The sequence below is a fragment of the Taudactylus pleione genome, unplaced genomic scaffold, assembly GCF_031769625.1.
Source record: "Taudactylus pleione unplaced genomic scaffold, aTauple2 ptg000099l, whole genome shotgun sequence".
In the NCBI taxonomy this organism is placed as follows: domain Eukaryota; kingdom Metazoa; phylum Chordata; class Amphibia; order Anura; family Myobatrachidae; genus Taudactylus; species Taudactylus pleione.
The window spans coordinates 1,806,308-1,950,486 of NW_028284501.1; positions in this window are offsets into that span (position 1 = coordinate 1,806,308).

The following is a 144,179-nucleotide window of genomic DNA, read 5'->3' on the forward strand; positions in this document are numbered from 1 at the left end:
TTAATTGGCAACTATTTTAGGCCCTGCTAGATTCCCTCTGACATCAGAGCATGCCTGGGGAGGCTAGGGGGAGGTTGGGTCACAGAGGCAACGTGATGACTGACAGCAGGAGGAATAATAGAAGCCCATGGTCTGTGGCATCTGTGCTCTGTGGCTAGCGGCAGTGGCATGAATAGGGTGGTGCGGACCCTCCAGGGGGTGACACCAAAATGCCAGCTCCTCCTCAGTGACAGGGAGCCGGGCACTGCGGACTAACATCACAGTGCAGTGCCCGACTCCCAGTCACTGAGGAGCCAGCAGTGTTGGGAGAGTCTCTGGAGGCAACGCAGCATCTCCGGGAATGCTGGGCACACCCCCAGTGAGGCCACACCCATTTTCGAGTGTGCGCATCTGCAACACGCGCAAGGAGGGTTTACTAGCCGCACAGACCCCAGTGCTGCCACTGCCTGGCGGGAGGCAGTTTGTCCCCAGGATAGATACGGGCAGAGCCTGGTGGCTCTCTAGCTGACAGGACTGCCTTAAAGTTTGCAGAGGACACATTCATAAAAATGTAAGGCCCCCATTTATTGACGAGTTTTATCACCAAATCGAGTGATACATTTCACTGTGTATGATAATGGTGCTCCAGCCAATCAGCTCCCAACTGTCATTTTTCTAACAGTTGACAGTTGGGAGCTGATTGGCTGGAGCACCATTATCATACACAGTGACATTTATCACTCGTTTTGGTGATAAAACTCATTAATAACTGAGGCCCTAAGTATCTCTTCTGGTCATCTTATCACCTGACAAAGTGGGTGCTCGGGGGGGACTGGGATGTAAGAGCAGAACATGAACAGTGGGGGAGGGGGGTGTTTGTCCCTATCACAGTCATAACTGCAAGATAAGCAATGAAAATAATTGTTACATGGATTAATGGATTGTTATAGTTTTGTGCAAATATTGCACCTACATTCAATATTAGTTAGTCCCTTCAGTAGTATAAGGGCAATTTGTAACTGGTAAGCATTAAACAAATCAAAAGAATGACCAGGTATCACATATTTTGTCTACAGTTATTGCAACCTTATAAATAATATGGTATGATATATATGAATATGCAAGAATACCAAAGCTGGGTACACATTAGACAATGTGTACCCAGCACGATCTCGTGAGCGATGGGACCCAGCAGGGGTGCGAGCATCGGCAAGTGCATACACAATAGCCGGCAGCGATGGAGTGAGGGTAGCGGGGGCAATGCTGCATTCGGCAGCACGGCATCTCTAGCTACATTCTCTGATCTTTCTGTATATGAGTTCGGAGGATGCGACGAACGACCCGCGGAAGCGCAGCAGCATCATGCATACGTACTGGGCGACGATATGAACAATTTGTCTTTCAGATGCATCGGAATCGGTCAAATTGCTCAAGATATCGTCTAGTGTGTAGGGGCCTTTAGTGTAAAACATTTGCAACAGTATATAGTACTCAACATCAACAAAAATGTAGTGTCTGCTTTCCGTTACTGCATTAGCATTACTAGATAGGTGAGCAAACCTTATAAGCAGCTACAAACACAGACACAGCTAAAAGCTTCAAGGCAAAACTTCATGGATAACACAGCCTCATCCGGTGCCAGACAAGAGCTACTTTTCCCGACAAAATCCTGGTCAAAATTAATCCACTGGAGCTCACGTTGCAGATATTCATTGCTCATCTTGCGCAAACAACGCAGGAAGGCATATTTGGATGCTGTACTGCAGGCTTCCAAAGTGAAGATTTCAGCATCAAAATGCATTGCGAACATAGGATTGTCCTAAAAAGAAAAGAAATACTTATTATCTATAACTAAAATCCAAATTGGGTGCACTATTCAAATAGAAATTACATTTTTATAATGTTCATTCTTAATTTTGACAGTAAGAAGAGAAGATATAAGCCAAGGTAATGTTTTAGTAGAGAAGTTTCTTAAAACTTTTCTACAGGTAGATGTGTAGAGGAGAAGGTATAGTCCATGGGTCTCTATCAAACTGCCAGTTTTCCAGACAGTTTAGTAAATAAAATATAAAGTGCACCTGCCAACTTGGAAATAAGCACAGGATTCAGCTACACATGCCTATGCACAGAGCCGTAACTAGACTTTTTGGTGCCCTGTGCCACATAGAGCATTGGCGCCCCCCTCATTTTTCAAAGGGACATAATACACCCAAAAAAGGGCCATGGCCTCATGGGGAAGGGCCAGGGAAGAGATAGGGGAGGCCAGGAGATGCTGGGGATGAAATAAGAGGAAGCTACAAGCAAGTATGATAATAAACAGTAATTTGACAGGCCCAAACAGCGCCCCCTGACCTGTGGTGCCCTGTGCGATGGCACCGGCCGCACTACCCTAGCTGTGGCCCTGCCTATGCATGGCACTTTTCAGTAATATGAGGGAACATGAGAGCTCCCACAATCATTTTTGAAAGTTGGTTGCTATGAGTTACAGTAAGATTGTTGAATATAACTAAAGGTGGGTACACACCTAAAAGATATATCTGCAGATTACCTGATCTATATATTATATATACAGTATCTGCAGATGATGGTTGTTCATACACACTGAACAACCATCCGGCCGTGGGTCCCGCTGGACGGGGGTCACGTCACGCCACCCTCCCTGCGGCCTCTGGAGCAGGTGTACGAGTGGTTGGCTGACCGCCCTTACACACAGCACGATGAGCAGTTATATCTGCCATCGGCTGTGCAGCACAGCCGACACGATATGACTGTGAATGACGTCGTTCACAGTCATATCGTCGGTACACACTGGCCGATGCACCCATGATATATCGACCATTCAGTCACCCAATGTGTACCCAGCATTAGAGCACTGTAATCTTAAGGCATACTTGCTAACTCTCCCTTATTGTTAGGGAGACTCCCTGAAATAGTAGCAATCTTCCTGACTCCCTGAAGAGTCTAACAATCTCCCTGATTGCACCTTACCCCCCATTATGAAGCTGTTATATAATAAAAACAGAGATATATACATTCAAATGGGTATCATCAGTATCAATTCCTGCACTGGATATAAGGCACAATGGGCCTGATTCAGACCCACTCGCGAGCGGCTGTCCGCTCGCAAGTGGGTCGATGTTCTGGACTGAGCATGCGCACGACGGAGGGACCTCCATCGTGCGCATGCGCCAGACGCGACGAGCGAAGGAAAGTCCTTCGCTCGTTGTGTCTGATCAAAGGGGGCGTGCTGTCAATGTTGATTGACAGCACGCCCCCTTTGGTAGGCGTGCCGGGGGCGTGCCTCCCTGACGGGGGCGTTCCCACGGGAACGCCTCCCGTCAAAAGCCAGCCCACTGACATCACTAGTGATGTCAGTGGGAGTGATTTTGGCTCTGATAGAGCCAAAATCACTCCGGAGCTTGCGGTTGAAAACCTCAACCGCAGGCTCCGGCTCGCAATTTCGATGGTCGCGATGGTCTCGACCATCGCGGCCATCAAACTGCACGCTCGTATAGCCTGTGGGTGGTGACCCACAGCTATACGAGCGTCCAGAAGGATGCTCCATTTTCATGGAGGCCGGCCCTCATTCAAAGCGTGCGCTCTGCTCAGAGCGTACGGATCTGAATGAGGGCCAATGATCCTTATGGCTACAAGCATTTTCTGAAAAGTATCATTGTGTTTTCATCAACAAATAGATCTTACTAACTGTTTTGGGGCTCATTTAGATTTGGATGTAAGTGAATTTTATGGCACATATGTAGCAGCACACGTCCACTTTACTGCCGACCTCGTAGGTGTTGCTTTCACAGTCTCCCTGAAATGCTTTTTCAAAAGTAGGCAAGCATGGCCTAAGTTGTTAAATCAGTTACTCACATATTATATACCACTTGCCTGCATTGCAATATATGATGTAACCACCGGTAGGTGGGATTTCCCTGCCATTGTCAGGGGCACAGAGGGAGGGAGTGTATATTAATTTCCGGAGCTTGTCCGAGGGGCCCGAATTACCCTCTCCGACCGCAAATCAACACACAAACTACATTTTCTACACAGATAATTGGTACATTTATGAAACACCTATACAGGGCTGTAACTATGTATGTGATATCAGTGCCGTTGCACAGAGTGCAGGGCCCCGGGGATGGCACTTTCGCTGCCCCATGGCACCTTCATGTGACTAGCAGGCTGCCTGGAATGGTATCCTGCAGCCAGGAGCCACCCGAAGAGTTCAAGTGAAGATCTGGACAGGCACCCTGCAGCCTGCAACATACCTGCATCTGCCTAGCCATCCCCCTGTTACCTCCCAGGAGTGCCCACTAAGAAACACACTAACTGCATCCAAATTAATTCTGTATTTTGGTGCAGTAACAATCAGGATGCATGTGCAGTGCTTAGCGCACGGCTCAGAGAGAATCAGGCCCTAAATTGGGAATAATTGTTTTTTTATGGGCCTGTTCCCACCACTGCATGCAGGGTTTATCATTTCAGAACATAGTATAACCTGTTTTTCATGTAGCACTACCAGTACAATATATTGTATTGATAAAAGCTAAATACATCAAAGGTGCAAGGTGTTGGTCCTCGATACTAGAAAGCATGGCCAAGTGCATTGGGGTGGGTCATACTGCTGTGTATACTAACGGGGTGGGGCTATGTCATCATGGGGGCATGGTCAGATCTCCTTGGCAGACTAGGGCTCCGAGTCAGATCAACGTCCCTCCCCCACTAAAACCACCACCAGTATTGGCTACCATGCCGTTTCCCCCAGCACATAGTGATGGCAGTGCCACCATTGGAACTTGACATGCATTGGCATGTAGCCAGGGGGCATATTATAGTGAGGGCAGGCAGTGCCATTCCTATGGAGGCTGCATGCTTAACAGGTTCCGCCTACCCTGTTCTCAGCTTACATTAATGGAGGGATCGGGAAGGGGGGGTAGACCGACACACGTGTTCCCTATCATTTTTTGGCGAACATCGACCTTAGCCATTATACAGATGTGTCCTCATACACCTAACCTCAATAGGACATATGGTGCAAGATTCCCGATGGACTCAGCATAGCAAATTTTTCTTAAAATTTTGTGTCTTATTCACATCACAGTCACAGCAAAACAGAACTCAAAGTGTACTACAGACGCTGGGCTGCTACGTTAATCGCACAGAAATTAGTTTTAAACACATACAAAGTAGCAGATGAAGCACAATGGAAAATGGCGTAAGAAAAAGCAGCGGCGTCTTCATTATCAGTCGTTCTGACAAAGCGGCCACTTCATCAGAATGACTATCTCAGTCTGAAACGCCTTAAGCGTGGCTCACATACTGTTTGTCCGTGGACTCCTGGCACACTCAGAAAAAATTTGGTAGAGGATTCCTGCCTTGAAACTGGACATCCAGAGTTTGGAACCTACTCACCTTGCTATATCTGAGTTTCCAGGGACCCCCCAGGCTGATGGTGATGCTGTATATGCCATTGTGGTGATATCTGAAATGCTGTTATTTTTCTTTTATTGTAAATGCAACATGTAAATTAAACCTGAGTTTTAAAAAGGATCTCTGCACTGTGGGCCTGATTCAGACCCGCTCACTAGATGCGTTTGCACGCAGTCATCTGCTGCCAAGGTATACAAATCCCGCAATCGCACAGCAAAACATTAGCACTCCCACTATGTCTTGGCGTGCAATCGCGGAATGTATTTAGACGCCCATCAGCCTGTCATAAGATCCCCACTTTCCCTTTGTAACACACGTCATCTCTGGGAAGTGTATTCAACAATCGGTAACATCGAGTAGCATCGAACCCATACCCAGCACTTGTGGCTGACCATACCCTACCGCAAGCATTGCGAGTGCTTCAGTGTGTAATTCAGCCATGTGACAAGTATTAAGATGCTGCATCTTAATTATGCACGCCTCTGAAACGGCGTCAAGATGCACAGACACGCCTGCATTCACACCACCACACCCCCATTTCCATCGACCACCCCCTGTCACCACCCACAAACAGCTCGACCTGTTACTCATTCTAGTGAGGTGTCTATGTACAGGGTGCGAACGCTTCCTGATGTGCACACTGCGACTTATACACATGCGCACATTGCATCCTGTATATCGGCTCGCTACGAGCAACGCATCCTAGCGAACGGGTCTGAATCGAGCCCTTTGTTCTATGTTTTCTGAATGTTTTCCTGTACCTCTGCTACTGCTAATTGTATTTGGGAGGGGAGACACTTGTTTTAGGAACTGGTGAATCTAAAGGAGAACCGTTCTTCATTATAAAGAGCTATCTCTAAGGACAACATAACACTCTCTTACTTCATCCGAGTGGACACCAGAGGACTTTATATTGTGATTATTGTTATCAGCTTATTACTGAGTGACACACATTGGTGTTTTGTCCATATAGATTTTGGTGCTCAGCTATTTTTGAACTTGTTACTTGGAGAGCACTCACATTTCTGTGCAAATTTCTTTTGTTATCAAAGTACTTTTCTTCAATTCCTCTACTTAATTATTCTCCTGCAATGTGTAGGAGATGAATACAATATGTGTCAGAAAGAGGCATGATATGAACTGGGGGCACTGTGACTTAGGGCTCTATTTACTACAATCCGAATTTGTAATGCAGATTGTAGTGTGATATTACCGAATGAATTCAGGCAATATCACAGGGATTTACTACAAATCCCTTGCAGGGACAGAGCTTGCGAGAAAGCTCTGTTCCTGCGAATCCCCTCCGCACTCTAGTCATGATATTTTCGCAAAAAAATACCGTGCCTAGTGTCCCGCGAATGCGCCGACCAGCCGTTGCTGCTACCCTCCCGGTGCTAAGCCCCGCCCCCGACACCAAGCTCCACCCCCAGTGATCGCTGACCCCCCCGCGACCTCCCCCGCGACCCTCCTCCCTTAATAGCTTAATAGCACTTATCTGCAGTCATCGGTGCTCCGGTGATGTCTTCCATGCCTCCGGTCAGCTGATATCCCATACTGCACTTGGACCCGATCACCTGATGACTGGGCCGCAGTGCAGCATGGGAGACCAGCTTACGGGAGGGGAGTCATCACCGGAGCCCCGACCACCGGTCCCTGGAGTCAGGTAAATGAATTTTTTTTTTACTATTTTTTTTTTTTGCAGTGTATCAGCATGTAGTCTGTTTAGACCACACAGCTGATCACTGGGGCCGGCTCCGGGCTCTGCTCTGCCTTTTAGAGCAGAGTAGGAGTCCGGTAACTGGGGGAGACCCTGGATAACGCCAACTCCAGGTGGCGTTATCACAGGGTTTTCCCCTGTATTTTTTTACAATTTATTTTTTAGTAACTTTGGTCGGATCACATTTCCCATTACAATTATGGGAAATGCAATCTGCTTACTAAAAATAAGTGATACTTAGGGGTTGGAGTAGAATTTTATGAATTCTACTCCAATTGCCCTGTAATAACTATAGGTGATACTAAAATAATGTGAAAAGTGTGTGGAAACACCATCTTTCACTTTATTTTAGTAAAAATAATGTTATATAGAGCCCTCAATGTGAACTAGGAAAACTGTGACAAAATGTAAACCGGGGTAACTGGGGCAAGTGAACTGGGGGTACTATAGCATAATGTGAAGTGGGACAACTGCAATGTGGTATAATGTGACCTGGAGGAATTAAAATGTGGCATAATGTGGCATAATGTGAACTGGGAGCACTGTGTGGAATAGGGGCTGATTCTGAGTCTGATGCTGCAGTGACCGTACCTGCATCTTTTGCCACAGTTGCGCCTGTGACTTTGTGTATATGTCACTACGAAGCCCTTCTTTGTTGTACATCTGAAGGTGTAAGCACTGAGGGCCAGACTCAGAGATGTACACAAACCCGTTTGTTCGCGTACATCTCCGATGTTTGGATGACTGTGCACGCGCAGCAGGTGTACTGCGCATGTGCAAGCCTCTGACTGCGTGCCCGCACACAGTGTGTCCCATGCTGCGGCGCTTGGGAGGCGGAGCGGGGGCATTCACTGGCCGCGTTCCTGGAAACGGGGGCGTGATGCCCCGTTTTCCAGGAGGGACGAGGTCAGGGTCTGTGTGGGTGCGTGCAGACTTCCTGGCCTCGCAAGTTGTCTCTCAAGAAGCTTTGAGTTGGGGACCCTTCAAAATGTTGCTATGGGACCCACAAAGTTCTAGTTACACCCGTTCTAGTTACACCCTTTGTAGCCAACACAAGGAAACCACTCATTGGTTTAACCATTGATGCTTAAACTGTGAGCATGTACAGTAGAAGACATAATTTAGTGCATGCTCAAATGAGATGAATGCAAGCCAGCTGCCATCAGATGAGCATTGGAAAAAAACACCTGATGGAAGGCGAACCTTCAGTGTCTGGTGTCCATCCCTAGTGCAAATGTATGATGGGACCCAACAGGAAACCGAGTACAGTAGAACACTATGAAGAGGCATGTACTGGATACACTGTCCTTGGGGGCAAGGCAAACATGTTAGGAGAAAGCTCCCTGTTCTGTCTCTGTCAGGCACTAGGGCCCCAGAATGCTGGAGACATGACCTCCAACCTTGTGTGCTACTGCGCATTCGCAGCCTTACCACACGTCTTCATCTCCATCGTCCATACTGAAAGTACATGACCCTGAGAGTCTCTACGCAGCAGTATATAAGAGACTGTGGGCCTCATTCATCAACAGGTTTTATTACACATATCGAGTGATAAAACTCGCAGTGTATGATACTGGTGCTCCAGCCAACCAGCTCCCAACTGTCATCTGTTTGTAAAATCACAGTAGGGAGCTGATTAGCTATAGCACCATTTATTATACACAGCGAGTTTTATCACTCGTTTTGAGTGATAAAACTTGTCGATGAATGAGACCCTGTGTTACAGAGTCCAGTGACTGTGTTAGATTTAATACACCACCAACGCTATACCTCTACATGTATATAAGCCAGTGTGCATACTCCTCTGTCACCACTACATGTACAAAAACACATGTGTGTGCTGCCATATATCCACGCAAAATATAATCACCCCTTTGTAAGGGTGTAAATGTACTGTGCAGGAGCAAGCATGAACATTGCCAAGTTAGTGGGTTCAGAAAATTAGGCTACATGGAGGTTTGCTATGCAGATGCAGTTAAAGCGGACACATTTATGGAAAGTCACTAGTGATCCCAGCGACAATCCCAATCCAAATGATGTGGATAGAGCCATGGGAACCATAGGTCTAGCTGTAGCACAGCATGTGTATTCCATAATTCACAGGATGGTGACAGCACTTTAAATGGGGATAGCATTGTTGCGATGCACTCTTTATGGCACTAAGCTAACTGCTTGCAAGAATATAAATAAATACAATGATAGGATCACACAGACAATGTAATGATCAGCATTACTGACTCACAGCACTGAGGTCATGGGTTCAACTGTGTGGAGTTTGTATATTCTCCCTGTGCTTGCATGATTTTCCTCTGGATAATCTGGTTTCCTTCCACACTCCAAAAATATACCGGTAATTTAATTGGCTCCCAATAAAAATTATCCCTAGTGTGTATGTGTGTGAGCATGTGGTAGGGAATATAGGACCTTATTCAGAGTCGGTCGCAAGCGCCGATGCGCTCATAACCGACTCGATGGTTAGGCCTGCATACGCGCAGCGGCCGCACTGTGCGTGCACAAGCCCCGGAGCAACAGAGAAACTCTGTCGCTCCGGAGCTCGCTACCAAAGGGGCGATCGACAGCTGTCCCCGTTTGGTAGGCGTGCCAGGGGGGTGGTTTCCAAAATGGAGGCGTTCCATTATGAACGCCTACCGGTTTGTGGGCGGCCACACTGACATCATCAGTGATGTCAGTGGGGAGCTTCCTGCTCCATCAAAGCAAAAAGCTCCCTGGGGCTTACGAGTGCCCAGACCCAACCTTAGGGTCTGGTCATAAGCCCCGATGGTCGCGATGGTGATCACCATCGCGACCATCAATCTGGTCAGTCATTAAGCTGTGGGTGGTAACCCACAGCTTAACGATCGACAAGGAGGAGGCCGTTCAGGATGCAAGGGGCCTCCCAGATTCAGTGCGACTGCTTGCATCTAATGACCGCCTATGAATGAGGGCCATAGATTGTAAGCTCCACTGGAGCAGGGACTGATGTGAATGGCCAAATGTTCCCTGTAAAAGTGCTGCAGAATATGTGTGCACTATATAAATTACTGGTAATAAATAAATAAATAGGATGCTGTTAATACGGTATCTCAGCATTTGACTTCAGTAGACATCCAAGTAGATGACGGAGAGACTGCAATGGTAATGCAAGAAAACCTTACCCCAGAGTATGATTCCTAGTAGTAGATTTGGAGTCATGTGCCACCAAACTATCAACAAAGATTCTACAGTCAATACTGTAATTTCAAGAGCGCATACATCTGTTGATGGGAAGTAATCATTAGGTCAAATTTTCAATGTTTACAATGTTGACATTCATAATGACGCAATTGTTAATATGTGTCAATATTGTCAGAATGCCAACATTTGAAATGGGTTTGACTGTGGGCAGGAGAGTTAGGATTACGCTGTCGGGGGAAGATAGTGTTAGGTTGCAGCAGGGAGGTTAGGGTTAGGCACTAGGGTTAGGGATTGGGGTTATGGATAGCAGAAGAATACCTACTGGAACGCTGAAGGATTTACATGTCTGACTCTTAAGTGATGGTCACATAATTGCTGGGACCCGGAAGCCATGCTGGAGCCACTGCAGCCATCAGGAGCAAGTAAGTAACCGCTGGGCCACAAGGGACAATATGTCAACATTCTTATTATGTCAATATTTCATCAATGTCTACATGATGAATGCTGACTTTGTCAAGGGAGACATTATGACCGTGTCGAGATTATAAATGCAGACATATCATACCACACCCATTGAGACAAAACGGATGTGGTATGATATGTCGGCAAAGGACGTGAAACCTAAAAGGCCCAAGTACAAGAGTTTCAAGTATCACAAAATGATACATAAGGCATCAAAGTGTAAAGCAAGTGAACCAACTGGTACTTCATTATGCAACCATGATAGAAAGAATGAGTTAGCACTAAATGTAACCAACAACAAAGATTGTTGGTGCATGGACTCAGGAGCAATGAGGCACTACCGCTGTAACGAAAGTTGGTTCAAGTCACTAAAGTCATGAGATCTTGTAAACGTCTGGGAAATAGGAGATAAAGTCCTAAATGCCACGAAATTTGAGACAATTACTGTGCACTTAAGAATTAAAGGTGAACCAGATGTGACCGACATAAAAGATTTTCTATTGTGCTTGAAAAGAAGCATTACAAGGTACAATTCGCAATCAGACAGTTTGTTTTGTACAATAAAAGAATGACTGTTGGTGCAACAGCCACCCAGTGCCAACAACTTTATATCCTAGACACTGAGGAGTGTTGTGCGATGGTGGCTTTAGATACCAAGCAGTCTTAGGCAGTGGTTCCCAAACTGTGCGCCGTGGCACCCTGGGGTGCCTTGGGACACTTGCAGGGGTGACGCAGGTTGGTTGTCCAGCACCACATCAAATTATTTATGGTTAGTGTAATGTAAATATGTGGACAAACAGAAGTGCAAACCTGTCTACCACCACATAACTGAGCCTAAGGATGACAGGTAAGCACAGTTTACTTCACTACATTTTTTCTGACTTTCTCAGTTACAAACTTTTGGCTTAGGGGTGCCATAAAAACAATGATACTCTAGGACGCCGTGATTCAAAAAAGTTTGGGAACCACTCGCCTAGGGTACTATGGCATAGGAGACTGGGTAACCTCGGATATGACAATGTACAGAAGCTTCTGGACGACATGGTGATGGGGATGTCAGTGAACAACCCAGAAATACCAGAATGTGAAAGTTGTGTGAATGATAACCAAACCCATTGCCCCTTTCCAAAGTCAGTGTCCAGAGCTAAATCACCATTGCAATTTGCGCAAACGGATGTGTGTGGACCAATGGAGGTGGAGTCAATAAGTGGGAAGCATTACTTCATAACACTCGTAGATGATGCTGCCGGGATGACACACGTATGCTTCCTGAAAGCTGAAACTGAAGTATCCAGTAAAGTTGCAGAATACAAGAGTCTAGGAGAAAACCAGACAGGCCTGAAAATATAAGAGCTGATAATGGTGGAGAATATGAAAATAGAGATCTTGCTACTTTTCTAAAGAGGAATGGCATCCAACTCCAGTTAACAATTGCCTACAGATCTGAGTAAAATAGCATGAGCGAGAGGGCAAATCAAAAAATCATTGAGAAAGCACAGAATACAGTATGTTAAGTGATGCAGCTCTGGATAAAAGATTCTGGGCAGAAGTAGTCTTCACTGCAGTATACCTCAAGAATCAAGCAGCTACAGTGACAGTCAAAAAAAAACACCATTGGAGGCATGGTCCAGTAAAAAGCCAAGTGTCAATCATCTCTGTGTGCTTGGATGTAAAGTGAATGCCCATATCCCTAGAAGAAAGAAAACACAAGTTACAGTAGATCCCAAGTCTATCTCATGATTTATGCTTGGATTTTGTCAACAAAGCAAAGGATACAGATTGTGGGACATTGTTAAACAAAATCTCATAAAGTCAAAAGATGTAGTCTTTCATGAGGCAGCTTCAACCAAAAGGAAGCTAAATGTTGCAACACCACAGGGATTTGTGATGCTAGACATGCTGGAATCATGTCAGAAACTGAGACTACAGATGCAAGTGATTGACCACAGAGCAGGAGCTCTATGAGGAGCATTAAGGGTAGACCACCTGAGGAGATCTTCTGCAAGAAGATAGACACTAGAAGTCTAGCTCACTACAAAGCCTGACTTGTTCCCAAGGGTTACACCCAAACATCAGGCATTGACCACCAGGAGATCTTGTCATCTTGTTGCGAGGTAAAATATATTATATTTGGTCACTGCTATATCTGTTATGCAAGATTTACTACTGTACCAAATAGACTTTGATTCAGCCTTAACCACTTAACAAAAGATCCTCAGCATTATCACCCCTCATCCCCCTAGTGGGATAAGGGGTGATAGTGATCATTGGCAGAGCCCCTAACTTCACCCTCAGTGTTAATGGGCCCCCACTGTTTTAGTGCCCCGCTCCCAATGTGTGACTGTACAGTATATACAGTATTATTCTTTTTTTTTTTTAGATATTTTTCACCCCCAGTCAAAAAAACTTGTGGTGCAGCATAACCCACCTCGCTACCCACCCCAGTGCTAAAAGATGACACCCCCAGTTGATCCCTATTACTTCCCCTCCCCTGTTCCAAAAGGTAGCCCAGTCCCCTCAACTAATTACAGAGCGCAGCAGAGTGTGTAGCATGCACTCAGAATGGACTGATCAATCCAATCCACAAAAAACGTGATGCCAGCGTTCAGTAATATTGGCAGCAGGGAAGGCCTACCTGCCTGCTGTCGCATCCCATGTGACCTCGCCCAGCAAGTGGTTAAACAGTGATCTATTTATGAGTCCACATAAATTTCTTACTTCCTTGCTTGTTAAACAGCCCTTCTAGTCACGCCATGCCATGGTGTGACTCGGTAGCGCTGAGCATCTTTTTGTGTGACTTTTTACCTTCAAACGCATCTTATTCACAAAGCAATGCCCATACAGCTTCTTTTGATCAAAATGATATGCAGCATGCCTATATTGTGTGTGCAACTGCAGGTGTATTTGAGTACGAGATGCTATGTTACATTGTCACAGCCGCTGACACTGTAACATAGTATTTCGAATGCAGAAACATTACAATGTAAATGAATTTCCAGAGGGAAAAGTATGTTTACTAAATAAATTACTGTATGGACTAAAACAAAGTGGCTGCTGCTGATACATCAAACATGACAGTGTTTTGTTAGAAATTGACTATACGTATCACTGCTTATACTGCAAGTGGAAAGTGAGAAATGTATTAATCATATTTGTGAATGTGGATGATTTGTAACAAGTTCAAACTAAAAGGTCTTGGACCGGTGCACCAACTACTAGATGTGAGAGTCAAGCCAAATGTTAAAGCTGGGACTGTTACTAAGGACCAACAAGTGTACATTGAGGCGATGCTGAACAAATTTGGCATGGGAAATGCTAAACCTGTCAGCACACCAAATGACAACAGTACAAAAATATCTAAAGCTTTGTGTCCAACTTCAGAGGCAGAGATGGAGGAAATGATAGAAGTTCCCATTAAAAAGTGACATTGGAATGTTGCTATACGCAAGCATTGGTACATGTCCAGACATCACGCATTCATTCGTGTGAGCCAATTTGCTATCAATCCTGGAAAATAGCATTGGATTGCTGTTAAGTGTATCTTGAGATACCAGATGCAATGGTGGAAGCAGGGAAGCCATCAGGTGCAAGTGGCTGATCGTTTCCCTTTGTGTATGCATCCGAGATGCACTGTGCATGTGTCCCGATGATTACCACACAATTTTGAAGTGTGTTTCTAGGTAGTAACTGGGGGGCTTAACCCGGTTGGCTAATAGTTGGTGTTAGCAACTGCATCTTAAGGCTCAGTTGCACTGGCACCAGAGGCTACAGTATGTTAAGTCAGACATTCTGTGTCTGCCATAGGGCAGGTGCAACGTCTGATGGTGTGGCCAATGCTGCGTGGATACTGTGTCTTTGCACACACATAGCTGGTTTGTGTCACAGCTGGTGGGCATCTCAATAGGTTGCCTATCAACCACAGCATTAGAATAAAGAGAATAAAGACACAGTAGAGGCTGTGACAAAAGACGCAGCCACTACTGCAATGGCATCCACCTCTGAATCACTCTTTTTGTGTGAATTATGCAAGCCCTGAGATGCCCACTTTCAATGCCCATGGATGCAGAAACATCGTCGGTGGTTCTAAACAATCCACCATCGACACATCAATCGCACCCTATGGCAGCTGCAGTCTCTCCTGAACTCTGGTAAAACATGATATCTATGGCTGCGGCTGTGCATCTGAGAACGCAGCTGCTTACACTGACACTCCAGCACCGGTCCCATGGCACGTCCAACAGTACGTTTCTGTGTACAGTCAGAGGAATGCGTGCGCTGCAGGACTTTGCAGTACGTTTTGTGTAGTAGAAAATTATTGCTCAACTGCACAAACATTGGCATTGTGTGCAACTCTGATTCAGGCCCACATGGGAACAATGGGCATATCTATAATGGGTGCAGTGTGTGCGGTGCACACTGGCTCCTGAGTTCATGTAGGGCCACACCTCACCTCCTGCAGCCATAGCTTTTACTTACCTCTCCGCCATCGCTACAAAAATCACTGAGGAGATCTGAACATGCACAGTAGAGAAGTCACCAGGAAATTTGCATCAGTGCCATTTTCCTGGAGATTTGCCCATAGTGTCACTGTCTACTCGGCACATGCCCGGCAAGAGAGGTGGGGGGCTTACGGAGACTGCACCATACTTGCCTACCCTCCCGATTCGGCCGGGAGCCTTCCAAAAATCGGGTGCTGTTCACGCCCCCTCTGGACGGCAGGCAAGCCTCCCGGCCCCAGCGAGCCAGCTGTATAAACCCCGCAAGCAGGGGGGGTTGTTACACAATTTGCACTGAATCTCGTCATCATAGCCCCGCCCCCTGCTTCACAATGCCATTAATCTCGGCATTGTGAAGAGGGGGCAGGGCCACGATGAAGTGATAGCGCTGTCAAGCCATATGCCCCACCCCCAATGGGGCGTTATGTTCCTGGCCACGCCCCCTTTTCACCATGACACTCCCCCCCGTGTGGTTGCCCGACAGCTCCCTCCTGGAAGGAGGGAGCCAAATGTCGGCAACCCTGGACTGCACACAGATCCCTCCTCTCTTAAATTGCCCCTGCCCAGAACCCTCCCATCTTCACCTTGCCTGAAAACCCCGGCAACCACCCTAAGAGCTGTGCCATGTGTAGCAACTACCTCTGTTACAGGGAAGCGTGGGATAAAGGTGGTGACATCGCAAACGTGGAAACATAAGAACAAATACAGGTAGATAAGCATTTATTTTGTAATTTCTTGTTTTGTATTCTCTCAGCATATCCCTAAGAGCTTACTGAAACATTTTGTACTAGTTCTTAATGTGTAAATATTTCTTATGTGCATGGGCTGCACTACACTTCACATAATAGCTTTTTTTTGTTTCTGGCCTCTACGAAATGTAGCAACTTTTGTTTTTAAAGTCATTAAGTTATGTTTATAGTCATGATCATTTGTGCTGGGCGGCGCACAGCAGGAACTTTAATCCTGCCTGTAATGGTGGTGGTGGTGACTGCGGCTGTGCCCCCAGGCTACAGAGCTCCGGGCGACAGCCCTGTCAGCCCGATCCTTGAGCCGCCGCTGGTAATCCTGGATTTGGTACATTACTTGGTGCCTAATGTACCTTCCTTAAATAGTCTTAATTTAATTGTACTTTTCTTACAGGCATCAAAGAAAGAACTGGGTACACCCATCCAAAGACATCCCTAAAAACCCAGATTCTTCTACTCATAAAGGGGGTGATTCATAGGAGGACACAGTTGCAGCAGTGTCTGCGACTTTTGTTATGTTATGTTTTTGCTGCTGATGATGATAGGTATCCTATTGAGACACCCACAATCTGTCGATGTGCATACAAAGACGCACTGTTGGCGGACCATCTGCCACACCATTGGACTTTGCTCCTGCCTATGGCAGCTGCAGAATGTCCACGAGACCATGGCCGCTGCTGTCAGTAGAACTACATCATTAACCAAAACCTAATCTTTACAGAAATCTCTAGGTAGCTTAAATTACAAACACTTAAATGTATAGGTGTAAAATACCCAGGCATCCTTCTTACTACCTCCTCTGACTCTTTATACAGAGCTAATTGGTCACCTTTCAAAAAAATATACCTGGCAGATTGAAACAGTTACTCCATTTGAACAGGCAGATATAGAGTGGTCAGATTTAATCTTAACACCTAGAATGTAGTATCTTTTTAATACCCTTCATATTCCATTCCGAATTTGGCAAAATAAAAGACCATCCTCTAGGAGTGGGCAATTAACGACCCCCCCACCCGTTGTAGAACTACACATCCCAGCATGCCCTACCACAGTTTTGCTATTTGGCCATGCTAAAACTGTTGCAAGGCATGCTGGGATGTGTAGTTCAGCAACAGCTGGATGGCCGATTATTGCCCACCCCCAAACCATACTTATCAAATCTTTAGTTACTGATTTCTTTGTTTTGCCAACATTCTAATAACATTCATGCCACTATTAACACTCTTTTCCCAAACACCAGTCATTGAGTAGAACGTGAAATTGGTACAGAAAGCATCCTTTGAATCCAAAACCCCTTAAATTCTGTCCCTTAGTTAAATAATACAATCATCATCAATACACTTACTCCATAGGTCATTCTAATACAATAAACACAATCTAATATCTACAGTAGTTCTCTATCTATCTCTCAATAACCATTTTGTATGGAAACAGCTTCATGAGCCAATTTTGTGCCTTGATATCTAAAGAGATGACTTGTAGACTTATATGCATCATGTAACCTTAATTAATATGGTTAAATGTTTGAAGACATTATGCCCCCATTGTGACATCCCTAAGACTGAGCAATTCTGTTTCGTTCAACCACAACACAAGTCTTGCCACAACCAAAATCAGGTTTATCAGCCCCGTCTCCATTCAGTAAATGATGCACAACATCAGCGCATTCAGTGGGGATAAGTTGGGTGTTGACCTTTCTATACACAGCTGAGACAGGTTCCTATAACCTTGCATTGCTGATTTAGCCTAAACTTGTTCTCACTCCGATCACAAGACAATGACATATTCATAAGACTTTCACAGTCATCTTGAACACCTTAAATGGTTGAACTGCTGTGTGTGCATATTGTTTACTGGAACTGTTCCTCTACTTTAGCTCAACACTACTTATTACTACACCATTTATTCTGTCTCTAAGCCCACTCTCTTCATGACAATCTTTATTCCACCCTCTGCTTTACTTCTAACATCCATAGGGCTCTATTTGTTAACATTATTTTTACTAAAATACAGTGAAAAGGGGTGTTTTCACACCCTTTTCACATTATTTTAGTATCGCCAAAAGTTACTAAAGGGCAATTGGAGTAGAATTCGTAAAATTCTACTCCAGCCCTAATTATCACTTATTTTTAGTAAGCAGATCGCATTTCCCATAATTGTAATGGGAAATGTGATCTGGCCAAAGTTACTAAAAATAAATTGTGAAAAAATTCCAGGGAAAGCCCTGTGAAAATAACGCCATCTGGAGGTTGTGTTATCCAGGGTCTTCCCCGGTTACCGGACTCCTGCTCTGCTCTAACGGGTAGAGCAGAGCCTGGAGCCGGCCCCAGTGATCAGCTGTGTAGTCTAAACAGACACTGTAAAAAAAATAAATTAATGAGTAAAAATAAAAAAATCTTACCTGAGTCCAGGGACCGGTGATCAGGGCTCCGGTGATGTCTCCCCTCCAATCAGCTGGTCTCCCAGCCTGCACTGGGGCCCAGTCATCACCTGACTGGCTCCCAGTGCAGAATGGGACGTCAGCTGACCGGAGCCACGGAGGACATCACCAGAGCACCGATCACGGCAGGTAAGTATAATTAAAGGAGGGGGGTCGCAGGGGGGGAGGGGGGTCACAGGGGGGGAGGGGGGGTCTCAAGGGATCGCAAGCGCAGGGGGAGGGGCTTAGCGAAGGTCGGTCGGCGCATGCGTGAGCACTTGTCACAGTATTTTTTGCAAAAATACCGTGATAAGTGTGCGGAGGAGATTCTCAGGGACAGAGCTTTATCGTAAGCTCTGTCCCTGCAAGGGATTTTTAGTAAATCCCTGTGATATTGCCTGAATTCGCAATGCGAATTCAGTCTATAATATCACACTACAATCTGCATTCAAAATGTGAATTGTAGTAAATAGAGCCCATAGTCTCTCACAGTCCTGTCTTGTGCAACTGTAACACAACCTTTAATCCATCTCTCATGATCTGATGCATCACCTACTGCAAACCCTTTCTATCTGGAATTCCCCTCCTTCATCCGTCCACTCTTTAATACAGGGGTGGGAAAGCTTTTTTTTGCCGAGGGCCATTTTGATATATATACCATTATTTGCGGGCCCAGTGCAAGTCACGCCCCCTTTGAGTGATGTCACATGGGAGCGGGGTCACAATCATCGGTGATTACAGCTATACTGTAAGGGCAGCAGTGTGACCATCTAAAGCATCCTAAGGACGCTCCAGGTGGCACTGCTGCATAGATTCTGGCTGCAGGGTGCCATTCTAGGCACCCTGCTAGCCAGATAAGGCTAGCAGAAAAATGCTCAAAGGGCCAGACCAAACGATTTCGCAAGCTTTATATGGCCATCTAAAATGCCATGAAAAGACTGATCTTCCTCTCTCCCTGCCCTACATCCATCGCACTAAGCATGGCATATCCATTTAGCGAAATAACAGGTAGCCTAGATAAACAGCACCAGAGAGACACTGGAGATTCAGGAGCCAAAGATCAGATTTCTGACAGGAAGATGAAGACTTGGCAGTGAAATAGAGGATAGAGGTGCTCTATTGGTTTGATCCTGGTCAGCTGAGATTACAAGGCTGTAATTTTCTGGGATCGTCCGGAGGTGTTTCCAAAATGGCAATCCATATGTCATGGAGGCTACGCTAGCATGTGGGGAGAATTTTGACCCAACCGGACCGGATGAGAATTAAAGGAGGGCCGCAGGAATGTGTCACTCTCCAAGTCCTTTTCAAATTAATCATCCTCACCTACAAATCCCTCACCAACAATAACCCTTCATACATATGTGTCCCCATACACTGTAACTTCAGTCACAGCACACAGTCCCTCTCAGTGCACTAGGTCCAGGGCAACTTCAAAATGTGCCTCTTATACACATAAATAAAACAACTGGAAGTGACAAAATAACATTGATAGATTATACTGATAAATTTGTTGTGTGACATTTGTACATCTGTGTGTGATAGTCTGAATCAGTATATGACGTGCTACAATGTAGCAGCCACAGCTTTTTGTGTCGCCAAGTTATGTTGTGCCTCATATGGGATTTGTATACTGTATGTTTAAACTAATTTCTGTTCGGTTAAAGTAGCAGCCCAGCATCTCTAGTACACTGTGAGTGGTGTTTTAGAGTGTCTGCAATGCGAAAAAGGCACCTACACCTCTCAGAGCGGCTCATTTGTGCTGGGGGTCTCACCCCATATCACGTGAATGAGGACACAGCTGTACATCTCAAACTTCATCTCAAAATACTCTTCTTTGTATTCCTTTAGATCTGCCTATGAGCTGTGCCTCGCCTTCCTTTATAATAACCATATCTCACTCCTGATTATATGATTTCGCAATGCCAATCCTCGCCTATTACATATTTTACTATTCTTTCTGAAACTGTTCCTTTCAACAAGAACCTACCAAGCTGCCACCTACACTCCCCATGCCGTTACACCCTTGCAACTGTCCCAAACTCTACTCTGATTGGGGGGTTTGGCTATCGGCAGAAAAAAAGAAGTCATTTATTGGAAAAAACACAAGTCACAGTCTGAACATGTACTGTACACCAAATTTTCCTATGCAGTGCCCCCAGTAGTGCCCCTTATACAGTGCCCCCAGAAGTGGTCCCCCCTACGCAGTGCCCCCTGTAGTAGTACCACCCATGCATTGCTCCCAGTAGTAATCCCCCTTGCAGTGTTCCCAGTACTCCCCCTATGCAGTACCCCGGTAGTAATGACCCTATGCAGTGTCCCCAGTAGTCCCCCTATGCAGTGCCCTCAGTAGTAGTCCCCCTATTCATTGCCCCCAGTAGTAGTCCCCCTATGCATTGCCTCCAAAAATAGCCCCCCTATTCAGTGCCCCCAGTAGTAGTCCTCCTGTGAAGTGCCCCCAGTAGTAGTCCCCCTATGCAGTGCCCCCAGTAGTAGTCCCCCTATGCAGTGCCCCCAGTAGTAGTCCCCCCTATGCAGTGCCCCAGTAGTAATCCCCCCTATGTATTGCCCCAGTAGTAATCCCCCCTTTACAGTGCCCCCAGTAGCAGTTCCCCCTTTACAGTGCCCCCTAGTAGTAATCCCCCATATGCATTGCCCTCAGTAGTAATACCCCTATGCAGTGCCCCCAGTAGTACAAAAATTGGACGCAATGACGATAAGGGCGCTAGACATAAATCAAAAACGGGAAAACAATATGATCACCAACTGCAATACTTAATAAGTCCTTTATGAAGGTGTCATGTATACTTAATCCAACAGGGATCTCTAGTCACAAATTTCAATGTGGTGAAATGATTCTCTTCCTTTGGAAAATCTTCTAGGTCAGCGTTTCCCTCAGTTTTTGTTTAACCGAAAGAAAAAAAAGACCAGACAGATATTCATGGTACTGTATAGTATGTTTTTCTTGAACAGGAAACAAAACTGTGTTGTACACATAAAGGTTTCTTTTTCCCAGAAGCTCATCCTTCACCACATAGAATCATGAATCCATCAGATTAAACGTGTATATAAACGTACCCCATTTATGGGAAAGATTATCTGTTGACTCATATAACGGTTTCTTTCAGACTATCTGTTCAATCACCATAGGTTCCTTTTCTTTCAAACGATTAATTAGGGAACCTCCAAACCTCCACCATATGGGTAATAAAGAGTTATTGTCTCCTTAATTTCCAAAATGATTTTATTCCAAAGCAAATAAAAAAATGGTATATTCCAACAATGCAGTAGTAGTGAGTGAACTACCTAACCTATGCATAAGATGTAAGCAAAGTCCGGATTCCAGGTCAGGAAACAAATCAAGCCACCATAGCACATCCAGAAAATTTCAAATGGTCCTCCACACCGACGCGTTTGTCAAGGTATAGAGAGGACCATTCCAACCCAAACATTTATACCCCTACCTAATGTCATCAACATCATACCTAAAACTATACATGGATCATCTAATCTACCCAATCCTAGATTATCACCATCTGTACAGTCTGCAAGAAAATCCCCTCCTGGTATTGTATATCGCTCTCTTGTTTTCCATTTCCCACTTATAATCTCCAATCATTTCGTACTTGAAAGTCCACGTCATATCCTGTCAAGATCATCTCACCGGAAGTGTCGCTTTGCCGCAATATCCCGGATGTGATGCGGACATACCCGCCTCCACGTCCTCAATATCTATCAAGGCTCCCAATAGAACCTTACATGGTACCTTTCACTAAAGTTAAGTCCATGGCCATTTTGTTGGAGTCTGTTCACTTCTCATTACATAGCGGTGGCCATTTTGTTGGAGTTCATCCATTCCATATTAAGTAGCGGTGGCCATTTTGTTGGAGGTTTTGATATACAATTACCTCTATTTCCCCAAAATAAATATAATGGAACTTCCAGAGATACTTCATTTGATGTTTATACATATCTATGACTAAAACATAAATAAATTAGTGATACTAAAAATATAAATTATCTATATAAAAACAAAATAAATCCATAAAAATGGGTATTTGACCAAAGAGGAAAGGATACATAAAAAAAGACTATGACATTAATATAATGGAAAGACAATTAATAAAAAGGATAATAGTCTAAAGTTCAAAATCAAGGTTGAGACCTGATGGAGCTAGCGTGTCAAAAGCGAATATATACTTAATTTCCTCTTTTGCCAATCTACTAAGTGTGTATTTGCACCTTACAGAATACCCTATTCTCCTAATTCCATAGAAGTTTTTTATCTCTCCAAATGAGCAGGTGTGCACTTTTTTAAAATGGGGATAAAGAGTGGGTTTCCAACACTCTTCTTCTTATTATTATTATTACTATTATTATTAACAGTTTCTTATAAAGCGCAGCAAATTCTGTTGCGCTTTACAATTTGAATCAACATTAACATTTTACTGGGTTGTAAAAGACAGACAGACATACATACAAGACACACATAAAAGACATACATAAAGGTAAGAGGGCCCAGCTCACAAGCTTACAATCTATAGGGAAATAGGTGTTGATACAAAAGGATAGGTGCTACATATTGCAAACTGGTCCAGCCCGATTGCAGATGTTCTTGGTGAGCTGTATAATCTAATCACACTGGAAAGTTGGCCTAGGGTTAGGAGGATGTTAAATTGAAGAAAGAGAAGATGTGATAGGTGTTTACTATAAGAAGGGAGTTAGATAGGGAAGCTATGAAGGTTATGTGGGCGGCCCTGGAATCTGATAAGCTTGTCTGAAGAGGTGAGTTTTCAGAGAACGCTTGAATGTTTGGAAACTAGTGGAATGTCTTATTTTGTGTGGGAGGGTAATCCACAGGGTGGGTGCAGCCCGAAAAAAGTCCTGTTACCGTGCCTGTGAACAAGTAATGCATGGGGAAGAGAGATCTTGTGCAGAGCGGAGATTTCTGGTTGGAAGATATTTTGAGATAAGTGAAGAGATGTATGTTGGTGTGGTTTGGTTAATAGCTTTATGTGTGAGTGCAAGTATTTTAAATTGAATACGGTAAAAGACTGGTAGCCAATGGAGGGACTGACAGAGTGGATCAGCAGACACTGAATGTTAGGTGAGAAAGAACAGCCTAACAGCTGCATTCAAAATGGATTGTAGTGGGGAGAGCCTGTTTTTGGGAAGACAAATAAGGAGATTATTGCAATAGTCAATGCGGGAAATAATGAGTGCATCTATTAGAGTTTTTGAAGTGTCTTGAGTAAGATAATGTCGAATTTTGGCTGTTTTTTAGATGTATGTAACAGGATTTAGAGACAGATTGAATGTGGGGAACAAAAGACAGTTCAGAGTCAAGGATGACACGTAGGCAGCGAGCTTATGAGGTGGGGTTGATTGTCGAGTTGTCAATAGTAATAGAGATATCAGGTTGGTAACTACTATTGGCCAGTGGAAATATAATTAATTCTGTTTTGGATATATTAAGTTTGAGGTGGCGAGATGACATCCAAGATGAAATGGCAGAGAGACATTCAGTGACACGGACAAGCACAGATGGTGATAAATCTAGGGAGGATAGGTAAAATTGAGTGTCGACCGCGTACAGATGATACTGAAAACCAAACGAGTTGATTAGTTTGCCAAGAGAGGTGGTATAGATTGAGAAAAGCAGAGGACCTAAAACTGAGCCTTGTGGTACTCCAACTGATAGAGGTAGCGAAGTGGAGGTAGAATCAGAAAAGCTAATAGTGAAAGAGCAATTAGATAGGTAGGATGAGAACCAAGAAAGGGCTGTGTCTTGAAGACCTAGGGATTGTAGTGTTTGTATGAGAAGAGAGTGGTCAACAGTGTCAAAGGCAGCAGAGAGATCTAGAAGAATTAGAAGTGAATAATGGCCTGTAGCCTTGGCAGTGACCAGAGTATTCACTACCTTAGTCAGTGCTGTCTCAGTGGAGTGTTGGGAATGAAAGCCTGACTGAAGTGGGTCCAATAAGTTGTGGGTGTTAAGAAAGTGTGTGAGGTGAGTGTAGGCAAGTCTCCTCAGTAGCTTGGAGGGACAAGGGAGCTGGGACGGTAATTTGAGAGAGAGTTAGGGTCAGAATTTAGTTTTTTAAAATGGGAGTGATCACTGCATGCTTGAACAGTGATGGAAAGATACCAGTAGAGAAAGAGAGATTATAGATTTTAGGTTAGTGTGGGATGAGCACAGGAAACAGAGCTTTACTGATTTGTGAGGGTATAGGATCAAGAATAGAGATAGTAGAGTAGGAGGATGAGAAGAGTGTAGATAGTTCATCTTCATTAGTGGGGTCAAATGATGAGAACGTGCCACTGGGTTCAGGTAGGGAATTGAACAAGTCCCTGGCTGAGGAAGTGCATACCATTTCATTTTGAATATTATCAATCTTGTTCTTGAAATAGGAAGCAAGATCTTGTGCACTGATAGTAGCAGGTGGGTTGGGTGACGGAGGGGTAAGAAGTGATTTAAATGTATTAAAAAGTCGCTTGAGGTTAGATGCTTGGGCAGAAATGACAAATTGGAAATATGTTTGTTTGGCATTATCCAGTGCATTACGATAACATTGGTAGTTAGTCTTATATGTGAGGAGTCACTTGGAGTACGAGACTTTCGCCACTGATGTTCTACTTTACGTGAGAGCTTTTGTAGGTGTCTTGTCAATTTGGAATGCCACGGTTGACGTCTAAGTCTACGCGGAGTGTGATGGGTAGCTGGAGCTACTTCATCAAGGGTTAGTTCTAGGGTCTGGTTTAGGTGTAATACAGCAGTCTCAGGAGAAGTGAAATTAGAAATAGGTAAGAGTGATTGTTGCAGAGAGGTGGATAGTTGTTCAAAATTAATAGCATTAATATCGCTACGGGTTTGAGGAGGCTTGGATGATTTGATTGGGATTGAGGTTAACGTAATGGAGGAGAGTGTGCAGGTGATATGGTTATGATCTGAGAGAGGGAAAGGAGAATTAGTGAAATTAGAAACTGAGCATAGTCTGGTAAATACAAGATCAAGGCAGTGGCCATCTTGGTGAGTAGAGGAGTCAGTCCATTGGGAGAGGCCAAGAGAGGATGTTAAAGAGAGAAGTTTGGAGGCATGAGAGGATTGTGGACTGTCAATGGGGATATTGAAATCACCCATGATGATGGTGGAGATGTCAGAAGATTGGAAGTGAGGGAGCCAGGCATAAAAATGTTCCAGAAATTGATTGGGTGGTCCAGGTGGGCGATAGATAGCAGCAATGTGCAGAGAGAAAGGGGTGAAAGTCCTAATAGAATGTACTTCAAATGATGTAAATGTAAGGGATGGTACCTGTGGAATAACTGTTTTGTAAAACATTGGGACAGTAGTATGCCTACTCTACCTCCTTTACTATTATAATTCTTATGTTGTTCAGATGTTCACTAATACATATTTTTAAACATCTTGTTGTGCGTCCAATATAAAACTTTCCGCACCCACACTCAACTGCATAAACCACATTTTTAGAGTGAAATGTAACAAAATCTATGATTTTATGTGTCTTTCCATTAATCAACACCTCCTCTATTTTCTTCTTATTGGTAGTTTTTGGAATATTTCTATAGCCCACACACATTCCACAGCGATAGAAACCAGTAGATTTCACTTATCCTGTACTCGTTCCTACTGATGAATGTAGGTTCTTTACCAGCTTTGTTTTTAAATTTGCAGCTTTCTTATAAATATGGATGGGCCTGGATGGTAGTGCCTTACCTAATATAGTATCTTTCTTTAAAATAGACCAGTGTCTTTTAAAAAATTCTTTCTCCCTCTCTGTGCTGTGAGTTAAAACCAGATATAAAAGCCCATTGAAATGTATCTTGAGTGGCTGGTTTAGGTTTGGGGATAAGTAAATCTTCTTTATTACCATCACATGCCTTTCTAAATCCTTCGTTTACTTATTCTTATTATAGCCACATGCCAAAAATTAACTTTCCATTATCATGGCTTGTTGTTCAAAAACTTTTTGATTTGTACAATTTCTCTGTAATCGTTTAAACTGACCACCAGGTATTGAATCTAGCCAATGCATAGGTTTTTGCTTACATCTTATGCATAGGTCAGGTACTTCACTCGCTACTACTGCATTGTTGGAATATACAATTTTTTTATTTGCTTTGGAATAAAATCATTTTGGAAATTAAGGTGACAATAGCTCTTTATTACCCATATGGTGGAGGTTTGGAGGTTCACTAATTAATCGTTTGATAGAAAAGGAACCTATGATGATTGAACAGATAGTCTGAAAGAAAACGTTATATGAGTCAACAGATAATCTTTCCTGTAAATGGGGTACGTTATATACATGTTTAATCTGATGGATTCATGATTCTATGTGGTGAAGGATGAGCTTCTGGGAAAAAGAAACCTTTATGTGTACAACACAGTTTTGTTTCCTGTGAGTTGGGGTATGCTCCTTTTCTGTGTGGCACCAGGAGTCTATAAGTGTGGTTATTAGAAAGGATTTTTTGTTCAAGAAAAACATACTATTCAGTACCATGAACATCTGTCTGCTCTTTTTTTTCCGGTTAAACAAAAACTGAGGGAAACGCTGACCTAGAAGATTTCCCAAAGGAGGAGAATCATTTCACCACATTGAAATTTGTGGTGAACTCCGTGGACGACGCAGCAACCAATGAGAGTCTGTCTGACTCTCAGTGGCTGCTATAACAAACACACAGCCACCACTGGCGGCTGTGTGTTTGTAAACTGTGTAGGACAGACCACTCTAACTGCAGGCCCACTCTGCACATCTGCATAAGTCCCAGAATCACGCTAGTCTGTATAGGTGCACATGCAAGATGACAAATTGGGAGGGTGGTCATTCTGCATCAGCCCTAATGTAAATACAGATGTGTTTGCATACCCCTTTGCTCAAATTGGGACAAATATTCCCGTTTTGACGTGCCATAGACTTTGCAATTTAGCTGTGCCAAGCAAATTTTTATTAACATTAGAGATGTTTGGTTCAGTTCTCTGGAAATCCGAATCCACACAAATTTTGTGGATCCGGACAGATTTGAGTTGCTCCGTTCGGGCGCGAACAGCCAGCATTTCTGCTTGTCCCCTTCTGAGGAGCTGAGCAGAAATGTATGAAAAGTTCATGGTTTGGGCACCCACACGTGGCTAAACTGGGCCGGATTGGGGGCGCAACAAGCGCCATAATTAATGGGTCCCCAAGAACAATTAAGTTGCAACATTGCATGCCTATTGATTAGCGCGACTTAAAAAAGAATTGAATCGCCCCCACAGAGATCATTCTGTCTCTTCTCCATTCAATTGTCAAAAATTACATGGGCTTATCTTCCATTGGTACAGGCAATAAACAATCAGTATAAAATGATTTTTCAAATATTTGTAATATATTTGATACACTTATGCAAATAATACTTTGATGTAAAGATTATATAAAAGGAATTAATACATTTCAGGAAAACAGTTCATTTAAAAATAAGACTTGTAGTACAAGAGCACCTATATTAAAACTGTAGTGAGTGGGACCGAAAGGTAACATAAGGAAGAACTGTTTCTAGGGATCTATCACCCATAAAGGCTGCATTCATGGTGGGAATAAAGTACACCCAGAATGCAATGGGACAAGCAAACGGATATTAAGTTGCAAAAATATAAAAAATAACCATATGAAAAAAAAACATAACAAAAAAACACACACAAAAATTAAAAACAGAAAACAAATTCTATGTTTTTATGATTAGAATTTACTTTATGAGGATTGAACACAACCCATGCTTTCCATGTCATCGGTCATGGGAATTAAATGCTTCTATGTTTGCACCACATCACTACAAGTAAATGGAAGTTTTGATGTTACGGACTTTTAAAAATCTCACGTACATCTATTAGTGGGTGTTTGGAAAATCTGCACACAGCAAATGCATGTATTGATTTGTGAAATAAAAATGTAGCGTTAATAAACAAAACACAGCCCTATTGAATGGTATAATAGGCGTTATAATCAGGAATACAATTGCTGGCACACTTCTCTACTTACCTGGGAGTGATCTAATCCATCAATAAGCGTCAAATCCTTTAAATGCCAAGTATGCTGTGATTCGCATTTTACTGAAATTTTCTCCTCCAACACATGTAACCAAGTCAGTAAGACAGCATTTGTGGAAGACACTGTAATAGCAAATAATTAATGTGCATTGTAATGTTAGCTATGAGCAGTACTGTACACATCAAATACTCACTATGTTTATTGGTGGTTGGCTATTATTATTTGTCATAAATATAGGTAACTACTGCTAAACCCAACATATTTGGTGACTATTTATTTCTACTGTTGAGGAACAACTACAGTATATTTATATAAAATGAAAAAGAACAAGGATTAAAACCATTTCTTAAATATTAATGTTAATGTTCCTTAACTTTCCTATTTACCATTACTTTAATAATGTATTATTATTATTATTATTATTATTATTATTATTATTATTAATAATTATAACAACTTTTATTTACATTGGACCACAAGGGGTCTGCAGTGCCTTTCATAGTATATAAACAGAAAACAGTGCAAACATAACAATAAAAAAGTGCAAAAGATTTACAGTACAACCCATTGTAGATACAAGTTCTAAAAACACTGCAGCATATGCAGTAAAAATACCAAAGGTTCGGTGCCCCAGTTGGTGATGCATAAATCCCAACTGTCCTGATTTCAGTGAGACATACCTGCATTTCGGGCACTATCTGCTATTCCACCTGGGGGCCGCAGTGTTCCACAGACGGGGAGTTGGGTTGGGATACACTCTGTTATCCAGCAGCTCCAAAAGCTGGGCAAGTGCCCAGTCTGATGAGAACAGGGAACAGGGGCATGATGCACAGTCACGCCCTAATGTGTGCAATAGGGGGCATGATATTGCACATCATGAGATCCATAGTGTCCCGCAGTCGGCCGCCGCAGTGTACAGGATGAGGCCAGGAAATCTCAGTCACCCGACGGAGATCCTGGCCTCTTCCCTTCCCCCCCCCAACGGCAGTGAAACGCCTCCGTTTTGGGTAACGGAGGCTGTCGCTGCCCCCTCTCCACCCCAAACGGCAGCAAACAGTCAATCACTGACAGTCTGCTGCCAGTTTGCAAGCGTACTCGTAGACCTGTTCTGCACATGCGCAGAACGGGTCTGGCTCCTGCGCAGATTCCCAAACATCGGAAATCTGCGTTCAGCAGTGCACTAGAATGCATGGCTCCATGTCCTCTTCAGTGTTGGGAGGTATGGTAATGGGGAGAAGATGATACTATAGGCAGGGCCAGATTAAGGTCTGTGGGGGCCCCTGGGCAACAAACATATGGGGGCCCCTACTAAATGTGACAAACTGGGGGTATGCGCAATGGGGACCTTATGCAGAGCCCCCAGTAGTGTCAGTGCCCACAATGGTAGTGCCCCGTATGCAGTGCACCCAGTAGTAGTGCCTCTTATGCAGTGCCCCCTATGCAGTACTCCCATTAGTAGTGCCCACTGTAGTAATGCCCTCTGTATAGATGCCCCCAGTAGTAATACCCCTGTAGTTGTGCCCCAAATAGTAATGCCCCCCAGTAGTAATTGGGTGTGTGCCCTATAGTAATGCCTTCGTAGTAATGCCCCCTGTATAAATCCCCCAGTAGTAATACCCATGTAGTTGTGCCCCCAATAGTAATGTCCCCAGTAGTCATTCCCCCTTTAATAGAGCCCTCTGTAGAAATGCCCCCAGTAGTAATGCCCCTCTATTAGTGCCCCCAATACTAATGCTCCCTCTCTAGTAGAGCCCCCAATAGTAATGCCCCCTGATTAATGCCCCCAGTAGTAATGCTTCCCCCTCCGAGTAATGCCTCCCCCCGAGTAATGCCCCCAGTAGTAATTCCTCCCCAGTAATGCCCCCAGCAGTAATGCCCCCCCAGTAATGCCCCCAGTAGTAATGCCTCTCCCCTCCCCAAGTAATGCCCCAGTAGTAATGCTCCCCCCTGAGTAATGCCCCCAGTAGTAATGCCCCCCACCAGTAATGCCCCTAGTAGTAATGCCTCCCCCCCTCCCCGCATAATGCCCCAGTAGTAATGCTCCTCACCCAGTAATGTCCCCTGTAGTAATGCCCCCCGCCAGTAATGCCCCCAGTAGGCCGCTTGCACTAAAAAAAAAAAAAAAGCTCATACTTACCTTAAGCTAAGCCCCGCATCCGCTGCACTCCGCTCGGCTGCTCCTCTGCACTATGGCAGAGATGTCTCTAGTGAGAATCCGACATCAGGCGGCCACCGTTCGGCCGCGAACGGGGATCCGAGTCAGGCGGGGAACACCCAAACAGGGTTCGGGTGGACCTGGATCCTCTATGTTCGGAGCGGTTCGGATTCCACAGAATCTGAACCGCTCATCTCTAGTATGTAGGCGTCCCACCTGTATACAATTGGCTCAGCACTTAGTACTGTATTCGGAACGGGGCGGCCAGTATGTTCCAGATGTAGGCATTGTAGTAAAGGCTCTAGGGGACCAGGCCGGGGAATCCACTGCAATGGGGATAGACGTTTCCGCATGCAGCGATCAGGTGAGAAACGCCGGCACAAAGTCCCGTTCAGCAGTGTGGTATAGAATCTCAAGCACTGCAGCTGGTAGAGAACCAAACAGGGGATTCTTGATTCAATAAGAATACACGCTGCTGTATGTGCTGACGGATCAAGTGTGAAGTGCCGGAAAAGTCCCGTTCGTCAGTCTTAGTATAATGTAGACAATAGTGGAGCATCCAGCATCGGGATGGTAGATAAATTCCAAATATGAAGACTCAACGCCTTTCTGTGCTCATAAGCACCTTCGTCTGGAGTAGGATATTATTCTGGAGCTCTTTCCAGCATCATTGGCATCCAATATAGTGACCCTATCTGGACATGGTAAATATTTACCCCCTAATCACTTTTTTGCATTCTTGTACGGGACATTGAATTTCAGTCATTTATTACTAGAATACAGTTTTATATGTATTACTTGTGAGATTATATTGCCATTTTTTATATATGCAATTTATTATTAAATGCTTCTTTTTAATATAAATTTTGGAATCATTATAACTAGTCTGCGCAACCAATATATCACTGTTACTACTTATATTGTGCCCAGCCACCACCCTATGCGTTTTGTCACTGGGGCTGTCATCAAGGAGGCTTTTTTCTTAGTCGAACAGGTTAGTCTGGACCACTAGTCTTATAAAGGACCATGCAGTTATTTGAGGAAAGGTAGAACTACTGTATGTATCAAATTTCCATCCTGCCACAGGTCTATTTGTCAGGTATGATTGCACAACATTACTACAGATGTGTCCTCATGCACTGTTGCTTCAGTCGCACTAATTTGCCCCTCTCCCTATGCCAGGTCCTGTTTGACTTGGCCACGCCAAGCACCATCTTATTCACACAAATAGAATTTACAAAAATACTTTTCTAGATTGCACTTATTAATTTGATGTGCAACATTAGTACATATGTGTGCAAATGAGTCTGAATCTGTATACAAAGTGCTACAATGAAGCGGCAGCGGCTTTGTCTCACGGCAAGTTCCGTTATGCTTCATCTGCGACTTTGTATGTGTTTAAAGCTAATATCTGTGTGGTTAAAGTCGGAGCCCAGCATCTCTAGTACACTTATAGTGTTGTTTTTCTGCGCCTGCAATGCGAATAAGACACAAAATTGAAAGAAAATGATGTTATGCTACACCTCTCAGTGCGGCTCAGTTGCTCCGTATACAGTATTGAGGCTACAGTAGGTATATGACAACACTTTCAAAGCTCTTCTTACTAATCCTGCCTATGCAGGGGCACCAGTCCAAGGGCTAAATTTACTAAGCATCAAGTTTGCGTCCGATTGAACCGACGAGTATCGATGTCAGATTGCAGTCTAAAAGAAAAACTATTTACTTTGCATCGGTTTTGACTGTGATTTAATATCCAACAGCAATACCCGTAGGATTTAATTCCCCTATTCCGCAGCAGACTCTCAGAGTGGAAGCCCTGTACAAATAACTATGATCTGTGCAGGCTTTGTCTTGTTAAAGTCAGTGGCGTAACTAGGGCAGGGCGAGTGAGGCACGTGCCATGGGCGCCGTAGGACATATGGCGCAGGGGGGCGCTGCCAGCCACGGTCCTGCCCGGCTCGTCCTAGTTAGGCAGTGTAGTGCCAACTGTAGTGTGTGCGGTCAGTGCTACACATTTACACAGGACAGGCGCTAGGCTTCCCTGCGCCGGTCCTGTGCTGCACAGCCAAGCTCCTTCCCTCCCACCACTTACCCAATAGCGCCATGAGGAGGGTGGGAGGCGGGCTCAGGCTGTGCAGTTTAACACACACATCGCTGCCAGCGCAGCAGCAGCAGCGATGTGTGTGTTAACCAGCAGCCAGTGAGAGTCAGACAGACTCTCATTGACTGCTGCGGCGCCCACTGCAAGAGCCGGGCTGGAGCTCACCCATGAGCTCCGCCTTCTGGCTCTTGCAGTGGGTAATGGGAGAGATGTCATGACGTCTCTCCCATAATGCAGAGCGTGCCAGCCCGGGAGGACTGACGTGTGGCGGCAGGAGCAGTGGCCGGAGCGGGGATTCACGTAAGTGTTTTTTTTTGTAACTTGTGTGTCTGTATTACGGGGGGGGGGCTACTACTGGGGGCGACCTCTACTGGGGGTGGGGCACTACTGGGGATTACAACTGGGGGGGCTGCTACTGGGGCACTAATCAGGAGGGGGAACTTCTACTGGGGACTACTACTGGGGGGGAACCACTTTTGGGAGCACTGTATAAGGGGCTTACTACTAGGGGCACAAGGGAAACTACCACTGGGGACACTATATAAGGGGATTACTACTAGGAGCCACTACTGGGGGCACTGTATAAGGGCACTGGATAGGGGGGATCACTACTGGGGGCCAGCATAAGGGGGACCACTACTGGGGGCACTGCATGGGGGGAACTGCTACTGGAGTCACTATATAAAGGGCACTGCATAAGGGGGTACCCCTACTGGGGGCACTGCATTGGGGGCACTGCTACTGGGGGCACTATATAAGTGGCACTGCATAAGGGGGACCACTACTGGGGGCACTTCATAGGGGGGACCACTACATAGGGCACTGCATAAGGGATGACCACTATGAGGGCACTGAATAAAGGGAACTAATGAGGGGCTGCATAAGGGGGACCACTACTGGGGGCATTGCATACTGGGGGTACTGTATAAGGGGAACTAATGGGGGGCTGCATTAGAGGGACCACAACTGGGGGCATTGCATACTGGGGGTACTGTATAAGGGGCACTACTGGGGTTAAGGTGCATATGGAAAGGAATGTTCAGAGTAATGATAAAGGGGTGTGTGTCATGTTGACATGCCCTATTTTTAAGTGACCATGCCCATTTTTCGCTCATAGGGAGGGGGGGGCTCTATTTTTAAGTTTGGCCTGGGCTCCAAATACCCTAGTTACACTACTGGTTAAAGTGTTTATAAATGGATAAAAATCCATAATCCATAACCAGCCCGAGCCTCTGAGCCTAGGCTGGTATTGGAAATTAGGAGGGGGGTGTGGGGAGCTCCTCATGCACCTTTATGCCATTAGATATTTTGTTTTGTTTTATGTTCTCCAGATAATGAGTCCATTCTCTAATGTAAAGTATACCCAAAAAAGCTATATTTTAAGGGGGGTACCTTTTCATAATCTAACCGACCTAATGTGCCCCTTTTAAGGAATGTTCTTTTTCATTTTGGACCTTTTCTAAAATTTGTTGTTGTAGTTCATATAGATAAACCTCCACATACCAGTCTACATGTAAGCTATTTTCTTAGATTACACATACTAGGATATTTTTTTGTGGAAAACAAGTCAGCTGCCTTTATTATTTTAGTTGCATTTCATTTTCTACTCCGTATGTCCCTATATATGCAAGAGCCCCCTCATACCTCTTTATGCCATCAGAACCCCTTCAGTGATGACCTTAATAGGTTGATTCTGAGTTGGGAGCAAAGGAGCTGATTCAGACCCGCTCGCTAGGATGCGTTCACTTGTAGCTGGCCGATTTTCGCATTCTGCGCATCCATGCGCATCGCAGTGCACATGCGCGAACCAGCATGAGTGAGTGACAGGAAAAGCCGTTTGTGGGTGGTGACATGGGCTGGCTACTAGAAACGGGAGAGTGGAGGTGTGCGCCGTTTAAGAGGTGTGCATAATTAATAAGCAGCATCATTGTACACGTCACCTGGTTGTATTTCACACTGAAGTGATCACAGTGCTTGCACCAGGGTATAGTCAACCTCAAGCGCTGCGATCGCATCCGATGGTGCTCAATGTACCAGTGGTTACATGTACTTCCAGGAGATGACGTGCACAAGTGGGCGTCTTAAGACAGGCTGGTAGGCGTCTGCATACACAAAGTGATTGCGCGCTAAGACATAGTGGGTGTGCTTATGCCTTGCCTTGCGATTGCCTGCCTTGCTGGGTGTGTGCCGGATTTGCATATGCTGGGTGCAAAAGAACGCATCTATGAGCTCCAAAGTGCGGCAGAATTAAAATGTGCAGAGAGATATAGATTAAAGAGGGACATGTCCAATCTCAAATCTAAATTGCAGTGTCAAAATAAAGCTGTCCAGCATTTGTGGGCTGCATGCAAAACCAGGTGGTATTTATCCTGTATCAGGAGTATAAGTTCATTCCAGGAGCCCAGAGGCAATATACAGTAGTTGTTGGAGCCCTCCTTGACTCACATTTACTACCAACAATGCCAGTCCCAGCAGCACTCACACAAACTCTCCCTAAACCACATTCACTACCAACACCCCAGCAGCAACCAGACACACACTCCGAGACCATCATTCACTACCATCACCCCCAGCAGCACCCAGACACACACTCTCCTCCCCCTGCATTCACTGCCAACACCCTAGCAGCAGCCTGACAAACATTCTCTCCCCTGCATTCACTGCCATTCCTAGAGACTGGACTCCAGGGATGGTGACCTGGGAGAGGGAGGACCACAGCACCTGGCTCCTGGGCTCCTACCTTATTCCTGCTCTGGGGCACATAAAGCAGAACCTGGGGCAATGGAGGAGGTCAGTGTACCCTCTTCAGGGCTGGCGCCCGGAGATGATCACCTTCCATTGTCTCCTGTATTTCTGCCCCTGTGATATGGAAGGAAAAATTAAATGAATGTAGTTGCACCCTTTGCATTGCAACATGGTTTGTTGCACATACAAAGTTAATGGCTTTTTTTTTTTTGCTTTACTCCCAACTCAGAATCAGTCCCTACTGTATAGATGTAAGAGCCCCCTCATGTCATCAGAGTCTCTACAGTCATGTCCCTTTATTTGCAAGAGAGCCCCCTTATGCTGCTCATGTTGGCAGATATGCAATAAAGTACTGTTTGGCCTCTGGTCTAAAGAGAGCTAGGCCTCTGAAGGACAAATTGGCATCACTCATGCGTGCCGTGAAAATAATTTGACTGATGCAGACAGGGACACAGAGATATACAGTATGGGTCTAATTAACATTTTCACTTGCTTTTCTAGAAATTAAGTTTTGGGGCCATTCAGCAAATTTGTAATGCAGGTAATCACAGATATCTTCTGCTTACCTTTCACTTCCGATGCGGCCCATTATCCCCATACACTAGCAGAGCCGTCCCTAACCAATTTGGTGCACTAGGCAACATTTTGGCTGGTGCCCCCTAGCAGATAATCCATCCACCATACTCAATGTTGCATTCAATATGAACATTTGCACTCCAATAAATTCCTTTGTATTTCCTTTCAAACCCAACCAATTTGAATATAAATTTATTTAATTTAATGTAGATTAACACTTCTGTTCTTCCCTCACGGCAAGCCTTGCTCTTTCCTCGCAGCACCCCTCTCCCCTCATTGCAAGGTCCCTATCACCCCCTCACCCAGTACCCCAGCATAGCACCCATCACCCCTTAATGGGAGGAGGAGCCGCTGCAGCCCTCCTCCAGTGGCCATTTGCATTGTAAGGTAGCTCCACCCACCAGAGCAGAGGGTCTCCTGGACGCCCGCATCCAGCAGGCCCCTGCGGCATGCCCCAAACTTCCTCCAGCCCTAGGCATTTGCCTAGTTTGCCTATGCCTAGGGCCAGCTCTGTACACGAGTATGGGGACAGAAATTCATCAAGCTCCGAAAATACAATATTTTCGGAGCTTGACTGCGGGAGCATTCGCCATCTTCAAATGGTGTTTGCTCGTGCAATTGGCGCAAACCCTGCTCCTTCCCTTTGGATCCCTCTGCCATTGTCCAGGCTCCTTCCGCCGGACGCTGGGACTTTGTGCACCTGCGTGAACTCTAGGTCATACAGGCACACTAGCACTGCCGAGTCAGAGCCTTTCACGGAGACACCTTATTTTCAGATCAGCTGTCTCCGCGCCGGAGCAATGATAAATTGCTCCGGTGCTCGCAGTGAGTAAGGATGTTCCGCTTGGACCCCGGTAATTAACATAATGAATAGACCATATATTGTGGGACTGGGTGCTAGAGTAAAGTATTAAGTTGTGTAAATCAGATTGAAACTACATCCAATTACAGCAAAACAGTACATACCTGAGAAATGGTTGAGAGGAAAAAGATTTATTGAACATAGAGGTGCTCTATAGAAATATTATATATGGCAAACATTTTAATATTTCATTTGCATGGTATAGCAAAAGAAATACCTGGTACATCAGAAGTGGTAAAATGTTTTCTGTATCTCATTTTTATATGGTATCTAGTCCACTGTGTAAGTGACCAAAGACTTCCTCTGCTCCTTGCACTAATAGCGAGCTCCCTCATGACAGCAGTACACTGGGCACTGTGTAAGTGACCAAAGACTTCCTCTGCTCCCTGCACTAATAGCGACCTCCCTCATGACAGCAGTACACTGGGCACTGTGTAAGTGACCAAAGACTTCCTCTGCTCCCTGCACTAATAGCGACCTCCCTCATGACAGCAGTACACTGGGCACTGTGTAAGTGACCAAAGACTTCCTCTGCTCCCTGCACTAATAGCGAGCTCCCTCATGTCAGCAGTACACTGGGCACTGTGTAAGTGACCAAAGACTTCCTCTGTTCCCTGCACTAATAGCGAGCTCCCTCATGTCAGCAGTACACTGGGCACTGTGTAAGTGACCAAAGACTTCCTCTGCTCCCTGCACTAATAGCGAGCTCCCTCATGTCAGCAGTACACTGGGCACTGTGTAAGTGACCAAAGACTTCCTCTGCTCCCTGCACTAATAGCGAGCTCCCTCATGTCAGCAGTACACTGGGCACTGTGTAAGTGACCAAAGACTTCCTCTGTTCCCTGCACTAATAGCGAGCTCCCTCATGTCAGCAGTACACTGGGCACTGTGTAAGTGACCAAAGACTTCCTCTGCTCCCTGCACTAATAGCGAGCTCCCTCATGTCAGCAGTACACTGGGCACTGTGTAAGTGACCAAAGACTTCATCTGCTCCCTGCACTAATAGCGAGCTCCCCCATGTCAGCAGTACACTGGGCACTGTGTAAGTGACCAAAGACTTCCTCTGCTCCCTGCACTAATAGCGAGCTCCCTCATGACAGCAGTACACTGGGCACTGTGTAAGTGACCAAAGACTTCCTCTGCTCCCTGCACTAATAGCGAGCTCCCTCATGACAGCAGTACACTGGGCACTGTGTAAGTGACCAAAGACTTCCTCTGCTCCCTGCACTAATAGCGACCTCCCTCATGACAGCAGTACACTGGGCACTGTGTAAGTGACCAAAGACTTCCTCTGCTCCCTGCACTAATAGCGAGCTCCCTCATGTCAGCAGTACACTGGGCACTGTGTAAGTGACCAAAGACTTCCTCTGCTCCCTGCACTAATAGCGAGCTCCCTCATGTCAGCAGTACACTGGGCACTGTGTAAGTGACCAAAGACTTCCTCTGCTCCCTGCACTAATAGCGAGCTCCCTCATGACAGCAGTACACTGGGCACTGTGTAAGTGACCAAAGACTTCCTCTGCTCCCTGCACTAATAGCGAGCTCCCTCATGACAGCAGTACACTGGGCACTGTGTAACTGACCAAAGACTTCCTCTGCTCCCTGCACTAATAGCGAGCTCCCTCATGACAGCAGTACACTGGGCACTGTGTAAGTGACCAAAGACTTCCTCTGCTCCCTGCACTAATAGCGACCTCCCTCATGACAGCAGTACACTGGGCACTGTGTAAGTGACCAAAGACTTCCTCTGCTCCCTGCACTAATAGCGAGCTCCCTCATGACAGCAGTACACTGGGCACTGTGTAAGTGACCAAAGACTTCCTCTGCTCCCTGCACTAATAGCGAGCTCCCCCATGTCAGCAGTACACTGGGCACTGTGTAAGTGACCAAAGACTTCCTCTGCTCCCTGCACTAATAGCGAGCTCCCTCATGTCAGCAGTACACTGGGCACTGTGTAAGTGACCAAAGACTTCCTCTGCTCCCTGCACTAATAGTGAGCTCCCTCATGTCAGCAGTACACTGGGCACTGTGTAAGTGACCAAAGACTTCCTCTGCTCCCTGCACTAATAGCGAGCTCCCTCATGTCAGCAGTACACTGGGCACTGTGTAAGTGACCAAAGACTTCCTCTGCTCCCTGCACTAATAGCGACCTCCCTCATGACAGCACTACACTGGGCACTGTGTAAGTGACCAAAGACTTCCTCTGCTCCCTGCACTAATAGCGAGCTCCCTCATGACAGCACTACACTGGGCACTGTGTAAGTGACCAAAGACTTCCTCTGCTCCCTGCACTAATAGCGAGCTCCCTCATGACAGCAGTACACTGGACACTGTGTAAGTGACCAAAGACTTCCTCTGCTCCCTGCACTAATAGCAAGCTCCCTCATGACAGCAGTCTACTTAGCACTGTGTAAAAACAGACTTCCTCAGGAGAGACAGCTCCTCTTTTTCTTTCCATGAGATAATCCTACAACAATAAAATTTTTGGAATCCATGCAAGTAGACGTGAGGTTTATAAAATCATGGACTGCTTACTCTGTGATCAAGGGCTAAATTTGTTTTGCACATAGCTCTTAATATCTTTATATCTCTGTCGATAACTCACTGAACACATACTTTATAAATATTATTATTATTATCCTTTATTTATATGGCGCCACAAGGGGTCCGCAACGCCTTACAAAGTACAGCAACAAATGAGCATATAAGACAACAGTTATTAACAGTACAGACAATGCAGGACAAGTACATGATTTATAAACAATGCTGCATAACACCTAAATAAGCAGCAGGGTATCAGTAACCAGGTTTTAGGTGCCATTGTAAATTAAAGTAAAAGACAAGAAGCACATGAGGGAAGAGGGCCCTGCTCGTGAGAGCTTACATTCTAAGGGGAGGGTCAGACAAACAGGGGTGACACAGATGGGCTAGATAGTGAGGAAAGTGCATAGAGTAGTGGGTTAGGATGAGTGCTAGAAAGCATTGAGGAAGAAATGGGTCTTGAGAGCCCATTTGAAGATTAAGAGCCAGGAAGCCAAGTGATGGAGGAATTTTGAACGAAGTCCATGGAGACAAAAAAAAAAGCAGCTACTCGAAGAAGTTGGAAGAGGCAAATGTCATTAGTGTCGAATGGAAAGAATGAGATGGAGGGTTCAGAAGGCAAGACTTGGTAGGAGTGACCCAAGGATAGCAGGACCCCAAGACCACCACCTTGGAAATATCCAGGCCAGGGTGTGTGAGAGAATATGAGGCCCCCAAAGGAGATAGCTGCAGGAGCAGTGGTGTCAGATGGGTAAGTCCGGGGTTTGGTGATGCCAAGGAGAATCAAGGCGTTGCAGATGAAGTGCTCATGAACGGGGACCAGTTTATTATAGACAAAACCGGCTTTCCAGAGAGAACAGGAGAGAGGGACAGAGTTAAGAGGCGAGAGGAGAATGAAATTATTAGAGTTGATATAGTGTGGAGGTGATATTGATCTAGAGAAGGGGGATAAGGAGTGTGGGCTTATGTGGCTGTCTTCTGAATGAGGAAGGGTGACAGCAACTGGTGGGTAAGGTGGAGGTGGGGGGGGAGAGGACAGGTAACCTGGAGAAAAGAGAGGGTGCAGGGTTTAGTGGTGGTGCAGTAGAACCATGGTGGAAGAGAAGTGAATAATACTGGAGTTGTGGGAGATGCAGTGGAGAGACTTATATGTGATGAAGAGAGACAGAGGAGGGGAAGGATGGGGAGAAGGTAGAGGGGACTATGGATGGAGAAAAGAGGTGAAAACTGGCGGTAGAGGAGAAAATAATGTAGCAGCTGAGTGAGGGAGGAGTAGAAGAAAAGAGACATAGTGTACATGAGGCAGTTGGGGGGGGAGTCAGTAGTAGTAATGAGTGTGAGATGAGGGAGCAGTACAGTTCAAAGGTCAAAATTAGATAAAAGAAAGAACAGTGCTGGAAGATGTAAAGGCACAACTACAAAAGTATATTATAAACAAAAAAGGAGTTACAGTAGCAAGACTTTAGAATTAGTATAAAGTATGATTATATTAAATAAAAAAAATGTATAGGTGTGAAACAATGGTAGATACTACAGTGATATAAAGATAAATTGACAGTGGTACTGGAATGATTTAAACAGCGTAGAGAAGAAAAACAAACATACAAGAATAAAATATGAATTTAATATAAATTTATACAAACTTGTATTTTCTAATACTTTAAGCATACATGTAGCATTATAGAATGCTTACAGGAAGATTATTTCACACACATTTCTTTATACTGTATAGCACAGGATTTAATTTGTGTAACAATTTTAAGCATTCAAATACAACAATTATATCATAATTACCCTGCAAATAAAGCAATACATCAGCAGAGACATAAAAATACATACCTGAAACACAGAGATAGTTCTTTGCGTCTTCTTTATTTAAGTTTGAAAGCTGTAGGACATGAGTAAGTTTTTCTCCTTTGAATTTAAATACTTCCTTCTGTAAGTTACTTTTAAGTATTGATACCATAGTCTTGCAGCGGTGATATAACCAGGATGACTGCTGCATAGCCTGAGCCAGTGCTCATATAGCTATTTATTGTATCTTATATGACAAGCTTTCAAATTAACAAACCTGCACTCAATATTTTCCAAACCATGGAATCAATGAACTCTCAGTTCAGTGACCGAGGGAAAAGATGGAATTTCTAATCATTCAGAACATGAAGTCAGAAAAGTAATGTGGTCAGGATTAGGAGTGAGCGGGTTCGGATTTCTGAAATCCGAACCCCCCCCGAGCCCCCCGATCCGAGGCCGATCCGAGTCAGGCTCGACTTTTCCCGCCTGACTCGGATCTGAAATCGAGGCAAAACATCATCATCCCGCCTTCCGGGTCTCGCGGGTTTTGGATCCTATATAAGGTACCCGCGTCTGCGCCATTTTTTCACTCGGCTGTGGACAGTGAAGAGGGAGGGTGGGAGTTAGGGCTGGCTGGGCTGTGTAGTGTAGTGTAGTGCAGTGTAGTGTTGTGCTGTGTTGTGCTGCGCTGTGCTGCTGTTGTCCATAGGGGCTGTGTCCACTCCTCCAAAGTCCATAGGGGCTGGCTGTGTTGTGCTGTGCTGCTGTTGCCATAGGGGCTGTGTCCACTCCTCCAAAGTCCATAGGGGCTGGCTGTGTTGTGCTGTGCTGCTATTGTCCATAGGGGCTGTGTCCACTCCTCCAAAGTCCATAGGGGCTGGCTGGACTGTGTTGTGCAGTCAGTTGTCCATAGGGACTGTGTCCACTCCAAAGTCCTGTGCAGTGTCCCAGTCCTAAAGGGGTGATGTAGTGTTATCCAGGGGGTGCTCTGTCCATCAGGGGTGCTCCCCCCAAGTGCAAAAAAAATAAATATTATTTCTGTGTTTGTGAATTGTGTGCGCAGTAGCCGCACGTGCATCAACAAAGTAGCGCCAAGCGTGCGTCTGTGTCATAAGTAAAGGGCCAGCTGGCTTGACCGTTAAAGGGTGCTGCAACCCCCAAAGTGCACTCCAAAGCAAATAAAAAAATATTTTCTGTGTTTGTGAATTGTGTGCACTGTGGCTGCACGTGCATCAACAAAGGAGCAGCGCCAAACGTGCGCCCGTGTCCCATAGGTAAACGGCCGGCTGGCTTGTCCGTTAAAGGGTGCTGTAAACCCCAAAGTGCACTCAAAAAAATAAAAAAATATATATTTTTGTATTTGTGAATTGTGTGCGCAGTAGCCGCACGTGCCTCAACAAAGTAGCGCCAAGCGTGCGCCTGTGTCATAAGTAAAGGGCTGGCTGGCTTGACTGTTAAAGGGTGCTGTAACCCCCAAAGTGCACTCCAAACCAAATAAAGAAAGATTTTCTGTGTTTGTGAATTGTGTGCACTGTGGCTGCACGTGCATCAATAAAGGAGCAGCGCCAAGCGTCCGCCTGTGACCCATAAGTAAAGGGCCGGCTGGCTCATTTCTTAAAGGGTGGTGTAACCCACAAAGTGCACTAGTCTCCAACAAAAATAAAAAAATATTTTCTGTGTTTGTGTGCGCCTTAGCCGCACGTATATATCAATATAACATAAATGGAGGACCAAGCTTTCTCCGATAAAAATAAAATAGGGAAAGATCAAGAACCACTTCCTCCTAGTGCTGTTGCTGCTGCTGGGAGTTGTTCATCATCCCAGAGAGGAAGTAGGAACACCACTACTTTTACTAAACAATTGACCCTCCAACAGTCCTTAGCGAGGAGGATGAAGTAGACAGCAGTCATCCTGAAGGAAAATGTGCGTCCGGTATCCGCCATTAGTGCAATGGGATTTAGACAATTGATGGAGGTAGTGTGTCCCCGGTTCCAAATCCCGTCTAGATTCCACTTCACTAGGCAGGCGATACCGTGACTGTACAGAAACGTCAGAAAAAGTGTCCTCAGTGTCCTGAAACATGCGGTTGTACCCAATGTCCACTTAACCACGGACATGTGGACAAGTGGAACAGGGCAGACTAAGGACTATATGACTGTGACAGCCCACTGGGTAAATGTATCACATTACGCAGCACACTGCCGACAACCTCTTAGAGAAACTGAGGGAAATCATCGCCCAGTGGCTTACCCCACTTAGACTCTCCTGGGGATTTGTGATATCTGACAACGCCAAAAATATTGTGCGGGCATTACATCTGGGCAAATTCCAGCACGTCCCATGTTTTGCTCACACAATAAACTTGGTGGTGCAGAATTTTCTGAAAAGCAACAGGGGCGTGCAGGAGACGCTTTGGGTGGCCCGAAAAATTTCTGGCCACTTTTGCCATTCAGCGACTGTGTGCGCACATAAGTAAAGGGCCGGCTGGCTTGTCCGTTAAAGGATGCTGTAACCCCCAAAGTGCACACCAAACAAAATAAAAAATTCATTTTTTTTCTGTCTTTGTGAAATGTGTAGGCTGTATCCACACCTGCATCCTCAAAGCAGCAGCGACAAGCGTGCATCTGTCTGTTAAAGGGTGGTGAAACCCTCAAAGTGCGCTCCACAAACAATAAAACAATTCTTCTTTTTTTCTGTCTTTGTGAATTGTGTGGGCTGTAGCCGCACCTGCATCCTCAAAGCAGCAGCGACAAGCGTGCGTCTGCCTGTTAAAGGGTGGTGTAACCCTCAAAGTGCGCTCCACAAAAAATAAAAAATTCTTCTTTTTTTTCTGTCTTTGTGAATTGTGTGGGCTGTAGCCGCACCTGCATCCTCAAAGCAGCAGTGACAAGCGTGCGTCTGTCTGTTAAAGGATTACATCGGTGACAGCATCCAAGTAGGCATGTCAGACAGTCCGTACCTGTACGGCAGGAAAAAGAAGCAATTTGGAGGCCCCTGTACAAACTGGCTCTATTTTACCTGAGTTGCCCCCCCTCCAGTGTGTACTCCGAAAGAGTGTTTAGTGCAGCCGGGAACCTTGTCAGCGAAAGGCGTAGGAGGTTGCTTCCACAAAATGTGGAGAAGATGATGTTCATAAAAATGAATTATCAACTCTTCCAGGAAGACCAGCCTCCAGAACGTACAGAGGGACCTGTGGTGGTGGATTCCAGCGGGGACGAATTAATACTCTGTGAGGATGAGGATATACACAACACTGAAGAAGGTGAGGAATCGGTGAATGAGGAGGATGAGGGGGCATCTTGCCTCCGTAGAGCCAGTTTGTGCAGGGACAGATTATTTGCCAGCTTGTTTTGTGGGGGCCCAAACGAACCAATCATTTCAGCCACAGTCGTGTGGCACACCCTGGCGCTGAAATGATTGGTTTGTTAAAGTGTGCATGTCCTGTTTATACAACATAAGGGTGGGTGGGAGGGCCCAAGGACAATTCCATCTTGCACCTCTTTTTTTTCTTTGCATTATGTACTGTTTGCAGCCTAGTTTTTCAAACTGCCATCCTGTCTGCCACTGCAGTGTCACTCCTAGATGGGCCACGTGTTTGTGCCGCCCACTCGTGTCGCTTAGCATAGTCATCCATCTACCTCGGTGCAACCTTTTGGACATAAAAACACTATTGTGAGGTGTGAGGTGTTCAGAATAGACTGGAAATGAGTGGAAATTAAGGTTTTTGAGGTTAATCATAGCATAGGAGCAGAGAAATCAATACATTCTGTGATTTTAGCTGTTTTTATGCTTTTTTAAAAAACAAAACAGATCCAATACACAAAACCAAGAACCCAAAACACGGAAGGGTGGTTTTGGCAAAACCAATGCAGATCCAAAACACGAAGAAAGATCCAGATCCAAAACCAAAACACAAAACACAAAAAGTGGCCGGTGCACACCCCTAGTCAGGATACAGGACGTGTGCTTGTTACATCTGGGGTGATGGAGCTGCTGAGGAAGGCAGACATACTTCTGCATGCCATGTCTATATGGATTTAACAAATTACAGCATTGTACAGAGAATATGTAGTCTTTCACCAGGGGCGTAACTAAGGTAGTGCAACCAGTGCCATGGCACAGGGCACCGCCGGGCAGGGGGCCCTGTTTGGGCCAGTCAATTTTCCTGTTTATTATCATTCCCTTGTAGCTTCCTCTTCTTTTATCCCCAGCATCTCCTGGCCTCCTCTATCTCTTCCCTGGCCCTTCCCCATGAGCTCATGGCCCTTTTTCAGGTGCACTATCTTAGGTCCCTTTTTAAAAAATGGGGGAGGGGGGCAATGCACTCTCTGGCACAGGGCACCAAAAAGTCTAGTTATGGCTCTGTCTTTCATAGTAGTCACTGCCACAATGGAGCCTGCGCCTAAATTCACTACCACACAAAAAAGTACATAGAGAAATGGTTACCAGATCCTAGCGAAAACAGGCTGGGACATAGTGTTGTCATGTCTGCTTTCAATCAAGGCTATATAAGGGGATGCGGTTAATATCTCTACGCCGGAATCCCGATCACTGACAGGACACCGGCGGCGTAATCCCAACATGACAGGGGATGCCCACATCGGAATCCCGGCAGCCGGCATCCCGATCGTAAGGAGACTAGGGCAAGGTAAGTATCAGCCGTGGGGGAGGGTTAGGTTTAGGCACCCCAGGGGGACTTAGGGTTAGGCTGCAGGAGGGGGAGGTTAGGGTTAGGCTCCAGACAGTGGGGTTAGATACAGGCACCACCAGGGGGAGGTTAGGGTTAAGTACTAAGGGGGAAGGGTTAGGGTTAGGCACTAAGGGGGGAGGGTTAGGTTTAGGCACTGACCGGGCTGGTTAGGGTTAGAGTGCGGGGTAGGGAGGGTTATTATTAGGGTACAAAAAAGGAGGGTTAGAGGGCAAATAGGACAGGGGAACAGTACTCACCATTCCCCTGACGGGATTCCAACCATTAGGATGCCACTGTCAGCATGTTACCTTCTGTATCTGAGAGGTGAGTGCATCCTAACGGCAATCTATTGTTTGTTGTGTGAAGCATATAGGCAGCCTTGAAAAACGGAAAGGTCCCGAAACGTGTTGACAGCAGTTGACAGGAGTGCCGTCTTGTATCTGGTATTGGAGGAAACGCGGGTTTAGTGGACGAGAGGACCGAGAGGCTGGTTCCAGAGCCTTCATCTCTGATACAACCGTTTGGCCTTCTTTACATAGGTATCTGGTCATGGACCATTATTTATACATTTGTTGAGAATTCCTCGAAGAACAAAAGAAACAAATGAAAACTTCTATTCTTTTGCAGTTAATTTCTTTTCATTCTATTTAAATGCACTAGCGAACCTATACGAATAGTCTTTTCTTATTTAATTATAAATAATGGTGGTAACACAATTAATATGTGTAAATACATCATGCCTCAGCTTATATAACATAAGTCTTCCACAAAACAATTAGCCAAGTGTTAATCAATCTATTTATTGGTTATGTGGAGATGAAAGGAGAACCTCCCTAAAATACAAAGGGGTTCTGCTTAAAATCATGTTTGGAAAATCACTATTGGAGATTTTTCTAAAAAGGTATACCTAGTGAGACAGCACTTGTTTTCTGTTATACTATATTGTTTACAAGCAGTGGTGCAAGCAAAATAAACCTTTTAACAGGCTGAAGACGTGGCCACGTGTCACTAAGGGTGTGGCCATGCAGCATGGGCGTGTGTCCATTTGTCAGCAATCTGGGGCATGCACAACAGCTTCAGAAGCTGCTGGGCTGCCCGCCGTCACTCATGGGCTGGCCCGTGTGATGGGGTGCATCTAGCCAGATATGCAACTACTAGCGGCAGGAAGATGGTCGGGCGGTATGATGTACCGTCAACTAAATCCTTAATGGTATGCCCGTATCGCCTTACTTGCACCACTGTTTACGAGTGAGTTAGACCAGTGCACTAGCCTACCTCCATCTGGATGGTACATAGGGGCCCTTACCCATAGTTGCTATGGAGAATTCAAAAACCTAGTTACGCCCCTGATCCCACTTGTGTCCACAGACAGAAATTCTCAAAACATGACCTATTGGGAAAACACCTACCTCATATATACACTGGACTATATACACTGGACTCTTGAATTGTTTTATAAACTGAGAGGTCCCCCCTTTATTATTATCATACACTAGAGCAGCGCTCATCAACTCCTGTCCCCTAACAGTGCATGTTTTCCAAGTCTCCTCAGTATACAGTAACAAGTGCATCACCTGTGGATCTATTAAAATGTGTCAGCCAGTAATAAATACAGCTGTGCACCAACTAGTAAATCTGGAAAACATGGACTGTTAGAGGGCCCGGAGGACTGAATTTGGAAAACACTGCACTAGAAGGAAAAGTCAGAATAATTTACATATTGATGTATGTGGATTCAAAGTCTAGATTTAAAATAGCACTGAAATAGAAAACAATATTTTATTAATGCTTTTTAAAAGAATTTGTGCTGCAAAATATTTTAAAATAAGTAGGGCTGTTTAGGAAGGGGGCAGAGTGTTTAAAATAAATCTTCATTATTCATAAAAAAGAGGGCTCTCATGCTTATATTCCCCAATAATAGTGTCATAGGGCTCTATTTACTACAATCCGCATTAAAATGCAGATTATAGTGTGATATTACCGACTGAATTTGCATAGCGAATTCAGGCAATATCACAGGGATTTATTAAAAATCCCTTGCAGGAACAGAGCTTGCAATAAAGCTCTGTCCCTGCGAATCCCCTCTGAAGCCTTATCGCTGTAAATTGTCTTTAGGTTCAGTTAAGTGGTGGTGGACAGGTTTGCGCTTCTTTTTCCACATATTTCTATTATATTGACCATAAATACTTAATTTGGTGCTGGACAACCAACCTGAAGCACCCCTGCAAGTGTCCCGAGGCATCCCAGGGTGCCACAGCGCACAGTTTGGGAACCACTTAGAGTCTTATTTCATTGACTTGTGTAAAAATACAGCTAATCGTACTCAACCAGAGATCATGAATTAAAAGCTATTATTTACTATATCCTATCTCATATAAAGTATAGTTCATTCAATTTTATTACCCTTATCCCAATTGTATGCTAGAAGTGATATACAGTACTGTATACTTTGGTAAATGTCATTGTGTTTAACAATAAATCAAAGGGTATTCCCAAATCAGAGCTTCCCAAACTTGGTCCTCAAGGCACCCTAATGGTCCAAGGGCCTGATTCAGCAAGGAACGCATTTGCAAAGATGCATGCAATCAGTCGATTGTTGTGTTTTGCGCATGCATATGCATCGCAGTGTGCGTGCGCGAACTAGCACTTGCGATGGAAACTGCGTTTGCAGAGGTTACACAGACCCAGAGCAGAGTGATTGACAAGAAGTGTCATTTTTGGGTGGTGACGGAAGGACGGGGGGGGGTCGGGCAAATGCAGGTTTGCCAGTGCGTTTCAACGCCGTTGCATGGGCATGCATAAATGAGCCACTGCGATACCTGGCGCCTCCTGAGGTCTCATAGCGTGCGCAGAAGTTATCAATTCCTGGGTTTACTTAACTGTGCACATGGGTCTGATGTTACCGATTGTTTTGCTATGTTGCCCTAGTATACGGATGTGAGTAAGGGGAAGTTGGCGTCATTATGTCAGGCTATGTATGCAATGTGAATGCAAACATTTAAATAGCATCACTGATATTAGCAACGCCATTGCGTGCGCATAAGCAGAATAACGATCCATGCTGATCAGGCCCCCATGGTTGAACACAGGTGGTTAAATCAAAGAGTTACTAATTAAGTCACATGTGCCTATGCATGGTTATCCTTAAAACCTGGACCGTTTGGGTGCCTTGAGGACCAAGTTTGGGAACCTCTAGTATATAGTATTTACCAGGGCTGTAATAGGGCTCCACCCAAGCTCCCCCTGAGAGCATGGCACCGTTTGCACACTCCTAGTTACGGCACTGGTATTTACTATATGGTGGTTTTCCCTTAAAAAACTACGAGGATGATGTATTGAGAGCTGTGGTTGCGATGGGCAACTTCTCTACTCTTTTCACTGCTTGATACATCAACCCCTGTGTTTCTTGTATTCCCATTATGTCTAATAGTTGCACTTGCTTACAAGGAGTATACAATACTGTACATATCTCATAACTTTGTAACAGATAAAATTGGGAACCCGTACGCCTGCTACGTGCGCGCCAGGCATGGCCTTTCTGTGTAGGGGCGTGGCCTCACAACACCTCCCCTTTTCATTACTCCGGGGGTGAGCCCAGCATCCCCGGAGATGTTGGGATGCCTCCAGGCTCTCCCCAAACGGTGAAGAGTTGCCGTGCGCATCTATTCACCCACTGCTTTGCTATGCAGAGCAGCGGTGACATTGATTTCCCCAAACTTCCCCCCACTGCAGGACACTGTGGCCTGAATAGCGGGACTGTACTGCCAGAAGCGGGATATTTTGGAGGTATAATACATCTAAACTATTTTAAATGGTTTTGCTATTATTTCTTGGCTAAAACCTACAGTATTACCAGTATACACTGCAATATTTATTTATTAATAAATTAATTGATTTATTCATTGATCAGAACATATATGCCTACTGTCCCGGGACCTGCGGGAGCCTCACGATTTTTCGGGTACATCCCCGCACCCCCGGAAGAGTAGTCACTTCTCCCGCATTTTGCCTGTTTCCTAGTAAAGTGGGCAGAATGGGGAGAATCTTACCGTGATTCCGTGATCTGTCAGGAGGGGACTTGGCTTAATGACACAAACCTATGATAATCGTCACAAGGGGCGGGGCTTAATGATGCAATCATCTGGCTCCTCCTCCATCACTGCCCACCTGCATCTAGGGATGGAGTCTTCTCCCGGACAGAAGACTTCAAATGACGGTAAGTATGGATCAGAATTGGCTTAGTTGTGCAGGCATCTTCCCTGAGACCATAAGTTTCAGAGCTCTGTGTGTTGAGGACAAGTTGTAAATAGCACAATTTCGCCCCAGGTGTCCACACAGTCAAGCCACTGAACTGTTACCATGGAGACCAGAGACGATCCCATCCTGATATACAGTATTCTCTCAGCCCATGAGGTCCATATGATGTCACATGCTTGTGGTCTCCTTAGCTAACGTGTGCAAGAAGAACCTGCAAGATGGCAGCAATGGAAAAGCTAAAAGCTGCAGCAGTTAGAGAGCAGATCTGTGGTGCATATTTGCCTACTGTTAAAAAAGCATTTCAGGGAAATTGTAAAACCAACACCTACTGTATGATCCAAATGTACATAAGCTACAAAGCAGTTAGTAAGACAGACTTACCTACTTTCTAGTTGCCCCCTCCGGGAGGGGGTAGCTGGGTCTGCATCCAACTCACAGCAGGGGGGCTGGACATAGCAATTGGTGGGCAGTGCTGGTGGCATCGTGGCTCACTTGCATAATTGTGGCCCCACCCTCCACTGTACACAGCCGATATTATAGGCACTGTACAGTGAGGGGGGGCTACGCTGAATCGCATGATCGTCTCCACCTTGGATTGCCCACTTTTGCTCAGGAATTGAGCAGCCACGGGGGGTGTGGGCAGCAACGGGGGTGGTGCGGGGAGTTGACTGACAGCTCCGGGAGACTTACCTGATTTTTCGGGTAGCCGTGGGTGCCTAATTGTGTTCTTTCCTTTCCTGGAGAAACCCAGAGAGGAGATTCAGGAAATGCGCCCCTCCCCATCATAGCATAATGCTGCAAATCGTGCATATTTGAATAAGTGGTGGGGCCAAATGACGCCATTACTGTAGAAACATGTCACTAGGCTTTGCCCCCTACTCACAGACTGCAGATTTCCGGGATTTTTCTCCCCATACTGCGCACATCACTAAGAAGTGGGAGGAATGTGGGAGATCTGCCTACTCTTCCGGGGGTGTGGGGGGCTACACGGAAAATCGGGAGCCTCTCGCAGTTTCTGGGAGAGTAGGGAAGTATGATAAAAACACACTGATGCTTTTCAGAACTTGCTCATGTATTGTGTTTTACAAGGGGTTCTATGTAAGTGCCAAGAGAAACCTAATATGAAAATGCATGTAGCCATAGGGATCATTGTGTCAGGGTAATTACACTGATGTACCATTGAATATATATAGCTCTAATTTCCTTTTTTTCCAAGTGTATAACAGCTACATAATGAAGCTAAGGTGCAATCAGGGAGATTGCTGGATTCTTCAGGGATTCAGGAAGATTGCTACTATTTAGGGAGTCACGTGCTGAACGAGTGAGAAATTGTCAAATATACAGCTACTGAGAGTAAGGGGACACTTAATCCACTGCTCAGGGCTTTCTCGAGGCCCGTTCCAGCTGAACGGCTGCAGAGTGGTGCCATCCCATAGCGGACACAGTGCAGTGGCCGCCAGGACCCATATCCATCATGAGACGTCCTTGTAGCCTGGCCTGGGGTGTGCTCTGCTCTGCCAGGTGGCTCAGAGACTGGGCGTGATCCTACAGATGCTGATGCGTGGGCGTGACATCACCACTACTCAGACACTAAGGCAGACTGATCAGCTGCGGTGCTAAGGACTGTGATGAAGTGATGAGGGGCTGAAGATGGCGATGAGGGGCTGAAGATGGTGATGAGGAGCTGAGGTTAGCGATGAGGGCTGAGGTGTTGAAAGGCTGATGGATGAACAAGGGCGCTGAAACCCCTTTTTGGAGGGGCCCAAGTCAGCTGCTGAGGGGGACATTGACACTATCTGCAGCGCGCAGCAGTATGTACAGTGTTTTTCTTATTTGGAGGGAGGGGGTGTGGCTTCACCTCACAGATTTGGCTATGCAGCAGTGATGGCAGAGGAGGGGTGTACATAGCTGAGGAGCTGGGCACAGCATGGGAGGACATGCTCCTGTGTTTACTGCTCCTGTGTTTGTTCTCCTAGAGCCGGGCTGTGCTGCTGCAGCCGGTCCCTCCCAAGCACACACAGCAGCAGCAGGTTGCATGGGGTTGGGAGCATGGCAGGGGAGGCAGAACCATCATTGGACCTCCTGGTCCCCACTGTTCAGCACTTCTTCCTCCCCTGCCCTTAGAATACCTAGCAGGGAGCAGCAGTGGCCTGTGCTAGATGCCTGGGGACTTCCTCTCTATATACACATATATTATCTTTCATACATAGTACAGATTATTACTGCATGTACTGTAGCACTCAGACACTGTAGCATATATCTCTTGTGTTACTATGTTACTATGTCATAGTATTTTCTCTTTTTCTTTTTTTTGAGGGATGGTCATGCCTCCCGGATTTGGTCATGCCACACCCACCCTGCAGTACCCAGGCCCCGTTAAGCTCTCTACAGCACTGCGCATGAGGGGTGAAGATGGTGATAAGAGACTGTGTTGAAGTTATTAGGGGCTGAGGGCCTGGCTGAGGGAGTGGGACTAAGTTTTTTTCTGGCTGTGGTGGCATTAATTCAATGTGTGTTATTTTTTTTCCTTTTGGGGCAATCTTTGAATCCAAGTGTTTTATTTTGTTCCTGTGGTGGCCAATGTGTGTGTTTTTTTCCCTGTGGGTGTGTGTGTGAGTTAGGATGCCTACATGGACCCAAGAAGAGGCCACCCATGGGTTTGGTAAGTACAGTGGGAACGTTTTTTAATAAAATACTAAAACATATGGTGTGCGAGTCCTGTCTTTATTTTAATATTTTCTTTACATACGGAATACAGGTGCCAGTTGTTCCACAAGTGCCGGCATGCCGGGGTCGGCATCCTGGGACCTGTGGTCCGCCTGTAATGAACAATATTAATAACAAATATTTTACCATTACCCATGTACCTAAAGCCTGGGGGTGCGTGGAAGAGCCCTGGGCATTTTATTTTTGGGGTCCACACTATCCGAGGAATTCCAGCAGGTCCAGGAGTAGGGCTGACTAGTTTAGGGTTGGTTGCCATTATGGCAGGGGGATACCATGCTGTTTGTCTCCCTGCTATAGTGTCAGCCCCCCGGCTGGTTCATCATGGTGCTGATTATTGGAGAAAGCGGAAACCGTGCGCTGTTTTTCCCTCCATATTTTCCAATACCAGACTAGGCTCAGAGGTCCAGCACTGGTTATTAATTTGGGAGGAGACCTCACACCTTTTTTATTTACATTTTACTATTTCGGTGCTACAACCAGCATCTAATCTAGGGGCTGTGGAGAAGTGTGTTGGTAATATATTATATTTGCAACCAGGATTTGAATTTTAGGTTATTAGTTCTTGATTAATCAAAACATTCTATAGAATTTTACAGTTTATATTAAACTGCCATACTGTCTGCCACTGCAGTGCCACTCTGTTTCCTAGATGTGCAGTGTTTGTGCCACTACATAATTGCCGTGATGCGCGTGCGCGGGCACACGCATTGCTACATAGCGCAGCTCTCGCTGGGCTGTCACCAGGTGTAGCTGGTATTCTCCCCATTGATGTCTATGGTGTGCCTGTGTATACGCACGCGCATGCCATAGATGCTGTCACACTAGTCGCGCCATCCATGCCGCGATTCACTTGCATTGAGGGAAAAATGAGCCAGGCTACAGCTGTATATTGGTGAAAACAATATTGTGAGCTGTATGGTGGTCAAATTTGTCTGGAAATGACTGGAAATGTTATTAATGTTAATATTACTGTAGCTGGAAAAATAAAAACAAGCACATATTACATGATTTTAACTGTTTTTATCAATTTTTAAAGATAACCTAAATCAATTTTGACAAAACCAAAAACCAAAACAAGATGAAGGTATAAAATCAAAACATGGGGATCCGCACACATCTGTAATTTCAGCCGATTTACCTGTCAGATAGGGACAATTGGTAGGTACAATGGGCCTTGCAGCGGAGGATACTTAACACCGTAGCAATTCATCATTCATAAATGGCCCGGTAACCTAAATATGCGGAAACTAGCATTTCCTCATGGTTAACTGGCCATTTATCGTTTGATATATCAGTATGTACTGATTAACACTGCTCTGCTAATAGTAGTGCACACAGCATTGCCTGTGTATGTGAAGGGAATAGGAACTCATTGGAGAGAAGCCTAGCACTAAATGACACTTGAATTATGGTCATTCCCACTTTGATGGCACAACAGGAAACCCTTCCCCAGACATTGGTGATATGTGTGTAGGGGTGGGATGGAGGTTGGGGGCACTATGAGTATTTTAGCCAAGGACAGACAGAATAATTAGTCAGGCTTTGGTTGCAGCTGACCTAGATCAAATGATTACACTTTTATTTTTAAGCCATTGTAAGAAAGTGTGCTCAATGTGGTATCCACCCATTCCTCAGTGACATAATTTTCTATTTATAAGAGCAATGGTATACTGCAATTCCCATCTGAATTGATTGCACTATTATTCCTCTATTTAGGCTAGTTCTTATAATAGCGGTTTTGCATTGATCATTGCTTTAAACTCATTCAGAATTGCTACTAGTTATGCTACTGTGGCATACATTGTCAGTAAATTGTGATTTTGGTAAAAATCAGTTCATTGTATTCCCCCTTCAGTGTTTATTACAGTACATCAGTATTATGTGTATGTACTTATGAAACTATTTTTATTAGTAATCCTGCTGGAATTCCCTAGGGAGATATAGACAATAATGAGATTTGTATTAAAACAATTTCTGTACTGCTATTCTAATCCTGTAGATTACTGGGGCCTATTTATTAGGGGTGTGGTATAACATATAGACAGTAATTAGTTAGACAATGTCTAGATAGACACCAGATGTTAGACAGTCAATAGTTAGACAGGGACAAAAGTTCGACAGGGACAAAAGACAGACGCACTAAAGTTAGACATGTAAAAAGGTCGACATTTACAAAAAGTCGACAGGGTAAAAATTTCGACATGAAAATGGTCGACACAAAAATGGTTGACATTTTTTTTTTTTTAGCCCTTATCTTCACCCTAAACCTAACCCTAACCATGGGGGTAAGTGCCTAACCCTCCAGTAAGTGCCTAACCCTAAACCTAACCCTAATTTTTTTTTTAAATGGGTTGACCATTTCTGTGTCGACCATTTTCATGTAAAACTTTAGACCCTGTCGACCTTTTGTACCTGTCGACCTTTAGGATGTCTGACTTTTGTCCCTGTCGAACTTTTGAACCTGTCTAACTATTCACTGTCTTAAAATGGGTACACACGTCATAGGCAAATGCAGGGGGGGTTTCTGTCTGCCTGGAAACCCCCCTCTCCAGCCTACACCATGACAACAATAGAAATAGTAATATAATAGATTGTTACTAGTGCTGCATGTTCTTCTCAGTATCACAAATGAAATAATTAGCACCACCTGTGGATCTTTTAACATGTGTCAGCCAGTAATAACTACACCTGTGCACCAACTAGAAGATCTGGAAAACATTCACTGTAATGCTGGGCATACACTCTACAATTATCTGTCAGATATCTGTCTAATCTATCTGGTGGGAAGGAAATATGGTCCATTTTCTAGTGTTTGGGAGCAAATTTCTATTGTCATTTGCTCCCATGCATTACCAGGTTTTCATTCCAACCAGCCAGATTGGACAGATATCTGACAGATAATTGCATAGTGTATGCCCAGCATTAGAGATGTGCTGCTATAAAGCCCAATATGTACATATATGTGCAGGGCAGTGCTAGGTTATTCTACTGCTCCCCCAGACTCCCTCCAGTGCTCTGTAATGGTGCCCACATCTAAAATAAAAACATTCACCTCAGGCAGGATGGCCCTACTGCCGCATTTAATGGCTTACTGTGATTGCTGGTCCTGTATATGCTGGAATTATGACACAATATACTTTGCATGACGCATATTAAAGCTGGTTAAGTGCCAATTCTACACACTCTAAAATCAGGCATTTGGAAACCCCCTTCTAGAAATCCTGCGTTTGCCACTGCACGTAAAGATTTTCTGTCCAACCAGCCAACTAGTTGATTGGTTGGAATGAAAATCTGGTAAGGAATGAAAGCAAATGACAATCAGCAATTTGCTCCCAATCACCAGAAAATGTACAAAAACTGTTGTTTGAACAAATTGTTTATATCAAACATTTAGCAAAATTGTCTAACGACCATTTTCATCTGTTTTTTGGCATTTAGGAGCAAATTGCTGGTCATCAGTTACTCCCATACCTTACCAGATTTTCATTCCAACCAATCAGCTAGTTGGATGGTTGGACAGAAAATCGTTGTGTGTGTGTGTGTATGTAGCTTTAGAGTTAATTGCATGCTGTCTTAAATTACTAGTGTGTTTCTGTTTCAGTCATCATTTGCATTCACCTGGATATTTAACACTGCTATTTTTTTTTTTTACCACACATCTACATTCTCATTTAATCTAATGGTGCATACACACGGTCCGATCTGTCAGACGAACGATGAAATATGAACGATAAACGATTTGAATGAACTAGGAACTACGTACGATTTCAGACAGTATTAAAATGAATGAAAATCTTCCAAATCTGACTGCACACCCATCAGATGTCAGATATCGTTATCTGACAAATGGGAACATGCATCGTTCATCGTTGCAGGGACACATGTCGGATTTTCTTTCAGATATGAACGATTGAACAATTTTCAAAATCGTTATTGTACAAATCTGACAACAAATCTGATCGTGTGCATGCACCATTACCTTCTCAGCATTAGTATTTGCATGTAATGATAATGGAAAGGTAATGTGCACAGGAAGCGTACAGCAGATTACATTTGTTAATCTCGTGGTAAAAGATACAGACTAGGAAATCTATTTACAAAGCCTTGGTTGGAGATAGAGTACCAACCAACCAGCTCCTAACTGTCAATCTTCAAACACCGGCTGCAACATGGCAGTTAGGAGCTGAATGGCTGGTACTTTATCCCCGTTCACTTTATCTCCATCCAAGGCTTAGTAAATAGACTCCTAGGTAACACAATAGAGTGTGGTATAATATATATACATACAAAAATGTCAACATGATCATTATGTTGATATTTACATGTCGACAATTAGCTACCTAAAACTGAACTGCACTGTTATTGTTTACATTCAGAACATGGCAACATTCTGACTGTCAGCATAGGGGTTAATCATACAACACATTTACACTGATACATTAGACAATTACTGACAAGTTACAATTGACATAATAATAACCCATAAATTCTATAATTACATAGAGAAGGAGCCTTACACATGGCAGCTTACATGCTAGATGGGATATGGGTGCACTGTACGCTGTGGACACAAAAAGGGAAAGGGAGAATAGTTGTATAATGTAGAGGCTAGAGAGTCGGAGTATTGAGCTTGAATGAAAATATGAGTTTTATGGGCATATGTAGAGGCTGGGAGACTGGATGAATCACTAATGGAGCATGGGAGGGCATTGCAGTTGACACTGTGGCATTATGGATACATCAATGCGACATAATATATACTGGGGACACTGTATGGTACAATATATATTAGGGGCACTGTGTGGCATGTGTACTAGCAAAACTACAGTGTGACATATTGGAAACTAGAGCACTACTATGGGGCATGCAATGAACTAAGGCACTACTATGGGGCATAAAATTAACTAGGGCACTACTATGGGTCATAAAAATAACTAGGGTACTACTATTGGACATAACATTTCAGTAGGATATTACTATGGGGTATAAAATGAATTAGAAGGTGTCCCTCTGGAAACATTAGGGTAGAGGCCCTTTTAAAATGTTGCTACAAAATTCTGGCTACACCCATGGCTCTCCTTATACTCAGTAAAAGTCATACCCTAGTTTTAAGCTCCCTTTCATTAAATATCGTAGACCCAAATATTTACCCCATATCCTCATAAATAATCATATTCCTGATTTGACCCACCCCCCTTTCCTGATTAATAAACATAGCCCAGATATGACATGCCCCTTCTGCCTTATTAAAAAATCAAACTCGAGAATCGGCAAAGTCAAAATTAATTTTCTCCCCTGTTTACTTTATCTGTTTCAGACTCTCCCCATGCCAGTAGCGGCTTCAGCGCCAGCTTCCAGTCAATCCTTCTATGTAACCATTTTGTTTGGGCAGGCCACAAGCTTCATATTTGCAGGTCTATTTTGGCTAAACTAATTTCTGAGTGGCTAAGGTCTCTCGATAATACAGACTTTTTACTACTTAAGCAAATTATTTGTTGCCATTCTGAACCCGAAAACAAATGATGGGTGGATCTTGAAATCTCAAAGGGAGGTCAGGTCAATATGATTGTCTGGCTCTCTCATCCCTACAGAGCAGTGTAGGCCTACTCTGTACCATCAATTCAGTTCCCCCATTCTTGTGGGATTGGCATAGGCCTACTCTGTACCATCCATTCAATTCCCCCATTGGTGTGGGATAGGCGTAGGCCAACTCTGTACCATCCATTCAGTTCCCCCATTGGTGTGGGATTGGCATAGGCCTACTCTGTACCATCCATTCAGTTCCCCCATTGGTGTGGGATAGGCGTAGGCCTACTCTGTACCATCCATTCAGTTCCCCCATTGGTGTGGGATAGGCATAGGCCTACTCTGTACCATCCATTCGGTTCCCCCATTAGTGTGGGATAGGCATAGGCCTACTCTGTACCATCCAGTCGGTTCCCCCATTGGTGTGGGATAGGTATCTCACAAGTTAGCATCAACCCCTCCCCCATGACTTTGCATTGTGACATACCTTATTTCCTCTGACTGTAGTGTTATCATGGATTTTTTGTGGCAGCGTATTAAAATATACCGTTTCCTTCACATAAAGGGAAAGTGTGCGCCCTCCTCTCATAGCCTAAGGACCATTTGAATTAATTTTTTTGTACTTGGTAGGTCATAAAGTTAACATCTCAGTAATCTACAGCTCTAATAGCCCCATCTGCCCCCCTACATGAACCTCATGAATTTGCTTGGGGCTCCAATAAACCTACTCCTATTGGCTAGGGATGGGCCGCCATTAGAAGACATGCCACTAAAGCCTTCGTTAGTGTCACCATATGGATTCTTGTCTTTACCCATTGGTACTTAGTACTAGTTAGGATCCATGCCAATTTCCTGGCAGTGTCCAGCAACTGTTGCAGGCACTGTGGTGAATGTACATTTTTTCGGTATTTGGATGGAAGATAGACAATATTTAGGTCGACAGTCAATAGATTGACACTAGCTGGTCGACAGGTAATAGGTCAACATGGTCTAAAGGTTGACAGGGGCAAAAGGTCAACTGACAAATGGTCAACAGTGCAGAAGGTCAACAGGTTTAAATGGTCGACACACAAATGGACGCCACAGAGGTGGTTGACACATGTTTTTTCATGGTTTTTCAAAAATTTTAAGGTTAAGGTGAGGGTTAGGCACTTGGGTGAGGGTTAGGTTGCTGGAGGGTACTGTTAGGCACACCAGGGGAAGGGTTAGGATTAAGGATAAATAATAAAAAATATATATATATGTCGACCATTTTGGTGTCGACCATTCGATCCTGTTGACCTTTTAACTCTGTCTACCATTTGTCAGCCGATCTTTTGTCCATGTTGGCCTTTTGACCATGTCAACCTATTACTTGTCAGTCAACTGACTATCGAACCAAACATTGTCGATCTATTATACCACACCTATTTTTTTTACACACAGTGGACATGCCCCATTCTCCAACTATTCTGGCACCATGTGATTGTGCAAACAACTGGCCTTAACTTGCCTCATGATTCCTCTGTTTCCCTCCTGTATGCCCCTGTTCAACACATTAGCAAACTTCAGGATAGGCTAAATGTTCACATTTGTCATGCGACCAAGTTCATAATAGCTAAACACTGAAAAGCTACAGTAGGTGTCACCTCCAGTTGCAGCTATCTTAGCTTGTATAAATTGTGTGGCTCTCATGGAATACATCACGAGCTTGCAAAATAATTTGGTGACAAACTTTTACATAGTTTAAACCCCTAACCATTTTTTTTTTTTCCCCACTATCCTAATATTTCCAGCAGTATTGGTTACTGTGCCCCTTGCGTTTGCATAAAATCTACAATATGCATGTGTCATTTTAGTTTACCAGTACACATCTATGAATACCCCAATGTCGCTAAACATGAAATAATTGCTTTCCAGACTTGGATTGTGGTTCCAAAGCACAAAAAGTTCTTATTGCATAAAAATAAATTTACACGCTTTGATCTATCACAATTAGCGCAAAGACAATTAAATACAAAAGGTACAGCCAATACATACGCAAGCGCTCTGAATCCAGATTCCCGGCATCAAACGTGAAGCCTCCGTCATAAGAAAGAAAGAAGATGACTGACTACAGGACTGAGAGCGCTGACAACACAATAGGAACGAGCTGGCATAATTCCATTGGTTCTTGTTCTTGTCATTCTGGTACGATGCAGGTCATAGGACAGTTCATATGGGGACAACAGGGATACGGTCCATCCCTCCAGACGAGATAACACTACATACAAAGTACATATTCTAACTAATAATTCCCTATAATCCATAACCACTGAACGCAAGATGCGACTCCTTCGCCGATAGATTCAGATATCTGGAATTAAACAGGGTGTCAGTATGATACCAAACATGACATGTCTACTAAGTTCTATACCTTACATATCATATATGTACATTTTACACCACAATGATTAGCTAACAAAAACCTCTATTATTATGCTCAATACTAGGGAACCTTTTATATGTGTGCTTGCATAAATGAATGTGAGATATCTACAGGAATTCATCAGTGTGCGTTGTACGTCTGAATGCAGCGCAAACGTGTGCTGCGTGTATGTGTCGTGTATCATGCAAATATGTGCTGAATGTGAGTTTATATTTTATTCACTAATGTATGTCTGTATATGTGTAATGGATTTATATATATATATTAGGGGTGTGCACCGGCCACTTTTCGTGTTTTGTGTTTTGGTTTTGGATCTGGATCTTTCTTCGTGTTTTGGATCTGGATTGGTTTTGCCAAAACCACCCTTCCGTGTTTTGGGTTCTGGGTTTTGTGTTTTGGATCTGTATTTTTTTTAAAAAAAGCATAAAAACAGCTAAAATCACAGAATTTGTTGGTTTCTCTGCTCCTATGCTATTATTAACCTCAATAACCTTAATTTCCACTCATTTCCAGTCTATTCTGAACACCTCACACCTCACAATAGTGTTTTCATGTCCAAAAGGTTGCACCGAGGTAGCTGGATGACTATGCTAAGCGACACGAGTGGGCGGCACAAACACGTGACCCATCTAGGAGTGACACTGCAGTGGCAGACAGGATGGCAGTTAGAAAAACTAGGCCCCAAACTGTACATAATGCAAAGAAAAAAAAGAAGTGCAAGATGGAATTGTCCTTGGGCCCTCCCACCCACCCTTATGTTGTATAAACAGGACATGCACACTTTAACAAATCAATCATTTCAGCGCCAGGGTCTGCCACACAACTGTGGCTGAAATGATTGGTTCGTTTGGGCCCCCACAAAACAAGCTGGCAATTAATGTGTCCCTGCACAAACTGGCTCTACGGAGGCAAGATGTCATCCTCATCCTCCTCATCCACCGATTCCTCACCCTCTTCAGTGTGTACATCCTCATCCTCACAAAGTATTAACTCGTCCCCACTTGAATCCACCACCACAGGTCCCTCTGTACCTTCTGGAGGCTGGTCTCCCTGGAAGAGCTGATAATTCATTTTGATGAACATCATCTTCTCCACATTCTGTGGAAGCAACTTCCTACGCCTTTCGCTGACAAGGTTCCCGGCTGCACTAAACACTCTTTCGGAATACACACTGGAGGGGGGGCAACTCAGGTAAAATAGAGCCAGCTTGTACAGGGGCCTCCAAATTGCCTCTTTTTCCTGCCAGTACAGGTATGGACTGTCTGACATGCCTACTTGGATGCTGTCACCGATGTAATCCTCCACCATTCTGTCAATGGTGACAGTATCATATGCAGTGACAGTAGACATGTCAGAAATTGTTGCCAGGTCCTTCAGTCCGGACCAGATGTCCAAACTTGGTCCTGCCTGCCCTGCATCACCGCCAGCGGGTTGCTTAGGATACCTAAGTTTTTTCCTGGCAGCCCCAGTTGCGGGAGAAAATGAAGAAGGAGCCGTTGACGTGTCACGTTCCGCTTCAGCTGACAGTGTGTTCACCAGCAGGTCTTTGCACCTCTGCAGGCTTGTGTCGGCCGGAAAGAGAGACACCACATAGGCTTTAAACCTAGGATCAAGCACGGTGGCCAAAATGTAGTGGTCTGATTTCAACAGATTGACCACCCTGGAATCCTGGCAAAGCGAATGAAGGGCTTCATCCACAAGTCCCACATGCCGAGCGGAATCGCTCCGTCTTAGCTCCTCCTTCACTTTCTCCAGCTGCTTCTGCAAAAGCCTGATGAGGGGAATGACCTGACTCAAGCTGGCTGTGTCTGAACTGACTTCACGTGTGGCAAGTTCGAAGGGCTGGAGAACCTTGCACAACACGGAAATCATTCTCCACTGTGCTTGAGTCAGGTGCATACCCCCTCCTTTGCCTATGTCATAGGTGGATGTATAGGCTTGTATGGCCTTTTGCTGCTCCTCCATCCTCTGAAGCATATAGAGGGTTGAGTTCCACCGCGTCACAACCTCTTGCTTCAGGTGATGGCGGGGTAGGTTCAAGAGTGTTTGCTGGCGCTCCAGTCTTCGGCACGCAGTCGCTGAATGGCGAAAGTGGCCAGAAATTTTTCGGGCCACCCAAAGCGTCTCCTGCACGCCCCTGTCGCTTTTCAGAAAATTCTGCACCACCAAGTTTATTGTGTGAGCAAAACATGGGACGTGCTGGAATTTGCCCAGATGTAATGCCCGCACAATATTGGTGGCGTTGTCAGATATCACAAATCCCCAGGAGAGTCTAAGTGGGGTAAGCCACTGGGCGATGATTTCCCTCAGTTTCTCTAAGAGGTTGTCGGCGGTGTGCCTCTTACTGAAACCGGTGATACACAGCGTAGCCTGCCTTGTAACGAGCTGGCGTTTCTGAGATGCTGCTACTGGTGACGCTGCTGCTGTTGCTGCGTAAGGTGATACATCTACCCAGTGGGCTGTCACAGTCATATAGTCCTTAGTCTGCCCTGTTCCACTTGTCCACATGTCCGTGGTTAAGTGGACATTGTGTACAACGGCATTTTTCAGGACACTGAGGACACTTTTTCTGACGTTTCTGTACAGTCTCGGTATCGCCTGCCTAGTGAAGTGGAATCTAGACGGGATTTGGAACCGGGGACACACTACCTCCATCAATTGTCTAAATCCCACTGCACTAATGGCGGATACCGGACGCACGTCTAACACCAACATAGCAGTCAAGGCCTCAGTTATACGTTTTGCTTCAGGATGACTGCTGTCGTACTTCATCCTCCTCGCTAAGGACTGTTGGAGGGTCAATTGTTTAGTAAAAGTAGTGGTGTTCCTACTTCCTCTCTGGGATGATGAACGACTCCCAGCAGCAGCAACAGCAGCAGCGGCAGCAGTAGGCGTAGCAATGCAGGATCCTCCAGAGGAATCCCGGATAGGAGAGTCAGTCATGCCAGTGACATGGCCTGCAGGACTACTTCCGATCCTGACTAAGGAGGAAATTGACGAGGAGGGAGTTGACGGTGTGGTTTGCAGGCGCTTGGATACAACAGGACAACGGGATTTAGGTGTCCCTGGACTGCTTACGGTCTTAGCCAAAGTTTCTGAACTTGACAGTAACTTTTTATGAACGCGCTGCAGGTGCCGTATAAGGGAGGATGTTCCTAGGTGGTTGACGTCCCTACCCCTACTTATTTCACCTTTACATATGGTACATATGGCAAGACAGTTGTTGTCCGGATTTGGATAGAAATATTGCCAGACCAAAGAGGTGGAATGTTTGGTCTTCTGCCCAGGCATGACCGTGATGGGCTTTTTCATCCCACGGACAACAACTGTCTCCCCCGGAGCCTGATTTAAACAAACCACATCACCATCAGAATCCTCCTCGCCAACTTCCTCCTCAGCGCCAGCTACACCAGTATCCTCATCCTGTTGTACTTCAACAGTGACATCTTCAATTTGCATATCAGCAAGTGGACTGTGGGTGCTCCTTTCAGCACTTGCAGGGGGCATGCAAATGGTGGAAAGAGCCACCTCTTCCCGTCCAGTGCTGGGAAGGTCAGGCATCGCAACCACCACCACACTTGGACTCTCCTTGGGGATTTGTGATATCTTCTTAGAAAGCACAGTTCTTCGCTGTGCTTTTGCCAGCTTAACTCTTTTGATTTTTTTAGTGGGAGGAGAGCTTCCATCGTCATGTGAAGCTGAACCACTAGTCATGAACATACTAGGGATCGACCTTAACCGTTCCTTGCCACTCCGTGTCGTAAATGGCATATTGGCAAGTTTACGTTTCTCTTCAGCTGATTTAAATGTCTTTTTCAAGGTCATTTTCCTGAACTTTGCCATTTGGGATTGTATGTGCCCTCTACTATGACATTGGGCATCGGCCTTGGCAGACGACGTTGATGGCATGTTATCGTCTATGTCATGACTAGTGGCAGCAGCTTCAGCACTAGGAGGAAGTGGTTCTTGATCTTTCTCTATTTTATTTTTATCGGAGAAAGTTTGGTCCTCCATTTATGTTATATCGATTTGATATATACGTGCGGCTAAACACAGAAAATAATTTTTTTTTTGGTTTGGACTGGAGTGTACTTTCAGGGGTTACAGCACCCTTTAACGGTCAAGCCAGCCGGCCCTTTACTTATGACACAGGCGCACGCTTGGCACTACTTTGTTGATGCACGTGCGGCTACTGCGCACACAATTCACAAACACAGAAAATAATTTTTTTTTGGGTTTGGACTGGAGTGTACTTTGGGGGTTACAGCACCCTTTAACGGTCAAGCCAGCCGGCCCTTTACTTATGACACAGGCGCACTCTTGGCACTACTTTGTTGATGCACGTGCGGCTACTGCGCACACAATTCACAAACACAGAAAATATTTTTTTTTTTGGTTTGGACTGGAGTGTACTTTCGGGGGTTACAGCACCCTTTAACGGTCAAGCCAGCCGGCCCTTTACTTATGACACAGGCGCACGCTTGGCACTACTTTGTTGATGCACGTGCGGCTACTGCGCACACAATTCACAAACACAGAAAATAATTTTTTTTTTGGTTTGGACTGGAGTGTACTTTGGGGGTTACAGCACCCTTTAACGGTCAAGCCAGCCGGCCCTTTACTTATGACACAGGCGCACTCTTGGCACTACTTTGTTGATGCACGTGCGGCTACTGCGCACACAATTCACAAACACAGAAAATAATTTTTTTTTTGGTTTGGACTGGAGTGTACTTTCGGGGGTTACAGCACCCTTTAACGGTCAAGCCAGCCGGCCCTTTACTTATGACACAGGCGCACGCTTGGCACTACTTTGTTGATGCACGTGCGGCTACTGCGCACACAATTCACAAACACAGAAAATAATTTTTTTTTTGGTTTGGACTGGAGTGTACTTTGGGGGTTACAGCACCCTTTAACGGTCAAGCCAGCCGGCCCTTTACTTATGACACAGGCGCACTCTTGGCACTACTTTGTTGATGCACGTGCGGCTACTGCGCACACAATTCACAAACACAGAAAATAATTTTTTTTTTGGTTTGGACTGGAGTGTACTTTCGGGGGTTACAGCACCCTTTAACGGTCAAGCCAGCCGGCCCTTTACTTATGACACAGGCGCACGCTTGGCACTACTTTGTTGATGCACGTGCGGCTACTGCGCACACAATTCACAAACACAGAAAATAATTTTTTTTTTGGTTTGGACTGGAGTGTACTTTCGGGGGTTACAGCACCCTTAACGGTCAAGCCAGCCGGCCCTTTACTTATGACACAGGCGCACGCTTGGCACTACTTTGTTGATGCACGTGCGGCTACTGCGCACACAATTCACAAACACAGAAAATAATTTTTTTTTTGGTTTGGACTGGAGTGTACTTTCGGGGGTTACAGCACCCTTTAACGGTCAAGCCAGCCGGCCCTTTACTTATGACACAGGCGCACGCTTGGCACTACTTTGTTGATGCACGTGCGGCTACTGCGCACACAATTCACAAACACAGAAAATAATTTTTTTTTTGGTTTGGACTGGAGTGTACTTTGGGGGTTACAGCACCCTTTAATGGTCAAGCCAGCCGGCCCTTTACTTATGACACAGGCGCACGCTTGGCACTACTTTGTTGATGCACGTGCGGCTACTGCGCACACAATTCACAAACACAGAAAATAATTTTTTTTTTGGTTTGGACTGGAGTGTACTTTCGGGGGTTACAGCACCCTTAACGGTCAAGCCAGCCGGCCCTTTACTTATGACACAGGCGCACGCTTGGCACTACTTTGTTGATGCACGTGCGGCTACTGCGCACACAATTCACAAACACAGAAAATAATTTTTTTTTTGGTTTGGACTGGAGTGTACTTTGGGGGTTACAGCACCCTTTAACGGTCAAGCCAGCCGGCCCTTTACTTATGACACAGGCGCACGCTTGGCACTACTTTGTTGATGCACGTGCGGCTACTGCGCACACAATTCACAAACACAGAAAATAATTTTTTTTTTGGTTTGGACTGGAGTGTACTTTCGGGGGTTACAGCACCCTTAACGGTCAAGCCAGCCGGCCCTTTACTTATGACACAGGCGCACGCTTGGCACTACTTTGTTGATGCACGTGCGGCTACTGCGCACACAATTCACAAACACAGAAAATAATTATTTTTTTGGTTTGGACTGGAGTGTACTTTCGGGGGTTACAGCACCCTTAACGGTCAAGCCAGCCGGCCCTTTACTTATGACACAGGCGCACGCTTGGCACTACTTTGTTGATGCACGTGCGGCTACTGCGCACACAATTCACAAACACAGAAAATAATTTTTTTTTTGGTTTGGACTGGAGTGTACTTTGGGGGTTACAGCACCCTTTAACGGTCAAGCCAGCCGGCCCTTTACTTATGACACAGGCGCACGCTTGGCACTACTTTGTTGATGCACGTGCGGCTACTGCGCACACAATTCACAAACACAGAAAATAATTTTTTTTTTGGTTTGGACTGGAGTGTACTTTCGGGGGTTACAGCACCCTTAACGGTCAAGCCAGCCGGCCCTTTACTTATGACACAGGCGCACGCTTGGCACTACTTTGTTGATGCACGTGCGGCTACTGCGCACACAATTCACAAACACAGAAAATAATTTTTTTTTTTGTTTGGACTGGAGTGTACTTTCGGGGGTTACAGCACCCTTAACGGTCAAGCCAGCCGGCCCTTTACTTATGACACAGGCGCACGCTTGGCACTACTTTGTTGATGCACGTGCGGCTACTGCGCACACAATTCACAAACACAGAAAATAATTTTTTTTTTGGTTTGGACTGGAGTGTACTTTCGGGGGTTACAGCACCCTTAACGGTCAAGCCAGCCGGCCCTTTACTTATGACACAGGCGCACGCTTGGCACTACTTTGTTGATGCACGTGCGGCTACTGCGCACACAATTCACAAACACAGAAAATAATTTTTTTTTGGTTTGGACTGGAGTGTACTTTCGGGGGTTACAGCACCCTTTAACGGTCAAGCCAGCCGGCCCTTTACTTATGACACAGGCGCACGCTTGGCACTACTTTGTTGATGCACGTGCGGCTACTGCGCACACAATTCACAAACACAGAAAATATATTATTTTTTTAGCACTTGGGGGGAGCACCCCTGATGGACAGAGCACCCCCTGGACAACACTACAGCACTCCTTTAGGACTGGGACACTGCACAGGACTTTGGAGTGGACACAGCCCCTATGGAGAACTGACTGCACAACACAGTCCAGCCAGCCCCTATGGACTTTGAAGTAGTGGACACAGCCCCTATTAACAACAGCAGCACAGCACAACACAGCCAGCCCCTATGGACTTTGAAGTAGTGGACAACAGCAGCACTACACTACACTACACTACACAGCCCTAACTCCCACCCTCCCTCTTCACTGTCCACAGCCGAGTGAGAAAATGGCGCCGACGCGGGTACCTTATATAGGATCCAAAACCCGCGAGACTCGGAAGGCGGGATGATGACGTTTTGCCTCGATTTCAGATCCGAGTCAGGCGGGAAAAGTCGAGCCTGACTCGGATCGGACTCGGATCGGGGGGGTTCGGGGGGGTTCGGATTTCAGAAATCCGAACCCGCTCACCCCTAATATATATATATATATATATATATATATATAGCTTTATCCAGTAACTGGTGTTTTTGATATTATATCCGTCTGGATCTAATTCCAAAAGGTCATATAAAATGAGGTTTGTTCTGCTCTCTGGTGGCATAGCAAGCCTTGGCCGGAGTCCAGAAGTCTGATAACTCAACAAAGGCTTTCCTATGCTTATTTAGAATACAATTGTCAGTACTTCTTTAACATAACATAAGCATTGGACACAAGGCATAGAATTGCTAATGTTGGTAAAACTTATGACAATTGTTTCTAACTCTACATTCAGAACACTTCCTCTGAGCATATCAGTGTCTGTGTTACATTTCAATTGCCACAGACATACTGTATCTGTATGCGGAGCTTCTCAATACATATGCAAACACTCACAATATCTTTGTGTATTATTAATTACTTGTCACAGACTTACTCATGCTTACTCACACTTGACTAAACCTTGAATGACATATATATATACAGTTAGGTGCATAAATATTGGGACATTGACAGAATTTTCATATTTTGGCCTCTATTCACCACCACAATGGCTTTGAAATGAAACAAACAACATGTGCTTTAACTGCAGACTTTCAGATTTAATTTGAGGGTAATTACATCCAAATCAGGTGAACGGTGTAGGAATTACAACGGTGTCTATATGTGCCTCCCACTTTTTAAGGGGCCAAAAGTAATGGGACAAACTAAACAATCCTAAATCTAACTTTCACTTTTTAATACTTTGTTGCAAATCCTTTGCAGGCAATTACAGCCTGAAGTCTGGAATGCATAGACATCACCAGATGCTGGGTTTCATCCCTGGTGATGCTCTGCCAGGCCTCTACTGCAAATGTCTTCAGTTCCTGCTTGTTCTTGGGGCATTTTCCCTTCAGTTTTGTCTTCATCAAGTGAAATGCATGTGCAATCGGATTCAGGTCAGGGGATTGACTTGGCCATTGCATAACATTCCACTTTTTAGCCTTAAAAAACTCTTTGGCTGCTTTTGCAGTATGCTTCAGGTCATTGTCCATCTGCACTGTGAAGCGCCGTCCAATGAGTTCTGAAGCATTTGACTGAATATGAGCATATAATATTGCCCGAAACACTTCAGAATTCATTCTGCTGCTTTTGTCAGCAGTTACATCATCAATAAATACAAGGGAACCAGTTCCATTGGCAGCCATACATGCCCACACCATGACACTACCACCACCATGCTTCACTGATGAGGTGGTATGTTTTGGATCATGAGCAGTTCCTTTCCTTCTCCATACTCTTCTCTTCCCATCACTCTGGTACAAGTTGATGTTTGTCTCATCTGTCCATAGGATGTTGTTCCAGCACTGTAATGGCTTTTTTAGATGTTGTTTGGCAAACTCTAATCTGGTCTTCCTGTTTTTGTGGCAAACCAATGGTTTACATCTTGTGGTGAACCCTCTATATTCACTCTTGTGAAGTTTTCTCTTGATTGTTGACTTTGACACATATACACCTACCTCCTGGAGAGTGTTCTTGATTTGGCCAACTGTTGTGAAGAGGTTTTTCTTCACCAGGGAAACAATTCTTCTGTCATCCACCACAGTTGTTTTCCGTGGTCTTCCGGGTCTTTTGGTATTGCTGAGCTCTCCGGTGCGTTCTTTCTTTTTAAGAATGTTCCAAACAGTTGATTTGGCCACACCTAATGTTTTTGCTATCTCTCTGATGGGTTTGTTTTGATTTTTCAGCCTAATGATGGCTTGCTTCACTGATAGTGACAGCTCTTTGGATCTCATATTGAGAGTCGACAGCAACTGATTCCAAATGCAAATGTCACACCTAGAATCAACTCCAGACCTTTTACCTGCTTAATTGATAATGAAATAACGAGGGAATAGCCCACACCTCTCCATGAAATAGCTTTTGAGTTGATAGTCCCATTACTTTTGGCCCCTTAAAAAGTGGGAGGCACATATCGAACGTTGTAATTCCTACACCGTTCACTTGATTTGGATGTAAATACCCTCAAATTAAATCTGAAAGTCTGCAGTTAAAGCACATCTTGTTTGTTTCATTTCAAAGCCATTGTGGTGGTGAATAGAGGCCAAAATATGAAAATGATGTCAATGTCCCAATATTTATGCACCTGATTGTATATACAAATTTGTGCCCATCGGCTTGCTTCCGACGCAGAGTAGCGTCCGATTTACTCTTTATCAGCCCATAAATGACTAGATCGTCAGATAATAATTATAAACGATCATAACCAATTATTTGACTTCGACACATCATAGAATAATTTCTTATTTTATATGCTATTTATCAAGACATCACGTGTACAATAAAATTTTTAAAAAGCATATTTAATCAGGAAGCATGATGCAAAAGCCGAGCAAGTGCTTATACAGCAGGTTATTGTGCCATATACAGCATCATATAAACAAACCTCGATTCTGTTTTCCTAACCATTAGATCAATGTCAGTTCACTGAAGCTAAAAGCTGGAATATGTAATCAACTCAGAAATGGAAACCATGAAAGTAATGTGGTCAGGTCACAGGAAGTTTTATAAATGGCTACTGAGGTGGGTACACATTCTTAACCCTTTCAGTGCTGGGACTCATTCGGCTCATATACAGTAGCTCTGAAATGAATCCTTAGTACACATAGGTCCTGAATCAGATGCAGCCACATCCGTGTGTGTCTTTTGCCGATCGCATGCATGTGATATTATGCAAATGCCGCTACAAAGCCCATCCCTGGTGTAAGGGACTGAGGGCCTGATTCACTACGGATGGCTATTCTGCTTATACCCTGCAAAGCAGTTGCTAATATCAGCAGTGATATGTAAATGTTTGCATTCGCATTGCGATCGCAGCCTGACATAAAGACGCCCACTTCCCCTTACTCACATCCATATACTTGACCAACATAGAGAAACAATCGGTAACATCGAGTAACATCGGACAGTTAACAAAGCCCAGACCTTACTCAGGAATTGCTTACTTCTGCGCACGCTATGAGACCTCAGGCAGCTAATTTATGCATGCCCATGCAATGGCGTTGAAACACACTGGCACGCCAAACTTTCAAAGTCAGTTTTACCCAAACGCAGGGCCTGATTCATTACGGATCACAATATTGTGTACGCACGCAGTTCAACTGCGAAAGTATGCTAATCCATTCTGATCGCAATGCAAACTCATCACTATATAAGGACGCTCACTTTGCATTACACACATCCGTAATATTTAGCAGAATAGCAAAACCATCGATACAATAGAGTACCATCGCAGCCTCATACACATTTGCACAAGCTCTGACCTTACTCAGAAATTGCTAACAACCACGAACGCTATGAGACCTCACACTGCATAGGACATCGCAGTGGCTAATTTATACACTCCACTGCAACGGTGTGTGAACGCACTGGCACATCTGCGTTTCCCCGACCACATCCCCTGTCACCACCCACCCGATCCAGCACTTTGGGAATCGGTGGAGAGGTAAGTACACTCTATGGGTGCAGGGTGTGCGGTGTGGGCCCCCCTGGACCCAGGGGCCCATGTGCACCGCAAACCTTGCACCCATTATAAAGATGCCTATGCAACTGTGGGCCTGATTCAGACCCACTCACGAGCGCTCGCAAGCGGGTCGATGGTGCCCTAGTGCGCATGCGCACGACGGAGGGAGCTCCGTCGTGCGCATGCGCGAGACCTGCATAGCGGCGGCCAAGCTGTCGCTATGGGTCTCGCACCAAAGGGGGCGTGCTGTCGATCGTGAGTGACAGCACGCCCCCTTTGGTGGGTGTTCCTTGCTGAATCAGGCCCTGAGACACCTACTTGCAGTGGGCCTAATCCAGAGATGGACGGAAGTAAAGAGCCGCACACAAGCAGCTTTGCAATTTCGTCCATCTTAATGCAAATGCAGAAGGAGGTGTCAGATACCAGCTTGCTGCATTTGCGAACACCATTGCAACCATCTCGACCGATGATCGCGATGGTTGCTCCTTTGGTCAGGCTGCAGGAGCTGAAGGTCCTGCAGACTGACTGAGTGTTGGTCACTTCAGAGGCCAGGAATCTGCATCCGCTGACGCAGACCCTGGCCCCTTCCCTCCAGGAAAGCGTGGGTGACATGCCCCAGTTTCCAGGAATGGTGAACAGCCACGTCTACCCCAAACACTGCAGCGTGTCAATCATGCTGCAGATTGGGAGGGGTCTGCAAGCCTGCGCAGGCTCAGACTCCTAACCATAGGAGATGCATGTTCATCATCAGATGAACGTACGTACATCTCTTTATCAGACCCATTGTCTGTATACTCTGATATACCAGGCAGCACAGATGGTGTAATGGTTAACCTTACTGCCTCACAGCACTAAGGTCGTGGGTTTGATTCCCACCACGGCCATAACTGTGTGGAGTTTGTATATTATCCGTGGGTTTTCTCCGGGTGCTCCGGCTTGCTTCCACACTCTAAAAATGTCATTGGTTTCTGGTGATGATAAAACAACTACAGTAGCATTTGCTTTTTACTGGGCCATGAGATTGAACTGTTCCAAAGTTTGAACACCTTGTTGACTGGTGATCCCTGTAATTACCTGCCCAATCTGCATATATAGATACAGATGTGTCCTCATCCTCTAGCCTCAATTCACTTTTCAGTGCCAGTGATCGGCCTAGTCACATGTAACTCTGCTAGCACCAGGTGTCTTTTTTGTTAAGATTGCATCTTAGTTGCAATGCGATAGGAGACTGTGTTGATTAATTTGATATGCGACACTAGTATATATGTGAACGTCTGAGTCTGCTAAATGAAGCACATTGGAACTTGACATGAAAAAAAAGCTGTGGCCTCTATATCGTTGCATCTCGTATATAGATTCAGAGGGGTATATTTACTAAAGTGTCAGTTTTTAGAAGTGGAGCCGTTGCCCATAGCAACCAACCAAACACAGTTACACGTACATATGCAAGTGTCACATATCAAATGAATCAGTGCAGTCTCTTGGCGCATCCTAGTTACTTTGTATTGTGACTAACACACATTTTCAGCATAAAAGATGCTTGGCATTAGCAGAGTCGTATGGGACCTGGCGCGTCAAGAGGGCTTGTTTGGCGAGACTGCAGAAATGATGTATGAGGACACATCTGTACCTTACTTGCAATTCAAGTTTACTTTCTGATGACAATATCACGTTTAAGTCCTGCGTGTATATAAGATACTGCATCACTCGCTTAATTGCATTCCAATCTCTTTGACGAGGTCTACTCACTTGACTCACACGTCTACAAAGATGAGCTACTGAAATATCAGCCCTAGTAGTAGTTGCCACACATAAAAGTGTCTCCATTGCTTGTCTGTACTGTTCTTTATGATGTGTCAATTGGTGATGTCACACTCTTTGCTTCTGACATTGAGATTTATAGCAATTGTAGCAGACTGGTTGAGTAGAAAACTTCCATCTTCTTCTGGCTGTATGTGGATTCCTAGGTAGTATGTCACCTTTCCCAGATCTTTAGCATCACAGTGTGAGTCTAGAACTTCACCTAGTTTTGTGATCTCTTCTTCTTGGGCAATCAATCTTCCGATGCAGACTTCCTGGCCTCGGATACAGAGCAGCGAGGGACAATCTTAGTAACCTCAGGGTTACTCACATTGCCGAGTATTAGTTTACGCTATTGCAAAGCTGCTTCCCACAGCATTGTGGAGCGGGGGTCGGAGCCACGGTTATGCAATTTAACGAGAATCGCGTCATCGGCCTCCTATACCGCACACTTCACTAGGGAAGTGGGTGGCCCCAACCCCTGGAAGACAAGTGCCACCTGATTTTCGGGAGCCTCCTGGGCATTCCGGGAGGGCAGGCAAGCATGGCCTGTATGCTGAGCACTATTTGGTTACTCCTGTGCATTGTATGCTTCCAAGTTCCTGCCTTCCATTCAGGACTTCTGACCCAAGGTATTCACTAACTAAGCACCTCTCTGTCCTGCTGGTGCTACCACATACTTCTGTTAATTTGTGCTTTAAGCTACTTTCAGTTCTATTGCAATAGACATACTTGTAGTATTAGACCATCCAGTTTGCAACTACAGCCAGTCTGTTCTGCTGGTTCCATCACAGCCTGCAGTTTGTCAGTGACATATCAGCCTGCTATTATTCATTGTGCATCTCTGTGATATCTACTCTGCCTATTCACCAACTTCTACAGTGTGTAGCGGAGTGAGCACTATGTAAGACTCTTAGGGGTAAATTTACAAAGATTTGCGATGGTCCCGATTTTCAAAGTGATTTATCTTGCTGGTACTCGCCAAAACTCGGGTGATTTAATCCATTTTTTTATTCCAAATTTACCAACAGGCGATTTGAGGCTAAACGAGTTTGCCGATGGTGAAGCAGAACGAGATATCTCTCTTGAGTAACTCGTTTTGCAGGAGATTACTCACCCAAGATTGCAGTGTTTTCTCTCTGCAAATCTCTCCCGAGCTAGCAGCCAGCACATATCAGTGAGATATGTGCTTGCTGCTTGTGTGTTAAGACTTGTAAAAAATAAATAAATGTTTTTTTTTTAAAATGACGTGAGGTCCCCCCCAAAACACTAACCAGCCCCGGACATGCCAGCTAGTCCTGGTTCTTAACATCACAGGGAAAACAATTTGTAGGGTTCCACTGTAATCTAAAAACCAGCACCAGGCACCAGGGACAGAGCTGGTTTTAAATATATGGAGAAAATAATTGACATGAGGTACCCTGTATATTTAAAACCAGCCCTGGACTCTTTCTAATGGGGGACTGATGCCACAGCCAGGGGTGCCCTTTCAACGGGCCCCCCAGCTGCAGCATTAGCCCTGACCATTAGTCAGCCCAGGCCAGGGATCCCTGGGGAGTTGGGGACCCCCCAATAAAGGGACCACCATCTCCAGGGCACCCCTGGCTTAGGCTGATAGCCCGGGGCTATCCCCGCCACCCCTGTGCGGTGGGTGGCATGTTGATAGTGTTAGGCGTAGTATAAAAATTAGAATTTTCATCTTTGTCTTTACAGTGGAACTACAGGTCCCAGCAAGCCTCCCACACATGCCGGTACTCGGAGAACCACAAGTACCAGCATGTGGGACATTAAGGATCCCCTGGTGTCACGGCCAAGGTTTCTTGGCATGGCAGTCACCGGGTATTACCTGTGAGGTCATTATGGCGGGGGGTCTCTGGCAGCGGTGCTGGTGTTTGGCAAGGGGCATACACTGCGTGTGGTTCTGTGCGGGCACATTGTCACTAGGCCTGGTGTGGTCTGGTGGTGTTTCTGTTCCGTTGGCATGGGCGCCACCATCTTGCCTGCGGCCATGTGATTCCGGCTGTCCAATCCTGGTAGGTCATGTGCTCATTCCAGCCAGTCACAGCATGGCACTGAGTATTTAGGAAGGTCCAGAGCCTTCCTTCCTTTGCTAGTGCAATGTGTTTCTCAGCTCCGGCTGAGAGAGAGCACGTGTGCCTTACCTGCCTGCATGTCTGTTACGCTACTAGCCTGAACCTTGCCTGCTCCATCCTGCTGGATTTACCCTGCACCCTCCACATACCTTTCACCTGCCTGAGTACCTGAACCTGCTGTTCCCTGCATCCTGCCTCCCTTCACTCCCAGCTGGACTTCATTTCCTCAACCTGCATTTGTTACAGCTCACCATACCTGCATTCGTTACAGCTCATCATACCTGTATTCAGTTACAGCTCATAATACCTGCATTCTCTTTCAGCTCACTATACTTGTATACTGGACTGTTCCTGCCTGTCACTATCTGGACATTTTCCCATTAACCTCCACTACAGTTATCAATTGCACTTTAGTGCTATACCTGGACTTTTTATTTGCCATTCCCATGTCTTCTAAGTCACTTATTAAAAACCCCACTTTTTAATTTGTCAGGTTCTGTGTCTGCTCCTATCACCACCCCAGGTCCACAACAAATTCAGAACCTCACAGTTTGCACTGGCCCATGGATCCAGCCACGGAACAGGAGTCTGGAGTGGATTTATTTTGCTGTATTGCTGGTCGTTTAGAAAACCTGGAAGCTATGCAACATCAAATGGCCCAGTTCCTACAGGTGATGTCTAAATGCCAAGATAATCTGCAAACCTTGTTAATCACCCCTGGGGTATCAGTAACTACATCTCCTCCTGTGCCTTGTAATACAGGGACCAGGGTATCCCCATGTCTACATCTACTCATGCCAAGCAAATTTGAGGGCAACCCTAAGCTCTGTCGTGGGTTATACACTTAAAGTGTGATATACACTTTACGTTACAGCCTTCCCCACCACTAGAGCCAAAGTGGCATACATCGTGTCTTTGCTGACCGGTTTGGCTTTGGATTGGGCCTCCCCACTCTGGGAGCGTTCAGACTCACTGCTGGATAACTATACAGACTTTGTATTTTCATTCAGGAGGATTTTCATGTCAGCATCGTCCAGCATCATGACCCGAGACAAGGAACCCGTCCTGTCAGCCAATATGCTGTACAGTATCAAATCTTGGCATCAGAGCTTAAGTGGAATGAGGAGGCCCTCACCTCAGCCTTTTGGCATGATCTGTCCGACTGATTAAAAAATGATCTGATTACCCGTGAGCTTCCTACCAATGTAAATGATATGATCTCACTCTGCAACAAAATTGACCTACGCTTCAGAGAACGTCAGGCTGAAAAGCACAGATCTGACCGGCAAAGGTCATTTACGTCTCCCTTGCCTACCCGGCCACCCCATCCTCCTATAGATGAGGAGCCCATGCAGGTGAACCAAACCCATCTCTCCAAAGAGGAACATCAGATAAGGATGCTAAAAAACCTCTGTACTATAGAGATTCGGGTCACCTGGTGGCCTCCTGCTCCCGCAGGTCAGGAAACGCAAGTTCCTAACTGACCTGTTGCTCAAGTTAGGAGTTATTTGCCCGTCCCCAAAGACTTCAAGATTTCCTTAGCTTTGGATCTCAAGCCCAATCCTGTCTTCGTCTCTGCTCTATTAGACTCTGGAGCAGCCGGAAACTTCATGACTTCCAGCCTAGTTTATAAACTTCAGATTCCTTGTTCATCTCTCAAGCAAGCAATTTCCCTGACTTCAGTAGATGAACATCCTCTAGCTACCTTTATGTGATCACCAAGGAAACTCAACAAGTATTAGTTCATTTTGGGGCACTCCACTCCGAGTCTTTAAAGTTCTTAGTTATACCAGAGGCTGCTCAAGAAATCATTTTAGGACTACCCTGGTTACACCAACATAATCCCCGGATAGACTGGTGTTCAATGCAGATTGTTTCATGGGGAACTGACTGTCAGAAATCATGTCTTCCTAAAATACGACCTGTAAGAAAGACACCTTCGTTAACATCTCCAGATATTCCCAAGGAGTACCAGATGTTCTCTGATGTTTTTTCCGAGCAACAGGCGAACATCTTACCTCCCCACAGAGAATGGTACTGTCCTATCGAGCTGCTATCTGACAAGATGCCACCTCGTGGTCGCACCTACCCTCTATCCGTGCCTGAGACTCAAGCCATGTCAGAGTACATCCAGGACAACCTAACAAAGGGCTTTATTCATCCTTCCACCTCTCCCGCTGGAGCCGGCTTCTTTTTCGTTGGCAAGAAGACGGAGGCCTAAGACCTTGTATAGATTACCGGGGCCTCAATGATATAATGATTAAGAATCGATATCCTCTTCCCCTGATCACAGAATTGTTTGACAGAGTTAAAGGGTCCATCATATTCTCAAAGCTGGATCTGAAAGATGCTTATATTCTCATCCACATTCGTGCTGGCGATGAATGGAAGACCGCCTTTAAAACTAGAGATGGACACTTTGAATACCTTGTGATGCCCTTTGGGTTGTGCAATGCCCCTGCCATGTTTCAGGGCTTTGTTAATGAGATTTTCCGGGACCTGTTGTACGTCTCGGTTGTAGTTTACCTGGACAATATATTGATTTTTTTCGTCTTCTGTAACAAAACATCATGAACATGTGAAGGAAGTATTGTCCCATCTGAGAAAGAACCACTTTTACTGCAAACTGGAGAAATGTGTCTTTGGGGTTCCCAGTGTGCCATTCCTTGTTTACACCATCTCTGGCTCCAGTCTAGAAATGGACCCCAAGAAGGTGCAGCGATTTTGGATTGGTCCTGTCCTCAAACTTTGAAAGCCATCCAGAGATTGCTTGGGTTCGCCAACTACTATAGATGTTTTATTTAAGGATTTTCATCATTATTGGCTCCCATTACCTCGTTGAACCAAAAAGACACTAACCCTGCCCTATGGCCACCTGAGGCAGAGACTGCCTTCCAACTTTTAAAACAGGCATTTATTTCAGCTCCAGTCTCACGACAACCAGATCTGGATAGGCCGATTCAAGTGGAAGTGGATGTGTCTTCAGAGGCTGTGGGTGCAGTTCTTTCCCAGCGTTATGACGATAATCAAGTTCATCCCTGTGGGTTCTTCTCAAAGAAGTTTACTCCTGCCGAGAGAAATTATGCCATTGGTGAGCAAGAACTTTTAGCAGTAAAGTTAGCATTAAAAGAATGGAGATACCTGCTGGAAGGGGCCAAGTTTCCCTTCACTGTCTTGGCCGAAGCCACCACATCAGAAACACTGAATCACATTATAATCTAGTCTTTTACAGGGAAGGAACCTTCCTGGCCTGGCTGGCCTGTCTCCAGGTTCCTCACCCTCAGTCTTAGGTACATTCAATCACCCAGCACCCTTCTCCCCTGGAACAGTCTTACCAGTGCCGATGGGAGTTTGCCGATGCGCCATCGGGGCTCGGTGTGGCACAATCATCAGCTCCTCAGCCGCCACGTACCTTTACACCAGTTTGACTAGCTGGTCTGCGGACTTAGGGTCTGCATGGCTCACCCACTTGCGCAGAGACGCAGGTAGCGATCGCAGATACTGGTCCATTGTGACTCTTTCCACAATCTGTGGTCCTGTCAGCATCTCGGGCTGCAGTCATTTTGTGGTTAGATGGACAACGTCATGCATCTGTGAGTGTGGAGGTTTTTCCATTTGGAAGTCCTAGCGGTGGACTCGTTGGGCCCGAACAAATGAGGTGACTCCCAAGCGGGTTAGGATCTCCCGTCTTAACTTTGCATAGTCCTTGGCATCATCCAGGCATAAATCATAGTAGACCTTTTGTGGTTCTCCAGACAGGAAGGGTGCCACAAGACTTGCCCACTGCTCTTTAGGCTACTTCTCTCTTTCGGCGGTTCTTTCAAAGGCCGTAAGGTACGCCTCCACATCATCAGTCTGGGTCATCTTTTGCAGAAAGTGACTGGCCCGTATAGTGTGAGTGTTAGTTAGAAGAGCAGGGGAAGCATCAGACCGGACTACAAGCTGTTGTACCACCTATTTTATGGCCTGGCTATATTCCGCTATGGCCTGGCGGGTCTCCTCGATGATGACTTGTTGTTGCCTCTGGGCTGCCTCCAAGGCCAATAGTTGCACCTGGATGGGTTCCTGCTGAGCTCTGGTAGCTTCCTGCTGAGCCCTGGTAGCTTCTTGCTGAATTTTGTTCGTTTCCTGCTGAGCTGCCGTAGCTTGGAGCAAGGCCTTTACAACGTCCTCCATGTTGTCTTTAGGGGTAGGCTGAAAGCAGAACCTGGCCTCTCTGAGTATTTGCTGCGCCACCCTCATGGATTCCACAACTTTGTGTCTGTCCCTTTAAATTTTAAAAGAAACATTTTTCTTGCTGCAATTTCAATGTGTGATTGCCCGCATTCTACACCAACTGTGATAAGGTCGGGGTAGCGGGTCCCTCTACTGGGGTAGATGGACACCACCTTACACACAGCAGCCAGGAAACCAGCACTCCAGTCGTGGATTTTCGTGCAAGCTGGACGGTGCCAGTTTTTATTGTGCAATTTCAACAATCAAATAAACAAAACATAAAATAAACCCTAGACCAGCTTCGTACTAACTAGACAGCAAGTTCTCTATCTAACAGAACACTAAACAAAATCCCCGTCCACAGTACCTTCTGGTTTACAGCCTGCAGTGTCTCAGAGCAAGCTAACCTGTGGCCTGCTCTCCCAGGTATGAGACACTCAGCTACAACTGAACACAGATTAAATCAGCTAGTTCCAGGTGTAAGCCCTAATGAGCCTGCTACCAGGCTGAAAGGCCCAAAACCTGGAGTGGCCTGTGGATGGAGCCCTCCCTCTCCTCACATCCACACCCCCAGGACCCAAACCAGGTTTTTCGAAAGCCGATACTCTGGTCTGTTTACAAGTTTTTAGAACACATAGGCCAATAACCTAGGACAAATGTACCTGCCATTGACCACTTTACCAGTGCTTCTATCACAAACTTATATTATATATATTTACATACAGACACTGTATTTATATGCATACCTCCCAACATGACCCATTAAAAACGCTCCGTTCCTGGACGTCCCTCTTAATTTATGATTGCCATCACCTGTGTTGAACTAATTAATTGATAATAAAGGTGTTTCAACACAGGTAATGCAATCATAGATTAAGAGGGAAGTCCAGGAGCAGAGCATTTTGTCCCTTCTGGAATATGTTGTGCGAGTATGTGTGTGTGTGAAACATATATATATAATATATATATATATATATATATATATATGTATACATACAAGCGGCGGCACTCGAGCATAAATAAAAAGACGGAAGCTCCGTATCAAGTCAACGTTTCAATTCAATAAACGAATTTTCATCAGGACAAAGAACAAGTAAAAGTGACTTACCTAAATACATTCCCACACCAAAGACACCCAATGTGCAGACCAACTCCATCTCTCTGAACAGACCCCGTCAGCGTCCGCGCGGTGCTCCGTCGCTGCCAAATGACGTCAGTCTGTCAGAGCCCGGTTGCTGGGAAACCAAAATACATACAAATGAATGAACATGAAAAAACAACATCGCAATGTCAACAATTTTATCTATGAATTTCTGATATTTGGTATTCAGTATTTATAAGTTAGCTGGCCATGCATGTATTTTCATTGACGTATTTTTTCTTCGATACATTGATAGTATGCAGGCCAGTATATGTGTCTTAAGGATAATACCATTGTGCGTTAATTGTTCCACATTACTTGGAAGGGCACCAGAGCACTTATCACTGTAGAGCAGTGGTCAGGGAACAGGGGTAAATTGCCCCACATGGGGTAAAAATTTAATTCCTGGGGGTAATGGACGGACAGCCGGGCATGCATATGAAGATTCATATGCATGCCCGGCTGTGCCGCAGGGAGGCTCTAAGGCGGACGCCCTCTGAGATGTTATTAACAGCGGGTGCCTGGCTCCTTACCTGCAGCTCCGCATTAGCCAGAGGCTGGAGTTCTCTTCTGAACTCCAGTTTCCACCTCTCTCCATGCGCACTATGGGAGAGACATCATGACGTCTCTCCCATAGTTCCGAGGAGCCGCAGGGCGGACAGGATGGCAGCGGATACAGGAGCAGGGATTAAGGTAAGTGGGTTTTTTTGTACAAGCGGCACTACTACAGGGGCATTATATGGGGGCACTACTACAGGGGCATTATATGGGGGCACTACTACAGGGACACTATATGGGGGCACTAGTACAGGGCATTATATGGGGGCACTACTACAGGGGCACTATATGGGGGCACTACTACAAGGGCACTATATGGGGGCACTACTACAGGGGCATTATATGAGGGCACTACTACAGGGGCATCATATGGGGGCACTACAGGGGCATTATATGGGGGCACTACTACAGAGGCATTATATGGGGGCACTACTATATGATTTCCTTCCCTTCAAATCAAAGGGGTAACGTCGGCGTATCTAAATATATTTTGGGGTGAAAGGTAAAAAAGTTCCCTGACCCCTGCTGTAGAGGATTGAATGCCGGACCATTACCCATTTTTTATATATATATATATATATATATATATATATATATATATATATATATATATATACACACACGTACAGTATATATATCTACAAGATAGTTTTTTGAACTTCGTCAGGTCCACACACTGTTACACAATCCCTAAAAATGGGAACACTGTTAAATTACACAGATTGCAGGGCTGGCTCCTGTGGGGGTTGGCAGTTTGACAAAAACATGAGAGAAAGCTACAAAAGTATCATTTTCACCTCAGTCTGAGCAAACTTGATGACTCATGCAAGTTCATATTAAATCCAGAGCCTCTATGTTTGCATGCAAGGGCGTGACTAGAACTTAGTGGGCCACATAGCCAGATCTTAAAAGGGACCCCACCAGAGGTAAAAAAACAGATACACTTGCCCCCACACAGATCTCATTCATGTTATGCCACAAAGAGCCTGCATCCAATCATGCACACATGATTGGGGGCAGGCTCTGTGTGTCATAACATGAATGATACTTTTGTAGCTTTCTCTCATGTTTTTGTCAAACTGCCAACCCCCACTGGAGCCAGCCCTGGAACCTGTGTGGAGGGCCACAGAGGTAGCTTGGGCATCATAACAGCTGCACCCCTTGCACCTACATTGTTATGCCACTGTTTGCAAGCATTTTAGCAAACAGTGGGGTCCTTTTCAGGGTCAATGAAATGGGGTTAACGGCAAGGACAATGTATACATGACATATGGAAACCTAGTAATTAGTGGAACCTCCAGACCTCCCTCCTCTAAGCAGCTAAAATGTTAGCACATTTAGGGCCTGAGTCGGATGCAGAAGCACATGCAGCATCATCTAAAAGCGGGCACCCGTCTGCAACTTTATGCAAATGCTGACACAAATTTTTTTCCCTTGTGTACATCACAGAAGCCCGAATGTGCAAGGATTGGTGTGTCCTTATACATCACCATTGGTCGCACCATCGACACTTACACCAGCCATATGGCAGGTGCAGGTTCTGTTTCTAACTATCACCTCCTAACAGGGCTGCCATCAGGGGGGGACTGCCGGGACTCAAGTACCGGGCCCGGAGACAGTGGGGGCCTGGCTGACAGCGGCGAAGAATGCATCGGGCGGCTGGCAGGGGCCAGGGAGAAAGCATCAGCGCTGTGGCATTTGAACTATGTAGTACATACTGGAGCCGGCCATGAGCTGTGATCGGCTCACGGAACGGCAGCCTATTACTAGCAGCAGCTCCTTATCAGCCAATCAGGAGCGGCCACTCCTAATTGGCTGCCGTTCCACGAGCTGTGATTGGCTCGCGGCCGGCTGCATAGTTCAAATGCTGCAGGCTGCAGCGTCGTGGCTGCTGGCGGACAGCTTCAGTCCGACTCCATAGTGAATTCCACAGCGCTGATGCTCTTTCTTTCTCCCTGCCTGGCGCCCGCTGCATTCCTCACAGCAGCTAGCCGGGCTCGGGACAGGAGAACGCAGGTATGTTGACCCTGCCCTGTGCCCCCCTTCTCTTGTCCAGCCAGTCTTTCCTGCGCCCAACCCCCCCGCCAGCCTTCCCTGCCTTGTCCCTCCCCCAGTCCAAATAGTCTTCCCTGCACCCCCCTCCTAGTCCAGCCAACCAGCCTGTCTTGCCTGTGCCCCCTCCCCATGTCCACTGAGCCTTTCCTGTGCCCCCTCAGTCCAGCCAGCCTGCCTTGCCTTGCCCCTCCCCAGTCCAGCCAGCCTGTTAAGTCCAGCCAGCCAGCCTTCCCTACCTCCCAGTCCAGCCAGCCTGCCTTGCCCCTCCCACAGTTGAGCCAGTCTTCCTGACCCCCCTCCTAGTCCAGCCAACCAGCCTGTCTTCCCTGCGCCCCCTCCCCATGTCCAGCCAGCTTGCCTGTCTTCTTTGCCCTTCCCCTACTGCTCTTTGCCCCTGTAGACCAACCAGCCTTCCCTGCCCCTTTGCTACCCCAGTCCACCCTTCCCAGTGCCCTCCCTGGCCAGTGTTCCCTGCCCTGTGCCATCCCCCACCCACTCCCCCATGCCTAGCCATCCTTGTTTTATGCACCAATTGAGGCAAAACCCCTGCTATAGCTCCACTCACATTATCCACCACTCTGCCCAACTCTGCCTTATACCCTGGGGGGGGCTGCCTAATTTGCTAGTACCGGGCCCCAGAATTTCTGATGGCAGCCCTGCATCTGTGAATGCAGCAGTTTGCATTGACATGCCGTGACATAACACTCCCACTGAACGGACTATATGTGTGCCGAGGTATGCCATTACTTTCCCTTATACCAGGGGTGGCCAACCAGTCGAAGGCAAAGAGCCCAAAAATATATGTAGTCAATCAATAGAGCCGATAGCATGCGGGCGCCGTATGCGCGTGGGCAATAAAGAGGCGTGACTTGTCACAAGGTCACACCCCATTTTTGTGCGCACGCCTTTGGTATGACATTTGCAGGAGCATGACCTTGTGTCATACCCCCATTTTTAGTCATGCTGGGGGTGAGCCCAGGACATTAAAAATAAACATTTTACATAATCTTCCCAATATACATTTTTCACTGTTGAAGTGAAAGAAAAAGCCAGAGCAACATAGAAAACACGTTCACATAAAATACATATTGAAATCTAGAACCACATAAAATACATTGAGAATGCCAGTGCCCATTATGCTGTGACCCCTGTAGTTGTGCCCCTTCTGCAATCCCCCCTGTAGCTGTACCCATTTAATCAATGCCTCCATTAGTTGTGGCCCTTATGCAATGCCCCCTGTACTTTGTCCATTAAGCATTGCCCCCCAATAGTTGTGCCCCTTCTGCACTGTCCCCTATGGCTGTACCCATTAAGCAATGTCCTCTGTAGTTATGCCGTTTCTGCAATCCCCCCTGTAGCTGTGCCCATTTAATCAATGCCCCCAGTAGTTGTGACCCTTATGCAATGCCCCCTGTAGCTGTGCCCATTATGCAATGCCTCCAGTAGTTGTGCCCCTTCTGCACTGTCCACTGTAGCTGTGCCCATTAAGCAATGCCCCCTGTAGCAGTTCCCCTCCTGCAATGTTCCCTGTAGTTGTGCCCCCATCACTAGCTCCCGCCTCCCCCTATGAAGAAACTTACCTTTGTGCTGGCATAGCTCCACGCGCAGTAGCTGCTGCTTCTTCTTCTGCCACCTGCTAGACCTAACTGGATCCAGCAGATGCGGGGGCTCCTCACATCGTGGGTGACGTCAGGACATAAGATGCACACCTGAAAAAGGGCCATGGCCTCATGGGGAAGAGCCAGGAAAGAGATGGGGGAGGCCAGGAGATGCTGGGGATAAAATAAGGGGAAACTACAAGTGAAAATGATAATAAAAATTGACAGGTCCAAACAGCGCCCCCTGCCCTTTGCCATGGCACAGGTCACACCACCCTAGTTACGGCCCTGATCAAAAGAATGTACAGTCAGCTGTGCATCAGCCCCTTTATGTTTATTTAGGATTTATAGGTCTCTTTTTGTTTTAATATCATTTACTATTGCCTTTACTATGGCCCTCATTCAGAGCCGTACGCTCTGAGCAGAGCGCACGCTCTGAATGAGGGCCGGGCTCCATTTTCATGGAGCGTCCTCCTGGACGCTCGTATAGCTACGCCCCCATCAGGGAGGCACGCCCCCGGCACGCCCACCAAAGGGGGCGTGCTGTCAATCAACATTGACAGCACGCCCCCTTTGATCGGACACAACGAGCGAAGGAAAGTCCTTCGCTCGTCGTGTCTGGCGCATGCGCACGACGGAGCTCCCTCCGTCGTGCGCATGCTCAGTGCAGACCATCGACCCACTTGCGAGCGGACAGCCGCTCGCGAGTGGGTCTGAATCAGGCCCTATGTTCTAGTTTTCCATCTCTGGAGGATAAAGAATGTTATAGAACAATTGTTTTTGCCCATTTCTACTATCTTTAAGGTTTACAATTTTTACATATATACTATATAATAAGAACCGCATGTCTGTATGTTTGTTCCAAGTTCGCGCAAAGACTACTGAAGTGATTTTAATGAAAACTGCATAATTTTGTGGTGGAAACTCCTAGGAATAACCTGCACTTTGGGCCTGATTCAAACCCACTCGCGAGCGGCTGTCCGCTCGCAAGTGGGTCGATGTTCTGGACTGAGCATGCGCACGACGGAGGGAGCTCCGTCGTGCGCATGCGCCAGACGCGACGAGCGAAGGAAAGTCCTTCGCTCGTTTTGTCTGATCAAAGGGGGCGTGATGTCGATGTTGATTGACAGCACGCCCCCTTTGGTAGGCGTGCCGGGGGCGTGCCTCCCTGACGGGGCGTTCCCACGGGAACGCCTCCCGTCAGAAGCCGGCCCACTGACATCAGTCCGGAGCTTGCAGTTGAAAACCTCAACCGCAGGCTCCGGCTCGCAGTTTCGATGGTCGCGATGGTGAAGACCATCACGGCCATCAAACTGCACGCTCGTATAGCCTGTGGGTGGTGACCCACAGCTATACGAGCGTCCAGGAGAACGCTCCATTTTCATGGAGGCCGGCCCTCATTCAGAGCGTACGGCTCTGAATGAGGGCCTTTGTTTCATCTTAATCCGACAAGTAAAAGCTGAGCAATAACAAAAACAAAATTTGTTGACATCATCAATACATATGCAGAACGAAAGAGAAGAAAGGTTTGTCTATAGTGCGGCGCACATATTTTGAATTTCTTTATATTAAAATCATATACTTTATTAGATATACATTAAAAAATTATTGCCTAATCCCAAAAGGGAATGGTATTCAGCAAAATATTGGTTTTAAAATAATAGAAAAATTGACAGTGTGTATAGAAATAGAAATGTGCAATAAAATTTATTTTCTTTCGCTGTGTGTCCTCTTTTATTACTCTGTATTATTATGTTAGATAATGTGTTTAATATAAGGAGATAAATCAATTAGAACCTCTCAAAAATGTGTAGATGATAGCTTAATATTATATAGTATATCAATAATATGTCACTACATATATTGATATTATCAATACCATTAATTAACTCATTCACTGGGTTATCAAATTTTATTTCCAGACCTAATGCAAGCATAAAGATGGTCTGGTTTTTATCAGGGATTGTACCAAATCCTAATTCCCTAACGAATTCTTACATGATATTGTATCAACATTGGAGGTGTTTCTACTCCTTTTACTGCTTTGGAAGGTTGTTTTGTCACCAAACCTCTACATATACATAGTAGCAGTGTGGTTGTAATTAGTATAAATGGAATATATTGACAACAATGTTGCTATTTCAATCCACTGTTAACTGATATAATCCCAAACCACCAATCTTCTATACTCAGTGCGCAGGGTTATTACATCTTCAACACCAGCTTTTATAACATGCAGTATACATATAAACACATAAAACAATTGAAAAATTATCAGATTTACGAGGAGCACACAGCGAACGTGCCGATACGCGTTTCGCTGTGATGTGCTTTATCAAGGCAAGCCGATTGCCTCTACAGCCCCAAGATTTATTCATGCAGGAGCACCAATCACGCTCCGTTTTAAGGTCACATGTACAACGCGACCAATCCGGCGCTCCCTTTCATCTCCCTTTGAGGCTCTCCATTTGAGCCAATGATTGTTAGTCTCAGATGTTGAAAATAGAAGGTGTGTTCCTTTTCACCAATCACACCGCAGTCTATTCTAATTACATGCTTCCATTATTATGAATGGGGCTAGCATTGGATAAGGTAATGGTATAGTTATAGCTACTACTCCATTATATAGTAAAGCTTTGCCCTTATTATTGTATACATCTCATACTTCTTCCTAATAATCTTTTGATCCAGTTTTATTTAATCATAATCTATATCGATATTCTTGATATGGACATTAATATATTGTTAATTAATAATATATAAAAATATATTGCCATATATATATATATATATATATATATATATATATTTATTAACTCCACAAAAATTAATTCATCATCCAAAATAAATGATTATATTGATAAAATTAATGAAACCTATGAAGATAATTATATATAGTGAATTAAAGTAAGAAAATAAAATAAAATAAAAATGTATCTGCAAATAAATACATGTGCTATTTATCTGTGATAAAATGTGAAAAAATAATATATATAAATTCATATGCATTCGCATATGAATATTCAGAGTTGATACTATCAATCAAACTGAAATCCATGATAGTACAGTGATTCCTCCTTTGTGTGATGGAATATAAAATAATTCTACATATTCAAAAAATTACAGTGCATTTCGTAAATACAAGTGAAACTATGTGTAAAAAAAGAGATTAAAAAACGAAAATTAGTGAATAATGAAAAAGTGAACAAAAGTGTATTGTGAATATCTTTATCAATTATTGTCATAGATATTCCATCTAACCTTGTAGTGATCCTATATATTTTTATATCTCTTGATACATTATGTATCCCATATACAGTATTAGTTAATACTCAGGGCTTCAAATTATCTAATTCATCAAAAATATATCAAAGATCATATAATGAATATCCCATATCCGTATTTTTATATAAATAGATATTTCCTCATTAAATCTTACTCTTTTTCTATTTTTCAGGATTGTAGGAATAGATTCCATCCTTTCAAAAAACTACTCATCAGGACCATCCGGTAAGTATAATATGTTGTTAAAGTCATTCTGATTCAAATTATACTAGGACGTATGTCCCAGGTCATAATTAGAGAATCTCACAAAAATTAAGCATAGCTATTGTTCTCATTTAGCCCTTTAGGGTATACACTGTCCATTAAAAAGGTCATCTTAGCTTAAATTTTTAATAATTCTTTATCTATATTTCCTCCATGAATCCCCATTTGAATATGTTTCATCCCAAATGCTTTCATTAGATTAGGATTGCTGTCATGAAATTTATAGAAATGTCTAGCTACAGATGTTAGTGGTTTAAATTTTACTAGGTCTTGACTGGCATTTCTAATTGTACCTGCATGTTCCAGAATTCTTATTTTTAATGTTCTTGATGTTTTCCCCACATATTTTTTACCACATGGGCACTCAAGTTGGTAAATTGTGCCCACTGTGGTACATGTGATATAGGATTGAATTGTCCATTTCTTATTATACTTGTCATAAAATCGTTGTTTCGGGATCATATACTTACAGGTCTTGCAATGGCCACATCCAAAGGATCCTTTTTTGTTATACTGATGTGCCCAGCTATAACGTGGCATCACAGCGCTATCTCTCACGCCACGCATGGCGCGCCACACACTATGCCATGAGTCGCGCCACAAAGAAAGTTTATTAGTGAAAAAAGTAATTACGTGTAATACAACATTTTGCCCACCAGATGTCACTTTTCCTAAACTACATAGCGCATGTGTCTGATTTCATTAAGTGTAATACAACATATTGCCCACCAGGTGTCACTTTTCCTAAACTACATAGCACATGCGTGTGATTTCATTACGTGTAATACAACATTTTGCCCACCAGGTGTCACTTTCCAATGTACCGTACGGTATGTTCTGTATCACCGGCCGATGATTGTTTGACAGAAGCTTAGACATTAGACTTTACAAACTACAGAACTCTAGTAATGGGTGAAGCATGTGGCCTAGCGGTCTAATGCCTAGTCTCACTGCTTCTCCTCTCTTCTTCTTCCATGGGTTCGAGACCTTGAAAATACAAAATGTTTTTTTAATTTATTTTTTAAATCTTCACTTAAAATATTCAGTATTCAATACAGTACATGTGGAGCGCATGTCTGCCCAGTGCTTCGGGAGTCAAACAGCGAAACTAGGATTTTTATTATTGTACATACAGTACTGTACCTTAGAACGCAAACTTGCGTCAATGCCGGCACTGACATGAACGCGGACATTATAGTGATTTATTATGACCATCAAGTGGCAATGGGCCCTGTTAAAGAGACTGGTTTCTGTATATCAAACTGACTGCGCGTTTAAACCACAAAATTGCGTCAATGTCTGCGCGTGCCCAGTGGTCAGATTTTAATCACAATGGAATGTGTGCCCCATGTCCAGTGGAGCCAAGCCATACATTAAGTAGCGCTATTTTATGGCGCATGCCCAGTTGTCTGTATTGCTAACAGTACTGTTGAATTTTCACACTAGTGCCATTCTACACTGTCCGAGACTTACAGTACCGCACAGTATACACAATAGTAAATTCATTACTACATAAGGTGCTACAGTAGTGGACTAACAGCAGTTTGTAGGGCAGATGCAGAGCGCAAACTTGCGTCAATTAAAATGCTGTCTTAGACTTGGTAACATTAGTAATATAATATGTTTAGTAACTGATAGTTGACTGTGTATAAGAGAGAGGTCTCTATAGTACAAACTGACTCGGCGTTTAAACCGCAAAATTGCGTCAATGTCAGCACAGTTTGCGTTGTGGTAACTTATAGCCAGTTCTGATGGGTTACGGTACAAATAGGATCTCTGGCTTGTGCCCAGTGGCGGGGTTGCAATGCATTGCCAGTGGTGCTGTGCCATAGCCATACCCTTGTAGCGCTATGGCTATGTACTGTAAGCCATGGCGTACAGTATGGAATATCATACTGTACAGTACCAGGTCATGATTCACACACAGTGAAAGTGTGTTATTATTACACTGACTGTGTAATAATAATATTAAAAATAAAAAGTGTAACCTCGACTGTCTAATAATAATGAAAAGCTTCATTATTAAGCTTCCTGGTTTCGAACCCGTCTGCAATGTAGAAGTTCGATTTCTTACCTCTACGCTACAGACGCCTGAGTACTGTACTTCATCGTATGGTACTGTAGATGTCACATAAAGTACTGTAGAGGACTAGGAGAGACTTGTGAGCAAGGGCTTAGGTGATCCGTCTTGCTTACACTTCTCTCCTTATGTTCGAGACCTTTATAATTTAATTTATTTTTTTAATGTTCACTATAGTACTGTAGTTCAGTCTTGTTATCCAACCCTTACAAAAATCAATCTATTGTACTGTAGATGTGCCCAGCTACAGTACTGTAGTTTGTTGCTCCATACGGTACGCCATACAGTATACCGCATTGTTGCGCGCTACACTGTGGCGTATTGAGTCTCATAGCACTGCGCATGCCCAGTTGTCTGTATTATATGGTACTTATAACTGTAGTTGTAAGTACAATATGGTAGACATTGTAGTGATTCCCTGACTCTAGGAAGTACAGTACAGTAGATGCAGTAGTCTAGGGGGCTAATGCCTAGCCCTACTGCATCTACCATTTTCTTGTCCCGCTGGTTCGAGACCTTTAAAGTACATACTGTATACGGTAATTTTATTTTGTTTTAAATCTTCACTAATACAGTACATTATCCAGAAATTCTGGTATTTCTATGCCACAGTACTTTGACCAAAAAGTCTAACCTTGTTAATAAAAAATAAAAAGTGTAACCTTTCAAGCTTCGAACCCGCAAAAGGGTTGTACAGGCAGCGTAATGTATTGGTTTGATTATTTACCATTATACTACAGCCGCCTGCAATACCAAGTTTGCACCTGGCTTGAGTGTTTCCTACAATACTGTACGTCATCGTATCTCAGGCGCATACCCAGATCTACTGTATACCCATTTAGCGCTTTTTTTTTTTTTACTAAACTCAGTACATTTTATATATTAGGGGGTAAATGTACTAAGATGGTAGTGCTTATTAAGTGATGTTGCCCATAGCAACCAATCTGATTCCAGGTATTACTGTACAGTATCTTCTAGAAGGTTTTACTGTAGATAAATGCTAAGTACAGTAGAATCTGATTGGATGCTATGGGCAACATACAGTACAGTAACTTCTTAAATAGAACTCCCATCTTAGTAAATTTACCCCTACAAGTTTCACTTTTTCCCCCCAATTTTTTTTCTTCCGCCCCCCAAAATGAAAGTGAATTTTTAGTGTGTTCTGACTTTTTTTTTAAAAAAGTTACGCAGTTTACAGTACCTTTAGGGGACGTTGAAGGCTTCCCGCAACATTGCACCCCAATTCACCAAATTTTTCCGCCTGCTATTCATACAGTAGGCGAAACTTTTTAACATACTGTCTTACTGTACATTGCATTGACTTCCCGCCTACAGTAGGCAGAAAAGCTTTCAAATTGAATACAGCGATAATTTTACGCCTGGCAAAATTACGTAATCTCCCAAACAGTTTTTAGCCAATCCCGTGTTTTTGCTCCAATGGGTGAAAGTGTGCCAACCAATGTTCTCCCAACTGTCATCTCACAGGCTGTGTTTGAAAAATGACAGTTGGGAGCTGATTGACTGACACTTTATAACTTTTTTATCACTTCTCACTGTCTAACACTGCTTAGTACAGTAAATAGACCCCCTTGGAGTGAAAAGACGAGACCGGCTAAAAACAGTAAATAGACCACCCCAAAATTGAAAACGTCCCTCAGTGTATACAGTACTGTATGTCTACTGTACTGTATTCTACTGTAAGTGCCGGGCAGCTGTGAAATCACTGTGATGGGCAACAGGGATACTGTACAGTATATGACTGTGGGCGTCAACCCCCATCTGCCGGCGCGCCCCTGGTGAGTGAAATCCTGGCAAATAGGACGATACACCCCTGCATCTGTGTGTTATTGACTTTTTGTACAGTACCTTTTTAATGACAGATGCACGTGTTGGGTCTCAGGCGCACTTAAAGACTGAATTACATACAGTACAAACACCAATTGTATAAATTAATAACAATTTTTATTTAACCTACAGTAACATGCTTTACAGAGGGGGGGGGCGGGGGAACTTGTTTAGCTTTCCACTCCTGTAGTCCTCTACTGTCACACGCTTCTTTCTTCTGCCGCTGGCATGTCCTGGAGTTCCAAGCTGGACACGGACATGACTACTGTACAGTACCTACAGTAGGAGGAAAGAGATGATGTGAGAACAGTCCTTCCTCAATGCCGACCGATACGCCCTACTGGACCGAGGACTACACAAAAAGAGTTGGCTTTTAATTTAAAATCATCACTGGCACTTTTGGCCTCAGATTCAGAGTTTCACCTATACCAGGTGCAGACTCTACCGTGCATCAGAGTGCAAGGTTCACTGTACGCCCTGAAGAAAGGAGGATAGGCAGAGACAAACAGACAGTAAAAGACAGACACACAGGTTCGCACCGGAGATGCTCTTGTTCTTCATCCTGCTTGATCCCACACACCCTGTACTGTAGGAGAGAGAATCCGCTGTGCAGGGCCCTTCCCTGCTCTAACAGTGTCACACTAATCCACTTCTCCACATTAATATATGCCCTAACTAACCAGACTAATAATTTTATTAATAACTACAGTAATTTTTATTATACTGTAATTAAGCCTGGTGGTGAAATACTGTAAGCAGTGCCCCTAGGCCCACAGCCCATAATATAACGATAAAAAAAAAAAATACATGAAACAAGACAGTATTTGGGTGCCCCAGATGGAGGTGAACACCAGCTGTGTGAATACGATAACAGAGCACTAACATTACCAAAAATCTCACCTTATCCTGATGTCGAAGGGACCGCCACTCTAACCATACAGTAGATGTACAGTAGAAGCCTGTCTCTCAAGTCACGGTGCACCCACTACTGTATGTCTGCAACTATGGATGTGGATGTTGAAGCAGCCACTACTACTGTACTGTATATGAACTAAAGGAACTTGAAAACTTGAAACATCTGCATTACAAATGGCAACATCAAGCGCAGTAGCAGAAAGTGGCAGCTGCAGCACAATCTGTGATGATGCCAATGTGTGCCTTGGAACAGGGGTCAATGTAGGTGTAAGGAAAAGAGGAAAAGTATGAAGTACAGTACATAAGGTACAGTAAGGGAAAGTTATTGTAGACAAAGAGCTTATAAAATAAATTAGGAGAATACTGTATAATGTAGGGACAGAAAGCACAACCACAATACTGTACATACAGTATGGACACAGTGTACAGTACTTAGCAGTCCGGATCACAAACTGAAAAGAGGAAGTTAAACCCCTCCTCCACATTACAAATTATATACAGTACAGTATAAGCTACATAGCAGTTGCTTGACCATTTCTTTCGATGACAACTGGTAAGACTCTATGGAGATGATCAATATAATTGTTACACTGGGCACGTGTCAATACTGTTCTCCAAAACTTCATTATCCCATCCAAAAGTTCCTGTTTAGTTGTTGGTTTCACATCAGACCTGATGAACCTCTTCAACTGGGCCCAGACCATTTCTGTCACGCTTGGCGCTGGGGGAGTGGAAACTCTGGGTCCGGGTTGCGGGAGGAAACGAAGGCGAGGGGCCTGGATATATGTTCTCCTCATCCACAGCTCTCGAGTGTTGACGAGACCTGGGCAATGGTGCGGAGTCTAACCCACAGGATGGTGTTCGCCAGTGACCCCTCCAATCGGGATTTGGGCTTAGCTGCACCCTGTGAGCAGGTCGCGGTCCTTTGACCAGGTACCCGAGCTCAGTGGGAATTGGAGACACAAATAACCGTGGCCCTAATAAGAGATGCCTAAGGTTTAAGGCACTGTGGAGTGATCCACAAACAACGTAAAGAAGTCTGGCAATACTGTAGCACAAAGTTCACTAGTGACACGTTTAACACACAGGCAGATATGGTAATTCACTGTTGTATGAAATTCACTAGAGGCTCGTTAGCACACAGGCAGCTGGTAATTAACTGTTGCACCTGGTTCACTAGAGACTTGTTTAGCACACAGGCAGATGGTAATACACTGTTGCAAGAAGTTCACTAGAGACACGTTTAGCACACAGGCAGATGGTAATTCACTGTTGCACAAGGTTCACTAGAGACACGTTTAGCACACAGGCAGATGGTAATACACTGTTGCAAGAAGTTCACTAGAGACACGTTTAGCACACAGGCAGATGGTAACTCACTGTTGCACAGGGATCACAGTAACGTCTTGGCACACAGGCAGAGATGGAATACACTGTAGAGGAAATAGAATGCCAGGAACCTGGACCGGAACTCAACTAGGGACTAGGAGACAACCGTTGTTCAGGCAGTTTGCAGAAAGGTGGAAGCAGGCTATATACCCCACAGAACCCTTTGATAGGTGCACAGCGATCAGCTGACGCTCACCTATCCCAGGCCAGAAGTACAGTCACATGGGCCGACTGACATGGCGGCGCCCATGCCAGGAACCCCGAGTCCAGACACCGGACCGCCCGCAGTCCCCTACGCACGGGGAGAATGCTCAGCGTCCTCTCAGCCACCGCGCCAGCTGCCCGACCGCCCGGGAGATCAAAGGAAGCCGGCGAGGAGGTAAGGCTGCGCTGATCCCCGGCAGAGCCCTGACAATTTCAATGGGATTCATGTCCGGTGACCTACAGGTAAGTAAAAAAAAAATATTCAGTCACAGTACTGTACTTTAGTAAAAAGTGTACTAGAATAATTACTGCTTGGTACTGTACATACTTTTTGGTACAATAAACAGTTAATACAGTACTATAGGACAATACTCACTCTGGTGGTGTGCGTTCCCAATTTATCCCTCTCTCTTCCATGAATTTTGCTGAAGCTGAATGTTTGGGATCATTATCCTGGAATAATCGATGTCCTGATGGGAAGCATTTTCTCACAAATGGCACCATACAGCAATCTACTATTTTTTCTTGGAAGAAGGTCTTATCCATGATGCCTAAAGAGATGAGAAATTTTCAGTAACAAGCATACACTGTACAGGACTGTAAATAATTTTTAGAACAAGCATTACTGTACTGCACCTTCAAAAATATAGATCGGTCCTACACCCCAACGAGATATACCTCCCCATACATGGACTTTTAACGGATGCTTCGGACGTGGTTTAAGTGAGAGATGTGCACGGTGTCGGAAGGACAGTCTTGAGAACCTCTCGAGAGAAACCGAAGTTTCATCTGTGAAAATTACGTCATTAAAATTCTCTCCACTATCTATCCACCGTCGTGCTTGTTCAACTCTCTTTACTTTATTAACATCCCTGATCATGGGATTTATCCTGTGAAATAAAAACAAGTTTTAGTTTACTGTCATGTAAAATCAGTGCATTATTAATATACAGTATATATATTTTACAGTATGTACAGTACCTTGTAGGGCCAAAAGTCCATCCCAGTTCCTTACGCATCCGTTTGATGCTGGAACAGGAGATGTCCAGGTCACATTCTGCTTTTAGAATACGTTTGATTTGCAAAGCTGTACGCTCATCATCCTCACAAGTCAATTTGTGCACAATCTTTTTGACGCTCCTACGGTAGAACACATACAGAGCATATAGCAATTATTGGACAGTTAGTGTTGAAATTGGAACACAATACAGTACCAATCTAGCAACATACAGTATACTGTAATAAAAAAAGGTTGATGTAAAGTACCTACCATGTGCATTTAGAAGGAAATCTATATCTGGTCCGCGTTCTCTCAACTGCATGATAGCGCACAGTCTGTAAACTAACAAGAACACCACACTCTTTCAGCCAGGCATGGATCTGTCGTGTTGTTTTGTGTTCTTTTTTCATGCTTGCAATTATCTTGCTGATGGCTTTGCTGATTTTTGCCATATTTGACGACAAAATCTGTGTAAAGAACAAGAGAAATACGTTACAGTACTGTTGCTGAGTATACAGACTGAGTACAGTATACAGTACATAATTTAATGTTCAGTATCTTAAACACAGGGGGGTATTACATTCTTACTGTACATCAGCCATAACATGTACAGTATAACCACCTAGTAAATTTCATTTTGCAGGCTGTGTTTAATAAATGATAGTTTTGAGCTAATTTAATTTAATCTCACATCAAGCTTTCATACAGTATGCCCCTAAATACGCAAATATGCATCTACCGTATGAAGGAGACAAACAGGACAATAAACACAGCAATATTGCGACTGAAACTAAAATGGCCGCCGAGCAAAACAAGATGGCGACGGTCACTCACGGGAGACTATGAGGGGCAGTGGGAGGCTAGGGAACGATCGTTGTGTGTGTGATAGTTACTCCATACACAAATAAGCCTCTACGGGGATGTGTGAAGGACGGGGCATACCGAGGTAGCGGCACGATAAACACAGCAATATTGCCACTGAAACTAAAATGGCTGCCGAGCAAAACAAAACGGTACCGTATATGCATTGAAAACTCGCTGCGCAAATCAGCGTCTAACACAGCAAACTGCAAAATGACCGTGAACCTAGCAAGCTCCCATACTTACAGTACCAGCGGGTTGATACTGTAGGAAACACCTGTAGAAGCTCAGGGTACTCAGGGTACAGCAATCAGCAGCAACAACAACAGCGGCTTACAGTAGAAGTCAGGCAGCGTTGCAGGTAGTAGTAGTAGTAGTAGTAGTAGTAGTAGTAGTAGTAGTATCTCAAGGGTTCGTACTGTTGATACGTGCCGATGAGACAATCCGAGCAGCAAGTCCGTACAGTTAAGTAGCAGATTCACAATGTGGATAGCTAGTGCGGTCTGAGACGCTCTTTTATGCTACCAGAGACAAAAGAATTCCTTCCCGCAGAAAATCTGGCTGCTGATTGGTGTATTTGAAAAATGCACTTCCTTGTGGTCCAATGGCATGGCAGAGTTTCGGCGGCAAGGTTTTCTTTGTCTCTGGTAGCATAAAAGAGCGTCTCAGACCACACTAGCTATCCACACTGTGAATCTGCTACTTAACTGTACGGATTTGCTGCTCGGATTGTCTCATCGGCACGTATCAACAGTACGAAGCCTTGAGATACTGTACTACTACCTGCAACGCTGCCTGACTTCTAAGTCGCTGTTGTTTCTGCTCATTACCGTGATCTACCTCTGCAACTCTGCCTGACTTCCGAGTCACCTTTGTTGCTGTACCGTGAGCTTCTACAGCTGTTTCCTACAGTATCAACTCGTTGGTACTGTAAGTACGGTAGCTTGCTATGTTTTTGCAGTATGCTGTGTTAGACGCTGATTTGCGTAGCGAGGTGTTGTGTTTATCGTCCCGCTGCCTCGGTATGCCCCGTCCTTCACCCATCCCCGTAGAGGCTTACTTGTGAATCCAGTAACTATCACACACACATACCGATCGTTCCTAGCCTCCCGTTGCCCCTCATAGTTTCCCGTGACTGACCGCCGCCATCTTGTTTTGCTCGGCGGCCATTTTTGTTTCATTCGCAATATTGCTGTGTTTATCGTCCCGCTGCCTCGGTATGCCCCGTCCTTCACCCATCCCCGTAGAGGCTTACTTGTGAATCCAGTAACTATCACACACACATACAACGATCGTTCCTAGCCTCCCGTTGCCCCTCATAGTTTCCCGTGACTGACCGCCACCATCTTGTTTTGCTCGGCGGCCATTTTTGTTTCATTCGCAATATTGCTGTGTTTATCGTCCCGCTGCCTCGGTATGCCCCGTCCTTCACCCATCCCCGTAGAGGCTTACTTGTGAATCCAGTAACTATCACACACACATACCGATCATTCCTAGCCTCCCGTTGCCCCTCATAGTTTCCCGTGACTGGCCGCCGCCATCTTGTTTTGCTCGGCGGCCATTTTTGTTTCAGTCGCAATATTGCTGTGTTTATCGTCCCGCTGCCTCGGTATGCCCCATCCTTCACCCATCGCCGTAGAGGCTTACTTGTGAATCCAGTAACTATCACACACACATACCGATTGTTCCTAGCCTCCCGTTGCCCCTCATAGTTTCCCGTGACTGACCGCCGCCATCTTGTTTTGCTCGGCGGCCATTTTTGTTTCAGTCACAATATTGCTGTGTTTATAGTCCCGCTGCCTCGGTATGCCCCGTCCTTCACCCATCCCGTAGAGGCTTACTTGTGAATCCAGTAACTATCAGACACACATACCGATCGTTCCTAGCCTCCCGTTGCCCCTCATAGTTTCCCATGACTGACCGCCGCCATCTTGTTTTGCTCGGTGGCCATTTTTGTTTCAGTCGCAATATTGCTGTGTTTATCGTCCCGCTGTCTCGGTATGCCCCGTCCTTCACCCATCCCCGTAGAGGCTTACTTGTGAATCCAGTAACTATCACACACACATACCGATCGTTCCTAGCATCCCGTTGCCCCTCATAGTTTCCCATGACTGACTGCCGCCATCTTGTTTTGCTCGGCGGCCATTTTTGTTTCAGTCGCAATATTGCTGTGTTTAACGTGTGTTTGCATTATTGTACCACTTTGCAAATTTAACTTTGAGACTAATGGTTTTAATGGTCATGTACACACTAAGTTTTGATTTATGTTATAAAAATAGCAAATTTGGCGCTGTACTTTACAGTACTGTACTGTATATCAGTTGAGATATTCACACATTTTATTACTGTTGAGCTGACACCTACTGTACCTTACCGTACAGTATATAATTAGGGAGTGTTTTTTATACACCTGTATTTATCATATTTATTATCTTGTGCCTCTATACAATCTCACAATAGTGGTTAGTGCTTTAACAGTTTTAGCGCTGTGTAATCTCCTATATTTACTAGGGGTGTGCACCGGCCACTTTTCGTGTTTTGTGTTTTGGTTTTGGATCTGGATCTTTCTTCGTGTTTTGGATCTGGATTGGTTTTGCCAAAACCACCCTTCCGTGTTTTGGGTTCTGGGTTTTGTGTTTTGGATCTGTATTTTTTTGAAAAAAAGCATAAAAACAGCTAAAATCACAGAATTTGTAGGTTTTTCTGCTCCTATGCTATTATTAACCTCAATAACCTTAATTTCCACTCATTTCCAGTCTATTCTGAACACCTCACACCTCACAATAGTGTTTTCATGTCCAAAAGGTTGCACCGAGGTAGCTGGATGACTATGCTAAGCGACACGAGTGGGCGGCACAAACACGTGACCCATCTAGGAGTGACACTGCAGTGGCAGACAGGATGGCAGTTAGAAAAACTAGGCCCCAAACTGTACATAATGCAAAGAAAAAAAAGAAGTGCAAGATGGAATTGTCCTTGGGCCCTCCCACCCACCCTTATGTTGTATAAACAGGACATGCACACTTTAACAAATCAATCATTTCAGCGCCAGGGTCTGCCACACAACTGTGGCTGAAATGATTGGTTCGTTTGGGCCCCCACAAAACAAGCTGGCAATTAATGTGTCCCTGCACAAACTGGCTCTACGGAGGCAAGATGTCATCCTCATCCTCCTCATCCACCGATTCCTCACCCTCTTCAGTGTGTACATCCTCATCCTCACAAAGTATTAACTCGTCCCCACTTGAATCCACCACCACAGGTCCCTCTGTACCTTCTGGAGGCTGGTCTCCCTGGAAGAGCTGATAATTCATTTTGATGAACATCATCTTCTCCACATTCTGTGGAAGCAACCTCCTACGCCTTTCGCTGACAAGGTTCCCGGCTGCACTAAACACTCTTTCGGAGTACACACTGGAGGGGGGGCAACTCAGGTAAAATAGAGCCAGCTTGTACAGGGGCCTCCAAATTGCCTCTTTTTCCTGCCAGTACAGGTATGGACTGTCTGACATGCCTACTTGGATGCTGTCACCGATGTAATCCTCCACCATTCTGTCAATGGTGACAGTATCATATGCAGTGACAGTAGACATGTCCGAAATTGTTGCCAGGTCCTTCAGTCCGGACCAGATGTCCAAACTTGGTCCTGCCTGCCCTGCATCACCGCCAGCGGGTTGCTTAGGATACCTAAGTTTTTTCCTGGCAGCCCCAGTTGCGGGAGAAAATGAAGAAGGAGCCGTTGACGTGTCACGTTCCGCTTCAGCTGACAGTGTGTTCACCAGCAGGTCTTTGCACCTCTGCAGGCTTGTGTCGGCCGGAAAGAGAGACACCACATAGGCTTTAAACCTAGGATCAAGCTCGGTGGCCAAAATGTAGTGGTCTGATTTCAACAGATTGACCACCCTGGAATCCTGGCAAAGCGAATGAAGGGCTTCATCCACAAGTCCCACATGCCGAGCGGAATCGCTCCGTCTTAGCTCCTCCTTCACTTTCTCCAGCTGCTTCTGCAAAAGCCTGATGAGGGGAATGACCTGACTCAAGCTGGCTGTGTCTGAACTGACTTCACGTGTGGCAAGTTCGAAGGGCTGGAGAACCTTGCACAACACGGAAATCATTCTCCACTGTGCTTGAGTCAGGTGCATACCCCCTCCTTTGCCTATGTCATAGGTGGATGTATAGGCTTGTATGGCCTTTTGCTGCTCCTCCATCCTCTGAAGCATATAGAGGGTTGAGTTCCACCGCGTCACAACCTCTTGCTTCAGGTGATGGCGGGGCAGGTTCAAGAGTGTTTGCTGGCGCTCCAGTCTTCGGCATACAGTCGCTGAATGGCGAAAGTGGCCAGAAATTTTTCGGGCCACCCAAAGCGTCTCCTGCACGCCCCTGTCGCTTTTCAGAAAATTCTGCACCACCAAGTTTATTGTGTGAGCAAAACATGGGACGTGCTGGAATTTGCCCAGATGTAATGCCCGCACAATAGTGGTGGCGTTGTCAGATATCACAAATCCCCAGGAGAGTCTAAGTGGGGTAAGCCACTGGGCGATGATTTCCCTCAGTTTCTCTAAGAGGTTGTCGGCGGTGTGCCTCTTACTGAAACCGGTGATACACAGCGTAGCCTGCCTTGTAACGAGCTGGCGTTTCTGAGATGCTGCTACTGGTGACGCTGCTGCTGTTGCTGCGTAAGGTGATACATCTACCCAGTGGGCTGTCACAGTCATATAGTCCTTAGTCTGCCCTGTTCCACTTGTCCACATGTCCGTGGTTAAGTGGACATTGTGTACAACGGCATTTTTCAGGACACTGAGGACACTTTTTCTGACGTTTCTGTACAGTCTCGGTATCGCCTGCCTAGTGAAGTGGAATCTAGACGGGATTTGGAACCGGGGACACACTACCTCCATCAATTGTCTAAATCCCACTGCACTAATGGTGGATACCGGACGCACGTCTAACACCAACATAGCAGTCAAGGCCTCAGTTATACGTTTTGCTTCAGGATGACTGCTGTCGTACTTCATCCTCCTCGCTAAGGACTGTTGGAGGGTCAATTGTTTAGTAAAAGTAGTGGTGTTCCTACTTCCTCTCTGGGATGATGAACGACTCCCAGCAGCAGCAACAGCAGCAGCGGCAGCAGTAGGCGTAGCAATGCAGGATCCTCCAGAGGAATCCCGGATAGGAGAGTCAGTCATGCCAGTGACATGGCCTGCAGGACTACTTCCGATCCTGACTAAGGAGGAAATTGACGAGGAGGGAGTTGACGGTGTGGTTTGCAGGCGCTTGGATACAACAGGACAACGGGATTTAGGTGTCCCTGGACTGCTTACGGTCTTAGCCAAAGTTTCTGAACTTGACAGTAACTTTTTATGAACGCGCTGCAGGTGCCGTATAAGGGAGGATGTTCCTAGGTGGTTGACGTCCCTACCCCTACTTATTTCACCTTTACATATGGTACATATGGCAAGACAGTTGTTGTCCGGATTTGGATAGAAATATTGCCAGACCAAAGAGGTGGAATGTTTGGTCTTCTGCCCAGGCATGACCGTGATGGGCTTTTTCATCCCACGGACAACAACTGTCTCCCCCGCAGCCTGATTTAAACAAACCACATCACCATCAGAATCCTCCTCGCCAACTTCCTCCTCAGCGCCAGCTACACCAGTATCCTCATCCTGTTGTACTTCAACAGTGACATCTTCAATTTGCATATCAGCAAGTGGACTGTGGGTGCTCCTTTCAGCACTTGCAGGGGGCGTGCAAATGGTGGAAAGAGCCACCTCTTCCCGTCCAGTGCTGGGAAGGTCAGGCATCGCAACCACCACCACACTTGGACTCTCCTTGGGGATTTGTGATATCTTCTTAGAAAGCACAGTTCTTCGCTGTGCTTTTGCCAGCTTAACTCTTTTGATTTTTTTAGTGGGAGGAGGGCTTCCATCGTCATGTGAAGCTGAACCACTAGACATGAACATACTAGGGATCGACCTTAGCCGTTCCTTGCCACTCCGTGTCGTAAATGGCATATTGGCAAGTTTACATTTCTCTTCAGCTGATTTAAATGTCTTTTTCAAGGTCATTTTCCTGAACTTTGCCATTTGGGATTGTATGTGCCCTCTACTATGACATTGGGCATCGGCCTTGGCAGACGACGTTGATGGCATGTTATCGTCTATGTCATGACTAGTGGCAGCAGCTTCAGCACTAGGAGGAAGTGGTTCTTGATCTTTCTCTATTTTATTTTTATCGGAGAAAGTTTGGTCCTCCATTTATGTTATATCGATTTGATATATACGTGCGGCTAAACACAGAAAATAATTTTTTTTTTGGTTTGGACTGGAGTGTACTTTGGGGGTTACAGCACCCTTTAACGGTCAAGCCAGCCGGCCCTTTACTTATGACACAGGCGCACTCTTGGCACTACTTTGTTGATGCACGTGCGGCTACTGCGCACACAATTCACAAACACAGAAAATAATTTTTTTTTGGTTTGGACTGGAGTGTACTTTCGGGGGTTACAGCACCCTTAACGGTCAAGCCAGCCGGCCCTTTACTTATGACACAGGCGCACGCTTGGCACTACTTTGTTGATGCACGTGCGGCTACTGCGCACACAATTCACAAACACAGAAAATAATTTTTTTTTGGTTTGGACTGGAGTGTACTTTCGGGGGTTACAGCACCCTTTAACGGTCAAGCCAGCCGGCCCTTTACTTATGACACAGGCGCACGCTTGGCACTACTTTGTTGATGCACGTGCGGCTACTGCGCACACAATTCACAAACACAGAAAATAATTTTTTTTTGGTTTGGACTGGAGTGTACTTTCGGGGGTTACAGCACCCTTTAATGGTCAAGCCAGCCGGCCCTTTACTTATGACACAGGCGCACGCTTGGCACTACTTTGTTGATGCACGTGCGGCTACTGCGCACACAATTCACAAACACAGAAAATAATTTTTTTTTTGGTTTGGACTGGAGTGTACTTTGGGGGTTACAGCACCCTTTAACGGTCAAGCCAGCCGGCCCTTTACTTATGACACAGGCGCACGCTTGGCACTACTTTGTTGATGCACGTGCGGCTACTGCGCACACAATTCACAAACACAGAAAATAATTTTTTTTTGGTTTGGACTGGAGTGTACTTTCGGGGGTTACAGCACCCTTTAACGGTCAAGCCAGCCGGCCCTTTACTTATGACACAGGCGCACGCTTGGCACTACTTTGTTGATGCACGTGCGGCTACTGCGCACACAATTCACAAACACAGAAAATAATTTTTTTTTGGTTTGGACTGGAGTGTACTTTCGGGGGTTACAGCACCCTTTAACGGTCAAGCCAGCCGGCCCTTTACTTATGACACAGGTGCACGCTTGGCACTACTTTGTTGATGCACGTGCGGCTACTGCGCACACAATTCACAAACACAGAAAATAATTTTTTTTTTGGTTTGGACTGGAGTGTACTTTCGGGGGTTACAGCACCCTTAACGGTCAAGCCAGTCGGCCCTTTACTTATGACACAGGCGCACGCTTGGCACTACTTTGTTGATGCACGTGCGGCTACTGCGCACACAATTCACAAACACAGAAAATAATTTTTTTTTGGTTTGGACTGGAGTGTACTTTCGGGGGTTACAGCACCCTTTAACGGTCAAGCCAGCCGGCCCTTTACTTATGACACAGGCGCACGCTTGGCACTACTTTGTTGCTGCACGTGCGGCTACTGCGCACACAATTCACAAACACAGAAAATATATTATTTTTTTAGCACTTGGGGGGAGCACCCCTGATGGACAGAGCACCCCCTGGACAACACTACAGCACTCCTTTAGGACTGGGACACTGCACAGGACTTTGGAGTGGACACAGCGCCTATGGAGAACTGACTGCACAACACAGTCCAGCCAGCCCCTATGGACTTTGAAGTAGTGGACACAGCCCCTATTAACAACAGCAGCACAGCACAACACAGCCAGCCCCTATGGACTTTGAAGTAGTGGACAACAGCAGCACTACACTACACTACACTACACAGCCCTAACTCCCACCCTCCCTCTTCACTGTCCACAGCCGAGTGAGAAAATGGCGCCGACGCGGGTACCTTATATAGGATCCAAAACCCGCGAGACTCGGAAGGCGGGATGATGACGTTTTGCCTCGATTTCAGATCCGAGTCAGGCGGGAAAAGTCGAGCCTGACTCGGATCGGACTCGGATCGGGGGGGGCTCGGGGGGGTTCGGATTTCAGAAATCCGAACTCGCTCACCCCTAATATTTACCTGTATATACTGTATAACACACGCACAGTCTTAGGAGACAGAAAGAGTACTGTAATTGTGCACAAGGCTGAGACCGCATATGCGATGTCGCATGTTTGCGTTTTGCGGTTTTTGGGCGCACAGTATGTGATGCAGAGCCCTGTCTCACATTCTAGACAGTAGATTCACTAACAGTTTCTGCAGTTATGAAATCACTATTCTGTGGTGCTAAATTGTACGGCACCGTCAGTTTTGAATATTCAGTACAGGCACATTCATAGCGGCACACTAGTTGTCCTAGCAGACGGGGGATGGTGTCCTTGGCAATGGTGACAATTCGTAGCATTTTTCAGGACACTGAAAGAGCTGACAGCAGAGCTGACTGCTTACAGTAAATGGATTAACAAAGCTTCCTTTATTATGGTAATGTGAGGCTCTTGGCTTGCTTTGGGGGAAGGGACCTGATGCACTGTGTATGACTCTTGGCCCACTGGGCATGCGCCAGAAATCCCATCGCAACCCTCCTACTGGGCATGCGCCCGCCAGAGATGGAAATGCAACAGCATTACAGTAGAGTACAAATACTGTACCAACTGCAGTAATACAGCCAACTGCGCATGCTCAGTGATAGCATAGTGCTACATGGCGTATGGCTTGGCACCACAGATCCCATTGTACCCCCTCCATTTCTAATCCATCGCAGATGGCTGACAGCCACCATAGCGCCAACCGTGTAATACAGAGAGCTCTCTCTCATACAGATCCCACTACTACCGTACTTAGTGTGCAAGGTTGGAGCAGCATCACCATTGTCATCAGTTTGCGATGCAACGCTATTTTGCACAGCAAACGCACAGTCAGCTTTGAACACAGAGCGCTCTCTCACAGACGGAAACCACTCTCAGACACAGTCCAAGGGACGTAGCCATAGTGCACAAGGCTGAGACCGCATATGCGTTGTCGCATGTTTGCGTTTTGCGGTTTTTGGGCGCACAGTATGTGATCTCACATTTTAGACAGTAGATTCACTAACAGTTTCTGCAGTTATGAAATCACTATTCTGTGGTGCTAAATTGTACGGCACCGTCAGTTTGCAGATGCAGAGCCCTGTCAGCCACCATAGCCACAGTATGAAATCACTATTCAGTGAAATACAGTACAGTACAGAGCCATCTCTGGGCACTACAGATCCCATTGTAAACCCTCCACTGGGCATGCGAATGAAATCCGATTGACGAAAGCGCAGACATTGACGAAAGTTTTGCACTTTTGAAACACACAATCTGTTTGTAATGTCTTACTTTTAAGCAGCCTTTTAAACAACAACACTATAGCCTTTTAAACAAGTTTCACTATAGTGTCCAGAGCAGACAGTGACAAAAAAAATATATATACAGTACGGTATATTCTTTTCCAGGGATCGAACCCCGGACCATAATTCTACCAAAGTGATCACCTAACCACTAGCCCACACGACAGCTACAGTGAACCACAGAGAGTGGCCTCATCCTTGTGCACTCCTCCCGCTGCTGTTTTTTAATAAAAAAAAAAAATATGTCATACTGTAATGCATCCCATATCAGTGAAAGCTGTGCGTGCATCTCATTATTCTACAGTATCGGTTATACCGTGACAACAACTCCGGCAACTTCTCTACTATTCAGTTACTGCACCGTACCGTATGTACAATACAGTATGTGCAGTGATTTGCATCCTGTTATAAGATGTTACGTACAGTACGGTACAGTACTATATACTGTATATGTATATTATGCGACATTAAAAATACAGTATGGGTTGTGCGCTCATGCAAATGCTGTGAATATGATAGACATTCAGTACAGTGGAGCACTCACCACCCAGCGGTTAAGCACTATATTACATGCAATTACAAAAGTGGAGCACTCGCCACCCAGCGGTTAAGCAATGTATTACATGCCGTAGCATATCATTCGTTGAAGAATACCACGGTATTCCACAAGTCCATGGCGCGACTCAGAGGCCTGCACGCCACGCCACAAGTCCATGGCGCGACTCACGCCACGCCATGAGCAACAAAATAGCTGGGCAGATCTGTACAATGATTTTTTTGTTGTACTTAGATGACTATGAACTAATCTATCTTTAATATTATGAGACCTCCTCCAACTGGTCTGTACTCTTGGAGGTAAGATCATTGATAGATCATTATCAGTTGACAATATTGGCCAATGTTTCTGGAGAATGTTGTTTATTTCTCTCCAGCGTACATTAAATGTCCCAATAGATCTCACTGTGTCATCTTGATGTTTTTTCTCCTTTGGTTTCAAAAGTGAATCTCTTGAATACTTTTCAGTTTCTCTTGTTGTTTTCTTAATTAGTCTATTACTGTACCCCCTTTCTCTAAGTCTGTTACACAGTTATTGTTGTCTCACTATTTGTGATTCCATAGTGGAACAATTTCTTTTAGTACGTAGCATTTCTCCTTTCGGAATAGCTCGAATAGTGGCAGATAGATGAGAACTAGCGGAGTGTGAGATACTGTTGGTAGCAGTGTCTTTTCTAAACATATCGGTCATGATACGACCAGATTCCTCAATTCGTATTATTAAGTCTAGAAAGTGTATCTCTTCTTGACTCATGGTATATGTCAACCTAAGGTTAAGATCATTTGTATTCAAATCTGTATTTTGTATTCAGCATCTGCTACATATATATATATATATATATATATATATAGTGATATATTTTTATATATTATTAATTAACAATATATTAATGTCCATATCAAGAATATCGATATAGATTATGATGAAATAAAACTGGATCAAAAGATTATTAGGAAGAAGTATGAGATGTATGCAATAATAAGGGCAAAGCTTTACTATATAAGGGAGTAGTAGCTATAACTATACCATTACGTTATCCAACGCTAGCCCCATTCATAATGATGGAAGCATGTAATTAGAATAGACTGCGGTGTGATTGGTGAAAAGGAACACACCTTCTATTTTCAATATCTGAGACTAACAATCATTGGCTCAAATGGAGAGCCTCTAAGGGAGATGAAAGGGAGCGCCGGATTGGTCGCGTTGTACACATGACCTTAAAATGGAGCGTGATTGGTCCTCCTGCATGAATAAATCTTGGGGCTGTAGAGGCAATCGACTTGCCTTGATAAAGCACATCACAGCGAAACGCGTGTCGGCACATTTGCTGTGTGCTCCTCGTAAATCTGATGTTTCAATTGTTTTATGTGTTTATATGTATACTGCATGTTATAAAAGCGGGTGTTGAAGATGTAATAACCCTGCGCGCTGAGTATAGCAGATTGGTGGTTTGAGATTATATCAGTTAACAGTGGATTGAAATAGCAACATTGTTGTCAATATATTCCATTTATACTGATTACAACCACACTGCTACTATGTATATGTAGAGGTTTGGTGACAAAACAACCTTCCAAAGCAGTAAAAGGAGTAGAAACACCTCCAATGTTGATACAATATCATGTAAGAATTCATTAGGGAATTAGGATTTTATACAATCCCTGATAAAAACCAGACCATCTTTATGCTTGCATTAGGTCTGGAAATAAAGTTTTATAACCCAGTGAATGAGTTAATTAATGGTATTGATAATATCAATATATGTAGTGACATATTATTGATATAATATATAATATTAAGCTATCATCTACAGATTTTTGAGAGGTTCTAATTGATTTATCTCCTTATATTAAACACATTATCTAACATAATAATACAGAGTAATAAAAGAGGACACACAGCGAAGGAAAATAAATTTTATTGCACATTTCTATTTCTATACACACTGTCTATTTTTCTATTATTTTAAAACCAATATTTAGCTGAATACCATTCCCTTTTGGGATTAGGCAATAATTTTTTAATGTATATCTAATAAAGTATATGATTTTAATATAAAGAAATTCAAAATATGTGCGCCGCGCTATAGACAAACCTTTCTTCTCTTTCGTTCTGCATATGTATTAATAAGGTATTTAGTACCATTTGTCTGTTGGCAGCACCCCCTACTAAAATATATATTATTATTTGAATATTAAATATGGGGTTACATCATGTAACTAATGAATGTGTGCGGATATAAGTCCCTTCCCATTAGTATTTTCTATTGACATCATCAATGCAAGAGATAGGTGTGGCACCATGCATGCGGCCAGTAAGGGGTGGGGGGAGAGGGGCTTTGGGCCAGCAGTCATTTGAATAGGATAGGATACATAGCAGGCTTGCCTACCCTCCCAATTTGGCAGGGAGCCTCACGAATATTGGGTGCTGCTACTGGCCCCCAGGAAAGGCAGGCAGGCCTCCCAGCAGCCGTCATCCCTCCCTACCCCCCCGGGAGAGTTAATATCAAAACCCCCGCAGCTGGGGGCCTGGTGACGCGATTCGCGAAGAATCGAGTCATTGTGGCCTCGCCCCTGCTTTACAACACCATTTATTCCAGCATTAAGAAGAGGGGGCGATCTCGCGGCCTCACCCCAGCAACGTCATTATTCTATGGCCACACCCTCGCTCAATGACGTAAATTCGTCCCAGATGCCCGGAGGCAAGTTATAATTTGGTGCCCCCCCCATGATAGCCACTGACACTGTAATGTAGCAATTTGCAAGCAGACAGGCTATAGTTAGATGAAGGCAGCAGTTGATGGTCTGACATGGAGCTCTCCACTAGTGTATTGTAGCTCCTGAGGTGTCAGGAAGAGGTGCCATGTATTGGGCGGCTGTGACGGTACACTCCAGATACATGGTGTGATAAAAGCACTGGAGAAGTGTTGAATGGCTGCTATATATGTCCAAGATTCCTGTCTTATGTCTTTTAAAAACCCCAGGAGAAGTCTGTTGGATAAGCAGACTAGAAATGTCGGCTTCTGTGAAAAGCAGGAATGGGTCCTGGGGGTGTGGATGTGAGGAGAGGGAGGGCTCCATCCACAGGCCACTCCGGGTGTTGGGCCTTTCAGCCTGGTAGCAGGCTCATTAGGGCTTGCACCTGAAAGTGGCTCAGATAAGCTGGGTTTTTTCATAGCTGGGTGTCTCATAACTGGGAGAGCAGGCCGCAAGTTAGCTTGCTCTGAGACACTGTTGGCTGTAAACCAGAAGGTACTGTGGACGGGGATTTTGTTTAGTGTTCTGTTAGATAGGGAACTTACTGTCTAGTTAGTGCCCAGCCGGGCTAGGGTTTATTTTATGTTTTGTTTATTTGATTGTTGAAATTGCACAATAAAAACTGGCACCGTCCAGCTTGCATGAAAATCCATGACTAATGTGCTGTTTCCTGGCTGCTGTGTGTAAGGTGGTGTCCATCTACCCCAGGAGAGGGACCCGCTACCCTGACCTTATCACAATTGGTGGAGAATGCGGGCAAGCACACACTGAAGTTGCAGCAAGGAAAAATTTGTCCTTTAAAATTTAAAGGGACAGACATGAGATTGTTGAATCCATGAAGGTGGCATCAGCAGATGCTCAGAGAGGCCAGGTTATGCTTTCAGCCGACCCCTAAAGACAACATGGAGGACATTGTTAAGGCCTTGCTCCAGGCTACGGCAGCCCAGCTGTAAACCAACAAAATTCAGGAGACAGCCCTAAGGCAACAACAAGTTACCATCGAGGAAACCTGCCAGACCTTAGCGGAGAACAGCCGGGCCATAAAAGAGGTGGTACAACACCTAGTAGCCAGGACTGGAGATGCTTCCACTGACCCTCCAACCCACACTCGCTCTATACGCGCCAGTCATTTTTTGCAGAAGATGACCCTGAGTGATGACCTGGAGGCGAATCTTACAGCCTTTGAGAGAACTGCAGAAAGGGAGAGTTGCCCAAAGAACAGTGGGCAAGTCTTGTGGCACCATTCCTGTCTGGAGAACCACAAAAGGCCTACTATTATTTATGCCTGGCTGATGCCAAGGACTATGCAAAGTTAAAACGGGAGATCCTAACCCGCTTGGGAGTCACTAAATTTGTTCGGGCCCAACGAGTCCACCGCTGGGAGTTCCAAATGGAAAAACCTCCATGCTCACAGATGCATGACCTCGTCCATCTAACCACAAAATGGCTACAGCCCGAGACGCTGACAGGACAACAGATCATGGAAAGAGTCGTGATGGACCGGTATCTGCAGTTGCTACCTGCATCTCTGCGCAAGTGGGTGAGACATGCAGACCCTAAGTCCGCAGACCAGCTAGTCGAACTGGTGGAGAGGTATGTGGCGGCTGAGGAGCTGTTGAGTCTGCCCCACTGAGCCCCGATGGCACAACAGTGAACTCCCATCAGCACTGGTAAGACTGTTCCAGGGGAGAAGGGTGCTGGTTGATGGAATGTACCCAAGACTGAGGGCGAGGAACCTGGAGACATGCCAGTCGGGCCAGGAAGGTTCTTTCCCCATAAAAGACCAGATTATAATGTGATTCAGTGTTTCCGATGTGGTGGCTTTGGCCATATTGCAGCTAATTGTTCTCTTACCTCTGAGCCTATGCAATGTGATACTGCTCATGTGTACCGCAGGGGGTCTTTCTTTGCACAGCCAGCCTGTACTGCTGACTGGCGGGCTGAGACTGATAAGCACATGTGTGTACTCACTGTAGAAGGCAACCGTGTAGAGGCTCTGTTAGATTCTGGTAGCCTGGTGACACTTATGAAAGCTGAGCTTGTGAACCCCTTGAAGCAGGAGGGGCTGGGCTGCACATCCTAATATTAAACATGATGATAGGTGCTACCATGCTGAGACCAGTAGTTCTACAGCAAAAAGGAGAGGGGGGGGGGAGGAGCAGGTGCACACTATAAGCACTAAGAAAACAAATAATCAAAATATCTATTATAGACCAATAATTAACATGGTTTAAATGTAAGGTTTCTTAGTACATGTTTGGCCAAAGATGTTTGCCCACCTACCACGTCACGGTGAACCTTATACAGGTGTATCCCTAACATCTCTAATACTAACACACTAATTAATTTATCAAGGACTTACCTATCATAGAGCCCATTAGATGTGTGTACTGCAATGCAAGGACCCATACCAGTTAAAATCACCTGGGGCAGGCAGGAAGAGTGCTAGCCCAAAGAAGGGGTCTCACCTTCAGAATGTACCTTAAATACACACACAGGAAACGGGAGGGGCTGGGCTGCACATCCTAATATTAAACATGATGATAGGTGCTACCATGCTGAGACCAGTAGTTCTACAGCAAAAAGGAGAGGGGGGGGGGAGGAGCAGGTGCACACTATAAGCACTAAGAAAACAAATGATCAAAATATCTATTATAGACTAATAATTAACATGGTTTTAAATGTAAGGTTTCTTAGTACATGTTTGGCCAAAGATGTTTGCCCACCTACCACGTCACGGTGAACCTTATACAGGTGGGTCCCTAACATCTCTAATACTAACACACTAATTAATTTATCAAGGACTTACCTATCATAGAGCCCATTAGATGTGTGTACTGCAATGCAAGGACCCATACCAGTTAAAATCACCTGGGGCAGGCAGGAAGAGTGCTAGCCCAAAGAAGGGGTCTCACCTTCAGAATGTACCTTAAATACACACACAGGAAACGGGAGGGGCTGGGCTGCACATCCTAATATTAAACATGATGATAGGTGCTACCATGCTGAGACCAGTAGTTCTGTGTGTGTATTTAAGGTACATGCTCATTCCAAAACCCGACGGGAGTGTGCAATTTTGCAATGACTTCCGGAAATTGAACAGTGTGTCAAAGTTAAATGCCTACCCTATGCCTACTGTGGACGAACTAATTGAAAGGCTGGGGACAGCCAGATATTTAACTACTCTTGCCTTAACCAAAGGGTATTGGCAAGTGCCATTAACAGAGAACGCCAAAGAAAATACAGCTTTTTCTTCACCAGAGGGGTTGTTTCAATACAAGATGTTGCCCTTTGGGCTACACGGGGCAACTGATACCTTTCAAAGAATGATGGATAGGATTCTAAGGCCCCATAGACAGTATGCTGCTGCTTATCTGGATGATGTGGTCATTCATAGTCCTGTTTGGCAGTCTCACTTGCCAAGAGTACAAGCAGTGTTGGACTCCATCAATAAGGCAGGTTTGACATCTGGGGATGGAGAGAAATAAAGTATCTTGGGTACACCATTGGCAGAGGTTTGATAAAGCCACAGCTCAATAAGATTGAGGCAATACAAAACTTGTCACGACCCCTGAATAAGAAGCAGGTGAGAGCCTTGTTAGGGATCACTTGGTATTATAGGATGTTTATACCCAATTTTGCCACCATTGCAGTCCCACTGACTGACCTTACCAAGGGTAAACAGAAAGTCATGGTGGAATGGGGTCCTGAAGCAGAGAAGTCTTTCCAGGAGTTAAAAATAGTGTTATGTACCCAACCAGTTCTGATGACCCCTGATTTTGACAGAGAGTTTGTTGTACGAACTGATGCATCGGATGTAATCATCGGAGCGGTCCTGTCCCAAAGCAAAAAGGGTGAAGAACACCCGATTTTTTTCTTAAGCCGGAAATTAAATGTACATGAGAGAAACTATCCTACGATCGAGAAAGAAGCATTGGCCATAAAGTGGGTGTTAGAAACTCTCAGGTACTACTTGGTGGGAAGGAAGTTCAGATTGATCACTGACCATGCCCCTCTGAAGCGGATGTCATAAAACAAGGACAGTAATGCGAGAATAACGAGATGGTTCTTGGCATTACAAACCTTTAAATTTATGGTAGAACACAGATAGGAGGCCAGCTGGCCAATGCAGATGCTTTGTCACGTGTCGATTGTTTGGGGGCTGCAGTTGTTCCGCCCCACAGGTCGAAACAAAGGGGGGGATATGTGATAGAAGCACTGGAGAAGTGTAGAATGGCTGCTATACATGTCCCAGATTCCTGTCTTATGTCTTTTAAAACCCCCGGAGAAGTCTGTAGGATAAGCAGACTAGAAATGTCGGCTTCTGTGAAAAGCCGGAATGGGTGTAGTCATCAAGGATCCTTCTGAGGAATCACGGATAGGAGAAGAGTCAATCATGCTTCCAATAACAACATTGGATGCAGCAGGACTACTTCCGATGACGAATGAGGATGTTGATGATGCAGGTATTGGTGTTGGAGATCGAAGGCACTTGGATCTCACAGAGAGGGAGCAAGTAGGTGACTCTGGACTTGTTATGTTTTGAGTTTTGGAACTTGGTGACGTACACTTTGATATTTGATGAATGCGCTCCAAGTGACGTAACAAGGAGGAGGTTCCTAGGTGGTTTAGGTCCCTCCCTCTACTCACTCCTGTATGGCAACGGGCACATACTGTATGGCTTGACAACTGTTGTCCGGATCGGGATGGAAATAATTCCACATGTGAGAAGTAGAATTTTTTGTCTTTTGTCACGGCATGACAACAATGGGCTTTGGCTTTTTCAAACCATGGGCAACAGCTGTTGCCTTACTTACACAAAGGACATCCTTGGCATCAACATCCTCATCACCAACATCTTCATCATCAACATCCTCATCATCCTTAGCACCTTCAACTACCAAAATATCCTCCTCCTCCATGTGCAATTCCACAGAAGCATCCTCAATGACTACGTGTGCAAGATGTTGACTGCCTTTCCCCACATTTACAGAGGGCACACAAATGTTTGAATTTGGAGGATCCTCCAGTACACTAGTATTTAGGTGGGGCTCACACATGGCAACTGCGGACACACTTGCACCCTCCTCGGGGATTTGTGAGTTCGATTTCTCAGGGCACACAGTTGGTTTCCCTGGAGCTGTCTTAACAACTTTCACATTTTTAATTGGACCACCACCACCACTACTACTACCAGCAGAAGGGCTATCAGCAGTCTTCATAAAGAAAGGCCAAGGCCTTATCCTTTCCTTGCCACTTCGTGTAGTGAATGGCATATTGCCAATTTTTTGTTTATCTAAAGGCAAATATCCTTTCAATTTTTTTTTCTTAATTTCAGTAAAACTTGCTTTATCGATGGCGTGACTTAAGCCCTGGGGCATGGGCCTTCATAGAGGACGAGGAAGTTGACGGCCTTGCACTGCTGGCGGCAGCTACAACATGTGGTTCTTGGCCTTGCTCTCCTGTCATGTGACAGCCCTCCATATTTTCTGTAGTCTTGAAGCAGTGTCACAATCACAAATAGTGTAGCCAAGGTGCGGTTACAAAATTCACACATGTGCAGTCGGGCACACACACAAAAATATTAGAAAAAAAGACAAATGATGATTTTTATTTTTTGTCAGCTTCAGAAGAACTTGGGCCCAGAGCACCGATTGATCACGACTGTAGTCGGGCAGCACAAGGTTGCAACTTGCTTTGCTGGCTGGCTCTTGTGCACTACTGCGGTTAAGCCTAACACCCACGAGCACACACAGAAGAAAAAAATATAAGACACTTTTATTGGGTTTTTTTTGGAGCACGACTGTAGTTTGGCAGCACTAGGTTGTTGCAACGTGCATTGCTGGCTGGCTCTTGTGTGCTACTGCAGTTAAGCCTAACACCCACGAGCACACACAGAAGAAAAAAATATAAGACACTTTTATTGGGGTTTTTTGGAGGACGACTGTAGTCGGACAGCACAAGGTTGCATGCGTTGCTGGCTGGCTCTTGTGCGCTACTGCGGTTAAATATAACACCCATAAGCACACACAGATAAATATAAAATACACTTTGAATTATTTTTTTTTGGAGTCCAGAACTTGGGCCCAGAGATGGACACAGCACAAGCCCAGGACACAGCAGATAGCCCAGATGGATCAGCAGACAGCACAGTGAGTGACAGCACCGTGACCAGAGACCAGAATGGATCAGCAGACAGCACAGTGATAGTGACAGCACCGTGACCAGAGACCTGAATGGATCAGCAGACAGCACAGTGATAGTGACAACACCATGACCAGAGACCGGAATGGATCAGGAGACAGTATAGTGACAGTGACACTATATATTGTAACATGGCCGGATTAGGGGTCCCTCTCCTGGGGTAGATGGATCCCGCTTCACACACACAGCAGCCAGAAAAATAGTACACCAGCCTGGGGTCTCGTACTAGCTGGTCGGTACCAGTCTTTATTGTGCAACGTAAAAGGAGAACAAAACATAAAAATATACGCTAGCCCGTCTGGGCACTAACTAGACAAGAGGTTTCCTCTCTAAAGAAATAGTGGGGCCTACTGCCTCCACCATCAACACAAGCGTATGCACAAGACTTAAAGGTAGTTTCACCAAGTGTCTCTGAGCCAGCCAGTCTGCTTGCTCTCCCAGGTATCAGACACCAGCTTACCATCACACACAGCCTATATCAGCCAGTTCCAGGTGAAGATCCTATTGAGCCTGCTAACAGGCCAAAAAGGCCAAAACCTGGAGTGGCCTGTGGATGGAGCCCACCCTCTCCTCACATCCACATCCCCAAGACCCAAACCGGCTTTTCAAAACGCCGACACTCAAATTTGCTTCACTGCAGACTTTTCTCTTGGGGGTTTTTAGAACACATAAGTCAAAAACCTAGGACGAATGTATCTACCACTGACCACTTTACCAGTGTTCCTATCACAATATACAGTCAGGCCCATAAATATTGGGACATTGACAGAATTTTCATATTTTGTCCTCTATTCACCACTACAATGGCTTTGAAATGAAACAAACAAGATGTGATTTAACTGCAGACTTTCAGATATAATTTGAGGGTAATTACATCCAAATCAGGTGAACGGTGTAGGAATTACAACGGTTTCTGTATGTGCCTCCCACTTTTTAAGGGGCCAAAAGTAATGGGACAAACTAAACAATCCTATATCTAACTTTCACTTTTTAATACTTTGTTGCAAATCCTTTGCAGGCAATTACAGCCTGAAGTCTGGAATGCATAGACATCACCAGACGCTGGGTTTCATCCCTGGTGATGCTCTGCCAGGCCTCTACTGCAAATGTCTTCAGTTCCTGCTTGTTCTTGGGGCATTTTCCCTTCAGTTTTGTCTTCATCAAGTGAAATGCATGCTCAATTGGATTCAGGTCAGGGGATTGACTTGGCCATTGCATAACATTCCACTTTTTAGCCTTAAAAATGTCTTTGGTTGCTTTTGCAGTATGCTTCGGGTCATTGTCCATCTGTACTGTGAAGCACCGTCCAATGAGTTCTGAAGCATTGGACTGAATATGAGCATATAATATTGCTCGAAACACTTCAGAATTCATTCTGGTGCTTTTGTCAGCAGTCACATCCTCAATAAATACAAGGGAACCAGTTCCATTGGCAGCCATACATGCCCATGCCATGACACTACCACCACCATGCTTCACTGATGAGGTGGTATGTTTTGGATTTTGAGCAGTTCCTTTCCTTCTCCATACTCTTCTCTTCCCATCACTCTGGTACAAGTTGATCTTTGTCTCATCTATCCATAAGATGTTGTTCCAAAACCGTAATGGCTTTTTTAGATGTTGTTTGGCAAACTCTAATCTGGTCTTCCTGTTTTTGAGGCTCACCAATGGTTTACATCTTGTGGTGAACCCTCTATATTCACTCTTGTGAAGTCTTATCTTGATTGTTGGCTTTGACACAAATACATCTACCTCCTGGAGAGTGTACTTGATTTGGCCAACTGTTGTGAAGAGGTTTTTCTTCACCAGGGAAATAATTCTTCTGTCATCCACCACAGTAGTTTTCCGTGGTCTTCCGGGTCTTTTGGTGTTGCTGAGCTCTCCGGTGCATTCTTTCTTTTTAAGAATGTTCCAAACAGTTGATTTGGCCACACCTAATGTTTTTGCTATCTCTCTGATGGGTTTGATTTGATTTTTCAGCCTAATGATGGCTTGCTTCACTGATAGTGACAGCTCTTTGGATCTGATATTGAGAGTCGACAGCAACTGATTCCAAATGCAAATATCACACCTAGAATCAACTCCAGACCTTTTACCGGCTTAATTGATGATGAAATAACGAGGGAATAGCCCACGCCTGTCCATGAAATAGCTTTTGAGTTGATAGTCCCATTACTTTTGGCCCATTAAAAAGTGGGAGGCACATATAGAAACCGTTGTAATTCCTACACCGTTCACCTGATTTAGATGTAATTACCCTCAAATTAAATCTGAAAGTCTGCAGTTAAAGCACATCTTGTTTGTTTAATTTCAAAGCCTTTGTGGTGGTGAATAGAGGCCAAAATATGAAAATTCTGTCAATGTCCCAATATTTATGCACCTGACTGTATATATATATATATACACACTGTATACATATACACACACACATTCTGCGTGGTGTTATTCTGAGGCATCTTCAACAGAAAGCAGTGTATAGTACAGACCGATCGCTGCTGATTCCTGGAATGAACATAACACTTTTACGCAGCCATAATATGGAAAATGTTTCTCAGGGCTACAGGGCACAAATGATTTCACCTATCGAAAAGGGAAGTGCTGAGTTATAGCAAAGGCTCACTGTCTTCCAATGACTGAATATTGCAGAGTTACTAAAAAAAAGGTTACATTATATTGCATTTTGTGAAAAGGGTGAGTAAAATCATAGGCAAAACTAGAAATTTGGTAATGGGTGGTACAAGTTCCAAATACCTCATCATAACATGTGTCACCTTGACAGTTTGCCACTCGGGAACATTAGTTAGGGAGTAAAGTTTTCTATCTTTATCGGTATACTCAGGCAATGGTTTCTGATGCCTGTTTTTTCAAGCTGTTTTTTTCTCTTATTAACATGAAATATCACTGTAGTGTGGACAGTTTATATTATTCCACATGAAACTGATACCCCTTTTCCACCAAAATTCCAGGTCTGTCCCGGAGTTGGAACAGAGGGCCAGATTCAGACCCGGTCGCAAGCTCTGAGCGCTCGCAACCGGGTCGATGGTGGCCCAGAGCGCATGCGCACGACGGAGCCGGCTCCATCGTGCGCATACGTGAGACCCGGATAGCGACGGGCAATCCGTCGCTCCGGGTCTCACACCAAAGGGGGCGTGCTGTTGATGTTGAGTGATAGCACGCCCCCTTTGGTGGGCGGGCCAGGGGGGGCCATGAGAACGCCTACCGTCTGGGGGCTGACAAGTGATGTCAGTGGGAGAGCTTTCGGCTCTGTTTGAGCCAAAAGCTCTCTGGGGCTTGCGGCCACGAGACTCTACCACAAGGGTCTCGTCGCAAGCCCGATGGTCGCGATGGTCTTGACCATTGCGACCATCATCCTGGCCGCTCGCATTAGCTGTGGGAGGCAACCCACAGCAATGCGAGCGGCCAGGAGGCCGCTCCATAAGAAAAAAAGACGCCCTGAATCAGAGCGAGCGCTCTGTCAGAGCGTCTGGCTCTGGATCAGGGCCAGAGTTCCTATCCGGATCAGACCCGGAATTTAGCCGGCGCCGACTCGGAATATTCCGGGTCTATGCTCACAACGGAGTCGGTTCTGCATAGACCCGGCTTTCCCAGCGTGAAAGTGGACACTTGGAGATGACACCATCTCCAAGCGCCACTGAGGCCGGACCAATCGGCCGGCTAGCAGCGCACTCCAGGTTATCGTGACCCAGAGTGCGCTGTTCTCACAGCAGGGTTTCACGGGCTAGGCCCGTGTTAAACCCTGCTATTTACCTGGGTTGGATTGCCGGGTCACTCGACCCGGCGATCCAACCCTCTCCCCTTTTACACCAGGGAGCTGCCCGGGTTAACTCTGCAATAACCTGGGTTTTAGCTCCGGTGTAAAAGGGGTATAAGTGAATGTCCGGGGGACCCGAGAAGCTTTTTGATTTTTTTGAGTATGAAATGTGTAGGGGTCTGTCAGCCATTTTGAGGTGTGTGGCAAATCACCTGAGTGGCAGAAGGAAAGAAGGATAACTGCTGTGATCCCCTCACCTGAGTGATTGTCCTTTCATTCTAGCACAGTATAAGGGCAATGGGTATCATTTTAGCCAGTGTGTGCTCTCTGACCCCTTCCCATTCACTAGAAATATATTGGCAATGATGTGTGCACTACTGCTAGGCGCAGGCAACTTGCCCTTCACAAGAATAGCGATGCAAGTGGGACATGCCTCCCAAGTGTCCATGCAGTGAGGACAAAGGGCCTGATTCAGCAAGAAACACAGTTGCTTAAAAGCACGCAATCAGTAGATTGTTGCGTTCTGCGCATGTGTATGCATCGCAGTGAGCGTGCGTGATCTAGCCACTGTGATCGGAACAGCGATCGCAGAGGAAATGCAGACCCATGGCAGAGTGATTGACAAGAAGTGCCGTTCTTGGGTGGTGACGGGGGGGTGGTCGGGCGAACGCAGGTTTGCCAGTGCGTTTCAACGTCGTTGCATGGGCGTGCATAAATTAGCCACTGCGACACCAGATGCCACCTGAGGACTCATAGCGTGCGCTGAAGTAAGCAATTCCTGAGTGAGTAAACTTACTGCAAAACCTGCGCTGGGTAATTTGTATAGGGTAATGGTAGCTGCTTGTACTATGGAGATAATCCCAGATCTACTACGAACAATGATAGTAGATACAGTTATAATGCCTGTGCTGGTGTGCGTAATTCTATAAGTGCCTGGTGGGACAATGAAAATGTATGTGTAGAGCTGATAATAGTAAGTATTGTCCTGGGGGGGTTGCGCTCTGGAGGGGCGCCATCCCGTGCCCTCCGTTCCGTCAACTTACCCTTCTTCTTCTTGTTGGACCAGGACCAACATCACCAACAAGAAGAAGAAGGGTAAGTTGACGGACCGGAGGGCACGGGACGCCGCCCCTCCAGAGCGCAACCCCCCCAGCACAATACTTACATCTGCACATTGTATTATATCCACTTTTTTCATACAATTGGAGGACAGTGCTCACATTTTTACCCCCCCACACACTTTTTTTCTATGTCCATTTGACCTTATAATTCTATCTATCTATTATCCATTTCCTTCACCAGATGCTGCATACAATATTCCTCAAATTAGAGAGCACTGTTACTTCTCAGTTAATTTGTTGTAATATTTACTGGATCTATTAAAACCACATAATAACTATTTTTGTGTGCTTACTATTATCAGATCTACACATACATATTCATTGTCCCACCAGGCACTTATAGAATGACACAGACCAGCGCAGGCATTAATTCCTGAGTGAGGTCTGACCTGCATTAACTGTGCATATATGTCCGATGTTACTCAATGTTACAGATTGTTTCTCTATGTTGGCCAAGTATACAGATGTTAGTAAGAGGAAGGGTGCGTCCTTATGTCAGACTGTGATCACAATGCGAATGCAAACATTTACATATCACCACTGATATTAGCAACTGCGTTGCGTGCGTATAAGCAGGATAGCGATCCATGCTGAATCAGGCCCAAAGTCCTGACTAAGCAGAGCAGTTACCCAAAATTGGGACTACATCGCCACAATCAGGTCAATTGGCAGACTATTCCGCTCTCTCCTACCTGTTCCTGCAGTTTGCACTACCTGCTGCTGCGTGTCTGGATCGCCAAAATGTTGGGGCTCGGTTTAGGAAAATTAATAGATATGTGAAATATGGAAAGTCTAGCAAGGAATGAACACTGTAGGAGTTCCTATCCCAAACCAGCACCAATGTTAAAACAACAGCACCCATGTTTAATAAATAGACCTTCATGTCTGCAACCAGCCCTGACAAAAAAATTAATAACATTCAAAAAGTAGCAGACAGCTTATACCTATACACAGGACAGCTGCTTGTTTGTTCACCGGAGGCTTGCCACCTAGCAACAGCTGGAGGGTTAGGTGCAAGCCTCACGGCCATCGCTGAGAAGGAAAGTGAAAAAAAAACCATTCACTTACCTTCTCAACAGCCGAGGGAGTGGGGGCAGCCGCGGACACCGGTTACGCATGCACACATGGAAGCGCACGCTGGTCACGTGCGCCTGGGAATATAAGCACGCTGGCCCCACCCCCTGCCAGATTTTACCTTAGCAGTGAGGAGATGGAGGACACCATATCAGTGTCTGCATTGGCTGTGTCCCCCTCTCTCAGCAAGAGGAGTTAAAGGCAGTCCTCTAAGCAGGGCTTGCCTGAGGATATTAATAGTTTTTCCTCAGATGAGGAAATATTATTTAAAAGGAGAAAACTGTTTAACCCTGTCAGGTCGGAAGACAGCAGGGACAGTTCAGAGGAAGGTGAGCTCACTCCGACTGCACAGTCCCCTTCCCCACCAGCATACTCTAATAAAGGGGGAAATTCATCAATGGAAAAAATGCGGTAAAACCCCGAAAATGCGGGTTTGACCACATTTCTCATATGCACTAAGCCCCAGAGTGCGATGCACTCCGAAACTTAGTTGCGGTGGGTAACACCACTTTCCTGATGGCGTTACCCATAGAAGCCTATGGGCTTATTTCCGCAGCTCCAATTGTATCCCTCCCAGCACCCCCAGCGGCATGCGCAGAAGGATCCCGGAGGGCAGGGTTACATATAGAGAAATACACAGACATACACCGAACCCCCCCGAGCCCCCCCGATCCGAGGCTGATCCGAGTCAGGCTCAAACTTTCCCACCTCACTCGGATCTGAAATCGAGGCAAAACATCATCATCCCGCCATCCGGGTCTCGCGGGTTTTGGATTCTATATAAGGTACCCGCGTTGGCGCCATTTTCTCACTCGGCTGTGAACAGTGAAGAGGGAGGGTGGGAGTTAGGGCTGGCTGGGCTGTGTAGTGTAGTGCAGTGTAGTGTTGTACTGTGCTGTGCTGCGCTGTGCTGCGCTGTGCTGCTGTTGTCCATAGGGGCTGTGTCCACTCCTCCAAAGTCCATAGGGGCTGGCTGTGTTGTGCTGCTGTTGTCCATAGGGGTTGTGTCCACTCCTCCAAAGTCCATAGGGGCTGGCTGTGTTGTGCTGTGCTGCTGTTGTCCATAGGGGCTGCGTCCACTCCTCCAAAGTCCATAGGGGCTGGCTGTGTTGTGCTGTGCTGCTGTTGTCCATAGGGGCTATGTCCACTTCTCCAAAGTCCATATTGTGCTGTGCTGCTGTTGTCCATAGGGGCTGGCTGTGTTGTGCTGTGCTACTGTTGTCCATAGGGGCTGTGTCCACTCCTCCAAAGTCCATAGGGGCTGACTGGACTGTGTTGTGCAGTCAGTTGTCCATAGGGGCTGTGTCCACTCCAAAGTCCTGTGCAGTGTCCCAGTCTAAAAGGTGCTGTAGTGTTGTCCAGGGGGTGCTCTGTCCATCAGGGGTGCTCCCCCCAAGTGCAAAAAAAATAAATATTTTTTCTGTATTTGTAAATTGCGTGCGCAAGTAGCCGCACGTGGATCAACAAAGTAGCGGCAAGCGTGCGCCTGTGTCATAAGTAAAGGGCCAGCTGGCTCGTCCGTTAAAGGGTGCTGTAACCCCCAAAGTGCACTCCAAATAATATATTTTCTTTTTCTGTGTTTGTGAATTGTGTGCGCAATAGCCGCACGTGCATCAACAAAGTAGCGCCAAGCGTGCGCCTGTGTCATAAGTAAAGGGCCAGCTGGCTTGACCGTTAAAAGGTGCTGTAACCCCCAAAGTGCACTCCAAACAAAATAAAAAATTATTTTCTGTGTTTGTGAATTGTGTGCACTGTGGCCGCACGGTAATCAACAAAGTAGCGCCAAGCGTGCACCTGTGTCATACGTAAAGGGCCCGCTGGCTTGACCGTTAAAGGGTGCTGTAACCCCCAAATGCACTCCAAACAAAATAAAAAATTATTTTCTGTGTTTGTGAATTGTGTGCACTGTGGCTGCACGTGCATCAACAAAGTAGCGCCAAGCGTGCACCTGTGTCATAAGTAAAGGGCCGGCTGGCTCGTCTGTTAAAGGGTGGTGTAACCCCCAAAGTGCACTCCAAACAAAATAAAAAAATATATTTTTTGTGTTTGTAAATTGTGTGAGCAGTAGCCGCACGTGCATCAACAAAGTAGCGCCAAGCGTGCACCTGTGTCATAAGTAAAGGGCCGGCTGCCCCCCCTCCAGTGTGTACTCCGAAAGAGTGTTTAGTGCAGCCGGGAACCTTGTCAGCGAAAGGCGTAGGAGGTTGCTTCCACAAAATGTGGAGAAGATGATGTTCATAAAAATGAATTATCAGCTCTTCCAGGGAGACCAGCCTCCAGAACGTACAGAGGGACCTGTGGTTTGTTAAAGTGTGCATGTCCTGTTTATACAACATAAGGGTGGGTGGGAGGGCCCAAGGACAATTCCATCTTGCACCTCTTTTTTTTCTTTGCATTATGTACTGTTTGGGGCCTAGTTTTTCTAACTGCCATCCTGTCTGCCACTGCAGTGTCACTCCTAGATGGGCCACGTGTTTGTGCCGCCCACTCGTGTCGCTTAGCATAGTCATCCAGCTACCTTGGTACAACCTTTTGGACATAAAAACACAATTGTGAGGTGTGAGGTGTTCAGAATAGACTGGAAATGAGTGGAAATTAAGGTTATTGAGGTTAATAATAGCATAGGAGCAGAAAAACCAACACATTCTGTGATTTTAGCTGTTTTTATGGGTTTTTTTCAAAAAAATACAGATCCAAAACACAAAACCCAGAACCCAAAACACGGAAGGGTGGTTTTGGCAAAACCAATCCGGATCAAAAACACAAAGAAAGAACCAGATCCAAAACCAAAACACGAAAAGTGGCCGGTGCACACCCCTACTTGGTAAATGCCCAGTTGATGGGTAGTGTGTTTTCCAGTCAGTCATGGGGTTCTCTTTACCTTCTGGCAAAAGGGAAATGTTTCACTCCTCTCTTGCCTCTCTCTCTCCCCGCTCTGCTGTCTCTCTCCCCTTTCTCCTCACTCTTCCCTTTCTCCTCACTCTTCCCTTTCTCCTCTCTCCCCTTTCTCCTCTCTCTCCCCTTTCTCCTCTCTCTCCCCTTTCTCCTCTCTCTCTCCTCTCTCTGCCTCTCTCCCTCCTGCTCTGCTGCCTCTCTCTCCCCTTTCTCCTCTCTCTCCCCTTTCTCCTTTCTCTGCCTCTCTCTCTCCTATCTCCCTCCCCACTCTGCTGCCTCTCTGTCTCTCTTGCTCTCTCATTTCAAACGTCTTGCACCTGTCTGCGGTCTCACTCCCCTTTATTTTTGGTCCCCTATGACATTCGGAATGCGATGCTTCATGCATCCCACCCTAGGTGAGTAATAGGGGTTTTAGTAGTAGGGACAGATGGAGAGCAGTCTCTAGAAGAGGAGAGGTGTCTGTAGGTGACGGGGGGCGCCAGAAACTTTTTTGGCAGGGGGGAGCAAAATTTATAGTTACGCCACTGATCATAGAGTATGCATTCTGGACCTCCCTGCCATTTTTTCCCCAGAGGTTGACCCAGCCCTCTCCTCACTCATGGGGGATAAGGCCCAGAGGGACACTATTGATAAGTTACTGAGTAAAATTCAGTTTAAAGTCTCAGACGCTGCTGGCCCACTGCTGTTTGTCTTAGACAAGGCAGAGAAAGAAGGAGTCTCTAGTGGCTCCTCCATCATAGCTTCTAAAATGGACCTTTCAAAAGCTATTAGCATGACTACATTAATGATTGGTCAGACCTTTGACTTTATATCTAACTCCCGCAGAACTCGCTGGTTAACTAGAGCAGGTCTCACTAATCTAGCTTCCAGGCCAGTAGATGTTTCTAATCTGACCGACTCTGACCTCTTTGGGCCTGACTTTATTGATGAGGTCAAAGGGCATCATGGGCGTGCATAAATTAGCCACTGCGATTGCATACACAGCTCTGTGTGTCAGAAGAGCTCCCATGGCAAGGGTAAGATGGCTGCCAATGTACTTCGATGCTACGTAGGCATGCGTAGTCGCACGCAGGTGAAAAGGCAGCAGTGGGCGTCTTAATGCTCAGGTGATCTTTGCTGATATTTGCATATTTTAGCAACTACAGAATATGCAGTTGCGATCGCATTAGCGACCGTCTCTGAATCATGCCCAAGGTCCGTTATAAGGCCCGCAAATCCTTTGCAGACATTTTTAGATGTTATGAGGGGCCACCTGCCTAACAAGCGCCCCTTTCGTCAGGAGGGTCGTTCTGTTGGAGGCAACCCCACAGCACACAAGAGAGGCTTCTATCGGACACGAGTCACAAGAGGTGCTGTGTCCGGCAATACCAACCCCTCCAGATTTAGATTTGTGCATATACCTCCTACTTTTATATAAGTCAAACATGTTTGCCCCTAATATAGTATCTGACAGCACCAAAAGTAGAAAAATAAAACACAATGGCTACCACCACAAAAATAAAACATAAGCTTTGCATGAAAAAAAAAAAAACACATTAGCACCGATAAGAGAAAAATTAAACACAATGGCTTTCACAGCACTTAAAAAATAAAACATATAGGGCCTCATTTATCAAAGAGTTTTATCACTCACAACAAGTGATAAAACTTGTTGCAAATGATAAATGGTGCTGCAGCCAATCAGCTCCCAGCTGTCATTTTTCAAACAGATAACAGTTCGGAGCTGATTGGCTGGAGCACAATTATCATACACAACGAGTTTTATCACTCAATGTGAGTGATAAAACTTGATGATAAATAGGCCTCATAGGTTTCACATGAAAAAAAAAAAACAAATAGGACCCGCTAGGATAAAAAAATACATTGACACCAAGATAAATAAAACACAATGGCAACCACAGAAAAAAAATAAAACATATAAGATTTGCATAAAAGAAACAAACACATTGTCCCAGTCACACTGTGCTCCCCATCACACCCACACTGTGCTCCCCTCTCCTCCTCCCACCCACCCACACTGTGCTTTCTTCCCTTATCCCACCCATACTGTGCTCCCCATCCCACTCTGTGCTTTCTTCCTTTATCCCACCCATACTGCACTCCCCTTCCTTATCCCACCCATACCCTGATCCCCATCCTACAATGTGCTCCCCTTCCCTTATCTCACCCACACTGTGCTCCACTTCCAGCATAGTGCTTTCCCTCCCCCACATCCCACAAAGTGCATCCACTGCCCCATCCTACGTAGTGCTTTCCCCTCCCCCACATCCCAAATTGTGCTTCCCCGTCACCTAATGCTTTCACCTCCCCCACATCCCATATAGTGCTTTCCCCTGCTCTCCATCCCACAAAGTGCTATCCCCTGCCTCCCATTCCACAAAGTGCTACCCCTGCCCCCCATCCCACATAGTGCTTCCCCCCATTCCACATAGTGTTTTCCCCTGCTCCCATCCCATATAGTGCTTTCCCTCAACCCCACATCCCACATAGTGCTTCCCTCATCTCACATAGGGCTCTATTTACTACAATCCGCATTTGTAATGCAGATTGTAGTGTGATATTACCGACTGAATTCGCATTGCGAATTCAGGCAATATCACAGGGATTTACAACAAATCCCTTGCAGGGACAGAGCTTGCGAGAAAGCTCTGTCCCTGCGAATCCCCTCCGCACTGTAGTCACGATATTTTCGCAAAAAACTACCGTGACTAGTGCCCTGTGCATGTGCCGATCACCCGCGACCCCCCCCTCCCTTAATAGCACTTACCTGCAGTCATCGGTGCTCCGGTGATGTCTTCCATGCCTCCGGTCAGCTGATATCCCATACTGCACTGGGACCCGATCACCTGATGACCGGGCCGCAGTGCAGCATGGGAGACCAGCTGACTGGAGGGGAGTCATCACCAGAGCCCCGACCACTGGTCCCTGGAGTCAGGTAAGTGAATTATTTTTTTTTACTATTTTTTTTTCTTTTTTTGCAGTGTATCAGCATGTGGTCTGTTTAGATCACTGGGACCGGCTCCGGGCTCTGCTCTGCCTGTTAGAGCAGAGCAGGAGTCTTGTAACCGGGGGAGACCCTGGATAACGCCACCTTAAGGTGGCGTTATTATCACAGGGCTTTCCCCGATATTTTTTTACAATTTAATTTTAGTAACTCTGTTCGGATTACATTTCCCATTACAATTATGGGAAATGCGATCTGATTACTAAAAATAAGTGATAATTAGGGGTTGGAGTAGAATTTTACGAATTCTACTCCAATTGCCCTGTAATAACTATAGGTGATACTAAAATAATGTGAAAAGGGTGTGAAAACACCCTTGTTCACTTTATTTTAGCAAAAATAATGTTAATAAATAGAGCCCATAGTGCCTTCCCCCATCCCACATAGGGGATAGCACTATCTCCCATTCCACATAGTGTTTTCCCCTGCCCCATCCCAGTGCTTTCCAATCCTACATAATGCTTTCTCCATCCCAAATAGTTCTTTCCCTTGCCTCCCATTCCACAAATTACTTTCCCTGCCCCCATCCTACATAGTGCTTCCCCCATTCCACATAGTGCTTCCCCATCCCACATAGTGCTATGCCCTGCCTCCCATTCCACATAATTCTTTTCCTGACCCCCATCCCACATAGTGCTTCCCCCACCACACATGCTTCCCCCATCCCTCATAGTGCTTTCCCTGCCCCCATCCCGCATAGTGCTTTCCCAGCCCCCATTCCACATAGTGCCCAATCCTGCCCCATCCTGCATAGTGCTTCCCCAACCCACATAGTGCTTTCCCCTGCCTCCATTTTACATAGTGCTTCCCCCATCAAACAAAGTTTTTTCCCTGCCCTCTCTCAAACATAGGGCCTTATTCAGACCCGGGCACAAGCGCTGAGCGCTCACAACCGGGTCGATGTTCCCCCACTGGGCATGTGCACGTCGGAGCCGGCTCCTACGTGCGCATGCATGAGACCCGGCTAGCGACAGGCGCTCCATCGCTACGGGTCTTGCATCAAAGGGGATGAGCTGACGATGGTGAATGACAGCTCGCCCCATTTGGGAGGTGGGCAGGGGGGGTGGCCAGCCAAACGGAGGTGTTCCCGATGGAACGCTTGCCATTTGGGGGCGGCCCCACTGACATCAGAAAGAGTCTGTAGAAAGAGTCTGGGGAGAATTTCTGTAGAAAGAGTCTGGGGAGAATTTCTGTAGAAAGAGTCTGGGAGGAATTTCTGTAGAAAGAGTCTGGGAGGAATTTCTGAAAAAGGATTGTCTGTGAGGTGCTTCTGTGGAGTGTCCCTAGATCTGTCCAAATAGGGGTGCAGTAACCCCTCTCATTTACCCAGGATTACAAATACTGCACCTGGTGCTGTCTGTAATGAGTTGCTGTGGAGTGCCCTTGGAGCTGTAAAAATAAGGATGCTATAACTTTTATGTTTGCCCTGGATTACAATTACCAGACTTCACATTAGCCTGGAAGGCTACCTTTCCAATCTGCCAGGAGAGGTGCTCTGATGCTGGATGTGAGTCCCTGGAGTAATCTTGCCTGGGGATTTGCATAGAGCACACTGCTTTGAAAGAAGCCCCCTCTGAATAAAGGACTGCCTTCCTAAGTGCCTGTTATCAGGAGGAGCCACATTTGTAAATGTGCGCATGCTGGGAGAGAAGAGTAGCTGCCTGGGAAGGAGGTCTCATCGCTCCATTGTCGCAGATGAAGCCCCAGCTGAGGAAAAAGTCCCGCCAGTGACGAAAACCCTGCTGGCACCCGCACGGGCAAAAGAAAAGACAGCCCCAGAGGAAGAGTGCTTCAGGACCCCTCCTGCTGCTGTGTGTGTTTGCTGGACAGAGCCCCAGTGGAAAGGGATTTTGCACCTGTTGCTCCTTGTAAAATACCTGCCGGAGGTCTGCAGCTGGAAGCTCCTGTGCGATGCCTAGCATCCCGGAGTTTCTCTGGACATCGTGAGAGGCTGAACAGCCACTGCCAGGGGTGAGATCATTCCAGAACCTCCCTATACTCTGTCCCTCCACAGCCCCTATCTTCCCTACATTAAGGCCCTGCCCCTCTGTACACCTATCCTATCTAGGTCCCCTGGGTCTATTGCATTATCCTTTACCTTGCGGCTAACCATGATTAGGCTGGGAGACTAGGTTTTGTGTAAAAGCTGCGACCGGGATTTAGTCTCCCACACAACTGGGTGTAGAAAGCAGTCATAGTGTTTTAAATTAGGTAAAGTGTGTGTGTAGTGATGAAATAGGGGGGAAGTAAAAGATAGGTCACCCCCTCTTTTTCCCAAGAGTTGCATTGGTCATTTTCTTTCCTGTGAACCTCTGGCTCATGTCCAGGAGGGGACGTGCCTTATGGGTGTCGGCTCATGTCCGATGCCACTGTGGGTGATGTACAAAGTATTTTATGTCTAGCTTTAAAGTAAATGTTATGCCATGTGATATGTATTTGGCTCTGTTTACTGTTTGACTTGTGTGTTAGCTAAAGGGTTGATGGTGGCCCTCCGTGGCCCTTTATCTGTTATAATACTCTGTAAAGCTGTTCACTGCTTGCTGTGTTATTATCGTCAATGCTGATTAATATTTTGCTTGCATGAAATATTTGAGTATTTACCCGTATTGGTGTTTATGTAAATTGTTTCTTATACACTATTTGGCCCGGTAACCATTTCAAAGTCCATTCATGCTGATGTAATGTATATTGCTTGTTTATTTAGCCCTGTGTAACCCCGGCTGGCAATTCTGGTGATAGTAATTTGTGGCATAGGCAATTAGGAAGACTGTTGTCCCTATTTTCTCAAGGCTCAAGGACTGTGTTACATTATTGCAAGTGGCCGGTGAACTACTGCTACCAGCATAGCCTCAGTTGACCTTATTTTCTCAAGGCCCAAACACTGTGTAAGTTACTGCAAGTTGCCAGTAAACTACTGCTATCTGCATAAACTGTGAGCCGTTTTCAGCTGATAAACTGTATTTTTAAACTATTTGTTGGTACAGCTGGTGCACTACAAGAACCTATCCAACCGGCAGGTGCATAACCCTGCTTGCAGCTAATTATTTTGCATAGACTATTTGTTGTTACAGCTGGTGCACTACAAGAACCTACCCAACCTGCATGTGCATAACCCTGCTTGGAGCAAATTATTTAGCATAGACTATTTGCTGTTACAGCTGGTGCACTACAAGAACCTATCCAACCTACATGTGCATAATCCTGCTTGGAGCTAATTATTTTGCATAGACTATTTGTTGTTACAGCTGGTGCACTACAAGAACTTATCCAACTTGCAGTTGCATAACCCTGCTTGCAGCTAATTATTTTGCATAGACTATTTGTTGTTACAGCTGGTGCACTACAAGAACCTATCCAACCTAAATGTGCATAATCCTGCTGGGAGCTAATTATTTTGCATAGACTATTTGTTGTTACAGCTGGTGCACTACAAGAACCTATCCAACCTACATGTGCATAATCCTGCTGGGAGCTAATTATTTTGCATAGACTATTTGTTGTTACAGCTGGTGCACTACAAGAACCTATCCAACCTACATGTGCATAATCCTGCTTGGAGCTAATTATTTTGCATAGACTATTTGTTGTTACAGCTGGGGCACTACAAGAACCTATCCAACCTGCAGGTGCATAACCTTGCTTGCAGCTAATTATTTTGTATGGACTATTTGTTGTTACAGCTGGCGCACTACAAGAACCTATCCAACCTGCAGGTGCATAACCCTGCTTGCCGCTAATTATTTTGCATGGACTATTTGTTGTTACAGCTGGCGCACTACAAGAACCTGTCCAACCTGCATGTGCATAACCCTGCTTGCCGCTAATTATTTTGCATGAACTATTTGTTGTTACAGCTGGCGCACTACAAGAACCTGTCCAACCTGCATGTGTTTTCCCACGTTTTTTTCTCAGCAAAAAGGGAGCGTTAACCCAGACTGTATTTCACAGCTATAGACTGCCGGAGCACCATTGATTCAAGCTAGACCAGCAGGTTTCATATTTAGGTCTCTCATTTGTTTTTTCGGTAAAGTAAAGTTCTGCAGGAATTGTGGTTCTTGTTGGTTTCACATTGCTTGCCAGCTGGGGTCACCGGTAGATGACGGGGAGGTAATAAATAAATACCTTGTCATTGAATAGTGTAATTAATTTTATTGCATCTGTAAATGGTAAATATCTCCTGTCATTTGTTGTTAATTATTAACAAATAATAAAATTGCGTTGCACCTTCCCTCCTGACTGGTCATTGTGTCTGCAAAAGGGGAATTCAGGCTTGCCTCTCTGTCACGGTGTGTCCTATCTTAACACTGGGAAATCGGCCAACGAAGCAATCCGAACACACCTGAACCTGGTGCTAGTGGCGCAGCACTGTACAAACCAGTCAGTACATCACAGGAGCTACATGCTCGATCAGAGCAGGAAGCTCCCTGGGGCTTGCGCTTGCCAAGACCTAACCTTAGGGTCTCATCGTAAGCCCCAATGTTTAGCTAGCAACCAGGAGGCCGCACTTCACACCACAAGCGGCCGCCCTCATTCAGAGCGACCGCTTGTATCTAGGATCGAGTCTGAATGAGGGCCATAGTTCCACCCACCCCCACCCCAGGGTCCTCCCAGGCAGGCTACACTTACCTGTAATAACACTGGCAGGAAAGTGAAAGGCACCCAGGCCAGGGCTGTCTTCTGGCTCCTCTGAGACTGCCTCTTCGTCCTGTCTGATGATGCTTCCGGGGACTGTACAGGCTGAGCAAGGGATGGCCATCGACCATGATTCATAATAATCGATGGTTTTTGGCCAATGTTGAATGCTTTTACCATCGATGAGGGAGAACCAGATCGTTTCCCTCCATCGATGGTAAAGCATGACCAAATGTTTCGGGGTTTTTTGCAAGATGCCGGGTCACGGAGCATAGCTCCGCTCCTGGCACCTACGAAAGACCCACTCCAGGTTCTGATTGGCCCACGGGCCAGTCCGTTAAAGAAAAGGGGTGACCATCGGTTGTTGAAACCATCGATAGACATCCACAGCAAAGTTGAACACCATCGATGGTCACTTGCTAAATAGCCATCGATGGTAACCATCTATGGTAAGACCACCGATGGCCATCCCTAGGCTGAGCCCTAAGGTGGGGCGGCGGTGTTCCCCGATGACTGAAGTTCAGCTTACAGTAGTTCAGACTACTGGGATCTCTGGCTAAGAGTCATAAGGCAGCTCCGCCCCCACCCCAGTGCTCACTCCTGTCCAGTGTCCAGTCCCTGGCAGCAGACTGATGCTGATGTCAGCTGGCCCTGTGAGCACACCAGGTATTAGCTGCTCCCAGTCCTCAGTTCCTCAGTTCCCACAGTGCTCATGCTCACAGTGGGGGCGGGCGCGACATGACGTCATAATGTCGCATTTTTCAGCCACTCACCGGGCAGTCAGAGTGCACCACAGGGGCGGATATGCTCCTCGGCCAGACCACATTAATGTAAATATATTATATATATTTAAAAAGAAATGCAGCTGCGATTCTAATGGGGGCTCCGGTGCACCCCCGGACCCCACAGTAGTTTTGTTTATGAGTATAATCTATTTACACTTGTTTTCTAGTAATATTGGGCCTGATTCGGAGATGTATGCTAAGGGCATGCAGTTGCTGTGCTAATATATGTTAATGCCGCAGGAGGTGTCAGAAGTCAAAAGACGCTCACTGCTAGCATCTCAGATCTGAGTGCTGCATCCAAAGACGCAGCGCCGTTTTACCATTTGTGACCAACGGTTGCAGCATGGGCCCTCTCATGAGCAGGTGCTGAGGATTTAAAGCTACATACCTTGGAGGTGGAAATACTAGAGGGACTACAGATTCCTGATCCCGGGGAGTGTTGTTTCATGCGAGTAAATTCCTTACACCCACACCTTCTGACTGGAAGACGATAAGTACTAAGATACCATTGTGGGACAGTAGGGGTGAGTTAAAGGTCCATCTCCCTCTACAGATTAGCATTCATTGATTATTTTTTGTTATACTCTGTTTGAAGTGAATATTCAGCGTTTCCTTAGTCTAATCTCTTCTACGATTTGACCTAATGTAGTTGCTCTGTGTTTGTTTATATTTCTTATCATTGTCCTTGAGGGTTTTCTAGAGACTACCCTTATACATTCAACAGCAGCAACCCAGTGAAGCGCAGATTCATATTATCTTTTTAATTCATTAAATATAAGTGTCCCCCTTCCTCCCTCACTGATTGTAGCAGACCAGGCCTCATCCCCTATAAAACCACTCAGCCACTGACTGCATTAAATATATAAGTGCTCCCCCCTGACCCCCCCCCCCCCATTGATTATGGAAGGCCAGCCCCATCCTCTATAAATCCCCTCAGCCACTTCCTGCATTGAATATAGCAGTGCTCCCCTTCCCTCCCCCCTTATTGATTATAGCAGGCCAGGTCCCATCACTTATAAAGCCCCTCAACCACTACCAGTAATAAATATATAAGTGACCCCCCCCTCACGCAGACACCTAAAACATATATTTGTATTTAAAGTGCAGCACTGTCTGTGCACAAACGGGCACCACACTCCCAGGACCATGCACCTTGCTCTCTTCTAGGGATGGTTATTGACCATCGATGATTCATAATAATCGATGGTTTATGGCTGATGTCGAATGCTTTTGCCATCGATGGGGGAGAAACAGATGATTTCCCTCCATTGATGTCTAAGCATAAATGAATGGGGTTTTTTTTACAAGGTGCCAAGATACTGAGCAAAGCTCCGCCCCCAGCACCCACAAAGCCACGCCCCCAGGTTCTGATTGGTCCACGGGCCAATCAGTCAAAAAACAGGGATATCCATCAGTTGGTGAAACCATCGACTGTCATCCATAGAATAGTTTGTAACCATCGACGGCTACTTGCTATTTTGCCATCGATGGTAACACCACCGTTTGCCATCCCTACTCTCTTCTCTTCTTTTTTTTGTGGGCGCATTCCAGCTCCTCTGTCCATGCGTGTGACATCATGACATCACATGCACAACGCAAAACGCACAAAAGCTCAGACAGCTGCCGGTTAGCTCTTAGCCAGGAAGTTTGGTGGATCCATGCTGATTTTGTATTTCTGTACATATGTTAATAAAGGTTCTTCCTTTTTTACTGATGAAGTATTGTATGTACAGTATGCCAAACTCAGGTAGCGAACCATCGGCCAATATGCAATGGCGTCTATTTGGACTTGATGCTGGCAGCCAATCAGTAGCAGCCATGTTGAACCAATCATGTCTCCCCACATCATAGCTCTTGCTGTGAAGCCTTCAGTTCGGTGGTGGTGTGAAAAAAAGATGCTGCGTGAAGAGCTGGGGAGGCTACGGAAGAGTAAAGAAAGAAGATAGGTGGCGCAACAAAAAAGATGAGAACCGGAGAATGCTGCAAAGGGTGGGAAGCAAACAGCTAAATGAAGCTTTCCCACTGCAGCCTCTCTCAGCTTACCGGTAAGCCACCAGTAATTTACTCCCCTCCCATCCTTAGACCAACAGGTGTCAGGCATTAGGCCCAGGTCACTTTATGTGCCCTAAGGTAGGCAGGCAATAGCCTGAGCCCCTGGTGAGTGGCTGGACATTAGGCCCAGTTCACTCTTTAGTAGTAGATATGTAAGGGGGCCCCTATTGTGTGGCATAATGTGTATAACGTGTACTACTGTGTGGCACAGGACCGCCATCAGGGGGGGGACTGCCAGAACTGAAGTCCTGGATCCGGACCCTGGCAGAATGGTCCTACCAACGCTGCACAACTTGCAGCCCCACACTACCCCCTTGAACAAAAGAAGGAGGCCTGGCCGCTGCTCACGCCCACTGTCGCCCCCTGCCGTCGCCGACCCGGCCCCCATTAAGTAAAAGGAGGACCCGCCAGGCCCACTCCACCAACCTCCAGGACAGGCTGAGACACGCCGACACCTATGTTCAATTAAGTCTGTTTTGGACTGGAGTATGCGCGAGTGATGTCATGATGTCACGCCGCACCACTGGAGGGAGAGGTCGGAGGAGCTGCAGCGAATGAGAGGTGTCTGCCGGGGGAAAAGAAAGCAGGGCAGGGCAATCTGAGTAATGGTCTAGTAAGTCATATTTAATAAAACAAAAGGGAAGTGGGATGTAGAGGAATGCTTAATAAATTTTGGCCAAAATATTTGACAATATTTTTGAATGTGTATAAATAAGGTAATAGGGAAAGTGAGGTTGTGAGGGTACAGGGGAGGGGGGGGGCTGCCTATTTTGTCAGTCCTGGGCCCCACAATTTCTGATGGCAGCCTGGTGAGGCATATTCTGTATAAGGGGTAATACTGTGTAGCATAAGGGGTACAACTGGCATAATGTGAATAAGGGGCTCTACTGTGTGGTATATTGTCAATAAGAGGTACTGTGTGGCATTATGTCAATAAGGTGTACTACTATGTGGCCTAATGTGTATAAGGGGTACTACTGTGTGGCAAAATGTGAATAAGGGGAACTACTCTGTGGCATTATGTGTATAAGGGGTACTACTGTGTAGAATGTGAATAAGCGGCATTACTGCGTGGCGTTACGTGTATAACTGGCACTACTGTGTGACATTATTTGAATTTTTACTATAGTGTGCCCCCACGCCCCTTCCCAGCAAGGTCTTTTAAACTATTTGATTATATACTTTATTTCAGTGTGGAACCATTTCAAAGTGATGTCACTATCCTAATAATTGGTGCATACAAATGAATTGATTGATCAAGACTCTGGGGTGAATATACTAAAAGTTGATTTTGGCTCAATTTAAAATCAACCAAAACAGAAACAACATCCCCACAAAATCGACCACATTCTGATTTCGATGATGCATTGGTTTCTATTTGAAGTTCTAAATGTGTTCTATTCACCCTCAATTGACCCCAAAATTATACAAAAGTATTCTTATTGGCCAAACATGTCACGTGCACTGTATTACCCACAAACATTTTCATCCCAGTGCTAATTTGCATATCCACAATTTTTTAAAAGTCATTGTTAGTTCTCCTTACCCTGCTTTTAATGAAGCATATATGACCCTCTTACCTAAAGCTGATAAAGACCCTAATCTGTTATCCTCTTATAGAAACATCAGTTTACTGAATGTAGAAGTCAAGCTTCTGGCCAAAATCATGGCGACGCGGTTCCAAACTATACTCTCATCAATTTAACTGAATACCAGTTGGGCTTTGTAGAAGGTCAGCATGCAATAAAGGCCATCCATACAGCAGTAGCAGTAATAGTGGCTTCTCATATTTCCTCAACGCAGCAAAACATGCTTTTAAGCCTAGATGCCCACAAGGCATTTAATATGGTGCTTTGGCCGCTTTTATTTAAAGTATTGGAGGGACAGGGTTTTGAGACGGGATTCATAGATTTGATTCACTATTTTTACAACAGGCCCTCTACATCTCTGTTAATTAATGGGATTATAGGATCTCGTTTTGTTTTGGAGAGGGGCACCCATCAGGGTTGCCCTTTATCTCCTCTCTTATTTAATTTAGCGTTAGACCCTCTACTGAGAACATTTCAAAATTGGGCAGTCTTTCAGGGTATAAAAATGGGCCGTAAGGTAATTAAAATATCAGCACTCACTGATGATATCCTTCTCTATGTAGTTAATCCTGAACAGTCTCTTTCTCAAATATTTAATAAAATTGATTTATTCGGCTCCATTATAGGTTTTCATGTAAATATGGAAAAATCTACTGCAATGATACTCTTTGGTGAGCGCTTATGTCCTGCATGGGCTACCAGGTTCCCACTATAATGGGTCAAAACTCATATACCATATGTAGGAATAGTCCTGCCCCATAATCCTGTGGATTTATATAGGTTTAACATAGGTCGGGCTATACATATCCTTTCCAATTATGTAAAAAAGGTTGGGAATGTCTACTATAGTCCTTCTTGGGGAGAGCTAATTTACTCAAAATGGTAGCGGTGCCTCGTCTGCTATATCCATTGCAATCATTCCCTATAATCTTGACTAAAGCAGATGTTCAATTGATAAATGCCCTGTTTCAGAAATTTATCTGGAAGGAGAGCCATTCTCGAATTGCTCTACAAAAACTTTGCCAACCGAAATCAAATGGAGGCACACATTTTCCGGTCATTGTAACATACAATCATGCGGCTTTCTTACGACACTTACATGGCTGGCTTCACAACTATCTACCCCAAAACCTCATTGGAACAAGACTTTTTGGGCGACATGGTTTTAATTTGTTTTCTCCACCAACATGACCAGGAAATACCAGACCCTCTAAAACTAAATCCTTTTTTATGGCTGACCAGAAAAAATTGGCACATCCTTCAGCATAAGGCCGGCTTAAATGCCTTTCATTCCTTATACTTACTTTTATTTCAGAACCCTAATTTTCTAGATGGCATGGCTGCTCACCCCTTCACTTTGTGGAGTTTGGCTGGGATACAAAATATTAGATTTTTGGTATCCACAGAAAACAAAGTCTCCAAACCTTTGTAGAAATTTCTTCGCAATTTGCCGTGGTCAGCCCTTATCCTCTGGCTTATTGGACATTTTTCGGATGGGGATTGAGACAGTACTCTGGATTGCTTCATGATGCAACCTGTACCTAACTATAAAGCTATATTGGTCCACTATACATTTTTGAGGGATATTTTGGACAACACTAAGATTACTGAGGGCATGGCCGGATGGTTGACCCATTTCCCTACTATAACTATATCTGTACTAAAAAAGTCTCTTTTGTTTTCTATGAAAACATTACCAGCTAGTATGTATACTGAACTTTTTCTCAATATACTGTATATCATAACACCGATTTATCTCCACTCCGACGTTTCCGAATGGGAACCTCGGACATTCATGTCTGTCCAAAATGGAAAACGATTCTGCAGGGCTGGATAGATAGTGCACCTCCACAAATACCTATTCCTGGACAAACAATTTTCTGTTCAGGATGGACTGGGTGGAAACGCTCCTGCATAAAGAAAATTATGGGGAATACTTTTTTATGATATGGGAATCGTATATAGATATTCGTCCGCTTACAACTAGGAAACAAATCCATCACAGCCATAATAATACTACATGGTATATAACCAGGTTGGTAGCACAGGATACACCTATTTCCTTGAACTGGTCATCGATGAGGGGTTCGCTGGGCTCGCATCCAGGGTTCCTATGATAGTGTTTTGGAATTGCAGCCACAATTATTAATGATCATTGTTTTCTTTCTCTTCATATGCTGATAGTCTGTATGTTGAAATTAGAGATGAGCGGTTCGGATTCTGTGAAATCCGAACCGCTCCGAACATAGGAGATCCCAGTCCACCCGAATGCTGTTCGGGTGTTCCCCGCCTGACTCGGATCCCTGTTCGGGGCCGAACGGTGGTTGCCTGATGTCAGATTCTCTAGCGAGAATCCGACATCAGGGCTCCTATTGTGTAGAGCAGAGCGCTGTGATAGCATTCTGCCCTACACAGATACAAACACACAGCCGCCAGCAGCAGCTGTGTGTTTGTTACAGCAGCCAATGAGAGTCACACAGACTCTCAATGGCTGCTGCACGGAGGGAGCTGGCTGGAGCTCACTCAGGAGCTCTGTCTTCCGGCTCCCTCCTCAGCGCGTGGATGCAGAGCGGACAGCGCGGGAGCGGGGATTCAGGTAAGTTTTTTTTTTTAATGTGTGTAAGGGCCGGGGGTGCTACTGGGGGGGAACAGCTACTAGGGGGGGTCTGCTACTTGGGGGGGCATACTATTGGGGGGGCCAGCTACTGGGGGGCCATTCTACTGGGGGGGCCTGCTACTGGGGGGGCATACTACTGGGGGCCATACTACTGGGAGGGCCTGCTACTGGGGGGCCATATTACTCAGGGGCCATACTACTGGGGGGGGCTGCTACTGGGGGGGGCATACTACTGGGGGGCCTGCTACTAGGGGGGTCTGCTACTTGGGGGGGGCATACTACTGGGGTGACCTGCTACTGGTAGGCATAATACTAGGGGCCTGCTACTGGGGGGCCTCTACTGGGAGCCATACTGCCTGGGGGACCATACTACTGGGGGGCCATACTACTGGAGGGGCCTGCTACTGGGGGGCCATACTACTGGTGGGGGCATACTACTGGGGGGGCATACTACTGGGGGCATTGTGTAAAAGGGGCACTACTGTGGTCATTGTGTAAAAGGGGCACTACTGTGTGTCGTAACATAAATAAGAGACACTACTTTTATGGTGTAATGTGAATCAGGGGCACTACTGTGTGTGGTAACATAAATAAGAGACACTACTTTATGGTGTAAATGTGAATCAGGGGCACTATGTGTGGTGTAATGTGAATAAGATTGTGCACTGTGACTCCTTGGGCCGTAGCCTACTTTGTAAACAAGTACTGTGATTCTGCTGGCCGTACCCCACTGGGTGGGTGCACTACTTTTCATTTCTGCCACTGCTGTGTGGCAATGTGTCATAGATGTGCATTATACTGTGGTGTCTGTGCCGCTGCGCCGCTGCTCTGTCGCTTAGTAACCGGTCGGCTCACTGCAACCTTTGGCAAATAATGTTGAAAACAATATTATAAGCTGTGAGGTGGTCTAAATTGACTGGAAATTAATGTTATTGAGGTTAATAATACTCTAGGAAGAAAAAAAAAGACCAATTTTTTTGTAAATTTTTGTAAAAAAATCCAAATCCAAATCCAAAGCCAGTCACCGCAGTTTGGCAAATCCAAATCCAAAACCGGACGACGAATTAGAACCAAATCCAAATCCGGCAAAAATGGTCCGGCGCACATCCCTAGTTGAAATGTGTATATAACACATGTTGTTCTCAATTTACCATTGGTACCATTTTATTTATGTGCTTTATTTCCAATATGGCCACATTTATTAAGGCTATACTGAATATTGTATTTGTCACATTTATTCTGTAATAGTGTGATGGGGTTTTTTTTATAGAGTAATTGTCAACAATTGTTCTATGATGCCTCTATAAAAATTATTATTATTAAAATAAAAAAAGTAATTATTATGCTTTTAAATTAAATGCCTGATTTATACAGCCAAAGTGCCACACATGCTTTTCTCCCATGTTTTTTGCATCATATTGAGTTTTCAGACAATTCTACATGATTTAAGATCAAATAGAACTGTTTCTGATGGTTCTATTGAAAATGGGGATTTGGGGTCGATTTTGGTCTATTTTCAAATCAACTGTTAGTAAATAAGCATTTCCTACTGAAGGCTATGGGAAAGTAACGATGGTCTGTTTGAAGTTCTTTTTGTGTGTGAAGTTGAATTTCTGGGGATTTGGGGTAAGTTTTGCCTTTAATAAATGCCTAATTGTCAAAATCACCACCAATTCCCCTCAAACTAGAATAGAACTGAAAATCGACCCTTAGTAAATTTGCCCCTCTGTGATGTAGGTTATTTAAGGTTTACTAAATCTAAAAAAAAAGACAGATTTCCTGGGCTGATATACAGAGTATGTGGGTCGTAGTGACATAAAGGACACTGCTGGTAAAAGTCATGTTTCCTAGATTAATATCAGCATTGCAAAGGTGCTAGTTACTTAAACAATATGTGATGCAAAGCATAGGAAATAATTCATGTAAAAGCTAAAACGCCCATAGGTTTATAACTAACCATTTCTTTACAACTACTCATATGACCTTTGGCTATGAAGTTTTACTCAGAAGATTCCTAAATTGAGGTGTATACATTATTTATATAAGAAATACAGTTTCTATTACATTAATAGTATGTTTACAATGAAATCTATTTTTTCTCACACATGTTGCTAAGGTGGCAGTAGCCATCTTCCCTTTCATACTGCTGAAGCATACTTTTCTGCCCCCTCTAATAATATGATGATCCTTATTAAAAGTGTATATACAGAGATTAAAATAATGTATATTTTCAATACATATACAGTAAAATGTTTACAATTCTAATATGAGGGGATAGATGATATTGTGCCACAGAATTGGTTTGGTGCGTTCAGTAGCAGGGTGGTAACTAGAGGCGTGCGAGTGGCGCTGCCCCACGGCCCCTGCATCTGGCTAGCAGGATGCCTGGAATGGCACCCTGCAGTCAGTGTCACTGCTGCACATCGGATGGAAAACCAGCCCGGGAGATTTCTGGAAGCAGCCCTAATGGAGGCGGGACTGTTGAGGGAGTGGGGGTTGTCAAGGGCCTGATTCTGAGTTGGACACATTCGCAGCCTTCCCTGCATCTTTTGTGTGTTAAGTCTGTGACTTCATGCTAATGCCTCTACAAAGCCCTTCCCTGGTGTATATGCGTGTGTGCGAATGTGCAAGGACTGAGAGGCCCACTTTCACACACATTGTTCCCCCACTGGAAAAACAAACACATTGGCCCTCACAGGGAAAAAAAAACAAGCACATTGCCCCCCACAGGAAAATAAACACACAATGTCCCCCCCACAAGAAAAACAACACACACATTGTCCCTCAGAGGAAAAAATAAAACACCTTGGCCCCCACACAAAAAAACGAACAAACACATAGGCCCCCACAGAGAAAAAAAAAACACATTGGCCCCCACAGGAAATGATACAACACATTAGCCCACACAGGATAAAATAAAAAAAATTACCACACAGGGATACAAAACAAACACATTGGCCCCTACAGGAAAAAATATAACACAAGGCCTGAGCCCCCCTGAAATATCCATATACCCACTTTAAAATAATGACACAACTAATGCCCAGGGTAATTTACCAGGGGCAAAGGCTCTCTGCCGACTAACATGTACCACAGGCCTGTGGCCTGACTGTGCCCAGGGGTCTAGTGCCCGACAATCCTGGTGGTCTAGGGAGGGTTAAATAAGTGACGGTGTGTGAAACCGCCTACCGCAGCGCTGGGAGATGCTGCAGTGGGGATTTCGTTTAGCTCCTTTCGTTTCCACCACTGCAGCAATCTTTAGTCTTCACAGGACCCCTCACGGCACAGCACCCCACTCCAATCACAGCACAGTACCCCTCTCCCATCACAGCACAGCACCCCTCTCCCAGCACAGCACCCCTGGACCCTCACAGTTCACCAACCCTCACTTCATTTTATGGACGGCACTGGGTTAGCGACAGTGTGACTGCTCCCAGTGCCCGTTAACAAAGCGGCTGCATTTTGATTTAAGCACAAGCCGCAAGGCAATCACAGCTCATGGACCGGCAGCCAATCGGGCAGACACAAATGCCAATAATTGTATCCCCAATTGTTGATGTATACATCACACACACACCCAGCCTGTGCCTCACACTCACACAGTGATACCCCGTGCCTCACACACACACACTGGCATCCAGCCTGTGACTCACACACCCAGCCTGTGCATTTGCCTCACATACATACAGTGACACTCAGTATGTGCCTCTCTCTCAGACACATACAGTGTCACCCAGGCTGTGCCTCACACACAAACACACACACACACATTGACACTCAGGTTGTGCCTCAAATGCACACACAGTAACACCCAATCTGTAACATACAACACACATTGACACCCAGCCTGTGCTTCACACACACACAGTTACACCCAGCCTGTACCTTGGCGTCCTGGGTGTCTGTGATGGGCTCACATAGAGCGGGGTCTGAGCAGAAACAGGTGGCAGTAGCACACACCAATATGATGAGGAGACTTAGGACCCAGCACCTGCCGTCAGATACCCTCATCCTCCATGCACAGCATCTACTGAGAGGTGCTGCTATCACTCCCAGAAGAAGTGCCACCAAAGCTATGCCGCTGCTCCTGGCTAATGATACCTTGCAGTGTTCCTTAGCCAGAGCAGATGACCGCTTCCGTTTTGCATACCACAGTGGTGGAACGCAAGTCCCGAAAGTGTGGCATCTGACTGGCAGACACATGTATCAAGTAGAAAAGAGATGGGGGTTTAATCCCCTATTGTCCCTCAGCACACTGAATTATACTAGCAACAATATATGAACA